The 144,179-nt window shown below is 42.3% G+C and overlaps 5 protein-coding genes and 1 long non-coding RNA gene across 49 annotated transcripts in view; 2 read left to right on the forward strand and 4 right to left on the reverse strand.

Annotated features, from left to right (window-relative positions):
• Positions 1-1,685: 1,685 nt before the first annotated feature.
• LOC109637202 (mucin-15) lies at positions 1,686-13,583 on the reverse strand. The gene is made up of 4 exons (XM_020099418.2): positions 13,488-13,583; positions 8,797-9,627; positions 6,593-6,763; positions 1,686-4,999 (listed from the first exon to the last, which is right to left on the reverse strand). Exons 2-4 carry the CDS (start codon positions 9,608-9,610, stop codon positions 4,878-4,880), a joined length of 1,107 nt encoding a protein of 368 aa, XP_019954977.2. The 5' UTR covers positions 9,611-9,627; positions 13,488-13,583; the 3' UTR covers positions 1,686-4,877.
• Positions 13,584-24,136: 10,553 nt separating this feature from the next.
• LOC138411070 (NACHT, LRR and PYD domains-containing protein 12-like) lies at positions 24,137-79,546 on the forward strand. Of its 2 annotated transcripts, XM_069529459.1 has the most exons (21): positions 24,137-24,352; positions 24,446-24,565; positions 24,992-25,203; positions 25,425-27,222; positions 28,358-28,531; positions 29,085-29,258; positions 29,632-29,805; positions 30,354-30,527; positions 36,378-36,551; positions 58,934-59,107; positions 71,791-71,964; positions 72,518-72,691; positions 73,065-73,238; positions 73,966-74,139; positions 74,512-74,685; positions 75,059-75,232; positions 75,606-75,779; positions 76,153-76,326; positions 76,700-76,873; positions 77,246-77,419; positions 78,797-79,546. In XM_069529459.1, the coding sequence occupies exons 1-21, from the start codon at positions 24,222-24,224 to the stop codon at positions 78,807-78,809; spliced, it is 5,058 nt and encodes a 1,685-aa protein (XP_069385560.1). In that variant the 5' UTR covers positions 24,137-24,221; the 3' UTR covers positions 78,810-79,546. The 2 variants fall into 2 exon arrangements, with proteins under 2 accessions (XP_069385560.1, XP_069385564.1); XM_069529463.1 differs by lacking the exons at positions 24,137-24,352; positions 24,446-24,565; positions 24,992-25,203; ... (6 more) ...; positions 58,934-59,107; positions 72,518-72,691 and adding exons at positions 66,116-66,385; positions 66,804-67,018; positions 67,240-69,091; positions 70,517-70,690; positions 71,244-71,417 and having other exon boundaries at positions 77,246-77,423; positions 78,854-79,546.
• A 19,278-nt stretch (positions 79,547-98,824) lies between these two features.
• fibinb (fin bud initiation factor b) lies at positions 98,825-103,433 on the reverse strand. The gene has a single exon (XM_020099538.2). It carries the CDS (start codon positions 102,959-102,961, stop codon positions 102,341-102,343), a length of 621 nt encoding a protein of 206 aa, XP_019955097.1. The 5' UTR covers positions 102,962-103,433; the 3' UTR covers positions 98,825-102,340.
• A 3,832-nt stretch (positions 103,434-107,265) lies between these two features.
• On the forward strand, positions 107,266-126,240 carry bbox1 (butyrobetaine (gamma), 2-oxoglutarate dioxygenase (gamma-butyrobetaine hydroxylase) 1). Its single transcript, XM_020099385.2, has 8 exons — positions 107,266-107,506; positions 109,517-109,976; positions 110,595-110,709; positions 121,939-122,137; positions 122,992-123,097; positions 123,272-123,468; positions 124,212-124,378; positions 125,036-126,240. The coding sequence occupies exons 2-8, from the start codon at positions 109,572-109,574 to the stop codon at positions 125,194-125,196; spliced, it is 1,350 nt and encodes a 449-aa protein (XP_019954944.2). The 5' UTR covers positions 107,266-107,506; positions 109,517-109,571; the 3' UTR covers positions 125,197-126,240.
• LOC138411100 (uncharacterized) lies at positions 122,293-122,985 on the reverse strand. The gene is made up of 2 exons (XR_011243758.1): positions 122,770-122,985; positions 122,293-122,693 (listed from the first exon to the last, which is right to left on the reverse strand). It is a non-coding gene; the product is annotated as an uncharacterized lncRNA (long non-coding RNA).
• A 663-nt stretch (positions 126,241-126,903) lies between the features above and the next one.
• madd (MAP-kinase activating death domain) overlaps positions 126,904-144,179 on the reverse strand; it is a 42,831-nt gene continuing 25,555 nt past the window's right edge. For 14 of the 43 annotated variants that reach the window (XM_069529472.1, XM_069529558.1, XM_069529509.1 and 11 more), the window contains 20 exons: positions 143,996-144,104; positions 143,657-143,843; positions 143,311-143,461; positions 142,824-143,027; positions 141,401-141,451; positions 139,925-140,031; positions 139,715-139,798; positions 138,940-139,098; positions 138,499-138,619; positions 137,726-137,788; positions 136,673-136,793; positions 136,462-136,567; positions 136,242-136,352; positions 135,894-136,001; positions 135,641-135,805; positions 135,484-135,556; positions 134,816-134,922; positions 131,988-132,057; positions 129,505-129,551; positions 126,904-129,140 (listed from right to left, as the gene is read on the reverse strand). In XM_069529472.1, the coding sequence (XP_069385573.1) occupies positions 129,027-129,140; positions 129,505-129,551; positions 131,988-132,057; positions 134,816-134,922; positions 135,484-135,556; positions 135,641-135,805; positions 135,894-136,001; positions 136,242-136,352; positions 136,462-136,567; positions 136,673-136,793; positions 137,726-137,788; positions 138,499-138,619; positions 138,940-139,098; positions 139,715-139,798; positions 139,925-140,031; positions 141,401-141,451; positions 142,824-143,027; positions 143,311-143,461; positions 143,657-143,843; positions 143,996-144,104 (2,258 nt within the window). In that variant the 3' untranslated portion in view covers positions 126,904-129,026. The remainder of the gene's footprint in view (positions 129,141-129,504; positions 129,552-131,987; positions 132,058-134,815; positions 134,923-135,483; positions 135,557-135,640; positions 135,806-135,893; positions 136,002-136,241; positions 136,353-136,461; positions 136,568-136,672; positions 136,794-137,725; positions 137,789-138,498; positions 138,620-138,939; positions 139,099-139,714; positions 139,799-139,924; positions 140,032-141,400; positions 141,452-142,823; positions 143,028-143,310; positions 143,462-143,656; positions 143,844-143,995; positions 144,105-144,179) is intronic. The other 29 variants (XM_069529648.1, XM_069529697.1, XM_069529665.1 and 26 more) reach the window with 13 other exon arrangements.

Raw genomic sequence — 144,179 nt, forward strand, 5'->3', positions numbered from 1 at the left:
TTTCTTAATTCACATTTTAAATCCCCCGTCTTTAGCATTTGTTAGCAGTAAAAGAATGCATTTGATAAAGGCCTCATAATTCCCTACTTTATAATTTGTTGTAGACCATTCATCAAATGTTTACCATTAAGCCTTCAAATTAGTACACGCACTAATTTGATACTGTGCTGTTCTACGATGTCGGTAATTTATTCGCAGGATTGTTGGTTATTTATTCAACGGCGGTAAATAACATTCACATTCTGCAGATTCTTAACATCCAGCACTCTCTCTTGATTTGTGGGCTTTTAGTGTGAAAAACGTACGGGGAGTGTTGTTCAGTGGAAATACTGATAATTTAATGATTAATTAAACAAACTTAAAAAATGAGCAGCTCAGTAGCTAATATGAATATTTACTTTTTTGCTCTATTGATTTAATTAGTGCATGTGCAAACTAAACTAAACCGACCATGTGAAGTGTTGTTAGAGGCTCAGCTGAGAAGATGAACTGTTTTTAGTAGTGAAGTTAAGACTCAGTGAAAAGTCACTTCTCAAACTTCTCTTCTCTCCTGTGAAATGTGCCTGAAGGGAAAACTGTCTGTTGTCCAAAAAAGTGTTTTGAATACCACGTTCTACGTCTTCTACGGGTTTCTCACAGGTATCGGAATTTCCCCATAAGAACAGATCTAAGCACAGATTTTTTTCATACACTGTGTTTAAGTATTCTTTTCCTGTCTTTGCAAATATTACTCCACTGTCTCATCAGTATTTTTGGAAACCTTTCGTATTTGTCTTTCCAGAATGGGCTCTGTCAGAGGAGGAGCGCTGACCTTTCAGATCCACCCCAGTGACCCACCAGTGTGGAAGGATCTCTGACAGACAATACCCTGTCAGAGCCATGGTTAATGTATAAGCTGCAGAGAGCGACCCACATGTGCAGCAAGGCAGCGACAGAGGAGGAATGTTAACCCGCTGTTTGGCCTCGAATCTCACTCTGTGTCATTTCCCTCTGAGTCAGCTCTAAATGCATCGCGGGACTCTCTCTCAGCAATCTGAGTTGTAGGTAAGCGTTAAAAATGCAAAACACTCTTCTTCACACACGCCCAGAAACGTGCCACGTGCTGTTTGAAAAAATATGTTTATTTCTCCAATTATCAGACAGCGTCCAGATTAAACTCTTCTAAATACACCTGCACATGTTAAGAAGAAAGAAAAGTTCGGCTCCACTGTGATTTAATTGTCATTTTGCACAAAAACCTTGCACATCCAAACGTAATCAGCATCAGGTTGCTGGACAGAAGCTACAAAAACCAGGAGACAAGAAATGTCTGCACACCAGTTAAACCCCAAACTGGAGCTCCAGCTTTTTCTTCCTACACCAGAATTTGTATCTGGGGATTAGCGAGGCCTGGCTTTTGGCAACAGAGGCACAAACTGCAGCTGCACATCAGCCTCCATATGCCGCTGCTTTCATCCATCCCTCACTCCTCTGTTATTAAGTAAAACTTGGGAATTCGTGGCCTGTCGGGATGTGCCGATGACTCATTGCAAATAACTGCGGCTCTCATTATATGGTGCCGTTCATTAGGATCAACGTGGCTCATCAGCCAGAAGAAAAGAAGAAACTGACGTAAATTCTCCTGATCTTCAGTTACGCCAGGGAGAAAAAAATCATTTAACATCACTACATTAAAGTAACGGAAGTCAGACTCCGCGCACTTTTTATTTAAGGAATTATAAACTTTAGATTTTTCTACTTTTCCCAGTAGAGTAACAGATTTACAGTATTAGAGGATATAGTGTCTGAGCAGGAAAATACAGCAGCTGCTTTCTGGCAGTATCATTTCCCTTTAGCCTGCAAATGTTAATAAAAGAGATTATTAAACAATCATGCTGCTGTAGGCAGTTTACATTGTTATTAGTAGTAGTAGTATACATTTGAATGTATTGTCCTTCTTGTCTGATATTATGTTGTACTGGGGAACCAAAGGCACGATGGACAATGAAGTTCTATTCATTCATTTATTATTATTACTATTACTATTATTATCAAAATGTCAAATAAATCAACCAATCAACATCCACCATCTTGCGTCTGCAACCAATCAAACTGTCATCACAGGCAACGAGCAGTGTAAATATTAAACCTACATACGAAACAATGCAATGTCTGCGCTGCAGCTATTTCTCGCCGCGAGTTCAAAATGAAACAGAGCTCGTTGTTTAACTTTTTAAAAGAAACCTCGTGTTGATTGTGGATGTTTGTGTCTGCAGCAGAGGAGGCTGCATGCCAGCCCGTGGTGGTGGTGGTTAGAGTGGCACAGTTAGAGTCCAGCATTAAACTGGACTCTGTATTTTAGCCACTTTAACATTGATAGTACGGAAAGATTCAGCAGAGCAGGACTGAGACCGGTCAGATATGTATCAAGCATGAACTTAGAAATAAGTAAGCAGGAGTGTTTCAGTGACACCAGCTCATTTTCACTCTCACTGTGCAAGAGACTAAACTTGCTTCTTTGTCTATCTGGATTCTGTCCCTCCGCTCACGTCCTGCCCGATATGAAGCTGTTCATTAATCATCTCCTGTATTCCAGCATAATGCACATGTTGACCATTTACTTGTCGTTGATGAGACGGAGACTTAGGCTATTACAGCAGACTATGCTTTATGGGTTAAACTCATTTCCAACGAGTTAGCTTGAAGAAAATGAATTTGAATTTAGTCAATAATAAATTTGGCATAGCCTCATTTTAGATAGCAATCATTTAATTTCATTCGAATTAATTTGGCTCTGCTGGAAGTGTAAATTAACCTGCCCCATATATACCACCGCCCCAGTGAAATATTTACATTCTTTAGCCAGGCGTCAGTTAATTGATTTCAGCAGCCTGCCAAACTATCACAGCCTAAATTGTTGTGTTTAATTAAAAACGGCCACAATCTCTGCAAAGAGAAAGTTTTTGTGATAAATTAAAGAAACAAATGCTTGCGAAGGAAGTGTTCTTAATACTGAATAGGTATTGTGTGCATGTCTGTGTGTGATAGAATAAACACCTTAAATATATTTGGAGAAAACACTTTTAAACGGCTTTAGAGCAGTGGCCGTTCTTAAATCTGCCTGTTTGGATTGAGCTGTTTACTTGTCCTGAAGCTGCAGCGCCTCTGTTGCACAAAGAGCCGTTCATCTGTTTATTCAAAGTTCAGTGAGGCTCGACTCAATACGCAATAACCCTGAATTGATCGACAATGTCACTTACGTTGATGAGTCCCAGGTGCTGCTGCTGCTGCAGAGCTCTGGTCGCCCGTTCATTCAAAGTTTATTAATATTAAAGATATCGGAAAGTTTGACGCTGCACTTCCTCGGGCTTCTTAACAATGGACATGTCAAGTGTGAAGCCAGTAAAATGAATGTCTCTCTGGATGTGTGGAGCCACGGACAGGGACGGACAGGGACGGACAGAAAGACGTTTGTGGAAATTAAAAGATAAGATGTGAAGATGAAAATGGAATTTGGTTGTTTACGAACACGTCGTCACGTTTCACTACATTTGTTGTAATCAATGCGATTCTCTAACACGGAGCCACAAAACTTTCTTCCATCGTTCAGACAAAATGCTTCTCACGCTCACTGATGTCTTAAACTAGTTCGAGTACGGAGGCGGAGCCACTGAGAAAATAACGACACATGTCCACATCACTGTTTCAGAACGAGCTCAGGTTCATGTCAATCCTAATCTGGGATCTATTTCATATATGCATTTTCCCTCATATGTACAGTTATAAAAGAGCATTTTTTTTTATATGCAATAAAGAAAATGACACATGTAGAATGAAGCAATTCTAAAATATATTGATAGATTTTAATTTACAAAGGCATTAGTGAAAGTATGAGAGTGTGTATTTAAATAAAGTTTTCACTCAAAGTCAAAGCAAACATGTGACAAGAATAACAATAAGAAAAAATATATCACGTTTTTTCAAGAAACTCATAATCAGGCGTGTTCTAGCTTTGATCAATGTTTGCTGCAGGAAAACGCTACAGGACGTAACTCTCCGAGGTTTCAAACTGTCGCTACCAGAGACTGGAAATCTCTGTTTGGACACCTGGAGGTCAGAAGATTTAAGTTTATTATGATGATACAGATGTTGCTACTGAGCAGTGCTAAAACCAAGTACACAATCTCCCTTCATGAATACTAAAAAAAACCTCAGTCTATGAATAAGAAACAGCAGCCGGCTCTCCCTCCACCGCCGTCACTTTGTAGAAAAACAAACTCAGGTCTTTGGTTTAGCGGTTCAATTCTCAGTCTCCGGCTGTGACTGTCGACGGTGGAAAATCTGAAAGCCCAGTTTAAATATAACTTCTTATTTCCTTCCCTTGTGCCGTAACAGCGGGTGACGGTTGATATGGATAATGTTATTGTTCGCGATGGCTTCTGAATTTTGCTGCAATGTGCCACCTGTGTAATCTTCTATTTATTCTGCAGACGGCATATTCCTTTTTTTTTTTTCTTCCACAAATGGTTTTGCATCAGCAGGAGTTATATTCTAGTTCCTTGTCTTTATCAGATTTTCTTCTACAAAAAACGGTTTGAGAATTAAAAACCAAAACGTACAGTAAATATTCATTTTTAACACCCTGCATTGACTGCGAATTATATTCTTCATTTTATTCCCTTTGGCAACACACATAATTGGCTGTTCATATTGGCTTTGGCAGCGTACTTCAGATAAATTGCCTTCAGTGGTTCCTCTATTTCAGTTCGATAAATCCACTCAGCGTGACGCACAATCTGACATAAGATTTACAGAAAATAAAAAAACTCAGACTGTCTCATTTACAAAACTCCACACTATCAGTTTTCTATCAGGCGTCAGGAAGAAAACACTGTTTTTTAGTTTCTGCGATGTCCTGGAAAGTTGGACATCTGGATGTTGTCCCCCTGGAGTCCTGAGTTGTAATAGGCTCCGCCTCCATAGTTCAAGTCCAAAGGTTCGCTGTTGTCCAACCTGAGGACTGAAGATCAGACGACTTTACAATCACCTCTCGAATTTCCTGATTGTTTTTAAAGAAACGTTTAAAAACATTATAATTGAAATCCAACAGTTACTTTTGGTTTGTCGCTTTTGTTTTGTTTTATTTTAACCTCGTCTGTTTGTTTGTTTGTTGTTGTTGTGTTTGATAATAAGCACGATTACACAAACAACACTGGACGGATTACCACCTGATTAAACTTGGTGGACAGATGTGACGTGGGTCGGGAGAGACCTCGTTAAATGGTGGGCATCTAGTTTGATCACTTTGTGTAACATTGCATGATGGGATTTTTTTTGACTGATTTTCACTCGTCCAACCGATAAACATGCTCGAAAGATTACGAGTGTCAGTCTCAGCTGTCATTCAAGTGCGATAAGAACTACATTAATATGACAGAGCTTTGAGAGAACATTTTGAAGGTGTCGTTTGATTTTTTTTTAGTTTTGGTCCATGTGCAATCTGTTAACATGGTGGAGTTGGAGTTTATAGCCTATACTCCACCAGCCAGCCACTAGGGGGTGATCAAGACGATGTGACTTGACATCAAGTGACGTTGAATGGCACGATGTCGTTCCTCCTCAGTGTTTGATGGAATCTGACTTATCTTTAATATATACGTTTTTAAAAGCTGACTCTCAAACACCTAAGCTTCAGTCTGACATGCTTTCCTGTTTCCTGCAGCGGAAGAAGAAGAAGAAGAAGAAGAAGAAAAAAAAGCATGCGGTTTAATTTCAGCTGGGCCGTGAGAGAAGGTTAAGTGTGAGGGAGTGTGGGGCAACCGAGGGCTAAAAGGAAAAGGTTAACATTTTGGGAAACACACTTAGAGTTAGATGAGAAGATCAATACCACTTTCATATGAGGCTGCAGCCCGTGGCTTTCACTCAGCATCGAGACTGTGAACGAGTTTCACTGATTTCCAGGAGCTAATGTCTCAGACTGTCTCTAAAACATGTTGAACTACTGGGATTCTGTGTCTGAGTCGATGAGTGACTCGTAATGAGCGTCATACATAGACTGTAAAAAAAAAAAAAAGATGGATGAATAAAGACAACAGTTTTTGAGTACCCCCTGTTGGCTGGCTGCAGTACTGCGGATAAACCCAAATGATATGACACATGTAATACATTTTACCCTAAAGTTGTTTTCTGTTATTTTAGGTATATTTATTTTCACACTGATGTTGGTTCAGGTGTTTATTTCTCCGATGAGTTTGGTTTCAGTCAGTTATTCGTCATGATTGACAGCTGAGACTGGCTCGTGATTGGTTGAGTGGCTGTATCGGCCACCAGGTCTTGAATATTTTGTTCTCATTCATGAACATTTGATTACTTTATACACAACCATTGCTTTTATACTCAGCAGTTTTATTTGTGCATGACATTATGACTTAATCTGCAGCCACCTACTAGAATGATCATTTTGAAAGTTGGTCAGATCAAGTTTACAACCTTAATTAAATCTCAAACAAGCAGTCACAGATAAGAGACATTATACCGGGACTCAGCTGGAGAATCCGCAGGCAAACAAAGTTTCACGTTGATTTTCACAGAGTGTGTGGTGGAGTTTACTAACCCGGGTCTGAGGGAAACACCTCCACCAGTTTCCTGTGAGAAAACCCCATCTGGTGTTTCTTTTTCAGGATGACGTAGGCCACCAGTCCCACCAAGGCCAGCGCCATTCCGGTTCCCAGCACTGCCACCCATGCTCCGTTCCTCCTGCTCCTGGGTGAATCTGATGACAAACCTGTGTTGGAGGAACGAGGGGGCGGGAGGCGGTAATAAATGGTTTGTCAACACTGAAAATGATTCATATCAGCTGCTGTCGTCGAGTGCTAATTGTCAGATAATTATGTCTGAAATGTATTTTTTGAGCACTTTGTGTTCACGCACACTCCAGCTAGTCAGCCGTGTGGATTTGTTTAATTAACGCCGCCATAATTAATGCAATTTACATGCCTAAATCATGATGATGTGATGAATACATTTGAATATTTTAAGGCAGCAGGCTGTGCTTATTACTGTAGTTCCCATTATTACTAGAATTCAATTGAAGGCAGGTTTATTTATTTAGCTGTAATTCATAATGTATATTATCTCAAGACTCAACAGAGTAAAGTAAAGGTCTGGTGATACTATCAGAGACATTTCCACCTTAAGCAAGAGTGAAGAGAAAGAACCTCCTTAATTGCAAGAAGACACTGAGAAAGTGAAACTGCTTTTATCACATAAATGTAGAATGTGTAACTTTGGCCACTAGGGGTCTCTCATTCAAAACAATAGAAAGAGAGTTGGATGATGTGAAGCAGCTGGGGATCATGGGAGTTGTTGTCCTCACCACCATTTCTGATGAAAATCTACCTGAAGCAAGTTATGTTCACAGAGGAGGTCTGCTTGTGAAGTTTTATTCACTTTAGAAGCAAATAGCAAAGAATAATCATCGTGATGGAGCTTCACTACCACTGGGAGGATAGAGTGAAATTCTCCCGAGGGTCCAGCCTCTTTACATTAATGACCCCCTGACTTTTTTCTTTTTAGCGCCACCCTGAGGTTGACATTTGTGGCTTTGGCTGAAATCTCTCAACAGCTGTTGGACAGATTTCCATAAATGTCAGCGCAGACATTTACATCAGTGTAAACGGCGACTGCTGTATTAAGTATATTATTCAATTTCATTAGATCCGATGACATTTACATCTCTGCCACTGTGAGCGTGTTAATGCACCGCGCGGCCTCACAGAGCTGCAGATACTATAGACTCTTAGTTTTACTGCTTTATGACGATAATTCATAAAGAACCTGACGCCAGTGCAACAATAGGTGCGTTACCCTGCTCCAGTGAGGTCAGGCAGATGCAGTGCATTTTATTTGATTTACTAATGTCAGGGAAAGCATTGTTGCATGGACGCCCATATTTACGGGCTCCGTGTTTATCTGTGCTCAGCCGTCTGTGCTCTTGTGCGGTTTTCGTGTGCATGCTGTGCCTGTCACGGAAACTGTGGGCAGGTTTCTTCCTTCAGTGTTGCCCGCCGTTTCACAACTGTCTACCCACTGTTTACTGCCATCATCTGTTAGTGTGATGTCCTGCTGTCACATCTGTCTCTGTGATGTGAGTTTTATTTTAATCCCAACTCTGCAGTTACTCACTAAAGACCTTTTTTTATTTCTCCTCTTGTTGAACGCTCACTCATATAAGTTTCTAGTTAGATAGATACAGGTTTTTTTTATTTATATATGTCCCATGACCTCCGTCCCTGACTGCTGCGTTCAGGGTTCTTTTTTCTTTTCTTTTTTTTTTTACCCCTAAAACAGGGTTTCATTGTCTCGCTAAGAAGTCGGTTGTAATCGATCCCTCCAGTCATCGCAGGCACCTCGATAGCACCTGAAACCCAAATCCGACCTTTTCCTTTGAGAGAATGGGCGGCTGTCCTCTGACACTGGGAAAGTACATGCAGGCAAATGTGGGTCAGGGAAAGGGTGGAAATAAAAAACAATATGCAAGCAACAGAGATAAATGTGCTCCTGAGCTACGAGCGTATGAGTTGTCTCAAAGTCTCTGAGGGATTTTGTGCCGGTTTTGTTGCCTAATAACTCTGATATCTGTCAAACCTCGTTAGGCAACTCAGTCAGAAAGCTCCTGGAATTGCACATGAACGTTATTTTTCTCCTGATATCTGTCTGTAAAGAAATGTCGCACTGAAAGGGAGGCACACAAAGAAGTTTTTTTCTCGACACGGAAATATACACCAGGTGCTGCGACACCTGAAACTGCAGCGATACCTCTTTCCGCGCTGCTCCCCGAGGCTCCATCTTTGTCCGTCTTGTTGGCCTTCTCAGGTGTGATCGGAGCGAGAGAGGTCGTGGGCACAGGGCTGGTTTCTGTGGTCTCAGAGGGGGACGCTGTTGTAGATGAAGACGTGATGGACGTCTCGTTTAAACTCAGTGTCGTTGTGGTTGCTGCGGTTGATGTGCTGTTGGATCCCGTTCTGTTGTGTAACCTCTCATCCTCCTCTGGTGGTTGTTGCGTAGCGTTGATCTCTGGCGCCAAGGTTGTCGACTTTAAATGAGTGCGATTGGAGAACGTGGTGGAGTTATGAGAAATGGAATCAGCGGTGGAGGTGTGATTGGTCATCGTTGAGTTGTGAGATTCCTCATCAGCTCCTGTCATGTTTCTCTGGCTTGAGTTTGTGGGATTTGTGGTTGTAGTAGTTGGAGAAACTGTGGCGTTCGACACTTTGTGCTTCTTGGTCGCATGTTTTGGAAATTTGTGAGGCAGCGTGAGATTATCAGATGTTTTATTTTCACTCACTTCGCTACTGGACACGTTGTCGCCTTCGTTAGAAAAAATCATGTAGCCTGATGGAATACCAGAACTGTGATCATTGTTTGGATCATTATCAGGATCCAGATCTAATCCATAATCCTCTGAAGTAACTGGAGCCTTTTGAATTCCGACTTTAAGTTTAGTGAGTTTACGGAGCCACGCTGCATCAATCGTACGACCCGGAGAGTCGGTAGAATCTTGCAGTAGCACAAAGTGAAAGGTCTGGACGATCAGGAGGAAGCCCACTGTGATTTTTAAATACAGTTCCATTTTCCTTCGGTTTCACTCTGAAACACAAGAGAGACATAAAAACTTCATTTTATTTCTGAGCAAAGAAAATAATCGCCTCGTTGTCTTCAAAGTGACTCATCACATTATGACTTAATGATTTTAATTACTTTAGTTGTTCATCAACTTTGACTTGAATTGTACGTTGAGAACATTAAATGATTAAAGTGAATAAGAAGCAGATAAAGTTCTGTTTTCATGAAACTGGAGACACTTGAACACTTTCACAACTTCTCTCCTGAGTTTTCTTGGTGCTAAAAATAACACGTATCTAAAGTAACTCAACCTGCTCATCATGTTATTATTGTCATTTTATCTCCGGCACATTCCTCATAGCTCTGTCTTATGTGGATATTATTCTTTTTTTAAATATTGAATTGCATATCAAATCTATCTTATTCAGTAATTTTGTAAAGATAAACTGAGCCTGATGTGTCATTTCTTCAAACTTGTGACCGTGGTAACTAAATCACAAAGTAACTAGAGTGCAATCACTCACACATGTTAGTCCCCTTAATAACCCTGATTATTATTTTAATCAAGATTCTAGAACCATTCCCTAAAGAAAATCTCACATTAAATGTAAACGCCAAATTCAATCAGTTATTTTGAGCCCATTTCTCATCTTTCCACCAATTTCATAGAAATGTATTTGAATCATCCTGCTGACAAACAAATGAACCAACCCGTGGACAGGGAGGAAAATATAACTATAATGTTTGCTTGTGTTTTGAGACGAAGCGTAAAGAAATTGAAAAAAGAAGTAAGAAAGTGTGGTTTCCGGTTGTTTCCTTTTCCCTCGGTGACTGACACCTCTGTTTACCTCCTGCCCTGGATCAGCTCCTTCAGGACGGAGCCACGGGGGCTGAATCTGTGTTCAGCCTCCAGACTCCTCCTGACCACATGCAAAGAGTCAGTACGAATCAAGACATCTGTGCTTGTTCCGTTTTTTCCAGCAGCAACAAAACCACCTTCCTAAAGAGCACAGGCCGTCTGCGAGAAAATCACTGAGCGACCGATCCCGTCACACACCTGCGGGTCTCGCCCGGTTGACGTCGGCGGCGAACGTGGGGGGAAACATCGTGAACATGACATATCTGGCTGCTACATCAGGTTGTTGTTGAGTTTCTATGCAGTCGACCTTGCATTGTTACACGGCGGGTCCCGGCACAATCTCCTGTGAGATCTGTGACATTTTGACAGCGCGAACACACACCGATGCCCTCTGAGCTGTGTGTTCTCACCTCGGCGTCACACCGACACACAAATGACTCCGGCTTTTCCCTGCAGGCCACTTTCAGCGCAAGTCACTCAGTGCTTTGTTGTGACCCGCCTCTCGCTCAGATCTGTGCAGCGAGACAGAGGTTTAAACATGCAAATCTGATCTTCACATTTCCGCTTTAACCTGTCATGATGCAAATCATTTCATTGCTGTGGCAACTCATCCGACTCATTTGAGTACATACGGAAACGTGTCATCGCCAAAATGAAACGTGAATGTTGTTCAGTGGTCAGCTCACACGTTTCTGTGTTTTCCTGCTCTGTGGGGACTGAACGGAGAGCCTGTGGGTTGTTAATGGTGCGACCTGCTGTGCGAAAACGGTATAAATCAAACGGTTAACGTTCGTTGATGATATGACACTCAGAACACATCATTAAAGAAAATGGCTCAATCCGCCGAGACAGGAGGAAGGAGGGAGGACGATTTAGAGCTTTCGTCGCTGCAGCAGCGGAAATAAGAAAGTGACCTGTTTGTTTGGGTCGGGAGATTTTTTGCAGCTTTATCGCTGGATGAATGTGTTTCATTTCTAGTTTCTTCACATCTCTGATTTGTCAAGTTGTAAGAAACATCCAATCAGAGAGCTTGAAATTCAGTTGGGACACAGCTCAGGGGCCACATTCAACAGGTGAAATCAGTTCAGCTCTGGAATCTGGCAACACGGGATCATGTTGTGTTCGCAGGAATCTCTTTGAATTTAGCAAATTCCTCTTTCGCAGCAGATTGACTGGAGTTGTCTCCATGGAAACAGCAGCTAAGGTTATTGTGGTTATTGTCGTACAAAGCCATCGACCATCTTTAACAGACAATAATTCTCCAGTTTGAATAATCTTTAGTTTCTGTGGCTGATTTACTGCAGGTCAGTTTTGTTGTTGAGGAAAAGTCTAGAAACACCAAAGGGCCCTTTTCAAACAGGAATGTTTAAAACTGAGAATTTGTCATTTGCAGAACGCTGATGATTTCATCGAAAGAAAACACAACTTCATGAACTTTTACATTTGTAAGTCTAAATGACACTTGTGCTGCTACAGTGACTTTGCTCCTGGGTCTTTTCTGAGTTATGAGATGAAGAACTCTTGGATAATTCGTCAGCTACTTGTCAGTCACACAAAGGATTAGGTTTTGGAAAGGAGTTTTTTCTTGGGACCTGTCATTGGAAGTCTGGGGGCTAAGACGTCTTTGTTGCATTCCACTATAGTTTCGACTCCCCCCCCCCCATAATAATAGATAATATTGCTCATTTCATTTCAACTGGTGCAGCATTCTGAACTGTGGATTCCAGGAAACCGAACTCTGTGAAAGAAAAAAGTCTAACTACGCTGCAGGCGTCTGAGGATCTGGTGTAAATGAAACAAACTGGTGTGGAACCAGTTTAACAGGCAGCTCAGTGGAATCATGGGTATGTTTTTGAATTGTGTAAGTGTGTCGATGCACAATGGGATTTAAAAATAGAACAAAAGCCCGTCGATGATCTAATGACGCAGATGAACGATTGATATCTGTAACCAGCTCTTTGTGTGACATACAGCGTCCGAGCCACAAAATATTAAAACCCTAACTCAACGTGTCACATCCTGTCTCGAGCGGCTATTTGGTTGCTAGCGTCGCCACGAACGAGTCTCGGGCCGCGGCCGGGTCGAAGGGAAACAGGCCCATGTGTTCTTGAGGAGAGTTCCCATTCTGCCAGTCTGTCAGAGTCTGTACCAGTTATCACCTCAGCGGGTTTACAGAGAAACAGTCACACCCAGGGAGACTCAAAGACACACAAACTCACATCCTGTTAGTTGTGTAAAGCTCACATGTTTTACACCTGTGTGCGACATATTACAAGTATGTTCAACATTATTTGTGTAGTTCCAGGGAGGATGTGGACTGAAGTAGGGATTTACGGCATCTTACCACCTGGATATCTGCATTAAATATGATGATATATATATATATATATATATATATCTAACCTGTTTCTGAGACAGTTCACTTGTGTTGTTGTTTCACATAACTTAGGAGAAATGTAGAAAACAGATGTGTACACACATATGAGGGGGTCCACGGGAATATTTTCTTTTTTGAGTCGTTGAATGAAAAAAATCAAAGCTCTGATATAGAGAAACAAATGATTCTAATATGTCGGATACTTTAAGTTGTGTTCTTAGTGGCAAACACTGGTGTGACCACACTGTGTGCCCAGTGTTCAGGTTACATAAGGTAACTACAGTATATATGCCACTTGTTGTTGTGATGATCTGAAGCCATGAACTCTTTTTGTTTTCACATAGCAAGTGGATATGATTCTGTTTCTCCAGCAAGTGAAAGCAAAAACTATTAGGTAAGCATGATTATGGGATAATTAATCATTTTAAACTTTGAGAAATGTAACTTATTGCTGTGATGGGTGCAGACAATTTAAAATATATTATTTATGAAAAGGTTGTTCGAGATTATTTTTGTTTTGATTAAAAATACAATTAAAAAAATATGACTCTAAATCGTATTTAACATATTTAGACAAAATCCATCCGGTTGAAAGCTGCACATTCTGCTGAAAGAAAAGACAGAAATCCTTCCTGAGTAAATCCTTACCTTATTCTCAGGCTGTATCAGATGAGAACAGGTGCACAGGCAACAAAATCTCTTCACTGAGCTGCCAACATGTGAGAGTGAATCAGCAGTCAGCCTGCAGAGAGGGAGGGAGGGAGGGAGGGAGGGAGGGAGGGAGGGAGGGAGGGAGGAGGCAGAGTGGCATTCAGGGAGCAACCTGCTCAACCTGCTTCTACACCTGCCAGCAACAGACACACACCCTGATCCACGTCCAGTCGCCGGCTGTGAAAAGGCCACAGAGGACCAGCGATGGAGGTGAATTACTGGACGGGAGGAAGGGAAGAGCGCCGAGGGGCTTCGGCCAATTTATTACCTCCTCATTAATTCCGTGTTGCATCTAAATACATTGATTGTATTCACATTTGGTTGCCAGGTTGCTGGGTTGCCAGGTTAGATTTGTGAATCCCCCCCCCGATGGGCGGAGCCTCAGGCCATCAGTCCTCTGAGTCTCTCCCTGTTTTTTTCTTTTCTCTCTCTCTCTCTCTCTCTTTCTCACCCGGCCGCTGTCGTCATGGCAACAGAAAGGAGGCTGGCGTGCTCGGGTTTCATCCCCGCCTTTGTCTCCGCTCTGTATCGGGCTACCAGGTGACGTGTGGCTTTGTGAACTCGCAGGTAGGCCTACTGAGCCGGGGTTGCTTTTTTTTGTCTCATTCCTGAGGTTAACTGAGTCGTTCCGCCGCTGGATCCATCTGAGCGGATGAAGAGCCACTCAGAATCAGTGGGCCACGGCGAGTTGAGAGCAGGGAGCAGCTTGTGTTTCCGAGGAGTACGAGCTGCCATTAAATTGTTGGAAAATAGGAACTATTCTCAAAGACAGAACCCTGAACACACCCATGAACAATGTGTTCCTGTTGAACACACATGCACACAATGGACAAGACCTAATTATAAGCATGAAGCATCCACACCCAGTGCTGATCTGCTTTGGTGAAAATATGTTGCAACTGATTCAGAATCTTGCACAACACCCATCACAATCCAGACACACAAACACCTTGAGAAGTATCTCCAGGAAGTGGAATTTAAGATTTTGAACAGATTTAAAACAAAAGTTTCACAGCATTTTATAGATTTCATGTTCTTCTTGTTTATCTTTATTCTTATCGTCGCTAAATAAGCAGGAGGAAACATATCAAAGCTTTGAGACGTTTCATGAAGTTACATGACGATAAATAAAGAATTAGAGAAAACGGATAAAATGAAAACACAATTCAGACGTAGGCAACAGTTTCAAAAGCTGTGTATTTGTTTATTTAGTAGGATCAGCACATGACATTGCAGAGAGTCTTGTATTCCATGTGTAAACACTTAGTCATTGCCGTCTTCTGTTACACTCCCTCCAGAGGTGTCACTCAACCAGATAGCATACAGATGTGGGCCACTTCAGCCAATGATGCAGCACATCTGGTTTTCTTGTGGCCCGAACGAAATGGACGTGAGCCTAAAGTGCTCCACTTGTGGTGAAAGGTGAATATGAACCAAACAGCAAAAAGAAATTTGTGCCATCTTTGGTAAACATGTGATATTTCTAAAGCCTCCTTGTGGCCCAGATGTGAAGTGCCGTCATTCCGTGCAGGATGTGGGTTGGATGGGATGCGGGCAGGCTTCTCCACATCTGGCCTCACTGCATCTGCTTTGTGTTCACTCTCATTCAACTCCTCCTCTTAGATCAGCTGAGTCTGACTCCTGACTAAAGGCCGTCATGCTTCTGCAGTAAAGGTCCCCAAACTCTGGCATGACTCATCGGCTGAGATCAGATAAAGATGGATCCTCTCGCTTATAAGCGTGAGTCAGACTCAGCTGGCGAACAAGACGTTTCACCCTGTTTTTATAGCATTGATAAATCATCTGATGTGTATTTTGGCTTTTTTTACTTTGGTTCATATTCCAGCTGCTGACATGGAGGAGGTTGACGTATGGTGGGGGCTGCCACTAAAGGACAATACGTTTTAGTTTGACTTCCCACATGTCTCAGTGACGGGGATCAGCGATAGAGACGACTCAGGTCTGAAGGTTTACATTAATATCTTTAAAATCTTCAGAGCTATTTTTACATTTTATAAACCAGTGCACATCCCTGTACAGATGCACACGTGCACTAAGCTGTTTTTTATCGTAAACCACATGACATTGATTTGAAATAGCACTGCAGTGAAGCAGCGGCTTATTGTCCAGAGCACACAGAGTTCCTCGCAGGCAGCTTGTCGTTGGCACCTCACATGGCCCGCCGGCGTTCGAGGCTAATGGGATCATGCAGCCTCATCAGGGACGTGAATAATAGAAACGTCTAAATCTCAAACAGAGGAGATAAACAGGCTGTAAACTTCAGTGCAGAACCAGAGCGTACAAAAGACACGAAGGAGTAAAACAATGGGGCTCGTGGTAGATACATTATTAGGAGATGTGGCACAGTTTACAAGAAGAGTGAAAATCTGAATCTTCTCTATTTGTGCCAGGTTCATTGCATTTACCCAGAGGAACTGAATTAGTAAAGTAGAATTACGAGGTCATTATCAGGATGCATATATTGATTGAATGATAGAAATTAATATTTAATTAATTGCATTCTCCTCTCTGTTATCTTCTGGAGTGGGGAAACAAAATGTAATATCCTGATTTACCTTTTTCAGTAACATTTGAGTGTTGAGCTTCAATACGAGTAAACTTCAGATGTTGTACATTAGTACTTTATATTTACTTTGTGTAATTGTGTATTTACCAGAAACATTTAAAGTTCAAAGTAGAAGATAAATATTCAGGATGATTCTCAGTCAGCGCTGAGCTGCCAAATATTTGCAATATAGTTAAAGGAGAAATACCAATATTTTACTGTTTTATAGCTTGAAAGAATGAACTTAGAAGTTTTAACCAAAATGAAAAATCTACCACTGATGACAACCACCTCAAATCACAGAAACCATCTCTGAGAAACAAGTATTAAACATTTATTTTGACTTTGTCCATGCCCCATATGCTAACATGGAGGAGGCAGTGTAATAATATACACTAGGCCACAAGGGGGCGATCAAGTTGATTTGATTTCACTCTGTGATCCTCGCCCATTAAATAATTCTAAATAAGGTCTACATGCAGATTCAGGGTTTCTGCTGTGTTTTGAATTTCACGCAACATATTCTAAAATGAAATCATCTCTTGCGGTCAGATCTTTTCTGGATGCTTCTGTTTCCTCAGATAAAGTAGAAGAAGCACCGAGGTTCATCTCCTCCATCTGGAGAAATCCACCAGCTCTTATCTTGAGTGCCACATTCATATAGGAGGATAAATTCAGTTTGGAGCCTCGTTCATTAAAAAAAACTGGTCGAGCTCAGCAGTCGTAGTTTGAATAATGAGAGCAGAGAAATGAGAAAGAAGAAAAGAGAGAGGATTCCCCCCCTCAGATTGAAGTAACTTTGGTTCATTCATTGATTCATTCGAACACATGCTCGTTCATGCTTCACACATATGAAGGGAACTCGTTCATGCATCTGTGCAGACATGTTTTTTAAATTCTGTTTCATGTTGCAGAGGAAAAGGTGTTGCACAAGCACATATATGGTAAAAAGCTGAATCAGACTGAATGTTATAAAATCATTATAAACAGTATATTAACAATCCAGTTCCCATAAAAGTATAAATTTAAAACACTTGTCAGTATTTTTATCACTTTTCATCAAACATTAAAAAAGTAAAGTTACATATAGATACACAAAAATGTATAGTTTCTTTTAAATATGCTAGTTTTTTGAGTACTTGCCAAGTGAAGTATATTCTCTGATGCAACTTCATAATGTCTGAGTCCCTTCAGAGCCTAATGTCACATTACTTCTTATACATAATACAAAACAGGATGAAGTGTTAAAATGTTGGAGAGAATAAAGTACAAATGTTTATGTTACCAAAAAAAAGGAAATCACAAAAAACAATAATTAATCAGCAAATAAATAAACACGAGAGAACAGAACAGTAAATCACGTGTTTGGTGATTTGTTGTCTTTTCTGATTTTCTGTAAATTAACCCAGATGAAAAAAGATACTTACTATACAGTAAAAAAGTACTTTGTTACGTCACACCTCTGTTTCTACACAATGTGACTCAACTCACTGGTAAAACAAAAATTAATTTGCAGACGAGAACTTTAAAATCACTAAAATATGATTTTTATTTTCTTTTTCTGAAAAACAGAATTATCGTCAGCACCTTAAGAAGAATAAACGTTTTAATCCAAGGACTCGTCTTCTCCAGAGATCTGAGGTCGACGTGGCTTCACCGCTAACAGATGATGTGAGAGGGAACACGTAACTACCAGATAATGACTCAGCACTTATCTGAATGTGTTCCGAGCATCATGTCATCTATTGTTGTATCTAAGGTTGTAGTTCACTCGGCTGCAAACACAGAAACACAAATTGCTCTGAATATTGCTGTGTGGTCTGTATTTTCTAATAACAAAGTGTTTTCATGTTGATGCAGTTTACAGCAGATTTTAATTCACGTCTCAATCCCATAATGATGATTTTGAATTACAGTTTCATGCGTGGATTTGAAAAGAACTTTTCCTTTTGAAACTAAATCGCTCAGATGCTCGAGATAATCATTAGATTTGATGAGTGTTTTCTCTGTATGCTAAAGATTCTGTGGCTCAGTCTGAACAGAAACACTTCTGCAAATCTTTGGAGGAGCATAATGAAAAACCCAGACTCGGCTCGCTTGCACTTATTTCCTCAGTCGATCGTAAAAGAGTGTATAATTTTTCTACAGAGTCAAATCCTGTGTGGTTTGTGTTGGTGGAAAGTGAAACGTAGCAGTTAATTATCTCTAAAAGATGCGTTCGTCTGCAGAAACCACACGTGATCACACACGTCCCGGCCCACAGACTCAGGAGTCGGTGTTAAAATCAAATCGAAGCTTCTAACAATGTCTTCTGAAGGAAAACATCGGTGTTTAAAGCTGTTGTCACACTGTGGCTCTGAGTGTTCTCTGTGGGCTTGATTACAGTCTGTGCCTGACCGTCATGAGTAGAGCTTACAATGTGTTAATGATACCTTCTTACAACACGCAAAGAGCATGTGATCTGTGTGTGTGTGTGTATCTGAAGATGTATTTCTCCAGGTGTCTCCAGGAGGATACTTTACTGTCAGAGCTGAATTATCTTCTCCAGGTTTGTGTCCGGCACAAACTAGTGAGACCCAGAAGGCAGGAGAGGAAACTGAGTGGCTCTGCTGTGATATCTTTTAGGTCGAACCCTCAGATACACACAGTCCAACATTCACTATGTTTATAACACAGGTTTGAATTTGATCCTAAATACCCTCCAAAGTCATTCATTCCCCCGAGGAGGTTATGTTTTCCACAAAACTTGGTGGAAGGATGTGACATGAGCCAAGAAAGGTGATGTTTTAAGGTCATGTGACATGACGACGTTCAGCAGGGCTGGAAAACATCAGACTACTTTTCTAACCAACATGGTTAGTTTATGTCCAGCATGCATTATATTAAGTCCAGCATGTATTAAGTCCAGCATGCATTGTATGAAGTACAGCATGCATTGTATGAAGTCCAGCATGCATTATACTAAGTTCAGCATGTATTGTATTAAGTCCATCATGCATTGTATGAAGTCCAGCATGCATTGTATGAAGTCCAGCATGCATTGTATGAAGTCCAGCATGCATTATATGAAGTCCAGCATGCATTGTATTAAGTCCAGCACGCATTATATTGAGTCCAGTATGCATTGTATGAAGTCCAGCATGCATTATATTAAGTCCAGCATGCATTGTATGAAGTCCAGCATGCATTATATTAAGTCCAGCATGTATTAAGTCCAGCATGCATTGTTTGAAGTTCAGCATGCATTATATTAAGTCGAGCATGCATTGTATGAAATCCAGCATGCATTTTGTGAAGACCAGCATGCATTTTGTTAAGTCCAGCATGCATTGAATTAAGTCCAGCCTGCATTGTATGAAGTCCAGCATGCATTGTATTAAGTCCAGCACGCATTATATTGAGTCCAGTATGCATTGTATGAAGTTCAGCATGCATTATATTAAGTCCAGCATGCATTGTATGAAATCCAGCATGCATTTTGTGAAGACCAGCATGCATTTTGTTAAGTCCAGCATGCATTGAATTAAGTCCAGCCTGCATTGTATGAAGTCCAGCATGCATTGAATTAAGTCCAGCATGCATTGTATGAAGTCCAGCCTGCATTTTGTGAAGTCCAGCATGCATTATATGAAGTCCAGCATGTATTGTATGAAGTCCAGCATGCATTGTATGAAGTTCAGCATGTATTGTATGAAGTCCAGCATGCATTGTATGAAGTCCAGCATGCATTGCGTGAAGTCCAGCATGCATTTTGTGAAGCCCAGCATGCATTGAATTAAGTCCAGCATGCATTGAATTAAGTCCAGCATGCATTGTATTAAGTCCAGCATGCATTGTATGAAGTCCAGCATGCATTATATTAAGTCCAGCATGCATTGTATGTAGTCCAGCATGCATTTTGTGAAGTCCAGCATGCATTATATTAAGTCCTGCATGTACTGTATGAAGTCCAGCATGCATTATATTAAGTCCTACATGCATTGAATTAAGTCCAGCCTGCATTGTATGAAGTCCAGCATGCATTGAATTAAGTCCAGCATGCATTGTATGAAGTCCAGCCTGCATTTTGTGAAGTCCAGCATGCATTATATGAAGTCCAGCATGTATTGTATGAAGTCCAGCATGCATTGTATGAAGTCCAGCATGTATTGTATGAAGTCCAGCATGCATTGTATGAAGTCCAGCATGCATTGCGTGAAGTCCAGCATGCATTTTGTGAAGCCCAGCATGCATTGAATTAAGTCCAGCATGCATTGAATTAAGTCCAGCATGCATTGTATTAAGTCCAGCATGCATTGTATGAAGTCCAGCATGCATTGAATGAAGTCCAGCATGCATTGAATTAAGTCCAGCATGCATTGATTGAAGTCCAGCATGCATTGTATGAAGTCCAGCATGCATTGTATGAAGTCCAGCATGCATTGAATTAAGTCCAGCATGCATTATATTAAGTCCTGCATGTACTGTATGAAGTCCAGCATGCATTATATTAAGTCCAGCATGCATTGTATGAGGTCCAGCAATCTGCCAATGTTTCTGTGAGCAGGCACCAAACTGAGAAATCACTGAGGTGTCAAGTTAACTATCAAACAGAGTCAATGACACCGGTTTGTGTGTGTGTGTGTGTGTGTGTGTGTGTGTGTGCATGCGTGCATGCGTGTGTTTACCCGTGGAACAATAAAGTTAACTAACCATAAACCAAAGACTCATGGGAGAAGTGGTCCAAGAGAGAGACAGAGAGAAAGAGTGAGGTCTTATGATTTGTCTTAGCAGTCAGGAGCAGTGCGTCAAAGTATAAAACATGTCACTTCCTGTCGCCAACAGACGGCGCTGTGATGATGAGTCAATATTGACTGATCAGGACTGTGATCGTCTGAAACAGGTTTGGGGCTGATTGGACAGAGGAGTTATAATGAATCCCCCTTTTTTAGCGAATCATCCAAATTTGACACCACACCACGCTCACTCCTTGTAACATACACTAAAACCTTATATATCATTTGATCTCCATGGAGTTAAGAGGACACTCATTCTATTTAAAGTTGATCCGATGAAAAATTTGTGTCACGGCAAGTATTTGAAATTTGATGCCAGGTCATTAACACGGTGTTCGATGAAAACTCACAGTTTCCACATGCTTACATCATCAATGTGTTGAGGTCCTTCTGACAGAGTTTGACATGGTAACGGTCAATGGCATTTCCTGTTGCCACCAGGAGGCGCTGTGATTTTAAGTCAGGGTTTCTGTGAAGGTGACATCTGGCTGGGAGCATGTATGTCTGAGATACAACGACCTCGTGTTTTTATGGCGAGTAATCAATGTTTGACGCCGAAAACTCAAAAATGTAGGTCGTTTTAATTTCCATGGAGTTGAGATGACACTCATTGACTTTGAAGTTGATCTGATGAAAGCTCTAGGACGAGTTCGTGACAATGCACAACATGTAAAATGGCCAAAATGGCCGACCTCCTGTTGCATCAATCAAAATTGTGAAGATCGGTTAAACCAGATGGAATTGCTGCATTTTAGGGGGCGCTGTTGAGCCATTTGCCACACCCATTTCCAATTACTCCAGAATCATACATTTTCACCAGGCCTGACACGCCTGTGAAGATTGCTGCGTTTTGAAGCATGTTCAAGCCGTCAAAATACGATTTGCCTGAATAATCAAAAGAAAAGCAACAGAGGCTTCACACTGTCGGTGCTCGGGTTCTAATAATCATGAGGAGAAGAGGGTGAAAAGAGCAAGTAGGACTTTACACACACACAGGCCCCACCCCCACCCACTCACAGTGACTCACACATTGAGATAAGAAAAGAGGAGCAGAGTCCGTTCACTTTAGCTTCTGTTTCCTCCTCCACTCTGAGCTGCTCTCACTGTAACTGATAAACTCTCATCACTAGTGATCAGGACCTGATCAGTTCATGAAGTGACTCAGTGTCTGTTTGAGTCCAGAGTTTATGAGGCTCATTTACAGTTTTTCTGAATTGCTAAAACATTAATTCCTGTTGTGTGAATCAATTGCTCAGTTGTCTAAACTCATTCACTGAATTGACAAAACCATAAACTATCTTCACCTAGTAAAGCACTATTTGCAGATCTCAGTCCTTCCTTCCGCAAAACTCTAAACACATTCTCATGCAATTAAACACAGTTCTCACTGTGATGCACTTGTGATGCATAATGGTAAAAACCAGTGGAAAATATGAACACAGATGAAACACACGTGTCATCCATTGAACACAACGATTCCAAATTGATCACACTTGTTTCTCTTCATGTCATGAAAACATAACAACCAATAGAAGCCAGTTCAGAGTGGAAGGTGTACGAGCGACAGCCCTACACCAGACTCACAGTAATCTTCGTGAGTCCATGGAACTAGCCTGTGATGACATTGGTGAGGAGATGTGTCAGGGCTGGGTACGGCACACTAGGGTTTTTTTCCCCCGTTGTCTTGCAAAGGCAAATATAACGTGTGATGTGGATGAAGTGCTGTGGCCTGACCCAGCCCAAAGACAGGATGACGCTCAATGAAGCTCAATGATCAACTGTGTAAAGTACTTTATTGTGACCAATAAACATTTCTCCATGAGGAACATGCCTTGACCAGTGTGTCTTCAGTTTTATGGTGTAGTGTTTAATGACAGCTCAGCAGTTTTTCTATTTAGACCGATTCGTGCAAGATCTGACAAGATTCTTCGGTTTTCAGCACGTGTGAAACTATTTTGAGGCGATGGTGTGGTTTTGCAAAAAGAATCAGAGGTTTTGTGAATGTAGTTTGAGAAAAGAGTTTTGTGTTTAGAATTCTGAGAAAAGGACAGGAGGATTCAAAAAATGTGTTTTTTTGTAAACATCATGAAAAATGACCAGTCAACATTTTACAGCTCAGTAACATGAGACGCTCACAGTCAGGACTCAGTGTGAAAGTGAAGATCTGGATTCATGATCCTACATCAATTATTAAATAAATATATGATCTAATAAAACATGAACTGTGAACATGAACCAGTTCATCTTCATGGAACTGGACTTTGAACTGCTTCAACACGGAGGAGGAGCATGAGAGCAGGAGAGTGTCAGACTCCATTTTCACTTGGAGGAGCAGGAGAAGAAAAGTGAGCAGGTGAGTGTTCACACAACTTTATGAAAGTTTTACTGTCACACTCTCTCACCTGCTGTTAACATCCATCTGCTGATCACACGGCTCCAAGTTTGTCAGTTCACACCTGGTGACAGACGTAGTTTCCATGTGATGGGATCACCAGAGACAGATGTGAGCAGCAGGTGTGGAACAAAGTGTCTTCAAATGACTCATTAGCAGAGTTAACTCACAATTTCACTTTTTATCTTCATCACATCTGTTAAAGGTCCAGTGTGTAAGATTTAGGTGAAAGGGAACTATTGGAAAATTTAATGTAGAATAATCCTCATGATGTTTTCACGAGTTTGTTTCATCATCTCTTGTATGAACTGTAGTTTTCTTTACCCCTGAAAATTCTCCTTTATATTCAAATACTTTATATCATTGAGGGGACCCTCTCTACGGAGGCCACCATGTTTTTAACATTAGTCCAGACTGAACCAACTAAACACCTTTTAAGTTTTTATGACAACTGAAGTTCACCACAGGTTCTTTTTCATGTTTGGAAGGAGAGGGTGAGGTGAGGGGTGTTCAGCTGCAACATGAGACTTCAACACTAGATGTCACTAAATTCTACACACTGGACCTTTAATCAAGTGTTTAATAACAGAACATATATATATATACATAGATATATAAATATGTGTTCGAGCAATATTAATATTAATCATTAATGGTATTTTACTGTCACTGACTGACTGAGTCAGTTTTTCTACACGTGGACTGTCGAGAGAAGAAGAGTCAGGAATAACTTCTGTCAGTCAATCAACAGTTTGACTCGACACTGTGATCGACTGAGTCCAACACAATAAACCTTCAACTGTCTCAGGTTACCATGACAACAGGGAGACAATGTAGGAGGTTGACTTTGTTATATTTGAAGAAAAAGTGAATTTACGTACCTGTCTTCATTGTGTGTGTTTGAGATCACAGTCAGTGTCTTTCCTCTCAGACTGAAGATGAGTGGTTATGAGGAGGAAGAGGACAGAGCAGAGTCTCCAGGGTTCAGCTGTGTGTCTCTGAAGAGTGACTGGTCCAAAGATTATCCTCCTATAGACTTCAGTAATGAACCTGGACCCTCACACACAAAGTAAGAGACCTGCTACAAACATGTGAAACTGAATCCTCAGAGAATGAATCAGTGAATGATGAGTTCTGAATAAAAACATGTTTGTGTTTGCAGAGGTCAGGACCACAGACTGAGAGCAGAGTCTCCAGAGTTCAGCTGTGTGTCTCTGAAGAGTAACCGGTCCAAACATTATCCTCCAAACTTCAGTAATGAACCTGGACCCTCACACACAAAGTAAGAGACTGTTTCTACTGTGAACTGATCTGAAGAGGATGTAGTTTCCTCTAGTGTGGCCCCTGCATTAGGACACAGCTTCATTGAAATTGGTGACTAATCTCTCAGAATCCCTCAAAGAGCTCAGACCTCCACCAAGGCCCAACACGCTCCTGATGAAACCACTTTGAAATTCACTACATACTCATTTTTATTTGGATCTGCACCAAATTTCACTCACTCATAAACATCAGTCCTCTGAACATCTGGTTCACAGAACACATCCTTCACCAAGTTTACTGGTGATCTGTTCAGTGGTTTTAATAATCCCACTAACGAACAAACCAACCAACACACAAACATACAGGGTGGAAACAAAACCTCCTTGACAGAAGTGATGACGACCTGTGACTGTGACATTTGACTTATCAGGACATGTCTTCACAGAGAGAGGAGGAGTCATGTTTCTGAGGAGGAGCAGTCGTCCCGCTGTGCTTCGTGTCAGGACGTCCTGAAGGATCCAGTCTCCACCAGCTGTGGACACTGGTTCTGCAGACAGTGCATCACCTCATACTGGGACCAGTCTGGTTCTTCAGGAGACTCCTCCTGTCCCCAGTGTGGACAAAGATCCAGAAGAGGAGCTGGAGCTCAGACAGCCGGTCAGAGCAGCACTGTACATGTGTCTGCTGATGTCTTCACTTCTGACAACAGCACATGTTTGATTTTGTTCCTTCATACAGCATCAACATTTCACTTGGTTATAAAAGCACAAAGTTCAAAAGCTTTGATTTTCTCTAGTTTTTCTGTATCTGATGAAAACAATCAGCAGATTCTCAGATTCTCTGTCTTTAGTCTCACATTGTTTCTTGTCTTTCAGCAGATCGGGGTCTGCAGGAGGTTTTAGACCAACATAAGATCAGTCTGAGGAGGAGATGTGAACATGTGACTGAAGGAACTGAGGAAACAGGAAGTAGAACCCTCCTCAACAGGATCTACACTGAGCTCTACATCACAGAGGGACAGAGTGAAGAGGTTAATACTCAACATGAGGTGAGGCAGCTTGAGACGGCTTCCAAGAGGAAGAGCCTCCACGACACTCCCATCAAGTGCCACGACATCTTTAAAGCCTTCACTGACCAGCAGAGCAGCATCAGAGTCGTCCTGACCAACGGCGTCGCTGGCGTTGGAAAAACCTTCTCGGTGCAGAAGTTCACTCTGGACTGGGCAGAGGGTTTAGAAAACCAAGATGTGGGTCTGCTGGTTGTGCTTTCGTTCAGGGAGCTGAACCTGGTGAAAGACGAGCAGCACAGTCTTCTCACGCTGCTCCGTGTTTTCCATCCAACATTACAGAAGCTCACGGCAGAGACGCTCGCTGTCTGTAAACCTTTGATCATCCTTGATGGCCTGGATGAAAGCAAACGTTCTCTGGACTTCAACCACAGGGAGGTCGTGTCTGAGGTCACACAGAGGTCATCAGTCAACGTGCTGCTGACAAACCTCATCCAGGGGAATCTGCTTCCCTCGGCTCTTGTCTGGATAACCTCCCGACCTGCGGCGGCCAATCAGATCCCTCCTACATGTGTTGACAGGGTGACAGAAGTACGAGGCTTCACTGACGCCCAGAAGGAGGAGTACTTCAGGAGGAGATTCAGTGATGAGGAGCTGAGCAGCAGAATCATCTCACACATCAAGACGTCCAGGAGCCTCCACATCATGTGTCAAATCCCAGTCTTCTGCTGGATCAGTGCTACAGTTCTGGAGCACATGTTGACCACAGACCAGAGAGGAGAGCTGCCCAAGACCCTGACGGACCTGTACTCACACTTCCTGCTGGTTCAGACAAAGAGGAAGAACAACAAGTACGGTGGAGGACATGAGACGAGTCCACAGCAGCTGACGGAGGCTGACAGGGACGTTCTTCTGAAGCTGGGGAGGCTGGCACTTAAACATCTGAAGAAAGGAAACATCATGTTCTACCAAGAAGACCTGGAGCAGTGTGGTCTTAATGTCACAGAGGCCTCGGTGTACTCAGGAGTTTGTACTGAGATCTTCAGAAGAGAGTGTGTGATCTTCCAGAAATCAGTCTACTGCTTTGTTCATCTGAGCGTTCAGGAGTTTCTGGCTGCAGTCTACATGTTCCACTGTTACACCAAGAGGAACTCAGAAGAACTCAAGAACTTCTTGGGAACATATGGGAACACAGACGACACCTTCTCCCTGGATGACCTCCTGAAGAGAACCATGAAGAAATCCCTCACCAGTAAAAATGGTCATCTGGATCTGTTTGTTCGCTTCCTTCACGGCCTCAGTCTGAAGTCCAACCAGAGAGTCTTAGGAGGCCGGCTGGGTCGGACACAGAACAATCCAAAGATCATCCAGAGAATCATCAACAACCTGAAGGAGATGCAGAGTGATGACATTTCTCCTGACAGAAGCATCAACATCTTCCACTGTCTGACTGAGATGAACGACCACTCAGTACATCAGCAGATGCAACAGTTCCTGACGTCAGAGAACAAATCGAAGGAGAAACTCTCTGAGATCCACTGCTCAGCTCTGGCCTACATGCTGCAGATGTCAGAGGAGGTTCTGGATGAGTTGGACCTGGAGAAGTTCAACACATCAGACCAGGGTCGAGTGAGACTGATCCCAGCTGTGAGGAACTGCAGGAAGGCTCTGTGAGTCCAGACATGATCAATAACATGTTGAATCAGTGCAGATGAGTCGTTCTTCAAATACACATAGGACCTGATCCACTTAAGGTTTGCTTGTGTAAAAACCTGCAAGCTGATCTACTAACGGTGCGCACTGAGGATTCATGCAGAATAACACGCACTGTTCATTTAGTACTTTTGCATGAATGAATATACAATATTGGGGTGTTGCTCCCCGAGTGTGCAAATATTTGGGAGGAGTAGATGCAAATACTTTAACTTAGCACATGTAATGTGATTTACAAAGCCTGAAAAAAATTGTAAGTCTTGCGTCTGAGCACTCGTGCCACAGAGGACACAGCTCTCACCTCCTGCACAATATTGGTCAGAGGCATCTCTTCCACCAGCCCCCCACCTGTTTTATTTGCAGAGTTTCATTTCAAGTATTTTTTTATTTTCTTCTTATGTCCTGCCATCTTTTAATTTCATCGGCTGTTCTTTTTGTTTTGTTACTTTCTCTCAGATACTCTCCCATATCGGGTTTCTTTGACTTATGTTAATATTAATTTGCTGTAGATCAACAACATGTTTGTTTGCCTCTTCCAATGATCTGCCCCCTGCTGGAGACAATCACTGAATAAGTGTTTTGGATGAATCACTGACTGTTCCTTTCAACTGAAGAAGCAGAACTGGAAATATCGTTTATTCTTCCTTCTTGTCAAACTAGAATTACCACCCAGAGTTTGTACGCCACCACCAACCAGTGCAGTGTCAGTCCCTCCAGGTTCCTGACATACTGCATTCACAATAATATCAGGTCACTGTAACCTTTGACCTTTGACCACTGAAATGTAATCAGTTTATCTTAAGTCCAACTGGTCAAAATGTGAAGAAATTCCCTAAAGACAGACTTGAGATGTCGTGTTTAAGAGGCCAAAAACATGTTTTGTGACATTGACCTTTGACCTTTGACCACCTGAATCTAATGAGTTCCTCTGTTAGTCTGAATGAAGCTTGTACCAGATCTGAAAGGATTCTCTTGAGGTGTTTTTAAGCAAAAAGAGGATTTACCAGGGTGAGGGTCACATGATCACGTTTTGTATGAATGTTGTGTTTTCTGATTTTATTCTCACAGATTTGATATTTTCTTTAATTACAGACTCGGTGTTTGTGGACTCTCAGAGACTCACTATGAAGTCGTGGCTTCAGCTCTGAAGTCAGACCCCTCACATCTGAGAGAACTGGTTCTGAGTAGAAACAAGCTGCAGGACTCAGGAGTGAAGCTGCTGTGTGCTGGACTGGAGAGTCCAAACTGTCGACTGGAGACTCTGAGGTCAGGTCCTTAAATCCTTGAATGTTCACTTTTCCAACGTTCCTTCTTATTTGGTCATTATCTATTTAAATTGAATTGTCTCAGTTCTGCTCTGCTCACTGTCCCTCAGTCATCTGTCCCTCACCCAGCCTGTCACTCACGTCCACCTCATCAGCCCAACTCCATTCACCTGCACACACCTGCTCCTGATCACTAGTGTCAGTGAATAACATGTGGACTGAGGCCGAGCACTCGTCCTCCTCAGGTTCTCAACAATAAGACACGTTCTTATTGAAGCACGTTGGACAGTTGATGAGTATAGAACCAAACAGGAAGTGACTGTCAGGAGCCATCTCTACTTTAAACAGTGTTTAATGACACAAACCTACTCAGTGACCAAACACACAGAGAAGAAGGTGATGAATGAAACAATGGTCCAACATGTCTGATGTGATATTTATCTTCAGGTCACAGACTGGACTGAGGTCAGCAGCATGTTGAGAGTCTGTGTTGACATCATGACGATCCACAATAACAGGAGGACACATTCAAACATTCACATTTCTTTATCCAGGTTGGATCACTGCAGTCTGTCAGAGATCAGCTGTTCTTCTCTGGCTTCAGCTCTGAGGTCAAACCCCTCTCATCTGAGAAAACTGGATCTGAGCTACAACGACCTGCAGGACTCAGGAGTGAAGAAGCTGTGTGGTCTTCTACAGAGTCCAACCTGTCCACTGGAGACTCTGAGGTCAGTTCACTGACTGACTTTTGTAGATCTCATATCTATAACACAACATTTATACACGATTTATCTCATTTAATTCTAATTTAACATAATTCCTCTTCATACATAACTTGAATTCATGAATTAATTTGACATTTTAAATATTCAGCTACTTGTTAAAACTCATCTGTGTTTAGTTCTGGATTTCCTAAACTGATCTGCAGGACAGAGACCGGGTCCAAATAATATATTGTTACTGAATCAGGACTCGTCTTTAGTCCAACATGTCTGATTTCATATTTATCTTCCATGTTATGAGTCTGTGCTGACATGAATATTTGTTATTTTCACACATGAACTCAGTTTAATTTACAGTTAAGTTTTATTCTTTATTCAGGTTGAATCGCTGCAGTCTGTCAGAGATCAGCTGTTCTTCTCTGGCTTCAGCTCTGAGGTCAAACCCCTCTCATCTGAGAGAACTGGATCTGAGTAGAAACAAGCTGCAGGACTCAGGAGTGAAGGAGCTGTGTGCTGGACTGGAGAGTCCAAACTGTCGACTGGAGACTCTGAGGTCAGGTCCTTAAATCCTTGAATGTTCACTTTTCCAACGTTCCTTCTTATTTGGTCATTATCCATTTAAATTGTCTCAGTTCTGCTCTGCTCACTGTCCCTCAGTCATCTGTCCCTCACCCAGCCTGTCAGTCACGTCCACCTCATCAGCCCAACTCCATTCACCTGCACACACCTGCTCCTGATCACTAGTGTCAGTGAATAACATGTGGACTGAGGCCGAGCACTCGTCCTCCTCAGGTTCTCAACAATAAGACACGTTCTTATTGAAGCACGTTGGACAGTTGATGAGTATAGAACCAAACAGGAAGTGACTGTCAGGAGCCATCTCTACTTTAAACAGTGTTTAATGACACAAACCTACTCGGTGACCAAACACACAGAGAAGAAGGTGATGAATGAAACAATGGTCCAACATGTCTGATGTGATATTTATCTTCAGGTCACAGACTGGACTGAGGTCAGCAGCATGTTGAGAGTCTGTGTTGACATGATGACGATCCACAATAACAGGAGGACACATTCAAACATTCACATTTCTTTATCCAGGTTGGATCTCTGCAGTCTGTCAGAGATCAGCTGTTCTTCTCTGGCTTCAGCTCTGAGGTCAAACCCCTCTCATCTGAGAAAACTGGATCTGAGCTACAACGAGCTGCAGGACTCAGGAGTGAAGGAGCTGTGTGGTCTTCTACAGAGTCCAACCTGTCCACTGGAGACTCTGAGGTCAGTTCACTCACTGACTTTTGTAGATCTCATATCTATAATACAACATTTATACATGATTTATCTCATTTAATTCTAATTTAACATAATTCCTCTTCATACATAACTTGAATTCATGAATTAATTTGACATTTTAAATATTCAGCTACTTGTTAAAACTCATCTGTGTTTAGTTCTGGATTTCCTAAACTGATCTGCAGGACAGAGACCGGGTCCAAATAATATATTGTTACTGAATCAGGACTCGTCTTTAGTCCAACATGTCTGATTTCATATTTATCTTCCATGTTATGAGTCTGTGCTGACATGAATATTTGTATGTTATTTTCTTTTTTTTTTTTTTTTTAAACTCTTTATTTATAAGTCATTTTCATCTTTTAGTACAGAACAAAAGACAAATACAAAACATTGAACAATTACCCATATTCAAGGTCCGGGGGTGATCAATAAGTCCACAAGGCAAAATATCATGTCCAGTACGTGTATACAGTCTCATTCATTTGCTAAGTAGTCTTTCCATTTCTGCCACCGTTTTTCACTTAGATCTTTTTGGAGTCTGATTGAATATGTCATTTGCTCTAGTACATGTAGTTGTTTTACAATACCAACAAAAGATTCTGTAGTGGGAGCATTTTTCTGGAGCCAACATTTTGTGATGGCCTTCTTACTTGAAGCCAGCAAGACCCTAAGTAGGCACTGATCAGCTTCACTCAACCCATCTGGCATATTCCCAAGATAGAGAGTTGTGAACAATACATTCATATTAAAACATAGAACCTTTGAAATAATTTTTGTCACTTCACTCCAAAAAAACTGAATGGAGGGGCAAGACCAAAAAATATGGGCATGATCATCAGCAAGAACCCCTCCACATTCTCTCCAGCAGGTAATTTGTGTACCAGTCTGTTTGGACTTCTGTTTGGGAGTTATAAAAAAACGAATTAAACTTTTCCAGCAAAAATCTCTCCAGGTCCAGGAGTTGGTGGAGGATGATTGTGTTTTCCAGGCCTTTGACCACATGTCCTCTGTTATTACAGTATTTAACTCCTTCTCCCACCGTTGTCTTATATAGTCCGTTGAATCCTTCTTCAGAGAGGTGATGCTGTGGTATAACTTGCTTATAAGTCCTTTAATATTCCCAGAGTTGTATGCATCCATAAATATATGAATAAACACTGGTGGCTCTGCTGGGTTACAACCTTTTAGCTTTTTACAAAAATAATCACGGACCTGTAAGTACCTGTAGAAGTCTTGCCCACCTAGTCCATACATTTGACACAAATTGTTAAAGCTGATAAGTTCCCATTTTTTAACAATTTTGCATACAGCAGTAACACCATAATAGGTCCATTGTTTATATCCATGATCTAATAATGCTGGTGTGAATTCGGGGTCATACGCTGGCCATCTAAGTAGTTTTATCTGTTTCTGGAGTTCAAATTTTTTAACCACCTCACCCCATACCTTCAATGAACAGTTCACCCATTGGCTCTCTGTATGTAGTATTTTTTCCTTCATCCCCGCACAACCAAGCAGTGAATGAATTGGTGTATCTGTTAAAGATAACTCCATGGTTTTCCATTTCGCTTCATAAGAGGGATTACACCAATATACAAGAGGCCTCAGTTGGGCTGCTAAATAATAGTCCCTTAAAGATGGGAGGGCCCTGCCACCCCTCTCCTCCGGAAGCTGAAGGGTGGAAAATTTTACCCTTGGTCTCTGTTTATTCCAAATGAATCGTGAAATATGTTTGTTCCACTCTCTAAATTGTTTCAGAGGAATTTCCACTGGCAATGATAAAAAAAGATATAATAACCTAGGGAGAATATTCATTTTTATTGATCTAATTCTGCTTCCAAAGTCAAGAGGTAACAGGCTCCACCCATCGAGGTCATCATATATTTTTTTGTTAATACTGTTATAGTTAATATTGAATAACTGTGACATGTCTTTAGGCAAATTTACTCCCAGATATTTAATAAAGGGTGTGTTCCAATTAAAACTATACATTACGTTGATTTCTTCAGTAGGTGTGTAATTAAATGTCATAACCTGTGTTTTATGTATATTTAGGGCATATCCTGAATATCCCCCATATGTTTCTAGCATTTTCATTAACAGGGGCAGGCCTGAATTAGGATTTTTTATTGTGATCAACACATCGTCCACGTACAGACTTATTTTATATTCCTCTCCTCCCATGGAGATACCCTCTAATTCTGTCTCCTGACGTATTGCTTGGGCTAAGGGTTCGATGAATAAATTACATAGGCTGGGACTGAGGGGGCAGCCCTGCCTGCAACCACGCTGTAAAGTTATAGAATCAGACAGACTGCCATTAACTTTGATTCTTGCCGCGGGGGAGGTGTAAAGTGCCTGGATACAGTGTATAAAATCCTTACAAAAATTGAATCTTTTCATAACTAAATACAGATATTCCCACCCGACTGAATCAAAAGCTTTTTCAGCATCTAAGCTGAGAATGATGGCACTAATTTGGTCTTTGTTAATCTGTTCGATGGTATGTAAGGCTCTTCTTATGTTGTCCTGTGTCTGTCTATTCTTTATGAATCCTGTTTGGTCCTCGTCTATTAGTAAGGGCATTACAGGTTCCATTCTTTTTGCAAGGATGGTGGCATACAATTTATAGTCTGAATTTAAAGCACTAATGGGTCTGTACCCTTTACAGTCCGCTCTATCCTTACCTTCTTTGGGGATCACAGATATGAAGGCCTCTCTCCAGGAGGGGGGGAGGGAGCCTCCTTTTAGAATATAATTAAAGCTAGACTCCAAATAGGGGAGCAGGTGATCTTTCATTGACTTATACCATTCTGGAGGAAAGCCATCCGTGCCAGGTGATTTGTTAGTGTTCAAACTTGAGATAGCTTTACTTATTTCCTCCTTTGTTATTGGTGAGATGAGTTTATCATTAGCTTCTTTACCTAGTGTGGGAAGGTCTAAGGAGTTCAAAAATTCAGCAGCTGAGTGGTTATTAACCTGTTCTGACTGAGAGTATAAAAATTTATAATATCTTTCAAATGCTTTTTGTATGCCATCCAAATTGTTAGTAATTTTATTTGTAGTAGGATCCCTGATCCTGTGGATAGTGTTTTCTGCCTGTTGTTTTTTGAGCCTCCAAGCCAATAATTTTGCAGCCCTAGGGCCAGCCTCATAATATCCTTGTTTCATGAATCTTATATTTTTCTCCACCTCCTCACTTAATATTTTATCTATTTCCTGTTTAGTATGTCTAATTTGTTGTATAATCGAGGGTTCTTTATTTGTTATGTGTATATGTTCCAAATCTCTCAGTTTTTCCTGTAGACCAGCTAATTTTTGGGTCTTCATTTTTTTTAGTGCAGCTGTCCTGGCTATAATCTTCCCCCTGAGAACAGCTTTAGCGGCGTCCCATAATATGCTGGGGTTTACCTCTCCATTATTATTGTCCTGCATATATAGTGCTAAGTCCTTCTCCATTGAATCTCTAAAGGTATGGTCATTTAGCAAACCAGTGTTAAGTCGCCACAAAGTTTTTCGCTGTCTTCCATCTAAATGTAAAGTTAGAGAAATCCCTGAGTGGTCTGAAAGATCCCTCTGACCTATTCTGCAATATTTCAACCTATGTAGATCTTTGTTATACATGAAAAAATAGTCAATCCTTGAATGGACTGTGTGTCTTGCAGAATAAAAAGTATAACCTGGGGTAGATCCATTCAGAGCCCGCCACACATCAATAAGTCCCAAATCTTTAAGTACTTTGTTTATGCGTTTTTCAGTTAAATTCCTTTTTCTTGTTCTATTGGTTGTATCTAAAGAAGGGTTCAGAAGCATATTGAAATCTCCTGCACAAATAAGAGTCCCATACGTTTGTGATGTAATTAGTTCAAATATCTTTCTGAAAAAGGTTATATTGCTTCCCGGGGGAGCATAGACATTAAATAATGTTACTTCTTTTTGGTCTATTTTTCCTTTCACCAAAACAAATCTACCTTCTCTATCATTAATTTGGGATATTAATTCGAATTTGACCGCATTTGAGATCAATATAGCTACTCCCCTTCTTTTTCCTTTCTTATATGATGAAAAGAAAGTATTTCTATACCCCATCTTTTTAAGTTTTTCATGTTCAGCACCTGAAAGGTGCGTTTCCTGCAAAAATGCCACATTTACTTTTTCCCTTTTTATTTTAACAATCATTTTGCTTCTTTTGACGGGGTTATTCAGTCCATTTACATTCAGGGACAGTATATTATAGTGTTGATAATGCGTCAGTCTTGCAATTGAAACATTCTTGTATCACCCCGGACCAATGGTAATAAACAACAGTATAAAACAGATGAACATCGAGAACGTAGTAGAACACTGAACTGAACCTCCATCAGAAAAGCTGTCATGTCGCTTTTGACAGTGAGGGAGCTGGCCACAAGGTGGGGCCCTCAGTAGAAAGAAAGAAAAAAGAAAAGAGAGTTTGGTGGCTCTGTCTATTGCCCATAGGCACCAGCCTGTATTTTAACTAAGCATTGTAATAATAAAATAGTGGGGAGATTATCATTAGATGTCTCACTCATCCCTTGCTGTGGCTCCCGGTTCCGTTCTGCGATACTCCTTCAGTTTCTCTCGAATCTGCTGCTGGAATCGTTGCTTTTCTCCACCGGGTCGGGCCTCCATTGTCTCCCAGGGGAGAAGCCGAGCCAACGTCTCCTCCGAGATGTCTTTGCTCCTGGTCCTGCCGGGGATCTCGCCCACCGTGTATCCTCTCCTCCGCAGGTCTTCTGCTGCTTGTGCGGCGCTGTTATAAGTTACAGGGCCCGTGTCAAAAAAGGCTTGCAGTCTTGTTAGCGGGGTCTGGAAGCGTACGCCGTTCTCTCGTAGTATTTTCTTTATGGGTATATATTCCTTCCTTTTGTTCTGTACCTCAGTTGCATAATCATGATCAAAATACACCCGTTTGTTTTGGACACCAAGCTCTTTTTTCCAGGCGGCGTGAAGGATCTTTTCTTTGACTGAGAACTGGAGGAAACGAACCACCATGGAGCATGGAGGGGCACTCGGCAGCGGTTTTGGTGCCAGGGCGCGGTGCGCGCGCTCAATCCCCGGTCGAGTTCGCTCCCCAGCTCCGTCTTGATGAAGTTTTCAATAAAAGTCACAGCAGACGTGCCCTCGGCGTCCTCCGGGATGCCATAAATCCTGATATTATTACGCCGAGAGCGCCCTTCCAGATCAGTCACTTTTTCCTGTAGCGCCCGCTGTTTAGTGAGCAGCTGGGTGAGAGTATCTTTGACTCCGATGTCCCATCTTTCCATGTCGAGCGTGTTTTCCTCCATCTGGCCCACGCGTTCCACTGCTCCCTCAATTTGACCTGTCACATCCTGTATTTTCCGGTTTACTTCTGATACAAATTCGTCCATTTGTTTTTTAATATCTTCCCTGAAGCACGTGCGGAAGTCAGAGAGGTCTTTTTTCAATTCGGCTTGTAGCGCTGCCATTCCCGTAGTGAAGGCTTCACTCACCGCCGTGCGTATTGAATCCAAAGTTTCGGTCTCTCTGCCGCCTCCATCTTGATTTGGAGTTTCGCTAGCTTCAGCCTCCGTCTCAGATTCTCTTTCTGAGTTACTGCGCAGGCCGTACCTTTCTTTCTTGGCTTTGTCCACGTTCATCGTCGAAGCGGAGTGTAATTTATTTGTTTATGTGTGGTTCTACTGAGTAAAGATTATTGAATTTGAGACTGATGCCCAGAGCTCAGTCACTATGCTGCCATGCCGTGTAGCGCGCCACCGGAAGTCCTATTTGTATGTTATTTTCACACATGAACTCAGTTTAATTTACAGTTAAGTTTTATTCTTTATCCAGGCTGGAGGACTGCAGACTGTCAGAGATCAGCTGTTCTTCTCTGGCTTCAGCTCTGAGGTCAAACCCCTCTCATCTGAGAAAACTGGATCTGAGCTACAACGAGCTGCAGGACTCAGGAGTGAAGAAGCTGTGTGGTTTTCTACAGAGTCCAACCTGTCGACTGGAGACTCTGAGGTCAGTTCACTGACTGACTTTTGTAGATCTCATATCTATAACACAACATTTATACACGATTTATCTTATTTAATTCTAATTTAACATAATTCCTCTTCATACATAACTTGAATTCATGAATTAATTTGACATTTTAAATATTCAGCTACTTGTTAAAACTCATCTGTGTTTAGTTCTGGATTTCCTAAACTGATCTGCAGGACAGAGACCGGGTCCAAATAATATATTGTTACTGAATCAGGACTCGTCTTTAGTCCAACATGTCTGATTTCATATTTATCTTCCATGTTATGAGTCTGTGCTGATATGAATATTTGTATGTTATTATCACACATGGACTCAATTTAATTTACAGTTAAGTTTTATTCTTTATTCAGGACTAAGAGCTGCAGTCTGTCAGAGATCAGCTGTTCTTCTCTGGCTTCAGCTCTGAGGTCAAACCCCTCTCATCTGAGAGAACTGGATCTGAGCTACAACGACCTGCAGGACTCAGGAGTGAAGGAGCTGTGTGGTCTTCTACAGAGTCCAACCTGTCCACTGGAGACTCTGAGGTCAGTTCACTGACTGACTTTTGTAGATCTCATATCTATAACACAACATTTATACACGATTTATCTCATTTAATTCTAATTTAACATAATTCCTCTTCATACATAACTTGAATTCATGAATTAATTTGACATTTTAAATATTCAGATACTTGTTAAAACTCATCTGTGTTTAGTTCTGGATTTCCTTAACTGATCTGCAGGACAGAGACCGGGTCCAAATAATATATTGTTACTGAATCAGGACTCATCTTTAGTCCAACATGTCTGATTTCATATTTATCTTCCATGTTATGAGTCTGTGCTGACATGAATATTTGTTATTTTCACACATGAACTCAGTTTAATTTACAGTTAAGTTTTATTCTTTCTCCAGGTTGGAGGGCTGCAGTTTGTCAGAGATCAGCTGTTCTTCTCTGGCTTCAGCTCTGAGGTCAAACCCCTCTCATCTGAGAGAACTGGATCTGAACGACAACAAGCTGCAGGACTCAGGAGTGAAGGAGCTGTGTGGTTTTCTACAGAGTCCAACCTGTCGACTGAAGACTCTGAGGTCAGTTCACTGACTGACTTTTGTAGATCTCATATCTATAATACAACATTTATACACGATTTACCTCATTTAATTCTAATTTAACATAATTCCTCTTCATATATAACTTGAATTCATGAATTAATTTGACATTTTAAATATTCAGCTACTTGTTAAAACTCATCTGTGTTTAGTTCTGGATTTCCTAAACTGATCTGCAGGACAGAGACCGGGTCCAAATAATATATTGTTACTGAATCAGGACTCGTCTTTAGTCCAACATGTCTGATTTCATATTTATCTTCCATGTTATGAGTCTGTGCTGACATGAATATTTTTTATTTTCACACAAGAACTCAGTTTAATTTACAGTTAAGTTTTATTCTTTATTCAGGTTGGAGGGCTGCAGACTGTCAGAGATCAGCTGTTCTTCTCTGGCTTCAGCTCTGAGGTCAAACCCCTCTCATCTGAGAGAACTGGATCTGAACTACAACAAGCTGCAGGACTCAGGAGTGAAGAAGCTGTATGGTCTAAAGCAGAGTTCAGACTGTCGACTGGAGACTCTGAGGTCAGTAGATGGTTGGAGTCAGTCCACGCTGCTTTCATCAGTATTTTACTAAACACAGTCAGTATCACAGTACAGATCCAGGGTCTGTACTACGAAGCAGGATTTGTGGTTATCAGGTTAACTTCAGGTTTAGTTTCTTCAGTCCTACGAAGCTCGTTCACTTCTTATCTGGTTAAATCACCATGGTAACTGATGATGAACGGCTAACATGCTCCGAAGCAGGTTAAGTTGGAGATCAACCCGTATAAAAGCTCCGCCCACTGACCAGCGTGACTCTCCACTGTTGTGTGGTGCACACTCTCCTTAAAGGGACGGAGAAGAGAAGTTTAAACCAACGTCTGGTTGGTTCAGTTGATCTCAGCCACTAACACACCCAGTACATCTCAATCTCTCCAGACTCATCCTGTCACCAAAATACCAGATGCTCTCAGTCAGGTCCCTGAAAATAGCTCCATGTGTTTTTATTGAGTAGTGACGTCAGAGGTTTGCACCACAGTGTCCTCAGAGACAGAGTGTCCTCAGAGACAGAGTGTCCTCAGAGACAGTGTCCTCAGAGACAGAGTGTGTCCTCAGAGACAGTGTGTGTCCTCAGAGACAGAGTGTGTCCTCAGAGACAGAGTGTGTTCTCAGAGACAGAGTGTGTCCTCAGAGACAGTGTGTGTCCTCAGAGACAGAGTGTGTCCTCAGAGACAGTGTGTGTCCTCAGAGACAGTGTGTCCTCAGAGACAGAGTGTGTCCTCAGAGACAGTCTGTGTTGACAGTGTGTGTCCTCAGAGAAAGTGTGTCCTCAGAGACAGTGTTTGTCCTCTGAGTCAGAGTGTCCTCAGAGTAAGAGTGTGTCCTCAGAGTCTGTGTGTGTCCTCAGAGACAGTGTGTCCTCAGAGTCAGAGTGTGTCTTCAGAGGCAGAGTGTGTCCTCAGAGTCAGTGTGTGTCCTCAGAGTCAGTGTGTGTCCTCAGAGGCAGAGTGTGTCCTCAGAGTCAGTGTGTGTCCTCAGAGACAGTGTGTGTCCAACTAAAGCTCATCATAGAGACCACATCATGGGATTCAAACTCTGCTGTCAGTCAAACTGTCCATGTCTGTGATTGGTCATACGCAGTAAACCCCGCCCCTTTTATGTGAAACATGTCTTCACCTGTGACAGCAGGAAATCCACCTCTCAAGTGTCCACTCTGCACTTTCACATGCAGAGGAAACACACGTGATGGTCAAAGTGTGTGCAGCTCTTAGCGTGTTCATTCCAACACGTGAACATGAAGCAGAGAGGAAGCTGCTCCACCTCTGAACAGGACTGAAGTCCCTGCTGCTCTTTATACTGGATGTGCTGCATCACTGACTCACAGCTGATGAAGTGAGTCTCTGTCAACACTGATGTCTTCTTCTCTCAACAGATGGAGGAAGAGATCTTTGTTAAGATGAGTGTGAAGAGGACAGTGTGAAGAGGACAGTGTGTGTGGACGGAGGCTGAGCTGTGTCCTGATGATCCAGAGGCTGAAGCAGCAGCAGCTTGTGTGTAGAGCGGCTCTGACTGGGCCTTGTTGCTGGGAGGCAGAGTGGAGACAGAGCTCCAGAGGAATCAGAGGAGGTGAGCTGCTCTGAGATCAGCTGTCACACAGTGTCCAGTCCACCGTCCTCCCTGTGTGTTCCTGTGTGACACAGCATCATCAGTGGATCTGCTGCTGCTCTGTCCTTTGACACAGAAAAGTCAAAGTTGTAAATATTTCCAAGTTATGTGCAGAAAAATATGCCTCAAGTGTTTTTATTCACTTCTGAAATCTTGTGGCTGCTTTGTTAAAAATAATCATTTCTTTATTTTAACATGAAAATAAACATTTTCCACTTCACACGTGTGTGTGTGTGTATTTCATGTTGCAGAGGAAAAGGTGTCACACAAGCACATATATGGTTAAAAGCTGAATCAGTCTGAATGTTATAAAATCATTATAAACAGTATATTAACAATCCAGTTCCCATAAAAGCATAAATATAAAACTTGTCAGTATGTTTATCACTTTTCGTCAAACATTTCAATTTAGTAAAAGTAAAGTTACATATAGATACACAAAAATGTATAGTTTCTTTTAAATATGCTAGTTTTTTGAGTACTTGCCAAGTGAAGTATATTCTCTGATGCAACTTCATAATGTCTGAGTCCCTTCAGAGCCTAATGTCACATTACTTCTTATACATAATACAAAACAGGATGAAGTGTTAAAATGTTGGAGAGAATAAAGTACAAATGTTTGTTACCAAAAACAATAATTCATCAAGAAATAAATAAACACAACGAGAGAACAGAACAGTAAATCACAAAGTGTTTGGTGATTTGTTGTCTTTTCTGATTTTCTGTAAAATACAGATGAAAAAATATACTTACTATACAGTAAAAAAGTACTTTGTTACGTCATACCTCTGCTTCTACAGACTGTGACTCAACTCACTGGTAAAACAAAAATTACTTTGCGACGAGAACTTTAAAATCACCAAAATATTTTCTTTTCCTGAAAAACAGAATTATCATCAGCAAGAAAACACAGAAACACAAATTGCTCTGAATATTGCTGTGTGGTCTGTATTTTTTAATTACAAAGTGTTTTCATGTTGATGCAGTTTACAGCAGATTTTAATTCACGTCTCAATCCCATAATGATGATTTTGAATTACAGTTTCATGCGCTGATTTGAAAAGAACTTTTCCTTTTGAAACTGAATCGCTCAGATGCTCGAGATAATCATTAGATTTGATGAGTGTTTTCTCTGTATGCTAAAGATTCTGTGGCTCAGTCTGAACAGAAACACTTCTGCAAATCTTTGGAGGGGCATAATGAAAAACCCAGACTCCGCTCGCTTGCACTTATTTCCTCAGTCGATCGTAAAAGAGGGAAACTGAGTGGCTCTGCTGTGATATCTTTTAGGTCGAACCCTCAGATACACACAGTCCAACATTCACTATGTTTAGAACACAGGTTTGAATTTGATCCTAAATACCCTCCAAAGTCATTCATTCCCCCGAGGAGGTTATGTTTTCCACAAAACTTGGTGGAAGGATGTGACATGAGCCAAGAAAGGTGATGTTTTAAGGTCATGTGACATGATGACGTTCAGCAGGGCTGGAAAACGTCAGACTACTTTTCTAACCAATATGCATCAGTTTATGTCCAGCATGCATTGCATTGAGTCCAGCATGCATTATATTAAGTCCAGTATGCATTGTATGAAGTCCAGCATGCATTATATTAAGTCATGCATGTATTGTATTAAGTCCAGCATGCATTGCATGAAGTCCAGCATGCATTGTATGAAGTCCAGCATGCATTATATTAAGTCCAGCATGCATTGTATGAAGTTTAGCATGCATTTTGTGAAGTCCAGCATGCATTTTGTGAAGTCCAGCACGCATTGGTGAAGTCCAGCATGCATTGGTGAAGTCCAGCATGCATTGTATTAAGTCCAGCATGTATTTTATTAAGTCCAGCATGCATTGTATGAAGTCCAGCATGCATTATATTAAGTCCAGCATGTATTTTATTAAGTCCAGCATGCATTGTATGAAGTCCAGCATGCATTATATTAAGTCCAGCATGCATTTTGTGAAGTCCAGCATGCATTGAATTAAGTCCAGCATGCATTGTATGAAGTCCAGCATGCATTATATGAAGTCCAGCATGCATTGTATGAAGTCCAGCATGCATTGTATGTAGTCCAGCATGCATTTTGTGAAGTCCAGCATGCATTATATTAAGTCCAGCATGTATTGTATGAAGTCCAGCATGCATTGTATGAAGTCCAGCATGCATTTTGTGAAGTCCAGCATGCATTTTGTGAAGTCCAGCATGCATTGAATTAAGTCCAGCATGTATTGTATTAAGTCCAGCATGCATTGCATGAAGTCCAGCATGCATTGTATGAAGTCCAGCATGCATTATATTAAGTCCAGCATGCATTGTATGAAGTTTAGCATGCATTTTGTGAAGTCCAGCATGCATTGTATGAAGTCCAGCATGCATTTTGTGAAGTCCAGCACGCATTGGTGAAGTCCAGCATGCATTGTATTAAGTCCAGCATGCATTGTATGAAGTCCAGCATGCATTATATTAAGTCCAGCATGCATTTTGTAAAGTCCGGCATGCATTTTGTGAAGTCCAGCATGCATTATATTAAGTCCAGCATGTATTGTATTAAGTCCAGCATGCATTGCATGAAGTCAAGCATGCATTTTGTGAAGTCCAGCATGCATTGAATTAAGTCCAGCATGTATTGTATTAAGTCCAGCATGCATTGCGTGAAGTCAAGCATGCATTTTGTGAAGTCCAGCATGCATTGTATGAAGTCCAGCATGCATTGTATGAAGTCCAGCATGCATTGTATGAAGTCCAGCATGTATTGTATGAAGTCCAGCATGCATTGTATGAAGTCCAGCATGCATTGTATGAAGTCCAGCATGCATTGTGTGAAGTCCAGCATGCATTGTATGAAGTCCAGCATGCATTATATTAAGTCCAGCATGCATTGTATGAAGTCCAGCATGCATTGTATGTAGTCCAGCATGCATTTTGTGAAGTCCAGCATGCATTTTGTGAAGTCCAGCATGCATTGAATTAAGTCCAGCATGCATTGTATGAGGTCCAGCAATCTGCCAATGTTTCTGTGAGCAGGCACCAAACTGAGAAATCACTGAGGTGTCAAGTTAACTATCAAACAGAGTCAATGACACCGGTTTGTGTATGTGTGTGTGTGTGTGTGTGTGTGTGTGTGTGTGTGTGTGCATGCGTGCATGCGTGTGTTTCCCTGTGGAACAATAAAGTTAACTAACCATAAACCAAAGACTCATGGGAGAAGTGGTCCAAGAGAGAGACAGAGAGAAAGAGTGAGGTCTTATGATTTGTCTTAGCAGTCAGGAGCAGTGCGTCAAAGTATAAAACATGTCACTTCCTGTCGCCAACAGACGGCGCTGTGATGATGAGTCAATATTGACTGATCAGGACTGTGATCGTCTGAAACAGGTTTGGGGCTGATTGGACAGAGGAGTTATAATGAATCCCCCTTTTTTAGCGAATCATCCAAATTTGACACCACACCACGCTCACTCCTTGTAACATACACTAAAACCTTATATATCATTTGATCTCCATGGAGTTAAGAGGACACTCATTCTATTTAAAGTTGATCCGATGAAAAATTTGTGTCACGGCAAGTATTTGAAATTTGATGCCAAGTCATGAACACGGTGTTCGATGAAAACTCACAGTTTCCACATGCTTACATCATCAATGTGTTGAGGCCCTTCTGACAGAGTTTGACATGGTAACGGTCAATGGCATTTCCTGTGGCCACCAGGAGGCGCTGTGATTTTAAGTCAGGGTTTCTGTGAAGGTGACATCTGGCTGGGAGCATGTATGTCTGAGATACAATGACCTCGTGTTTTGATGGCGAGTAATCAATGTTTGACGCCGAAAACTCAAAAATGTAGGTCGTTTTAATTTCCATGGAGTTGAGATGACACTCATTGACTTTGAAGTTGATCTGATGAAAGCTCTAGGACGAGTTCGTGACAATGCACAACATGTAAAATGGCCAAAATGGCCGACCTCCTGTTGCATCAATCAAAATTGTGAAGATCGGTTAAACCAGATGGAATTGCTGCATTTTAGGGGGCGCTGTTGAGCCATTTGCCACACCCATTTCCAATTACTCCAGAATCATACATTTTCACCAGGCCTGACACGCCTGTGAAGATTGCTGCGTTTTGAAGCATGTTCAAGCCGTCAAAATACGATTTGCCTGAATAATCAAAAGAAAAGCAACAGAGGCTTCACACTGTCGGTGCTCGGGTTCTAATAATCATGAGGAGAAGAGGGTGAAAAGAGCAAGTAGGACTTTACACACACACAGGCCCCACCCCCACCCACTCACAGTGACTCACACATTGAGATAAGAAAAGAGGAGCAGAGTCCGTTCACTTTAGCTTCTGTTTCCTCCTCCACTCTGAGCTGCTCTCACTGTAACTGATAAACTCTCATCACTAGTGATCAGGACCTGATCAGTTCATGAAGTGACTCAGTGTCTGTTTGAGTCCAGAGTTTATGAGGCTCATTTACAGTTTTTCTGAATTGCTAAAACATTAATTCCTGTTGTGTGAATCAATTGCTCAGTTGTCTAAACTCATTCACTGAATTGACAAAACCATAAACTATCTTCACCTAGTAAAGCACTATTTGCAGATCTCAGTCCTTCCTTTTGCAAAACTCTAAACACATTCTCATGCAATTAAACACAGTTCTCACTGTGATGCACTTGTGATGCATAATGGTAAAAACCAGTGGAAAATATGAACACAGATGAAACACACGTGTCATCCATTGAACACAACGATTCCAAATTGATCACACTTGTTTCTCTTCATGTCATGAAAACATAACAACCAATAGAAGCCAGTTCAGAGTGGAAGGTGTACGAGCGACAGCCCTACACCAGACTCACAGTAATCTTCGTGAGTCCATGGAACTAGCCTGTGATGACATTGGTGAGGAGATGTGTCAGGGCTGGGTACGGCACACTAGGGTTTTTTTCCCCCGTTGTCTTGCAAAGGCAAATATATCGTGTGGTGTCGATGAAGTGCTGTGGCCTGACCCAGCCCAAAGACAGGGTGACGCTCAATGAAGCTCAATGATCAACTGTGTAAAGGACTTTATTGTGACCAATAAACATTTCTCCATGAGCAACATGCCTTGACCAGTGTGTTTTCAGTTTTATGGTGTAGTGTTTAATGACAGCTTATCAGTTTTTCTATTTTGACGGATTCGTGCAAGATCTGACAAGATTCTTCGGTTTTCAGCACGTGTGAAACTATTTTGAGGCGATGGTGTGGTTTTGCAAAAAGAATCAGAGGTTTAGTGAATGTAGTTTGAGAAAAGAGTTTTGTGTTTAGAATTCTGAGAAAAGGACAGGAGGATTCAAAAAAGTGTTCTAACAATTGTGAAAAAGTGTAAACATCATGAAAAATGACCAGTCAACATTTTACAGCTCAGTAACATGAGACGCTCACAGTCAGGACTCAGTGTGAAAGTGAAGATCTGGATTCATGATCCTACATCAATTATTAAATAAATATATGATCCAATAAAACATGAACTGTGAACATGAACCAGTTCATCTTCATGGAACTGGACTTTGAACTGCTTCAACACATAGAAGGAGCAGGAGAGTGTCAGACTCCATTTTCACTTGGAGGAGCAGGAGAAGAAAAGTGAGCAGGTGAGTGTTCACACAACTTTCTGAAAGTTTTACCGTCACACTCTCTCACCTGCTGTTAACATCCATCTGCTGATCACACAGCTCCAAGTTTGTCAGTTCACACCTGGTGACAGACGTAGTTTCCATGTGATGGGATCACCAGAGACAGATGTGAACAGCAGGTGTGGAACAAAGTGTCTTCAAATGACTCATTAGCAGAGTTAACTCATAATTTTACTTTTTATCTTCATCACATCTGTTAAAGGTCCAGTGTGTAAGATTTAGGTGAAAGGGAACTATTGGAAAATTTAATGTAGAATAATCCTCATGATGTTTTCACGAGTTTGTTTCATCATCTCTTGTATGAACTGTAGTTTTCTTTACCCCTGAAAATTCCCCTTTATATTCAAATACTTTATATTTACATGGAGGGGACCCTCTCTACGGAGGCCGCCATGTTTTTAACATTAGTCCAGACTGAACAAACTAAACACCTTTCGAGTTTTTATGACAACTGAAGCTCACCACAGGTTCTTTTTCATGTTTGGAAGGAGAGGGTGAGGTGAGGGGTGTTCAGCTGCAACACGACACTTCAACACTAGATGTCACTAAATTCTACACACTGGACCTTTAATCAAGTGTTTAATAACAGAACATATATATATACATAGATATATAAATATGTGTTCGAGCAATATTAATATTAACCATTAATAGTATTTTACTGTCACTGACTCTGAGTCAGTTTTTCTACACGTGGACTGTCGAGAGAAGAAGAGTCAGGATGAACTTCTGTCAGTCAATCAACAGTTTGACTCGACACTGTGATCGACTGAGTCCAACACAATAAACCTTCAACTGTCTCAGGTTACCATGACAACAGGGAGACAGTGTAGGAGGTTGACTTTGTTATATTTGAGGAAAAACTGAATTTACGTACCTGTCTTCATTGTGTGTGTTTGAGATCACAGTCAGTGTCTTTCCTCTCAGACTGAAGATGAGTGGTTATGAGGAGGAAGAGGACAGAGCAGAGTCTCCAGAGTTCAGCTGTGTGTCTCTGAAGAGTAACCGGTCCAAAGGAATCCCACCAAACTTCAGTAATGAACCTGGACCCTCACACACAGAGTAAGAGACCTGCTACAAACATGTGAACCTCCAAACTGAATCCTCAGAGAATGAATCAGTGAATGAATCAGTGAATGATGAGTTCTGAATAAAAACATGTTTGTGTTTGCAGAGGTCAGGACCAAAGACTGAGAGCAGAGTCTCCAGAGTTCAGCTGTGTGTCTCTGAAGAGTAACCGGTCCAAAGATATTCCTCCTATAGACTTCAGTAATGAACCTGGACCCTCACACACAAAGTAAGAGACTGTTTCTACTGTGAACTGATCTGAAGAGGATGTAGTTTCCTCTAGTGTGGCCCCTGCATTAGGACACAGCTTCATTGAAATTGGTGACTAATCTCTCAGAATCCCTCAAAGAGCTCAGACCTCCACCAAGGCCCAACACGCTCCTGATGAAACCACTTTGAAATTCACTACATACTCATTTTTATTTGGATCTGCACCAAATTTCACTCACTCATAAACATCAGTCCTCTGAACATCTGGTTCACAGAACACATCCTTCACCAAGTTTACTGGTGATCTGTTCAGTGGTTTTTATAATCCCACTAACGAACAAACCAACCAACACACAAACATACAGGGTGGAAACAAAACCTCCTTGACTGAAGTGATGACGACCTGTGACTGTGACATTTGACTTATCAGGACATGTCTTCACAGAGAGAGGAGGAGGAGGAGTCATGTTTCTGAGGAGGAGCAGTCGTCCCGCTGTGCTTCGTGTCAGGACGTCCTGAAGGATCCAGTCTCCACCAGCTGTGGACACTGGTTCTGCAGACAGTGCATCACCTCATACTGGGACCAGTCTGGTTCTTCAGGAGACTCCTCCTGTCCCCAGTGTGGACAAAGATCCAGAAGAGGAGCTGGAGCTCAGACAGCCGGTCAGAGCTGCACTGTACATGTGTCTGCTGATGTCTTCACTTCTGACAACAGCACATGTTTGATTTTGTTCCTTCATACAGCATCAACATTTCACTTGGTTATAAAAGCACAAAGTTCAAAAGCTTTGATTTTCTATAGTTTTTCTGTATCTGATGAAAACAATCAGCAGATTCTCAGATTCTCTGTCTTTAGTCTCAAGTTGTTTCTTGTCTTTCAGCAGATCGGGGTCTGCAGGAGGTTTTAGACCAACATAAGATCAGTCTGAGGAGGAGATGTGAACATGTGACTGAAGGAACTGAGGAAACAGGAAGTAGAACCCTCCTCAACAGGATCTACACTGAGCTCTACATCACAGAGGGACAGAGTGAAGAGGTTAATACTCAACATGAGGTGAGGCAGCTTGAGACGGCTTCCAAGAGGAAGAGCCTCCACGACACTCCCATCAAGTGCCACGACATCTTTAAAGCCTTCACTGACCAGCAGAGCAGCATCAGAGTCGTCCTGACCAACGGCGTCGCTGGCGTTGGAAAAACCTTCTCGGTGCAGAAGTTCACTCTGGACTGGGCAGAGGGTTTAGAAAACCAAGATGTGGGTCTGCTGGCTGTGCTTTCGTTCAGGGAGCTGAACCTGGTGAGAGACGAGCAGCACAGTCTTCTCACGCTGCTCCGTGTTTTCCATCCAACATTACAGAAGCTCACGGCAGAGACGCTCGCTGTCTGTAAACCTGTGATCATCTTTGACGGCCTGGATGAAAGCAGACTTTCTCTGGACTTCAACCACAGGGAGGTCGTGTCTGAGGTCACACAGAGGTCATCAGTCAACGTGCTGCTGACAAACCTCATCCAGGGGAATCTGCTTCCCTCGGCTCTCGTCTGGATAACCTCCCGACCTGCGGCGGCCAATCAGATCCCTCCTACATGTGTTGACAGGGTGACAGAAGTACGAGGCTTCACCGACGCCCAGAAGGAGGAGTACTTCAGGAGGAGAATCAGTGATGAGGAGCTGAGCAGCAGAATCATCTCACACATCAAGACGTCCAGGAGCCTCCACATCATGTGTCAAATCCCAGTCTTCTGCTGGATCAGTGCTACAGTTCTGGAGCACATGTTGACCACAGACCAGAGAGGAGAGCTGCCCAAGACCCTGACTGACCTGTACTCACACTTCCTGCTGGTTCAGACAAAGAGGAAGAACAACAAGTACGGTGGAGGACATGAGACGAGTCCACAGCAGCTGACGGAGGCTGACAGGGACGTTCTTCTGAAGCTGGGGAGGCTGGCACTTAAACATCTGGAGGAAGGAAACATCATGTTCTACCAAGAAGACCTGGAGCAGTGTGGTCTTAATGTCACAGAGGCCTCGGTGTACTCAGGAGTTTGTACTGAGATCTTCAGAAGAGAGTGTGTGATCTTCCAGAAATCAGTCTACTGCTTTGTTCATCTGAGCGTTCAGGAGTTTCTGGCTGCAGTCTACATGTTCCACTGTTACACCAAGAGGAACACAGAAGAACTCAAGAATGTCTTGGGAACATATGGGAACACAGACAACACCTTCTCCCTGGATGACCTCCTGAAGAGAACTATGGAGAAATCCCTCACCAGTAAAAATGGTCATCTGGATCTGTTTGTTCGCTTCCTTCACGGCCTCAGTCTGGAGTCCAACCAGAGAGTCTTAGGAGGCCTGCTGGGTCGAACAGAGAACAATCCAGAGATCATCCAGAGAATCATCAACAACCTGAAGGAGATGCAGAGTGATGACATTTCTCCTGACAGAAGCATCAACATCTTCCACTGTCTGACTGAGATGAACGACCACTCAGTACATCAGCAGATGCAACAGTTCCTGACGTCAGAGAACAAATCAAAGGAGAAACTCTCTGAGATCCACTGCTCAGCTCTGGCCTACATGCTGCAGATGTCAGAGGAGGTTCTGGATGCGTTGGACCTGGAGAAGTTCAACACATCAGACCAGGGTCGACGGAGACTGATCCCAGCTGTGAGGAACTGCAGGAAGGCTCTGTGAGTCCAGACATGATCAATAACATGTTCAATCAGTGCAGATGAGTCGTTCTTTAAATACACATAGGACCTGATCCACTTAAGGTTTGCTTGTGTAAAAACCTGCAAGCTGATCTACTAACAGTGCGCACTGAGGATTCATGCAGAATAACACACACTGTTCATTTAGTACGTTTGCATGAATGAATATACAATATTGGGGTGTTTCTCCCCGAGTGTGCAAATATTTGGGAGGAGTAGATGTAAATACTTTAACTTAGCACATGTAATGTGATTTACAATGCCTGAAAAAAATTGCAGTGGTTGTGACCGTGTCTATATTTAGCACATTTTAAAGGCGGGTGCTGATCTGCATAGCGTTATGCACAGACGGCTGCAGTTATTGTGGTGAGGGGGAGACAGCATGGAAGAAGACGGAGAGAACAGGTTTTTTCTGCTTGTGTTAGCATGTTGTATTGAAAGAAGCATAAATAATCCCTCTCTTGTCAGTGCACTGATGGCCATCGTCACCAGATACAGCTGACCAGCTGCCTGGTGTGCGCTCCATGTGCGCTACAATGGCCCGAGTGTTGCGTCTGAGCACTCGTGCCACAGAGGACACGGCTCTCACCTCCTGTGCAATATTGGTCAGAGGCATCTCTTCCACCAGCCCCCCACCTGTTTTATTTGCAGAAGTTTTATTATGACCCTGTTTTTTCTTTTCTTCTACTTCTCATGTCCTGCCATCTTTTAATTTCATCGGTTGTTCTTTTTGTTTTGTTACTTTCTCTCAGATACTCTCCCATATCGTGTTTCTTTGACTTATGTTAATATTAATTTGCTGTAGATCAACAACATGTGTGTTTGCCTCTTCCAATGATCTGCCCCCTGCTGGAGACAATCACTGAATAAGTGTTTTGGATGAATCACTGACTGTTCCTTTCAACTGAAGAAGCAGAACTGGAAATATCGTTTATTCTTCCTTCTTGTCAAACTAGAATTACCACCCAGAGTTTGTACGCCACCACCAACCAGTGCAGTGTCAGTCCCTCCAGGTTCCTGACATACTGCATTCACAATAATATCAGGTCACTGTAACCTTTGACCTTTGACCACTGAAATGTAATCAGTTTATCTTTAAGTCCAACTGGTCAAAATGTGAAGAAATTCCCTAAAGACAGACTTGAGATGTCGTGTTTAAGAGGCCAAAAACATGTTTTGTGACCTTGACCTTTGACCTTTGACCACCTGAATCTAATGAGTTCCTCTGTTAGTCTGAATGAACGCTTGTACCAGATCTGAAAGGATTCTCTTGAGGTGTTTTTAAGATAAAATGTTCATGAGGCAAAAAGAGGATTTACCAGGGTGAGGGTCACATGATCACGTTTTGTATGAATGTTGTGTTTTCTGATTTTATTCTCACAGATTTGATATTTTCTTTAATTACAGATTTGTTGGTTGTGGACTCTCAGAGACTCACTGTGAAGTCGTGGCTTCAGCTCTGAAGTCAGACCCCTCACATCTGAGAGATCTGGATCTGAGCTTCAACGACCTGAAGGACTCAGGAGTGAAGCTGCTGTGTGCTGGACTGGAGAGTCCAAACTGTCGACTGGAGACTCTGAGGTCAGGTCCTTAAATCCTTGAATGTTCACTTTTCCAACATTCTTTCTTCTTTGGTCATTATCTATTTAAATTGAATTGTCTCAGTTCTGCTCTGCTCACTGTCCCTCAGTCATCTGTCCCTCACCCAGCCTGTCAGTCACGTCCACCTCATCAGCCCAACTCCATTCACCTGCACACACCTGCTCCTGATCACTAGTGTCAGTGAATAACATGTGGACTGAGGCCGAGCACTCGTCCTCCTCAGAGAGATATACTTAACACTACTCGTCAAACTCGAGTTGACAGTTTTACGACCTGTCAGGGGGGTAGGAACTGGGGGGTCATAAAAAAAAATGGAGGGGGGTCATAAAGGGGGGCATAAAAAACAGATACGGGGTGAGATCAAAGAGATGGCACTTTGTTGCAGGAGAACTCAGTATGTAAAACATCCAAAGAATTTTTTATACAACAGGTCTGTATGTATTGCTCCTCTCTACAGACAGAGAGATAGAGGCCCAAATACGTCAAATGATGCAGAAAAATAAAAAAATAAATGGGTAAAACAGCCAATGAGAGACGGGGGGCGTGTGAATTCAGTTTGTACGATTCCTTTAAATCGAGTGCGCGTCCGAGAACGACTCAAAGACCATCTTGGCCATCTGAACCTGGCGTGACCAGCCACGAAGATTCTGACTCGAGCCGCGAAGACGTGCAGAATGTGCAGCATGAGAGACCCATCACCTCTCTGATATGTGAGACGCCCGTGACCATCTTTCAAGAATCAAGAACCATCTCAGACGCTCCAAAGAGGAGCGTTGTCTATCTGTGCCGGATGCAATCACCCCCAGGCGATTCTCTGCGTGAGGAATGGTCTCTGGAGCCATACGGCGCGCAAGGCTACTGGGGCTATGTGTTCAAGTACGAGACGGGTGAGCTGTGGTTGTATCAGAGGGATAAGGATGAATCACAGCCGCCTCTGAGTGCTGTGGGGATGCTGAATTCCAACGACTGGGGAGTGCTGAGACTGGTGATACAGAATCGCAACACTATATTCACCCTGACAGAGTCTTCCGCGGATAAAGAAGTTCCTGTAGTCGCAAAACAGCGCAGAATGGAGGTCGAAACCACTTTCAAAGCGGTCTGGCAATCTAGAACCTGTCCCTCCGGTCGCTGGTTTTTGCCTGCCACTCTCCGGACCTTCAGAGAGAGAGAACCTGCGGAATACTTTATCCTGGAGAGTTTTAATTCAGAGTGCGGTGTGTTCCAGACACTGTTAAACCTGCCAATAGCTGCGTGGAGCGAGAAAATGGAGGAAATTGAAGAAAAAATTACTTCCCTGTTTACCAGCAGCCGGATATGGGAGGATTATTATTAAAAAATGAATTATCATGAACTGGAAAATCTTTTACACCGTCTGCTAGGAGATGTATTCTGTGGCGTGTGGGCCTGTGATCAGCTACCCTTACTGACACGTGCCTTTGACACCCCCGCCTACTTTATCGTCAACACACACCCCTCGCACATGCCCGGTGAGCACTGGCTCTCTTTGACTTTGGAAGAGGGAGGGGTAGCCACCTTTTTTGATTCTTACGGTTTCCCCCCGGACTTTGCTCACTACCCCTCGAGCATTTTACAATTTTTGGAGCAGCGTTCTCACCGGATATTGTACCACAACCGTCAATTTCAAAACACCCTGTCCACTGTATGCGGTCAACACTGCGTTTATTATCTCTGCCACAGGGCCTGCGGATTATCCTTTGAGCGAGCGCTGTCTCTGTATGACGACAATGTGTTAAAAAATGATCAGACTGTATCACAATTTGTGAAGAAATATCGGAGGTGTATCAGAAATTGAAACGTCAGATGTTTTAACCACGGTAGTTGTTCTTTACAAATGTTTAATCAATGTTACAGAATGTGAATGATCTTAAATCATAATGAGACATCATGTATCTTGTGAAAATAACTCTCTGTAGACTGTGTGTGATCAATAAAGCCTTTAATGAGAAAAAACAAACAATTTTGGTACATTTAGTTCTTTTGGGATTTCTGTGATTTCTGTGGGTGTAGTCCGCTCCGTGTCAGGAAGATGGTCGCCATGCGGCGGTGGGGCTTGGTCCGTCGGATCGTCTCTCACGTCGCGTTGCAGAGTTAAAGTCACTCCTCCTTTTGACCTTGTTTCATCAGGGTGAGATATTTCTGCAGCAATGTGTCGTATTTTTAAATTTTTTCATATGAACTCAGCCCCTGCTCATTTAATATCCCTTTCATTTTCGCGTCTAAATCATCTTTAGCCGTTTGTCTGATGGAGGATTCTGGTTGAGTCAGCCGGTTTAACTGGTGGGGTGTGACCAGAAACATTTTTTGCGACGTTTTCAGAGACATGTCTTTTTCTTCACTTTCTACTCACAAGTCCTCCTATTAAATTTCCGAGGATGGGCACGACAGCTGAAAGCAGAGGTAAAATAAATCCTCCCGACTGTTTCATCAAGGTTCGACGTTTATGTTTGAGGCTAGTCTTTTTATCAGACAGTAGTTTGATAATTTTTCGTCGTCTTTTCAGTTTTTGAATTGAGGAGAAGACAGAGGAATGTTCCCTTTTAAAAGATTCAATGCAATCTCACTCAGAGCTTGGAGAAAGTCGGGGGAAGAGTGAGCCAGAATGTCTTTACGTTTACAAGGCGTGGCGTGGTACAGAGCCTTAATTAAGGGTGCATTTCTGCTTATACGCGCCAACATGCTTGTGTTGATGACGACTTACTTGGTTCTGGGGACATATACGACTGGCCACTGTGGAGGTAGTATTCCCGTCCTCAACCTGTACGGCTCTGGGCAGGATGGCGTGAGATCGACGATTAAATACAGGGGTCTTTGGTGGCATCTTCAAAACTCTCTAAAAAGAAAGCTTTTTGTGATGGGAAGATTTTTTTTTCAATATATTCATCTGTAATTTATCCCAAGGGTTTTTAAACAACACCAGATAATTACTGTTCAAACTCATTGTACGGCTGTGTTTACCCCTGTGAAATACATTTTGCGTCAACATAAAAACACTTATATTTCTATGATGTCTATACTGAGTAAAATGGTTCTGATCAGGAGGAAACAGCTCTGTGTCATCAAAAGAATCGGGCAGTCCTTCCACAAACTTAATTTTTTTATTCACATTTTGCAATTCAGCATACATGGGTTGAAAAGAAGTATAAATCCAGACAATATTTTCAGGAACAACATTCATCACATGTTCACATTACTCAATGACACTTTTTACAAAATAAGTTTTACCACACCCACTGGGTCCTACAATCATACATTAAAAGGGTGTGGCAAATCGCGGATCAAAATGAACTTCCTCCATGTGAGCAGGGTGTGACATTTTTATTTTTTAAATTTTTTTTTTGATCTGTCTGATGGTTTGTTTTTTGGTTTTTTTCTCCTCCTCCTATTCTGCACTAATATCCAAATGGCAGAGTTGTACCGTCGCTAAACTACTCTAAACTTTTTTTGAAATGTGGAGTTTTTCAAGAGAAAGCCCTTCTTATCACATCAGATGTTATGCTGGGGGGTCTCAATCACGCCCCTCGAGGTAACCCTCCACCAACTCCCTGACGCTGTCAAAGTTGACATGCTCACAGCACTCTCTGGTCTGGGTGATACCTTTAACACGCAATACCACCTTTTTCTTATCCCTAGTCTGGTACGCGTAACTTTTGGGACCAGCGGCTGCAAACTCCTGAATGGTGTCCCCGTCCAACTCATCAGTCAAATCACCCAGATAGTTACCCAATTTCAGAGGGGAATCCCCTTCTTTTACTACATAGATAAGACTATCAGTATCCATGTAGAGGACATTCCCCTGCACCTGCTCCAGGTAGCTGTAAAGTTTGAGATGGGCATAAGCGGTGGTGAATGCAGCGATAAAGACATTGTTGGCTCTACCCGGAGACACGACACACCGCTCGTGGTAATTCCACTGAATCATCACGGTTTTGTCGTTCAGAAAACTGAAATATTTAACTCTGTACTGACCGGAAAAGATGAAGCGGAGAAAATCTTCAGGTTCGCTGACCAGGGTGGTCTGAGTCAGATTGCCTCTCTGCACAAACTTTCCCCAGAAGCTGTTGGGACACAATTTGGACACCTGTCTCTTCGCGGGGTTCACCTCAATCTTGGCTGCGTCTAGCTGTACACCCTGATGCAGCTTGTACTCCCTGATGTACTTTTCTCTGCTCTCCTGATCAGAGGCCTCGGGTGGGTAGCCTGAGGCCTCCTGCTTACCTTTTAAGAAGGTGTGCATGTAGCCGATAAAAATGGAATCGCCACGCCGGTCAAAGTGCCATACTTCAATCATCTTACCCACTCGATACCCTAACTCAAGAGCCTTGTTGACTTCAACGCTAACCCACACACCCGTCAACGCTCTAGCCTGCTCATCGTGTCTACAAGGACCTGTCTGATGGTTAACTTCAGCGCAGGTACGGCAGAGGGTGAACACCAATTTACTGTGTGATGTTTTGTATGGTAGCACTGGAAACAAGAGTGCTCTAGGGGGGTGGATGGTGACTTTGATGAACCCAAAGTAGTTTTGAGGGGCCTCATAGTCTTGGTGGATGATGGTAGGGTGACCTAGAGGGTAAGCGTAGCTGCAGTTCAGAGAGAGAAGTGACGTCTACATAATGCACAGTTTCGTGAGGCCCTGCCGTGTACCTCAGCCTCACAGCGCTCGTTGTACCTCCAAAAGAGCGTCACGGGGGCACAGAAGTTTGGGTGGGAGGAAAATCTGGAGAAAGGCTTTAACGCCTGCGTGCGTACTTTTCATAGCCACCCATTCGTGTTCCTACAGGACAACCGTCTGGAGGCCATGATCAGATTTTAAGGCCCGCATTTTCTCCTCACTCTCCGCGAACAACTCCTCAAAGGGGACGCACCTCAGAGGGCAGGTGTCGCGGGGGTTGAAACAACAGGGACAGCCGTGGTAAAAGCAACGCAGAAACTCCCATGCATATTTAACACCCTCTATTTCTGCATAACCGTCAACATGGTAAGGCCCTACTTGCTTCTCACCCCTGTTTAACGCATGCTGGATGAAAACATTAGTGCTGCGCGCTACCCACTCCAACCACTGTATGGAGGCGTGGGAGTAGCTTTTGGTCTGTTGTTTGTAATTATCTGGCGAAGGTATAGCCAGAGTTTTAGGAGGGAGGAAGTTGGTAAGAAATACCTTCATGCAGGCTGAAGCGATGGTGATGCTGCTGAAAGGATCGACGGCTGTGTCATCGAGGAACTGTTTTCTGAACATGATACAACCCTTGTCAAGAATATCGACGTCATTTTTACAGTACCTCAGAGCTTCTTTCTCAAAGTGAAACGTACCCTGACTCGCCTATCTGTACCAATCGTAAAACTCTTCCTGCTGAGGAGGAGTCATGCGTTCCACACAGTAATCCTGCGGCGTAGGGTAGGCCCCCACGTAGTGCAAGTTCTTTTCTGAACTGAAACCGTGAGGGAAATGACCCTTGTCTGATCAGAAAAACCTAACGCCTTGGGCATGGCGCTGAGACGCATGGTGAGGAACGACAAAGAGTCGATGAATTTTAAATTTAAATTTAAATTCAGGGTCCTGAAAGCAGAGAATTTTACTGCCCTGCATGATGAGAGAAGGTCGCAATCCCATCTCTATCATGATGTTTAGGATTAAATAGCTGTCAAAACCTTTAGCATTGTTGGCCACAAATACAGTGTTCTGGTACATGGACCTCCTGAATTGCAGGAGAAAGTCCCTGACACAGTCTAATCCGTAAGACGACCAGCGTACGCCACTTATCGTTTTGGTACAGACAAGGAAAGGTTTGTGCACATTTTGCTGAACCACAAACGTTTCAAAATCGTAAAAAATCAATTTCTCTGCGTGATCCGTAGTCGGAGGTAGAGGCTGCATGAAGCAGTGATGATCATGAGTGCCTGAGACTAGTTTCTCTCCACAGATGTGACATTTAGGCCGCATGCATTTGTGACCTTGGCCCACTTTACTTTGAGGTGTGTAGTAATTTCTTTTGCAGGTCTGACATTTTTTAATGGTATCACAAATGCTGCTGCTTTTCTCACCAAAGCTCTGACTCTAGACGCTTTGAGCCGGTCAAGACACAAAGTCGTACGGCACGTCCTGTTACAGTCGGTGCATGTTACAGGTTGGAGTGGCTGCTTAGTACATTCGGGGTCGTTACAGACAGAGCAGTGACCTTTGCACTGGTGTGCGTAGGGTTGCAGATAGCTTTTGTAACAGTAATGGCAGACATAGTTAACCCCCAGAAAATCTTTGAGGTTTTTTATACCATAATAATGGTTCTGGAATGAAAAGAGAAACAGAGGATGGGATCTATCAGCAAAGGCGGTTTCAAATTGAGAGAGTGGTTGTTGGTCTGGGGTTCTGTAAAAAATAACAATTTTACGGTTCAGAATGGCTTCAAATTTGCACACGTCACTAAAGCCGACAGGGGTCTGATCGCTCAGACCGGTAAGTCTCTGCAGCTCCCTCCCTCGTTCTAAGGCCTGGTGATCTGTGAGCCAGGTTGATGGCAAAGCACAACTGATTATTGAGATTATCTATAATGTATAGATGACGTCTTTTAATATGCAATATTTCGCAGTCTAAAGTATTTACCAGCTTGCGTTTAACACCCCCTCTAGGATCATGCACCACCTGAACAACTAATTCCAACCTAGCATCTGAAGCAATATCAGCATTAGATTGTACTAACTGTTCTAATAAACCCTCAAAAGCAGGCAGGACAGCATCACCACTTTCATCCTCAACAGTCACAACCACGTGATTCTGAACATTCTCACCAATCAACTCTAGCTGAATCACATCATGACGTCTGACCTGTGCTCTGACGGTATCAGCCATATCTCTCAGGATCAACATCACATCATCGTAAAATTGAGCAAGATTCGGAATGTTTCTAGAAGGGGGAACAGTGAACACTTGTCTCAGCTCCAGATCGTTGAACCGCTCGCGGGAAACGGTCGCCACGTTGGATGAGGTGGAGGCGGAGGAGGTACTAACATAATAACTACTAACCATGACCGCTAAAGGTAAAGATTTGATTCCAGAACTGGAACACCTCGACCGGGGGTGATTGCATCCGGCACAGATGCTTGAAAGATGGTCACGGGCGTCTCACATATCAGAGAGGTGACGGGTCTCTCCTGCTGCACATTCTGCACGTCTTCGCGGCTCAAGTCAGAATCTTCGTGGCTGGTCACGCCAGGTTCAGATCTTTGCACCGACAAGTTTCTGGTTTTTCACCAAGATGGTCTTTGAGTCGTTCTCGGACGCGCACTCGATTTAAAGGAATCCTACAAACTGAATTCACACGCCCCCCGTCTCTCATTGGCTGTTTTACCCATTTATTTTTCTGCATCATTTGACGTATTTGGGCCTCTGTCTGTAGAGAGGAGCAATACATACAGACCTGTTGTATAAAAAAATTCTTTGGATGTTTTACATACTGAGTTCTCCTGCAACAAAGTGCCATCTCTTTGTCAACTCGAGTTTGACGAGTAGTGTTAAGTATATCTCTCTCTCCTCAGGTTCTCAATAATAAGACACGTTCTTATTGAAGCACGTTGGACAGTTGATGAGTATAGAACCAAACAGGAAGTGACTGTCAGGAGCCATCTCTACTTTAAACAGTGTTTAATGACACAAACCTACTCAGTGACCAAACACACAGAGAAGAAGGTGATGAATGAAACAATGGTCCAACATGTCTGATGTGATATTTATCTTCAGGTCACAGACTGGACTGAGGTCAGCAGCATGTTGAGAGTCTGTGTTGACATGATGACGATCCACAATAACAGGAGGACACATTCAAATATTCACATTTCTTTATTCAGGTTGAATCACTGCAGTCTGTCAGAGATCAGCTGTTCTTCTCTGGCTTCAGCTCTGAGGTCAAACCCCTCTCATCTGAGAGAACTGGATCTGAGTCACAACGAGCTGCAGGACTCAGGAGTGAAGGAGCTGTGTGGTTTTCTACAGAGTCCAACCTGTCCACTGGAGACTCTGAGGTCAGTTCACTGACTGACTTTTGTAGATCTCATATCTATAATACAACATTTATACACGATTTATCTCATTTAATTCTAATTTAACATAATTCCTCTTCATACATAACTTGAATTCATGAATTAATTTGACATTTTAAATATTCAGCTACTTGTTAAAACTCATCTGTGTTTAGTTCTGGATTTCCTAAACTGATCTGCAGGACAGAGACCGGGTCCAAATAATATATTGTTACTGAATCAGGACTCGTCTTTTGTCCAACATGTCTGATTTCATATTTATCTTCCATGTTATGAGTCTGTGCTGACATGAATATTTGTATGTTATTTTCACACATGAACTCAGTTTAATTTACAGTTAAGTTTTATTCTTTATTCAGGTTGGAGGGCTGCAGACTGTCAAAGATCAGCTGTTCTTCTCTGGCTTCAGCTCTGAGGTCAAACCCCTCTCATCTGAGAGAACTGGATCTGAGCTACAACGAGCTGCAGGACTCAGAAGTGAAGGAGCTGTGTGGTCTTCTACAGAGTCCAACCTGTCCACTGGAGACTCTGAGGTCAGTTCACTGACTGACTTTTGTAGATCTCATATCTATAACACAACATTTATACACGATTTATCTCATTTAATTCTAATTTAACATAATTCCTCTTCATACATAACTTGAATTCATGAATTAATTTGACATTTTAAATATTCAGCTACTTGTTAAAACTCATGTGTGTTTAGTTCTGGATTTCCTAAACTGATCTGCAGGACAGAGACCGGGTCCATATAATATATTGTTACTGAATCAGGACTCGTCTTTAGTCCAACATGTCTGATTTCATATTTATCTTCCATGTTATGAGTCTGTGCTGACATGAATATTTGTTATTTTCACACAAGAACTCAGTTTAATTTACAGTTAAGTTTTATTCTTTATTCAGGTTGGAGTACTGCAGTCTGTCAGAGATCAGCTGTTCTTCTCTGGCTTCAGCTCTGAGGTCAAACCCCTCTCATCAATCTGCAGGACTCAGAAGTGAAGGAGCTGATTGATCTACAGCAGAGTTCAGACTGTCCACTGGAGACTCTGAGGTCAGTAGATGTTTGGAGTCAGTCCACGCTGCTTTCATCAGTATTTTACTAAACACAGTCAGTATCACAGTACAGATCCAGGGTCTGTACTACGAAGCAGGATTTGTGGTTATCAGGTTAACTTCAGGTTTAGTTTTTTCAGTCCTACGAAGCTCGTTCACTTCTTATCTGGTTAAATCACCATGGTAACTGATGATGAACGGCTAACCTGCTCCGAAGCAGGTTAAGTTGGAGATCAACCCATATAAAAGCTCCGCCCACTGACCAGCGTGACTCTCCACTGTTGTGTGGTGCACACTCTCCTTAAAGGGACGGAGAAGAGAAGTTTAAACCAACGTCTGGTTGGTTCAGTTGATCTCAGCCACTAACACACCCAGTACATCTCAATCTCTCCAGACTCATCCTGTCACCAAAATACCAGATGCTCTCAGTCAGGTCCCTGAAAATAGCTCCATGTGTTTTTATTGAGTAGTGATGTCAGAGGTTTGCACCACAGTGTCCTCAGAGACAGAGTGTCCTCAGAGACAGTGTGTCCTCAGAGACAGTGTGTCCTCAGAGACAGTGTGTCCTCAGAGACAGTGTGTCCTCAGAGACAGTGAGTATCCTCAGAGACAGTGATGGTCCTCAGAGACAGAGTGTGTCCTCAGAGACAGTGAGTATCCTCAGAGTCTGTATGTGTCCTCAGAGACAGAGTGTGTCCAACTAAAGCTCATCATAGAGACCACATCATGGGATTCAAACTCTGCTGTCAGTCAAACTGTCCATGTCTGTGATTGGTCATACGCAGTAAACCCCGCCCCTTTTATGTGACACATGTCTTCACCTGTAACAGCAGGAAATCCACCTCTCAAGTGTCCACTCTGCACTTTCACATGCAGAGGAAACACACGTGATGGTCAAAGTGTGTGCAGCTCTTAGCGTGTTCATTCCAACACGTGAACATGAAGCAGAGAGGAAGCTGCTCCACCTCTGAACAGGACTGAAGTCCCTGCTGCTCTTTATACTGGATGTGCTGCATCACTGACTCACAGCTGATGAAGTGAGTCTCTGTCAACACTGATGTCTTCTTCTCTCAACAGATGGAGGACAGGATCTTTCTCTAGGTGAGTGTGAAGAGGACAGTGTGAAGAGGACAGTGTGTGTGGACGGAGGCTGAGCTGTGTCCTGATGATCCAGAGGCTGAAGCAGCAGCAGCTTGTGTGTAGAGCGGCTCTGACTGGGCCTTGTTGCTGGGAGGCAGAGTGGAGACAGAGCTCCAGAGGAATCAGAGGAGGTGAGCTGCTCTGAGATCAGCTGTCACACAGTGTCCAGTCCACCGTCCTCCCTGTGTGTTCCTGTGTGACACAGCATCATCAGTGGATCTGCTGCTGCTCTGTCCTTTGACACAGAAAAGTCAAAGTTGTAAATATTTCCAAGTTATGTGCAGAAAAATATTATAGTTTCAAATGTAGAAAGTGAAATTCTATCTACTGGTGGGGACATGAAGCTGTGAGCAGTCGCTGTTATAAATAAATAACTGCTGAGTTCAGACGAGCCTCTTATAGTTTAAAACTATTTAATTAATTTTGAACAGTTTTATTTGACGTGTTTTCTTGAATGACGTCAGATGAGATCTTCTCTGTAAAGTCGCAGCTGATGGATCTGACCTGAGTTTGAGTTTCTAACTTTTGATGTTTCACTGTTTAATGGTAGAAGGTCGAAAATCTCAATCTTCAATTCTTCATTTAATTCAACTGCTGCAGGAAAACCACGAAATCCAGTTTGATCATCACGAAAACGTTTCTTTCAAACCTCAGATTTTTTTATTCACTTGTAAATTCTTGTGGCTGTTTTGTTTCAATTAATCATTTTATTATTTTTACATGAAAATAAAACTTTTCCACTTCATTCAAGTTAAAATTCTCTGCCGGTCAGTTTGTCTCTGGTTCACAGCTGCTCAATGATCAGAAGGTTGGTTTGTACCGAGCTGGAGTTTCTGTGTCCTCCTCCACTCTGCTCTCACTTTAACTAATGAACACTCACCACCAGGGGGCATCATTCAAGGTGAAGACCGTGGTGACGGTGTGAGTGAGGTGAAAACAGATCTGAAAGGTGGGAAACTGAAGGATGCACAGAGATTACAGGCCTCTAGAGAAGGTGAGAGGTGTTTAAAGCATATTGATGGAATCTGAGGAAGAAATTCTCCCAAAGAAAGTAGTGTTGGGATACATGACACACACAGAGAGGGAATATATACCAAGACCAGTAAGATGCTTCAGCTGTCAAAGATCTGGTCATGCTGCTCTGACATGTGAAGGAAGAGAAGGTGTGCTAGATGTGGTGAGGATCATGAGGATGAACAGTGTGGGGAAGGGATGGAACCAAACTGTTGTCACTGTGGAGGAAACCATAGTGTGGCATATGGAGGATGTGAACTCATGAAGAGGGAGGTAGAGATTCAACAGGTCAGGGTACAAAACTAAATCACAGATGCTGTCAAGATGGTGAATCAGAGGAGAGAGAGTGAAGACACACAAATGAAGAACAACACATTAAACAGCAAGAACAACCAAGAGGGCAAAGTGTGAGTTAAAGAAACGAGTCACTTTTATAGCAGGAGTCATAAATGCTACGATGGAAACCAAATGAAAAACGGAAAGAAAACAATAGTACAAGCAGCTGCAAATCATCTGAACATGAATGAAGAGACTTGGGAGGAGGTGAGAGATGATGCAAGGAGTTTGGTGGCAAATGGACAAGAGCTCAAAAACTGTATGAATCAATCATCATAAATCAGATTATAAATCAGTATCAGACGATGTTTGTGTGCAAGAGACATGAAACCAAATCTGGATTTTAGAATCCTCAATTATACTGCGGTTGATAGGAAAGAGGGGGGGTGCACTAGATTTATCAAGGAACATATGTCCTCAGAGATGTCAGTAAGAGAAAAGAAGAAGAAGAAGACATTGTGGTAGAAATGTGGACAAATGAAGGACAGTTTAACATAAATGACTATAACCCATGCAGGAAACTAGAAATCAGTTAACTCAAGCAGATACAAGGACAGACTAGCACTAGATCTGACACTGGATTCAAGTGAGGTGGCAGGGAAACGTGAGAGGGAAGTATGGGAAGACTCAACAATTAGAAGTGACCACTACCCAATATTCAGTAACATACACATAGACCGTGAAGTGAAAGTAGAAGGAAGAGAAGTGACGTGGATATTCAGTAAAGCTAGGTGGGATCAGTTTCACTACTTATGTAAGGAGGGAAATGGGGAAATAGATCAAAACCAAGAGATAGAAAAAGTGGAAGAAAAGTTCAGAGGAATTGTTTGAAAAGCAGCAGAGTTATCAATCCCTAGAAGCAAAGGGACAATGAGTAGGAGAGCAGCACCCTGGTGGACAGAGGAGTGTAGTAGAACCATTAAAGAAAGAAATAGAGTTTTTAAAGAATTAAAGAGAACCCACTATTTAACAAAGCTCATTGAATATAACAGGCTCAAGTAAGGAAAGTGGTGAAGGAAGCAAAGAGAGAAAGTCGGAGAGAATTCTGGAATAAAAAAGGCAGATCAACTCCTATAAACAATGTATGGAGAACGATAAGAAAAGACGAGGGGAATCCGGAGAGAGTGGCAGTACCCAATATTAAAAGTTGGAGAGAAAACAGAAAGAACAAATGAAGACAAGGCAGAAATAATGGTTGAGATGTTTGCAGAAATTCACAGTTCTGACAATCTAACCTAGGAAAGGAAGCGACGGAGGGAAGAAAGTAGACGAGCAAATCCAGGGATTATACAGAGAAGAGAAAGCACGAGTGGTGTGATGGATGCACCTTTTACTTTACAAGAGATGAGGAGAGCCACAGGAAAAACTGGGTTAACATCTCCAGGGAAAAAAGACCAAATGTGTTATATAATGTTAAAACACTTGGGAAAACAGACAGAACACCAGCTTTTAAGGATATATAATAAATTATGGGAAGAGGGAAGATTACCCACGAGCTGGAAAGAAGCAATCATCATTCCTATAATAAAACCAGGAAAGGACCCGACAACTCCAACGAGCTGCAGACCGATAGCACTTACTTAGATGTTGGAAAAATAATGGAAAGGATGATCGGTGAGAGAAGGACATTCCATCTAGAGAGGAGAGGTTTGTTATCTCCTCATCAGAGTGGTTTTAGGAAAGGGAGGGGAACAATGGATCCAATCTGTTCAGAGACAGAAACTAGGGAAGCTCAAATGAAGAAAGAATTTAGAATGGCAGAGTTCTTTATGTGGAGACGGCTTATGATATATGGAAAGAGGGTTTAATGGTTAACTAGACAAAATGGGAACAACAGGAAGAACTTTGAATTGGATTCAAACCTTTATTTTTGATAGATATATCCAGGTAAAGATGGGAACAACCACATGGACCAGGTATAAGGTAGATAACGGAACGCCTCAGGGCAGTGTGATCAGCCCAATACTTTTTTCCATCATGATTAAGGATGTGTACTCAGACATAAGTTCTGATACAGGAAAAGCATCATCTGCTGATGATGGGGCTTCATGGACAAGAGGTAAAAACTTAACACTAATCCAAGAGAAGAAATGAAATGTAATCAGGATGGTAGAGAAATGCTCATATTCATGGGGATTCAGGTTTTCAGTGGAAAAAACTAAAGTAGTGATGTTTTGTAGAAAGAAGATGAGCGAGGCTGGTTTAAAGATGAATGTGGAACAGTTAGATCAGGTCAACACATTTCAACATCTGGGGTTTATTTGACACAAACCTGGAATGAACATAGAAATAAGAGAGAGGAAAAAAGATGGTTCTTAATGGAATGAGATGTCTCAAAGGGTCTATATATATATATACACAGCTAATGCTAATGCTAATATATATATATATATTCAATGAAATGAACGAGTGACAAAACAATGTTTAACACAGCAGAGAGCAAACAGTCATATCACACACACACACACAGACACACACACACACACACACACACACACACACACACACACACACACACACACACACACACACACACACACACAGAGAGAGACACACACACACACACACACACACAGTCACGTGATTTCCAGTAACTGCAGAGAGGAGGAGGAACCAGTGAAAGTGAAAGTGTTCAGACTCAGTTGAACTTTGAGGAGCAGAAGGAGGAAACGTGAAGTTTGAGGCTGGTGAGTGTTCGAGCAACATTCATATGAATCCTTCATATTATTCATTCATGCATTGCGTGGCACACACACTATTATTCCTCGCGTTCATTGTTCTCCCGCTTCAGGACAAAAGTTTGGGGACGATGGGGACAGCTGAAAATCACTTGGACAGAGACGCAGTGGTCACAAGTTCAAGAGCGAGTTTTTACTGCTGCGACATAGAAACATACTGAGTCCCTCTGTCTCTAATAGTATGGAGGAGCACAATGACTGAAGTATAAATCAATAATACAATCAGAAATACTTACATAGATAAATAAGAACCAAATACATGTCTTGTGTATTTCTGTGTCCATATGTAAATGAGTAGAGGCGGTCCTCACCTCAGTCTCCAGCAGGATCGTATTGATTTATACTTAAAGCTCCAGTGTGTAAGATTCAGGTGAAAGGGAACTATTGGCAGAAATCTAATGTAGAAGAATCCTCATGATGTTTTCACCAGTTCGTTTCATCTCAATTGTATGAAATGTGATTTTCTTTACCCAGAAAAGACCCTTTATTGAAATACTTTATATATAAATACTTTATATATAAATACTTTATATTAAAATACTTTATATTTAAATACTTTATATATAAATACTTTATATTAAAATACTTTATATCTAAATACTTTATATATAAATACTTTATATTTAAATACTTTATATTTAAATACTTTATATTAAAATACTCGACACTGTGATCGACTGAGTCCAACACAATAAACCTTCAACTGTCTCAGGTTACCATGACAACAGGGAGACAGTGTAGGAGGTTGACTTTGTTATATTTGAGGAAAAAGTGAATTTACGTACCTGTCTTCATTGTGTGTGTTTGAGATCACAGTCAGTGTCAGTGTCTTTCCTCTCAGACTGAAGATGAGTGGTTATGAGGAGGAAGAGGACAGAGCAGAGTCTCCAGAGTTCAGCTGTGTGTCTCTGAAGAGTGACCGGTCCAAAGGTCTTCCTCCAAACTTCAGTAATGAACCTGGACCCTCACACACAAAGTAAGAGACTGTTTCTACTGTGAACTGATCTGAAGAGGATGTAGTTTCCTCTAGTGTGGCCCCTGCATTAGGACACAGCTTCATTGAAATTGGTGACTAATCTCTCAGAATCCCTCAAAGAGCTCAGACCTCCACCAAGGCCCAACACGCTCCTGATGAAACCACTTTGAAATTCACTACATACTCATTTTTATTTGGATCTGCAGCAAATTTCCCTCACTCATAAACATCAGTCCTCTGAACATCTGGTTCACAGAACACATCCTTCACCAAGTTTACTGGTGATCTGTTCAGTGGTTTTTATAATCCCACTAACGAACCAACACACAAACATACAGGGTGGAAACAAAACCTCCTTGACAGAAGTGATGACGACCTGTGACTGTGACATTTGACTTATCAGGACATGTCTTCACAGAGAGAGGAGGAGGAGTCATGTTTCTGAGGAGGAGCAGTCGTCCCGCTGTGCTTCGTGTCAGGACGTCCTGAAGGATCCAGTCTCCACCAGCTGTGGACACTGGTTCTGCAGACAGTGCATCACCTCATACTGGGACCAGTCTGGTTCTTCAGGAGACTCCTCCTGTCCCCAGTGTGGACAAAGATCCAGAAGAGGAGCTGGAGCTCAGACAGCCGGTCAGAGCAGCACTGTACATGTGTCTGCTGATGTCTTCACTTCTGACAACAGCACATGTTTGATTTTGTTCCTTCATACAGCATCAACATTTCACTTGGTTATAAAAGCACAAAGTTCAAAAGCTTTGATTTTCTCTAGTTTTTCTGTATCTGATGAAAACAATCAGCAGATTCTCAGATTCTCTGTCTTTAGTCTCACATTGTTTCTTGTCATTCAGCAGATCGGGGTCTGCGGGAGGTTTTAGACCAACATAAGATCAGTCTGAGGAGGAGATGTGAACATGTGACTGAAGGAACTGAGGAAACAGGAAGTAGAACCCTCCTCAACAGGATCTACACTGAGCTCTACATCACAGAGGGACAGAGTGAAGAGGTTAATACTCAACATGAGGTGAGGCAGCTTGAGACGGCTTCCAAGATGAAGAGCCTCCACGACACTCCCATCAAGTGCCACGACATCTTTAAAGCCTTCACTGACCAGCAGAGCAGCATCAGAGTCGTCCTGACCAACGGCGTCGCTGGCGTTGGAAAAACCTTCTCGGTGCAGAAGTTCACTCTGGACTGGGCAGAGGGTTTAGAAAACCAAGATGTGGGTCTGCTGGTTGTGCTTTCGTTCAGGGAGCTGAACCTGGTGAAAGACGAGCAGCACAGTCTTCTCACGCTGCTCCGTGTTTTCCATCCAACATTACAGAAGCTCACGGCAGAGACGCTCGCTGTCTGTGAACCTGTGATCATCTTTGACGGCCTGGATGAAAGCAGACTTTCTCTGGACTTCAACCACAGGGAGGTCGTGTCTGAGGTCACACAGAGGTCATCAGTCAACGTGCTGCTGACAAACCTCATCCAGGGGAAACTGCTTCCCTCGGCTCTCGTCTGGATAACCTCCCGACCTGCGGCGGCCAATCAGATCCCTCCTACATGTGTTGACAGGGTGACAGAGGTACGAGGCTTCACTGACGCCCAGAAGGAGGAGTACTTCAGGAGGAGATTCAGTGATGAGCAGCTGAGCAGCAGAATCATCTCACACATCAAGACGTCCAGGAGCCTCCACATCATGTGTCAAATCCCAGTCTTCTGCTGGATCAGTGCTACAGTTCTGGAGCACATGTTGACCACAGACCAGAGAGGAGAGCTGCCCAAGACCCTGACTGACCTGTACTCACACTTCCTGCTGGTTCAGACAAAGAGGAAGAACAACAAGTACGGTGGAGGACATGAGACGAGTCCACAGCAGCTGACGAAGGCTGACAGGGACGTTCTTCTGAAGCTGGGGAGGCTGGCGCTTAAACATCTGGAGGAAGGAAACATCATGTTCTACCAAGAAGACCTGGAGCAGTGTGGTCTTAATGTCACAGAGGCCTCGGTGTACTCAGGAGTTTGTACTGAGATCTTCAGAAGAGAGTGTGTGATCTTCCAGGAATCAGTCTACTGCTTTGTTCATCTGAGCGTTCAGGAGTTTCTGGCTGCAGTCTACATGTTCCACTGTTACACCAAGAGGAACACAGAAGAACTTGAGAACTTCTTGGAAACATATGGGAACACAGACGACACCTTCTCCCTGGATGACCTCCTGAAGAGAACCATGGAGAAATCCCTCACCAGTAAAAATGGTCATCTGGATCTGTTTGTTCGCTTCCTTCACGGCCTCAGTCTGAAGTCCAACCAGAGAGTCTTAGGAGGCCTGCTGGGTCGAACAGAGAACAATCCAAAGATCATCCAGAGAGTCATAGGAGGCGTGCTGGGTCGAACACAGAACAATCCAAAGATCATCCAGAGAATCATCAACAACCTGAAGAAGATGCAGAGTGATGACATTTCTCCTGACAGAAGCATCAACATCTTCCACTGTCTGACTGAGATGAACGACCACTCAGTACATCAGCAGATGCAACAGTTCCTGACGTCAGAGAACAAATCAAAGGAGAAACTCTCTGGGATCCACTGCTCAGCTCTGGCCTACATGCTGCAGATGTCAGAGGAGGTTCTGGATGAGTTGGACCTGGAGAAGTTCAACACATCAAACCAGGGTCGACGGAGACTGATCCCAGCTGTGAGGAACTGCAGGAAGGCTCTGTGAGTCCAGACATGATCAATAACATGTTGAATCAGTGCAGATGAGTCGTTCTTCAAATACACATAGGACCTGATCCACTTAAGGTTTGCTTGTGTAAAAACATGCAAGCTGATCTACTAACGGTGCGCACTGAGGATTCATGCAGAATAACACGCACTGTTCATTTAGTACGTTTGCATGAATGAATATACAATATTGGGGTGTTTCTCCCCGAGTGTGCAAATATTTGGGAGGAGTAGATGCAAATACTTTAATTTAGCACATGTAATGTGATTTACAAAGCCTGAAAAAAATTGCAGTGGTTGTGACCGTGTCTATATTTAGCACATTTTAAAGGCGGGGGCTGATCTGCATAGCGTTATGCACAGACGGCTGCAGTTATTGTGGTGAGGGGGAGACAGCATGGAAGAAGACGGAGAGAACAGGTTTTTTCTGCTTGTGTTAGCATGTTGTATTGAAAGAAGCATAAATAATCCCTCTCTTGTCAGTGCACTGATGGCCATCGTCACCAGATACAGCTGACCAGCTGCCTGGTGTGCGCTCCATGTGCGCTACAATGGCCCGAGTGTTGTGTCTGAGCACTCGTGCCTCAGAGGACACGGCTCTCACCTCCTGCACAATATTGGTCAGAGGCATCTCTTCCACCAGCCCCCCACCTGTTTTATTTGCAGAAGTTTTATTATGAGCCAGTTTTTCTTTTCTTCTACTTCTTATGTCCTGCCATCTTTTAATTTCATCGGTTGTTCTTTTTGTTTTGTTACTTTCTCTCAGATACTCTCCCATATCGTGTTTCTTTGACTTATGTTAATATTAATTTGCTGTAGATCAACAACACGTTTGTTTGCCTCTTCCAATGATCTGCCCCCTGCTGGAGACAATCACTGAATAAGTGTTTTGGATGAATCACTGACTGTTCCTTTCAACTGAAGAAGCAGAACTGGAAATATCGTTTATTCTTCCTTCTTGTCAAACTAGAATTACCACCCAGAGTTTGTACGCCACCACCAACCAGTGCAGTGTCAGTCCCTCCAGGTTCCTGACATACTGCATTCACAATAATATCAGGTCACTGTAACCTTTGACCTTTGACCACTGAAATGTAATCAGTTTATCTTAAGTCCAACTGGTCAAAATGTGAAGAAATTCCCTAAAGACAGACTTGAGATGTCGTGTTTAAGAGGCCAAAAACATGTTTTGTGACCTTGACCTTTGACCTTTGACCACCTGAATCTAATGAGTTCCTCTGTTAGTCTGAATGAAGCTTGTACCAGATCTGAAAGGATTCTCTTGAGGTGTTTTTAAGATAAAATGTTCATGAGGCAAAAAGAGGATTTACCAGGGTGAGGGTCACATGATCACGTTTTGTATGAATGTTGTGTTTTCTGATTTTATTCTCACAGATTTGATATTTTCTTTAATTACAGACTCGGTGGTTGTGAACTCTCAGAGACTCACTATGAAGTCGTGGCTTCAGCTCTGAAGTCAGACCCCTCACATCTGAGAGAACTGGATCTGAGTAGAAACAAGCTGCAGGAGTCAGTAGTGAAGCTGCTGTGTGCTGGACTGGAGAGTCCAAACTGTCGACTGGAGACTCTGAGGTCAGGTCCTTAAATCCTTGAATGTTCACTTTTCCAACGTTCCTTCTTATTTGGTCATTATCTATTTAAATTGAATTGTCTCAGTTCTGCTCTGCTCACTGTCCCTCAGTCATCTGTCCCTCACCCAGCCTGTCAGTCACGTCCACCTCATCAGCCCAACTCCATTCACCTGCACACACCTGCTCCTGATCACTAGTGTCAGTGAATAACATGTGGACTGAGGCCGAGCACTCGTCCTCCTCAGGTTCTCAACAATAAGACACGTTCTTATTGAAGCACGTTGGACAGTTGATGAGTATAGAACCAAACAGGAAGTGACTGTCAGGAGCCATCTCTATTTTAAACAGTGTTTAATGACACAAACCTACTCAGTGACCAAACACACAGAGAAGAAGGTGATGAATGAAACAATGGTACAACATGTCTGATGTGATATTTATCTTCAGGTCACAGACTGGACTGAGGTCAGCAGCATGTTGAGAGTCTGTGTTGACATGATGACGATCCACAATAACAGGAGGACACATTCAAACATTCACATTTCTTTATCCAGGTTGTGGGACTGCAGTCTGTCAGAGATCAGCTGTTCTTCTCTGGCTTCAGCTCTGAGGTCAAACCCCTCTCATCTGAGAGAACTGGATCTGAGCTACAACAAGCTGCAGGACTCAGGAGTGAAGGAGCTGTGTGGTTTTCTTCAGAGTCCAACCTGTCCACTGGAGACTCTGAGGTCAGTTCACTGACTGACTTTTGTAGATCTCATATCTATAACACCACATTTATACACGATTTATCTCATTTAATTCTAATTTAACATAATTCCTCTTCATACATAACTTGAATTCATGAATTAATTTGACATTTTAAATATTCAGCTACTTGTTAAAACTCATCTGTGTTTAGTTCTGGATTTCCTAAACTGATCTGCAGGACAGAGACCGGGTCCAAATAATATATTGTTACTGAATCAGGACTCGTCTTTAGTCCAACATGTCTGATTTCATATTTATCTTCCATGTTATGAGTCTGTGCTGACATGAATATTTGTTATTTTCACACATGGACTCCATTTAATTTACAGTTAAGTTTTATTCTTTATTCAGGTTGAATCGCTGCAGACTGTCAGAGATCAGCTGTTCTTCTCTGGCTTCAGCTCTGAGGTCAAACCCCTCTCATCTGAGAGAACTGGATCTGAGCTACAACGAGCTGCAGGACTCAGGAGTGAAGGAGCTGTGTGGTTTTCTACAGAGTCCAAACTGTCGACTGGAGACTCTGAGGTCAGGTCCTTAAATCCCTGAATGTTCACTTTTCCAACGTTCCTTCTTATTTGGTCATTATCTATTTAAACTGAATTGTCTCAGTTCTGCTCTGCTCACTGTCCCTCAGTCATCTGTCCCTCACCCAGCCTGTCAGTCACGTCCACCTCATCAGCCCAACTCCATTCACCTGCACACACCTGCTCCTGATCACTAGTGTCAGTGAATAACATGTGGACTGAGGCCGAGCACTCGTCCTCCTCAGGTTCTCAACAAGAAGACACGTTCTTATTGAAGCACGTTGGACAGTTGATGAGTATAGAACCAAACAGGAAGTGACTGTCAGGAGCCATCTCTACTTTAAACAGTGTTTAATGACACAAACCTACTCAGTGACCAAACACACAGAGAAGAAGGTGATGAATGAAACAATGGTCCAACATGTCTGATGTGATATTTATCTTCAGGTCACAGACTGGACTGAGGTCAGCAGCATGTTGAGAGTCTGTGTTGACATGATGACGATCCACAATAACAGGAGGACACATTCAAATATTCACATTTCTTTATCCAGGTTGAATCACTGCAGTCTGTCAGAGATCAGCTGTTCTTCTCTGGCGTCAGCTCTGAGGTCAAACCCCTCTCATCTGAGAGAACTGGATCTGAGCTTCAACTACCTGTGGAACTCAGGAGTGAAGGAGCTGTGTGGTTTTCTACAGAGTCCAACCTGTCCACTGGAGACTCTGAGGTCAGTTCACTGACTGACTTTTGTAGATCTCATATCTATAACACAACATTTATACACGATTTATCTCATTTAATTCTAATTTAACATAATTCCTCTTCATTCATAACTTGAATTCATGAATTAATTTGACATTTTAAATATTCAGCTACTTGTTAAAACTCATCTGTGTTTAGTTCTGGATTTCCTAAACTGATCTGCAGGACAGAGACCGGGTCCAAATAATATATTGTTACTGAATCAGGACTCGTCTTTAGTCCAACATGTCTGATTTCATATTTATCTTCCATGTTATGAGTCTGTGCTGACATGAATATTTGTTATTTTCACACATGAACTCAGTTTAATTTACAGTTAAGTTTTATTCTTTATTCAGGTTGGATCACTGCAGTCTGTCAGAGATCAGCTGTTCTTCTCTGGCTTCAGCTCTGAGGTCAAACCCCTCTCATCTGAGAGAACTGGATCTGAGCTACAACAAGCTGCAGGACTCAGGAGTGAAGGAGCTGTGTGGTTTTCTACAGAGTCCAAACTGTCGACTGGAGACTCTGAGGTCAGTTCACTGACTGACTTTTGTAGATCTCATATCTATAACACAACATTTATACACGATTTATCTCATTTAATTCTAATTTAACACAATTCCTCTTCATTCATAACTTGAATTGTGAATTAATTTTAAATTTTAAATATTCAGCTACTTGTTAAAACTCATCTGTGTTTAGTTCTGGATTTCCTAAACTGATCTGCAGGACAGAGACCGGGTCCAAATAATATATTGTTACTGAATCAGGACTCGTCTTTAGTCCAACATGTCTGATTTCATATTTATCTTCCATGTTATGAGTCTGTGCTGACATGAATATTTGTTATTTTCACACATGAACTCAGTTTAATTTACAGTCAAGTTTTATTCTTGTGGGATACTCAGCCCACTCCGGGGAAGGACGGGAGGAGCGAATGGCGTTTGTTCAGTCTTTTATTTCCGTTGCCTTCCTTCGGCAACAACACACACACACACATATATATATATATACAATTCTCTATCTTAGCGGTGTCTTTCAATCCACGCACACATACGTCCCCGCGTCTGCCGCTCCTCTCTGTTCTCAGGACGCCAGCCTACTACCAGCGCCAGAACCAGGTTACAAGCATGCTTTTATTGATTGCCCTGATCACCTGATTCTGCACAGATGTCGGATCACCGGCTGAGCCACTCCTCCCTGTTGTCCAGCAGTTGGCACCCTAACCATACCCCACTGCCACAATTCTTTATTCAGGTTAAAGGACGTCAGACTGTCAGAGATCAGCTGTTCTTCTCTGGCTTCAGCTCTGAGGTCAAACCCCTCTCATCTGAGAGAACTGGATCTGAGCTACAATGAGCTGCAGTACTCAGGAGTGAAGGAGCTGTGTGGTCTTCTACAGAGTCCAACCTGTCGACTGGAGACTCTGAGGTCAGTTCACTGACTGACTTTTGTAGATCTCATATCTATAATACAACATTTATACACGATTTATCTCATTTAATTCGAATTTAACATAATTCCTCTTCATTCATAACCTGAAACGTGAATTAATTTGACATTTTAAATATTCAGCTACTTGTTAAAACTCATCTGTGTTTAGTTCTGGATTTCCTAAACTGATCTGCAGGACAGAGACCGGGTCCAAATAATATATTGTTACTGAATCAGGACTCGTCTTTAGTCCAACATGTCTGATTTCATATTTATCTTCCATGTTATGAGTCTGTGCTGACATGAATATTTGTTATTTTCACACATGAACTCAGTTTAATTTACAGTTAAGTTTTATTCTTTATTCAGGTTGAAGAGCTGCAGACTGTCAGAGATCAGCTGTTCTTCTCTGGCTTCAGCTCTGAGGTCAAACCCCTCTCATCTGAGAGAACTGGATCTGAGCTACAACTACCTGCAGGACTCAGGAGTGAAGGAGCTGTGTGGTCTTCTACAGAGTCCAACCTGTCCACTGGAGACTCTGAGGTCAGTTCACTGACTGACTTTTGTAGATCTCACATCTATAATACAACATTTATACACGATTCATCTCATTTAATTCTAATTTAACATAATTCCTCTTCATACATAACTTGAATTCATGAATTAATTTGAAATTTTAAATATTCAGCTACTTGTTAAAACTCATCTGTGTTTAGTTCTGGATTTCCTAAACTGATCTGCAGGACAGAGACCGGGTCCAAATAATCTATTGTTACTGAATCAGGACTCGTCTTTAGTCCAACATGTCGGATTTCATATTTATCTTCCATGTTATGAGTCTGTGCTGACATGAATATTTGTTATTTTCACACATGAACTCAGTTTAATGTACAGTTAAGTTTTATTCTTTATCCAGGTTGGAGGACTGCAGTCTGTCAGAGATCAGCTGTTCTTCTCTGGCTTCAGCTCTGAGGTCAAACCCCTCTCATCTGAGAGAACTGGATCTGAGCTTCAACAAGCTGCAGGACTCAGGAGTGAAGGAGCTGTGTGGTTTTCTACAGAGTCCAACCTGTCCACTGGAGACTCTGAGGTCAGTTCACTGACTGACTTTTGTAGATCTCATATCTATAATACAACATTTATACACGATTTATCTCATTTAATTCTAATTTAACATAATTCCTCTTCATTTATAACTTGAATTCATGAATTAATTTTAAATTTTAAATATTCAGCTACTTGTTAAAACTCATCTGTGTTTAGTTCTGGATTTCCTAAACTGATCTGCAGGACAGAGACCGGGTCCAAATAATATATTGTTACTGAATCAGGACTCGTCTTTAGTCCAACATGTCTGATTTCATATTTATCTTCCATGTTATGAGTCTGTGCTGACATGAATATTTGTTATTTTCACACATGAACTCAGTTTAATTTACAGTTAAGTTTTATTCTTTATTCAGGTTGAAGAGCTGCAGACTGTCAGAGATCAGCTGTTCTTCTCTGGCTTCAGCTCTGAGGTCAAACCCCTCTCATCTGAGAGAACTGGATCTGAGCTACAATGAGCTGCAGGACTCAGGAGTGAAGGAGCTGTGTGGTCTTCTACAGAGTCCATCCTGTCCACTGGAGACTCTGAGGTCAGTTCACTGACTGACTTTTGTAGATCTCATATCTATAATACAACATTTATACACGATTTATCTCATTTAATTCGAATTTAACATAATTCCTCTTCATACTTAACTTGAATTCATGAATTAATTTGACATTTTAAATATTCAGCTACTTGTTAAAACTCATCTGTGTTTAGTTCTGGATTTCCTAAACTGATCTGCAGGACAGAGACCGGGTCCAAATAATATATTGTTACTGAATCAGGACTCGTCTTTAGTCCAACATGTCTGATTTCATATTTATCTTCCATGTTATGAGTCTGTGCTGACATGAATATTTGTTATTTTCACACATGAACTCAGTTTAATTTACAGTTAAGTTTTATTCTTTATCCAGGTTTAGTCGCTGCAGTCTGTCAGAGATCAGCTGTTCTTCTCTGGCTTCAGCTCTGAGGTCAAACCCCTCTCATCTGAGAGAACTGGATCTGAGCTACAACTACCTGCAGGACTCAGGAGTGAAGGAGCTGTGTGGTCTTCTACAGAGTCCAACCTGTCCACTGGAGACTCTGAGGTCAGTTCACTGACTGACTTTTGTAGATCTCACATCTATAATACAACATTTATACACGATTCATCTCATTTAATTCTAATTTAACATAATTCCTCTTCATACATAACTTGAATTCATGAATTAATTTGAAATTTTAAATATTCAGCTACTTGTTAAAACTCATCTGTGTTTAGTTCTGGATTTCCTAAACTGATCTGCAGGACAGAGACCGGGTCCAAATAATCTATTGTTACTGAATCAGGACTCGTCTTTAGTCCAACATGTCGGATTTCATATTTATCTTCCATGTTATGAGTCTGTGCTGACATGAATATTTGTTATTTTCACACATGAACTCAGTTTAATGTACAGTTAAGTTTTATTCTTTATTCAGGTTGGAGGACTGCAGTCTGTCAGAGATCAGCTGTTCTTCTCTGGCTTCAGCTCTGAGGTCAAACCCCTCTCATCTGAGAGAACTGGATCTGAGCTACAACGAGCTGCAGGACTCAGGAGTGAAGGAGCTGTGTGGTTTTCTACAGAGTCCAACCTGTCGACTGGAGACTCTGAGGTCAGTTCACTGACTGACTTTTGTAGATCTCATATCTATAATACAACATTTATACACGATTTATCTCATTTAATTCTAATTTAACATAATTCCTCTTCATACATAATTTGAATTCATGAATTAATTTGACATTTTAAATATTCAGCTACTTGTTAAAACTCATCTGTGTTTAGTTCTGGATTTCCTAAACTGATCTGCAGGACAGAGACCGGATCCAAATAATATATTGTTACTGAATCAGGACTCGTCTTTAGTCCAACATGTCTGATTCATATTTATCTTCCATGTTATGAGTCTGTGCTGACATGAATATTTGTTATTTTCACACATGAACTCAGTTTAATTTACAGTTAAGTTTTATTCTTTATTCAGGTTGGAGCGCTGCAGTCTGTCAGAGATCAGCTGTTCTTCTCTGGCTTCAGCTCTGAGGTCAAACCCCTCTCATCTGAGAGAACTGGATCTGAGCTACAACAACCTGCAGTACTCAGAAGTGAAGGAGCTGCTTGATCTAAAGCAGAGTTCAGACTGTCACCTGGAGACTCTGAGGTCAGTAGATGTTTGGAGTCAGTCCACGCTGCTTTCATCAGTATTTTGCTAAACACAGTCAGTATCACAGTACAGATCCAGGGTCTGTACTACGAAGCAGGATTTGTGGTTATCAGGTTAACTTCAGGTTTAGTTTTTTCAGTCCTACGAAGCTCGTTCACTTCTTCTCTGGTTAAATCACCATGGTAACTGATGATGAACGGCTAACCTGCTCCGAAGCTGGTTAAGTTGGAGATCAACCCGTATAAAAGCTCCGCCCACTGACCAGCGTGACTCTCCACTGTTGTGTGGTGCACACTCTCCTTAAAGGGACGGAGAAGAGAAGTTTAAACCAACGTCTGGTTGGTTCAGTTGATCTCAGCCACTAACACACCCAGTACATCTCAATCTCTCCAGACTCATCCTGTCACCAAAATACCAGATGCTCTCAGTCAGGTCCCTGAAAATAGCTCCATGTGTTTTTATTGAGTAGTGACGTCAGAGGTTTGCACCACAGTGTGTCCTCAGAGACAGTGTCCTCAGAGACAGAGTGTGTCCTCAGATTCAGTGTGTGTCCTCAGAAACAGTGTGTGTCCTCAGAGACAGAGTGTGTCCTCAGAGTCAGTGAGTGTCCTCAGAGACAGTGTTTGTCCTCAGAGACAGAGTGTGTCCTCAGAGACAGTGTGTCCTCAGAGACAGAGTGTGTCCTCAGAGACAGAGTGTGTCCTCAGAGACAGTGTGTCCTCAGAGTCAGTGTGTGTCCTCAGAGACAGAGTGTGTCCTCAGAGTCAGTGTGTGTCCTCAGAGACTGTGTGTCCTCAGAGTCAGTGTGTGTCCTCAGAGACAGTGTGTCCTCAGAGTCAGTGTGTGTCCTCAGAGACAGAGTGTGTCCTCAGAGACAGTGTGTCCTCAGAGTCAGTGTGTGTCCTCAGAGACAGAGTGTGTCCTCAGAGTCAGTGTGTGTCCTCAGAGACTGTGTGTCCTCAGAGTCAGTGTGTCCTCAGAGACAGTGTGTGTCCAACTAAAGCTCATCATAGAGACCACATCATGGGATTCAAACTCTGCTGTCAGTCAAACTGTCCATGTCTGTGATTGGTCATACGCAGTAAACCCCGCCCCTTTTATGTGACACATGTCTTCACCTGTAACAGCAGGAAATCCACCTCTCAAGTGTCCACTCTGCACTTTCACATGCAGAGGAAACACACGTGATGGTCAAAGTGTGTGCAGCTCTTAGCGTGTTCATTCCAACACGTGAACATGAAGCAGAGAGGAAGCTGCTCCACCTCTGAACAGGACTGAAGTCCCTGCTGCTCTTTATACTGGATGTGCTGCATCACTGACTCACAGCTGATGAAGTGAGTCTCTGTCAACACTGATGTCTTCTTCTCTCAACAGATGGAGACTGTGATCTTTCTCTAGGTGAGTGTGAAGAGGACAGTGTGAAGAGGACAGTGTGAAGAGGACAGTGTGAAGAGGACAGTGTGAAGAGGACAGTGTGGAGAGGACAGTGTGTGTGGACGGAGGCTGAGCTGTGTCCTGATGATCCAGAGGCTGAAGCAGCAGCAGCTTGTGTGTAGAGCGGCTCTGACTGGGCCTTGTTGCTGGGAGGCAGAGTGGAGACAGAGCTCCAGAGGAATCAGAGGAGGTGAGCTGCTCTGAGATCAGCTGTCACACAGTGTCCAGTCCACCGTCCTCCCTGTGTGTTCCTGTGTGACACAGCATCATCAGTGGATCTGCTGCTGCTCTGTCCTTTGACACAGAAAAGTCAAAGTTGTAAATATTTCCAAGTTATGTGCAGAAAAATATGCCTCAAGTTTTTTTTGTTCACTTCTGAAATCTTGTGGCTGCTTTGTTAAAAAGAATCATTTCTTTATTTTAACATGAAAATAAACATTTTCCACTTCACACGTGTGTGTGTGTGTGTGTGTGTGTGTGTGTGTGTGTGTGTGTGTGTGTGTGTGTGTGTGTCTCTCTATGGACGACTGGACTGAATGTCTGATACCACTGTTGTCATGACTTTGCATATGAGTGATGTAAAGACAAGCACGATGACGAACAAAGCGGAGACACACCTCGATGTGAACTGATATTTACTTCATGAGTCGTCTGAGTGACAGCGGCTAAAATAAACTTCTGTGATATTCAGTGGTGTTTGTTTGTCCTTTATTCTCCTCTGGGACGATAATAACAGCTTTGAATCATCGTGTCAGCTGCCGCTTCTGAAGGCTACGGCCCGTTTAAATGAAGTTAGGACATTTTGTTTTTCCGAGTGATGTCAGGAAATGCTTATTTGAACCATAATTCAAAAGGACAAATCAGGACGTTTCCATTATGTTACAAACTGTTTTATCTGATCAAAGTTGTAAACAGTTTTATTTTGTTGATGTTCCTCATTAACATTTTTCGACGCCCTTGTTGAGGCTTAAGAACCGAGGATGTCGCTATGAGACAAATTGCAATTTGTGGATATGAGCTAGAGTAATAAAATGTGATTGATTGACATGAATAATTTTTAAGAAATTGGCTGAAATCTTCTCTCACACCTGATCAGAGCCATCGGAGTATTCGAGCCACGTTTATTGATGATTAATGAATTTATTTAATCTATTAAACACAGTGTGTCGAGAGGCCAATGGAGGTTAATTACATAAATTCAACAATGTTGTGTCTTTTTTAGGTTTTATTCTGTTGATAATTTCTCATTAAAATTGAAAAGCAAACACACGTCAAGTAAATGATGATGTATTTCCTTCAGGAACTGTCACGGTGAATGACTCGTCTCTGTCCCAGGAGACCGAAAGTCCACTTTGAGCACAGCAGCTCAGTCACAGTGTTTCCAGATGTTTCCTGAGTTTTCGTTTCTTCATTTACTTCTGGTTTTTCCTGCTTCAGCAGTGATGAGATGTTGCTGTTGCACGGCGGACCACTAGATGTCAGCATCCTCCAACGCCCTCACCTGTGATCACAGAGCGTTGATCTATGATGAGGAGACACTGACCTTTAAAGCCTCTGGGTGAGTTCCTGGGGTTTTTCTCTACCTGACTGAAAAATGTATTTATGAAGAACTTGAGACGAGAGGATGAGTCGTCCAGGACGGACAGATACACGGAGGTTAAGAAGCAGCAGCAGTAGGATCATAAGAGGCAGCGTCATAGTGAATTGTACTTGAAACACAGTTTTATCAAATTATGGACTAAAACTGCAACATAACAGTGTTACAATAAAATAATCTAAAGTATAATATAAGTAAAAAAGAGGAGACGATTCCAAAAGGACGATGGTGCTGAAGATTAACGGAGAAATACAAATACTTTTCTGACAAATATGTTGTTTATGGACATAAAAACAGAGACAAATAAAGTTCAATCTGATAGTAACTGTCAAAAATCTGAAATCTTTATAAGGTTCAAAGAAATTCTGTGTAAAAAAAACAAAATACCAAAATATCGTGATGGTCAATGATTGGTTGATCATCTGCAGGTCCGGTCTCTGATATCGTGCGTGATGACATCACTCCTACCATGTGATCATAAATCAACTTTTGTTCTTTGTAAGCTTCAGGTCGTGTCTACAGTCGTGACCAAAGTGCTGACCAGTAATAAAATAATATAGATACAAAAACCAGAGGATGAATAGAAAATACCTTTAAATACTACCCTATTCTCTTTAGTTCTATTGTTTGTGAAGATATCTTAGAAAATGTGTTGACTTTGACCAATCAGCTCCAAAAGTTTAGTGAAAATCCAGCTGTGCATTGTTGAGTTATTTTGTACACACACATGGATTTAGCAATGGCCGTGTTTAAAAAAAACAACAATCTCTATTACTACCAAGTCTAAATCCATTATCCAGAATAAAGTGCCTTCAAAAGTTCCACAGTGGGAATAAAAATCACTCTAGTTTTCCCCAATTATCTCATGTTTGTTGCCCCTGAGTAACAAAGCCCTTTTCATCGACGGTGTTTGGTTTGGGATGAATCCAAGAACAAGACGATGCTACGGTGTTATGAATAGTGCATGAGCGCGGCTGAGTGAGTGTGTCCTGTGTGGAAGGATGAAGAGCAGATTCTGCCAACACCTCCTGTGACTGCATGTAACAGCGTCTCTTTGTGCCGCAGCTCCAGCGCCTCATGCTTCTTGTCACGAGCGCGTGCAACAACTCTCTGAGTGACTCCAGGAAAATTACGCTGCGTCTTAGCCCGCTCCCGGATCTCGGCCCGACAAAACACATTTAACCGAAACACGCGAAGACGTGAAAAGAGGATGGGGGATTTTTGTAAATTGGTGTTTAAACCCTGATCTTCTTCTCAGCGATACGTCTCTGCACAGTCGTAAACTGAGACCTTCAACAGATGTGACTTCGCCGTCTGGTCGTGAGCTGAAACGCCTGAGATCCAGACTCACACAGACAGCGAGACAGATAAAGGAAGCAGAAACAACGCGTCACACACAGGCAGCGTCAGACCTGTGAGAAGACATCTTGAAAGATGCACAAAGGGAATTGGTTGGATTCGTTTCCATTGTTCCTCTGACACTTCTTGGACGCTCTGTGTGTCCAATCTGCGCTGGAGACGCTCCACTTGGATGAAGTCCTTGATTTAATGCCTGAGATTCTTCACAGTCTTCGCAGACGTCACTCTGTCGGCAACAAAACATTTGAACCAGTTTCTCTTTCTTGTAGAAAATCTCCTAAATAAATATGGAAAATCACATTAGATGTTTTTACTGCACGAAGCCTCTCTCCTGTTTTAGTCTCTAAAGTTGCATGATCTCTGAACTTGGTTTAAGATGTTAATCATTGTTAATTATAGGCACACGGGCTGTAGAGATGTTTGTGCATTTGAAAAAATCCTCTTCACACTTTTTCCAATGAGATGTGAGTATTTATTACCTGCTGTTCTGAAGCCTCCTGTTTGACATTTTTGTCTTAGCATGAACATCATGCTGTGTTGAAGTTTAAGACTTAAAACTCCTGAGGAAAATATTTACTGACGTTATAAGTCAAGTGAGAAGAGTCGTTTTCTCACAGACGCTTGAGAGAATACAGGTTTCAGGCACTTCCGCGTTTGCTTCACTTTACGGATCCGGAGTCTACGTCCATTTTTATTTACAGTCTATGTCTAATTAATACTATGATCATATTTTTTACGTGTGATTGATGCTCTTGCTGCTCTTGATGCTCTTTGAAGCGAGAATTCGACTGAAGTAAAAAAAAACTCTTCTCACCAGAAAACTCGACCCCTGACCAACTTTTATTTAATTTTCTACAAGAGGCTGCACTTTTCTCATTTTCCTCCCCTGACTCCGCTGATTCAGGAGAATCAATCCCAGGTGTGATTGCAGTGAACTCAGATTATATGATCACAGGCTCCAGAACAACAAACTAAATTACACTCGGTCTAATAATCTAACACAAACTGGCCAAATGCACATGTGAGAGAAAAACACTCCATAACATTTCAGACTTCTTCTGCTCTGATGGGTAAAACAAGTGGTGTGAATGGAGTCAATACTTTAATAAGCTTATTTAAACCACTTTAATACTATAATAACATTGTAAAGGCATTCTGCGGTTTGGTGTGTTTGCTACCAGAGACGTTTACTGCTCTGGGTGTCAGAGAAATCAGCATTTCGCCTGTTAAACAGGATTTTTGAAAGTTTGAGCACTTAAGAGTATTTAGCAAGGATCATTAAGTCTTTTCCAATTTGTTCATTGAAGGTGGCGCTTCATAACCTCCATAGCATTTCATTTTCCTCAATATTTTCCAGTTGATTGAATAATTTCCCGTAAATGTCCGTTTGACATGTGGTGAGGAAGTGTTTCATTCGAGGATCTGGAGTCGCTCAGTGTTGGTGACAAATGGAAAAAGTTGTGTATTTCAGCTCCTGGTCTAGTTTGTGACGGGAAAACAGACTTGGAAAAGTTTTGTTTCACAATATTAAAACCAAAATACTTACCTCATGTGTTCATTTTCCACATCGCTGAGCTGTGCAGTGATTCACTAAAAACACAGTCGACTATCACACGGCGTTTACAACCAAGGTTAAAAACATATTTCTCCTTCAGCTCTCCTTCAACCAAACTGAGGAAATTACCTCAGGAAATGAAATTGAAATTATAGAATCAGAAAAACCACCATATCATTAAAGCAAAAACCATAATATATAAACTTAAACAAAGTATGTAAAGAGTGAGGTATGAAGTCTCTGAATGATCGTTCAATAAAAATGAGTTTTACAAGGTGTGTGCTCAGTGGGCATGTTCTGAAGTGTCCTCGGAGGAAAGTCTCGAGAGCTGCAACACACGCGTTAAGTTTAGTGTTTAACGTTTAATGGCCAAACGTCCAGATGGAGCTAAAGTCCTGAGGAATGTAGAAAATAACAGCGGGGTTCTGTCACAGCTTTTTTCCACACAGATCTTATGTAACTATAGGATGGAGACGTAGCCGGTGCTTCTTTGACCTTCGACCGTTCACTTACCCCCCCCCCGAACCCAAACAGTAATTATATAATGTACTTCAGCAGCAATAACGAGCGACCGCAGGTTGCAGGGTTCTGTATGAAGGTGACGTTTGAAGTGTTTGGATTTTGGTGTCATTAATTAAATCTTTGTAAAACCAAATTGACACGCCCACTTGACTGGAAATGTGTTTCCAAGATGCTGCTTTCCTCCTGAAGTCTCGAAATACATGTAAACTCACGTCAGATCATTTCGGGAGCTCAGACACACACGATATCAACTTTTCCTCCATCGTGGACTCTGTGCTTCTCTGGAGGAGTCAATCAAAAACACTTTGAAAAGAGTGGGTTTGTCACTGAGAGGCCTTGGAACTGTGGGTTAGTCCAATCTGAAGGAATCTGTGACTGTTAGCACGTCCGTCACACGAGAGTCTATGTTTGTGAAGAAACAAAGCCCTGTTCAGACACAGGCTGCGCTGCAGTGTGTCAGCACATGTGCTATCCAGACCTGGATTCTCTCAGACTTTGGACCAAAGTTAACAGCTCTGATCTGTTCTGTCGTTAATCTGGGAAACTTTTATTTATGTGCGTGATATCTGTTGTGTTGGTGTACATCCTCACGACGTGTGTGATGTAATGTGCACGTGAACCAGTGGGGGCAGTGTGAGGATGTGAGTGAGATAGTTTCGGAAGCGTAGGCCGGATATAAACGGCTCCCAGAAGTGAAGCCAAAGCATCTAGAGTGCACCCTGGTGGGTTATAAATCCTGCCTCCTCCATGTTAGTAGAAATACATTTGGTTTCTGGTATTTTAGGTTCTTATCACACTGATCTTTGAGATCACTGCTGCACAGACACTTTATGGATAGTGGTTGGAGGAGGAGACATGAGTGACTCTTTGCTTTGACTGTGTCTGTTATTATTTCCTCTTTAATCTAGTGTTATTTCCTGTCTTTGTCTCGTTTCCTGCTCTGGTGACTGTTTTCTTGACCTCACATGTTCCACCTGTTTCTATTTATCTCTGACTCTCTTGTGTATTTAGTGTCTTTGTCCTTTTGTCTCTTCGCCCCCCCCCCCCCCCCCCCCCTCATGCTCCTGAGTGTTCCTGAGTTTGTGTTTTCTGTTTCTTCACTGACAGCTCCGACCTGCCTGTGACCAGTGATTGAATCTGGGTCCTGTTGTCTAATTTTAGCAGCCAGACTGGGTTGTGGTAGAACAAAATGACAATTCAATTCCCTTTCCTTCGTTGCTTAGTTTGTTATTTCAGTCGACGAAGTCTATAAGTCCAACGCACGTCCAACGGTGCCACCTAGAGTCCATTCAGGACGTGCTCCTTTCTGCGTGGTTAGAAGAATTGTTTTCTTTTTGTTGAATTGTTGGTTTTGCAGAAATGTTTTTGCTAAAAGCCTGTTAGGAAAAGTGTTTCACTCAGCAGACACTTCAGAGTCTGTTTCGTACAATGAGGGCATTAACAGTGTCGCTCACTGACAGACAGTGGCGGGGATGGGCTCCTTCCTGTGGTCTGGCACCCACACAGACAGTCAGGATACTCCACAGATCCACAGCCACCATTCATGTAGCCGCGCGGTCCAAAGATTACCGCACTGGTTCGGCCGTCGTGCCAACTACCACACAAAATGCTTACAGCATGTGGAAAGCATGCGCGCACGCTGAGCTAAAATAAGTGACCGTGTGGCAGCGATTCAAACCCTCCATTGTGCTGTGTTTGAATGGAAGGTTTAAAAGCCTCAGTATATACAGTGAGGCTGCACAGCATATAAAGATCCAATTAAAACATTTCAGTCGCATCTGTGTTTCATTAGCAGCTTTACAATTATTCAGCTCACACGTGATGTCGTTTCCCTTAAAGATCATCGTCCGGGGGGGGGGAGTTGTGAAGTTGTGAAGAAGCAACGTTAGGCATTTTTGCACATTGTTGACCTATTAGACAAACTGGATGAAAAAATAAAGAAACAAATGTGAGGATTTGACCAAATATGCTGTTTCTGCTGCAGTTCAGAGACGTGTTAATGTTCCAATTAGCGTTGCGAGGCACAAATGCAGCGTCTCGGGTTGAGGTGAATAGTTGGAGGTTCAAGTTTAAGCTCTTAGCACAGACTCCCACCATCTGTGACCTTTTCCTGTGGCTAATAAGTGTTCTTGTATAATTACATGCTGCAGACCCCTGCGCCGCGGCAATAAAAGCACGAGCATCATTAAAGGGCAGCCATGGTTTCTCTCAGGACTCTCAGCACTAACTTGACTCTTGCCTTCCTTCCACTAATGCGGCCGAGAAAATGATTCCTTTGACAGGATCCAGAGGGTTTTTCTTTTTTCTCTTAGTTGTGTATTTCAGCAAATATCTGAACGCCTGATATGAAGGTATGTGGTGTGTTGTGATTTATTTCAGCTGGGAAACCAAACTCTGCATTATCTGACTTGAATTATCTGGCAGCAGGATATTGTACCAGGGGAAAGAAAAGTTTGAGAGTATCTGCACGACCAAGGTTATTTAACAGAATCAACGTCCGCATCATCTGTGCTACGCACACGTCTGCCGTCCTCACTACTTCCGAGTTCTAGAGCCGTTAAAAGTTTGGAAACGCTGCTGCTCCTGTTTTAGATGCTACGTTTTAGTCTAGACGTTCCCTCACTGTGAGTATTAGCTGAGTTAGCTCTGCAGCAGATCTGCTTTTAACCAAGTCTGACTCTTTACCACTTACGCCCACTTTCGTTTGGCTTCAGTTTTGTACAGAACATGATTACATCCGGATTACGCTGCTCTAATATCGTTATGAGTGAATGGTGCTAATACATCCACATTACATACATGCAAACACGCTGATTATGAACATATCAGTCAAATCTCGCCGCACAATGTCCTACGACAACTACAGTATTTTAAAAACTCTTTCTTTGCGGTTATGTTCGGGCACTTGGTTTATGGTTCACAGGTTTTTCAACATGACGCATTTACATTCAACCAGAACCACAATCCCTCCCTGACCCTTGACCAAAGTGCTTCTCATGCCTGAACCAAACCACCGACAGCCAGCGACCACACTCTGCAGACACACTTCAGTAGAATGTGACAATAACACACCCGGAGCCACTTCCTGGTGACTCCTCAGATGTTAGTGTCGAGCCCTCATCGATGAAATGTTGCCTCTCAACATAATCCAGACAGTTGTGATGTTGCCAGCTCACAATCACTTGGGTGAAATATCGTTCGAGGAGAAAACACATTACTGACAAGTCAGTGAAACATTACAGGACCTGTGTGTAGAATTTAAGATAAGATCCTTTATTAGTACAACTTTGGGAAAAGTTACAGCAGCAAAGGGGAAGGGGAAAATACACACTGAATAAAAGTACTGAAGAAGTACAGATGAAATATGAACACAGGAGGATATAAATAGAAAATAATATGTACATTGGATAGTCAACATGATATAGCTTAAGATAATATAATATATATATTAATATATAACATGCTGTAAATTATAATGATCGTAAATAAAAAATGTCAATCAAACTAGAAGAAAATACTGATGTCAAAAATACAATATGGTAAAACCATACATTTATAAACAGCATTGCACATATATGACATTGAACTTGCACAGATAGAAAATCACCAGTGAGATATATAAGTTGCATGAGGGAGAAAATGAATAATATTTTTGTTTTCGTGAATGAAGTGAAGAATTGTTCATCTTTTTTACAGAAGCAGAAGAAGAAGAAGAAGCTCTTCCACTGAGACTGTGATGTTTCCCCGCCGTGTTTCCACAGAGACAATTCTAAATTTAAATCCTGTTCACTGGGCCCTTAATATTTTACATAATTGGTTGTAAACACAGATGTTTTAAACCAACGACGTTTAAAAGTTGATTCCATCTTTAACCCATAAATAACATCGTAGTGCAGGAGCTCCTTCACATTAACTCTCTTCTAAAAGCTTCTGGTAAACAAGCTGTGCACTGTACAGTCGTGTTAGAACACTTTTCTCATTTCAGAGGGAAAATATTCTTGAATTTCCAGCAGCGAAAGGCGTTTATGTGCGGCCACCCAACTTTGTGGCGTGGACGGCTCTTCCCGGGGGCCCGTCCGACTCTGGCTGGTTTGTTTGGAGCGGTGTGCGATGATTTGACTGGCAGACGAGAGGCGGCGCAGACCGAGACACAAGGGAACCGGTGCTCAGAAACGCGAAGTGCATGTACAGCTAAATAAATGGAGCCTGTCTGGATGCAGAGACCGGTCCCTGAGAGCCGGTCCACCCTTTAAATTCTATTATTAGGAAACTGCAATGACACCATGGTCGGAAACCCCATTTTTCTGAATAAATTAATTGTGTCTTCAGAGCTGCACATACTGAACCTCCACCTGTCCACGCTCGGCCATTGTTCTGAAAAAGACAGAACTGTACCGTGCGGTTCTCTGCATATTTAACCACTACAGGCAATTTCCCATGTTCCCCATCAGCTGCTCCTGCTGACCCCCACTGTAAAGCTCCTTTATCTTTACTGTAATACATGGTTGTCGGAGTTTCACTTGTTTTAAAGTTTTTAGTTTCTTTTTCTCAGTCAGTGAATAATCTGAGGGCGAATCAATAGGAGTTTTACTTTCACTTCCATGCTCGAGAGGCATTTTTGGCCTTTGTCATTATTTTCAGCTGGGAGACAGACCTGCCACCCGAGGCTTTATGCACCCATGTGGCGTGCACCCTAATTGTGAACTGTTGATGTAAATGAAGAGTGAGAATATCCTGCAGAATAACCTTTTGTAACATTTTTCAATCAATGATTTAGACGCTCTCTCATCCCTTGAGGACCTCGTGCTCCGTCCTCCGACATGTGCAGCGTTGCTCACATACACCCACGTGCAGTGCACATAGGAGAACATACAGCAGTTATAATTTAAATAAATGAAATATTCATTCACTATTATTGGGTTTTGACACATTTGCAATAATGTAGGAATGATTTTATCAGTTAAATAGAAAATAAACCTTCATTAATCGTTATCATGATATTGATTTGAAGTCATGTCGCCCAGCCAAAGGATACAAGTGAAAATAAAAGGATCCATAGTGCAGGGATATAAGGTTTGTTTGGATTTGATTCTATTTAGATTAAACTGACTTGACCGCAAAGAAGAACCAGAATCAGGTCAAACACATAAATCTTCTGTGGTAAATCTCCAGCACACTATAAACCTGCTGTCCTGTCAGCGGCCGCACAGGGAATTATCATGTTGAATGCACCTCCAGTCGCACACTGAGGTGCAGTCTTCCGTGATCTGTGTTCTCAGTCCACTCACTGCCTGACACTGGAAGCTCATTCCAGCTGCAGCTGGAGGCTGCGCTCTCGGACGGGCTGCTGTCCTTCATACTCTCCTGCTCACTGGAAGAGAGAGAACATGCCGGAGTTTCTCTGTGTCCACGACACGAAGACAGATGATAATAGAAAGACACGTGAAGAACTTAGAGAAGATTTTTATACACAGTAAAATGATCTGCCTAAAACATCCTGAAGTATGTTGGATTTAAAATCATCTTCATGCTGTTGATTGGGTCGGAGCATGTTCGATGTTTATGATAATCGGCTCCAACAGACGGAGAGCGAGCTGAGCGGGAAGCGTTGTGTACTTGAACTTAGCTGCGATTAAATAACTGTCTAATCTCGCTCGGACTACATCCATATTTCTAACGGCGGTCCTCCTCCATGTTTGTTTTTCTTCTGCAGTCACACTGCAGGTCAGACGTTTGTTTGCCAACCGCCGTAAAAAAAAAGAGGAGATATTGTGAGTCTCTGGAATCACCACTGTAAAATAGTTTTCTACAAACAGCACAAGTGTGTTGTCTTACGTTGTGGCCAAATCGGAATTAACAGAAATTGACCTTATGGCCCAAGTGCAGCCACAGAACTTGCATTAATTAAAGTGATTCTGAGGAATTAAAGGTCAACTATGACTTTTAAAAGAACGTTTTTTTAAATTGACACTCAAAAGAGCATGCATCGTCAAATAAAAATATCTGAGCTGCACAAATGTGTTCTAAACTGAACTTTATTATCTTGAACATCAACCCAGGTCTGCAGCAGGTTAAAGTTTAAACCACAAGTGTAATTAGGTTGAAGTGATCATGTGATCACACAGGCTTGAACCTGTTTGAACCTTAACCTGTAGCTGAGGTAATGACAGAGCCACAGACCCAGTGAACAGCAACCTGGGAAAAAGGCCCATTGTCTTCCATCGTGTTCCCCGGCGCAGGATGGTGAAGGTGTCATCAACTACGTTTTATGGTAAAACATACAGAACTACACGAGAGGCTCAGAGCTGCAGGACGTTGTTGTATTTTTTTCAGTGAGTCTCTGGTGTCCCGACCGAGTCTGATCCCCAAACGTCTCATGATCGAGGTGTTGAAAGGCTCCAAATGGTGATTCATCTAAAACGAACATTTAACCCCCTGAAACAGGCGTAAGAATCAAGCTCCACCATGTGATGGTTTAGACACAGAAACCTCAGCACTAACCGCCTGCAGTGGCTTCATGGTTTTTTTCGCCAATCCTGCAGGAGGACGTAAAACCACAATCAGAGAACTTGGCTCTGGAGACTCACTGGCAAATGTTTTCATCAGAGCTGCATCATAAAATTGAGTTGTGCAGATTTCGCTGGCTGCCGTGCGTGTTTATTTTTCCCAAATTTCCTGTGCTTTGAGTGAAGCAGTGCATTATTTATGCCTCCCGAGTTGGAATGCCACAAAGTCCCCGAAGTCATTATCATTTTGAATGAGACGCACCGAATGACGCCACCCCTGACTGCATATGCAAGACATTATAGTTTTATGATTACAGTTCTCCTGACATCAGTGTGTCGTCTGTGCTGTGAGAAGAAGAAGTTGTTGTCCGTACCACTAATGGTATATTTTACTCCCTTCAGAGTAAATATTTGTTCTACACACAAACATTCTTTCAAATCAACTTGTCTATTTGCTTTAATTTATATCCATGTTATATTTGCGAAAGAATCCCAGTGTAGGAATTCTTCAGTGACTGTTTCCATTAGATGAACGGAGGATAATGTGCTTTAAATGCACCAGAAATTAAACAATTAATCCGTTTAGCGACCAGGGATTGCGGCCAATTTCACATCCAAAGTTCCGTCCCCACAAAGTCCCAGTGAAGGTCCCTTCAGTCACTGCTGTGTCTCTTATTGCAGTAATTGTGTAGTTAAACGCAGCAGTCACCACTGGACAGAGTACAAGGTACATTATGTGAGTGATTACTCAGAGGACGAGTGACGCAGGACTAAACTTCCACTGCAGCTGAGCTTCATAATCCCCTAATAAAAAAAGGTTTGTGGGGATTTCGCTGCTAAATGCCTGAATACTTCTTCCACTGCTCCGTTAATTGAGCAGATTTGTCTTTGAAAATTGCTGTTGTCTCGTTGCATTTGTGTTTCAATATGCAGAGAAGCAGCGGAGCTAACAGCGAGCATCGGGTTTCCATTCGGTTTGCTCCCCAGTTAATTTTGGTTTGATGCATTTTCACTGATACAAACACAAGATGAAAAATGACCCAGTACCGTGAAACTGCTGCTCTGCTGGAGTGAGGATTGAGATCTCATGAAAATGCAAATGCAATTAATTATTTTTCTAATAGTTGGGAGTAATTTAAGTGGAGATAAGGTGCAAATCCTCGTAATTTGTTTTAAATTGGTTTTGAATCTGGACTCGTAATATGAGTAAGGGGCTGTTATAACATAATATAGAGTACAACAAATGAATCATATCGAGGCTTAATAACTTAGACAAAGACGTCATGGCTGTTAAAGCGCAGCTGCAGAGACCTCGTCAAACTCTTTTTAGATAATTCCAATAAAACAATATGAAGCTAAAACTGCCTCCGAGTGAAATGCAGATTCTATTCGATCTCTGTATTTCAGTGTGAGACAGGAAGAATGACACAATATGCAGAGCAACAAGCTTTTATTAAACCAATTTATTTTACATTACTTACAACTGATTTCAAAACAAATTTTATTCTACATATTGTTGTGGCTGCTGAGCTCGGGGACGGTTCCATGACGAGGCAATTAAAACATTCGCTTCATGTGGAGTTGAACTCTTGTGAACTTTGACCGTCACATTTCTATGTCAGCGGTCCGGCATGTTTCTGAGGAAAAAGACTTCCGTCCCCTGTCCCCTCCTTCATATTTGCTGTCTGGCGGCGAGATGAAAAGATCGATATCACTGTCACACAGACAGATCGCCTCACCGAGTCAGTGAGCTCAGCTTCGCCCGAAGCCTGAACACAGCTAATCTGGCTCTGTCCAACTATAACAACCCGTCAACCAGCACCTCTGCTCATTAATTAACATGTTGTAAAAACAATAATACTGGCAACTGCACTGAGACAAGAAAAGGTCGGTGTTTTTACTCTGCTTCAATTTAACTAATTAGACCAATTACCTTAACGTGATAATTAAGCTTTACAGGTGCTGGCAGGAAGATTATTTGTTGCCTTTGGTCTGAGCCAAAAACCTGGAGGCTGCTTCCTGTTTCCAGTCTTTGTGCTAAGCTCGTCTGAGATAATGAGCTACTGGCTCTTGCTTGATTACTGTACAGTCATGAGAGCGACATCAGGATCAAGGAAAGGCAATTGTATATTAATAAAGCACCGTTCATACACCGAGGTAGAGTCAAGGTGCTGCACAGGAACATTAAAAAAAACAACACCGAGAAAATTAGCAAGCGGTTTAAAACAAATTTCAAGCGAGGTTTAAAAGAAAAGTATGAAAGAAATGGAAGAAGTAAAACATGTACGAATGAAATAGATAGAACTGAACTAGAGTCCATGGATGGAGATGAGTGTGTGGAATCTGGTGCAGGACGATGCGGGGGAGAGATTTCGAGCTTTGGACAAACAGGCAGCAGGACAGGTCGGGATTTTCTCCAACTGCTGCAGTGAGAGGTCGTGCATGTTTTAGTCTGGTCCACTTTTCTCTGTGTTGTAGTAAACTGTGGAATGGAACGTTGAGGCGGAGGCTGGGGGCTGAGGGGCTCTGAGTCAGGGGTGTAGTTGGTTCTTTGCTCGTCTATCTGTAAAAAAAAGTCACTGCTACACGCCACTGATATAAATGAAGTCCAGTCTCTGTGTTTCATTGCAGTTTTATGTGGAATGAATCATTTCTGGCGTCTGAGGATTTTCCAGTGCCTGTTGGAATGAAATATCCACATCAACAGCCACATTGATTTCCTCCGAAAGACGCTGAAATCAAAGTGTCTTTGGTTTCTTATTGATCTCGACAGAGAAATAATGAGCGAACACCCATCGTCCTGAATCCAGCTCTTCTCTGGCACCGAGACAAGTTCACATGAGGTTCACCCCCCGTGAGATTGTTCCCCGTTCTTTCTGGAAGGTCCGACGAGCTGCACATGTGCACGGACACGGAGCCAATAGAGGTCTGTGCTTTGCTGTCTGTTAGTCAGAGCCGTCTGTTATTTTACACAGTGATGTGAGCTAGCATGAAGAGCTGGAGTCTGCCAGCGGCCGTGAGGAAGGAGAGATTTAAAACAGACGAGAAGTTGGTTCGGGCGAAAGCATCCAGCAGCACTCACTGACTGTCATGTTGGTTTTAAGAGTTCAAGTAAAAATTTCGAAATATCTGACGTCAAGAAAAACTGTCAGAGCAGAATAAAATACTTTTTTCATCATGTGATTCATGGAACGTCTCAGAGGTTTAGACCTTGAGGAAAGTTGTGGATGAATGTTTGGTTGAAACCTCCGGTGGTTAAACCAACAGCGGTAAATTCGCGCCATTCATCATTATTCTCTTTCTCCAGTGTTTTTACTGTGAAGCTGTTTTCAGACATAAACTCCAGAAAACACCCGTGTGTTTCATATATTGAGAACCCGGCAGATTTCTTCAGAACGTAGTAAACGATGCTCGTGTCATATCACTTCCGTCAAAGCTGTCATCCAATTAGCAGCTACAAATCATGCTAATTAATGATGTGTTCAAAACAACAACAACACAAACTGACATTCCAGTAAATGTCTTATTTTAATCCTGCACGTCCCTCGGGGGATGGTAATTAACGATTTGAAAACGAAACGTGCAGAAAGAAATAAACATCCCCGATGTAGAGTTAAAAAAATTGAGTTTAAAACTGGATCCACATCAGCACATTTGAGACATGAGGCTCACACGCAGTGAGAAAAAAAAAACCTACAATAGATATATTACACTTCTTTTTTTTTTTCAAGTAAAACTGAATTACCAACCGTTCTGAAATGTCTTTTGTAATGACACGGGCATTGAGCGTGCATTAAAATAGATTTGTTCTTGGGCCATTATCTCAGGCTGAAGAGAAATAACTTCATTAGGGGAGGGGGGGGGGGGGGCACTGTGAGACTGAGCAGCTGCCGCAGGAGAAGACGGGAGAGGACAGAAGGAGAGAGAGAGAGAGAGAGAGAAGAACTAAAAGTGGAGTAAATGAGCTGTAAGTAAAGTTAAAGCGGGCAGCAGCTAGCATAGTAAAATATATTATAATTACATAATCTAGACTAGAAGAACATAAAATTAAAAAAACATAAAATTTAAATCATATAAACTGTATTACATCATAACAAAACATCTCTGGAAACAAACACCAATTAAAAAAGCAAAGAAATGAAAATTGACTAATGATGATAAATCTGCAATGTACATTAGTGTGTTCTTTTATTAATTTAGAGATATTCTGATCAGACGTTGTTCGTAGAGGTTGTGTATTTTATTGTATATTGACTCAGCGCTGTGTCAATGTTGAACTAGAGGTTCTGTGAGGCTGCACTTACACCCCTGACTCAGCGGTAGCATCGGATGGTGACATGTAGATGTTCAGCAGGTTCAGGGAGTAAGAACGCAAATATTTGCCGATTAGCATTGAACACAAAGTCGACTACAGCTGAGGCTAATGTCATTATCTCTGCAGGCATTTGTTCATTAACGAAAGGGCTAAAAGCTAGAGGGGTTAGCTAATTGATTGTGTTTCATCCTGAGAGGGAAATGTATTTACAGTAATCGACTTTACAAGGGGAAAGTCAGGGGATCACAAAGGTTCAGTGGGACGCATCTTCAGAGAACAATGAATGTCTGAGTCACAATTTGAACCGACCCATTTTTATATATTGAGATATTTTTGACCTGCGGATGGCGCTAAAGGAAGAAGTGGCGACCCCCCCCCCTCCCACGCTTACGCATCTGTTGAGATGGGAATTAAGATTATGATATTACATTTATATGAGCCTGCTGTGCAGAGGTTCTGTTGTCGGTGGTCAGAATGAGTTGCAGCTGTAAGAAGAGACACTTGTGAGAGCTGCCGCAGAAACACAGCCTGAAACAGAGACACAGATTCAGACACACAAAAAGAAATGATAGCATCGCAAACCCCCCCCTCCCCCAATCTGTCAGGAAATACAATCGATTCCCTGACGAGGAGCAACAACTGATAATGAAAAACGATAAGAAGGAATATTGGAATTTCTCTTTGTGTTAGATGTTAACGGGTCTGAGCTGCTGCACAAGCAAACTCTTGAAGGTCTGCATGATGTATGATGTCACTGCCACCGTGCTGCAGCCGCTGGGCACGCTGGGTCATCGTCTCACTGCCAGAGGCTTGTGGGAGCGTTGCAGCGAGTGGCGCCTGGATATAATTTGAAGTAAACTGTGACATAAGGGCCCAAAGTGAGCTGAAGAGCAGCCAGAAACATTTTCATGGGAGATTTTCTGTTATGTGTAATTGTGTGAGTGAGTGTGGCGGGAATTTTGCTGCAGCCTTGCACACAGACTTTTCCAAGTATACACACAAATATACTCTGTGCCTGAGTATAAGTCAGATGATATGACCCATTTAAACTCAATGACACGCGAGAATACGTGTCACTGAGTTTGTCAAACTTTATTGTTTATGTTGTATATTTCAACGCAGCTTTTTGAGACCCACTGGCATCGATTGTGTAGATTAAATGTCACTCACATGCAACATTTTATTTAATCAAGCTGCACCAAATTGCACAGACTCAAACATATCAGTCCTCTGAATATGCCAAATTTAAAAAATAAAATCAAGATGCATGAATTATTCCCTGGGAATAAAAGAAATTCCCTGTCTCGCACTGTTAAAGAAAGTGAAGAACAAATCTTGCTTCCACATCATTTGTTTGGATCCACAACAAAAATGTAATGAGCTCTTTTTTTTGGCTCCTTCCTCCATGTTTCAATCAAATCAGTTCATTTTACCAACATGCAAAGAGACGAACATATGAACATATGAATATAAACCTATTTCTACTCAAACTGAGCGACTCTAATTATTAACTCTTATTAACTCGAAATCGTGAGATAAAGCTGCAGCTGCTCACTTTGGTTCGAAAGAAGTTAATTTAGTTGTTAGTTTATTTTTCAGTGCAGGAGCTGGATGAAGTGCAGAAAAGTGAATTCATCTCATAAAGTCAGAGTGTCGTTGACACTGACTAGTTTGACTGAGGGGTGTAAATATTAGGAACAACCTTGTGTCACCATGAGCTTAACAATTCCAAAAGAAATGTTTATTTGAACATATCTATTCAATTTACTACATAACTCTATACATTCACCCACAGAGACTCGTGTCTGGGAGATTTGATCGCTGGCGTTATCGACCTGCCGGCTCACTTCTGGACATTCTTCCTCCCCGAGAGCCAACATCTGTTCTGAACACAGAGCCGCCTCTTAGACTGATTTCACCTTCTCTGCCTTCGTATTTCGCTCTCTCACACTCAACACCTTCCAGAAATGAGGCAATAAGTAGACCCAATAACTGTGCTCTTAAATATATGAGCTAACTAACAAGGTTTCCAATAACAATACGGTCTCTGTATTTGTTCCAGCAATTTAAAAGCAAATAGCAGCTTCTCAGCAATCAGAGGGAGAACTGTGTGAGTGTAATCGCTGAATCGTTTTCAATCAACCTTGGATCGTTTGCCGAGCTGGAACTCTCTCCTTTAAATACGGATGTTTCATGTTGTTGTAGAATTCAACTTTCATCCAATATCTAGAGAGAGAGGATGAAATATGCTTCAGGAGCTGACACAGCAGAGAGCTCGTCAGAGGGAGAAAATCTCTGGATTGTGTTTTTTATGTTCCAGCTTCGCTGCAAAATTAGGGAGGTCACCAAACCTTTTTTTTTTTTTTGTAAATACGCCTACTCCTGTGTAAGTAGGGCACTTCTTCAAAATGATTTAATGTCAATGTGCCAGAAGTACTTCAAACCGCGACAGAGCGACACACCCTGAACTCATAACATGACTTCATTTTCCATTTTCTTTTTTTTTCATCTGACACCGTATTGAAATTCCCTCTGCAGAATAGTGACACAGGGCAGACGCCATTAAGCCTCTCTGGGCTGCCACTCTATTCTACTGGGGTTAGCGCTGAGGGCTTCTAATAAAAAGTGGAGGTGCACACATGTCAACGCAATAGATGAATGTTAGCACAAGGAGTTATACAAGAGCACGTCTTTTGTTTCTCTGCTGTTAAAGTTAGTCATTACGAAAATGAAATATAAAATACAATGCAGGATCATTTATTTCCTCTGTGGACAATAGTTAAAGCAGACGTTTCATAAAAGATGATCTTATGTGCTTTAGGTTACATTAATGATTTTTCCTCTTAATGGTGCCAATAATCTTTTTGCACAAATGAGAAAACCAGGGATTTTCCGCTCTCGTGGAAAAATACACTGTGGGGTAAAGCTTCCACGTGTGTGTTAGCGGTGTGTGTGTCCTTTACGTTCCGAGTGTAAACTGTGGGCTCGAAGTTTAATCAGACCATGTGTGCTTGAACTACATTATTGCACAGTCGGCACTTTTTCATGGAGTACAGTCGAGGATACTCAGGGGATTTAAATTCCTTCCTTTCCAAATTTTCTGTTTACGCCACCTTTTTTTTTTTTTTTTTTTAACAAAATAATGTTGTTTTCCGCTGACAGGAAAAAACAAGCTGTTTGCATGGAACCACTCGAAATACCGTCAGCACAACATCCTCACATCTCGGCTCCTCGTAAATACCAACCAGCAGCTTCTTCCTTCGGAGAGCTCATAATCAAGGGGCCACAGCCTCCGTGCAATTCACAGAAGAAAGATGCTTGTAAAAAAAAAGCAAACATGGGGAAGGGGGACTTGTAATTTTGAAGCACGTGGCAGTACAAGATGCAGTCGCTGTGGTTGTGGGTCTACTAAATACCACGGGTCTGTGGACCGCCTGGATGCAGCTCCGTGGGGATCCTCGGCTTCACATGAGGAACGATTTAAAACTCCTATTTGTAAGTTTGTACTAGATAACATTCACTTTAGCAGCTGTTTACCGATCGAATTGACTTTGTCTTTTTTTAATCACTTCTTTGGTGAAGTTAGCATCCTGCAGCTAGCCTGGCCGGGATATAGACCGTGTATAAAGATGAACGACGCCTCTCCGCTTCCTCCCGATGTCTAGAAATCAATCCCCAATGTCCCAGATGCGAACGTCCTGCGAGTCTGTGCAGCATCGATCAGGGGATTGAGCCGTGGTTTCATCAATATGCAACTGTCAATCATGACGTTTCACCCTGTTGTCATAGCAACCAAGCTTGAACATGAATCAGTGTGATTAAATACGACCAAAAATTACAAAAACTTCTATCTGACGTGTATTTTGACTTCTTGCTCTGGCCCATGCCCTGTCCCTTAACATGGAGGAAGACGGATTTACAATATGCACTTTACATTTTCCTCTGTTTAATGACCTGATGATGTTTCTCTTGTTTTAATTCTCTTTATTCCTGTGTGTTCAGCATATCAAGCATGCACCATGTAAATTAAATGTACCATGTCATTAAATCGACAAAGGTGAAGAAGACGAGCGTTTTGACTCAGTGAAAAATAATTTGGCTTCAACACTGTACGTGAAACACAAACCTCTTTATTTGAGAAGACACGACCTGCAGTCTTACCCGTCACACACATCTTGAAGGTGAACAAGAATAGATATATATACGCTGCTCTATTTCAAAACTTTATATAAACAATGAATACATATCAACGTGTTCTGTAATAAAGATATTGGCACTCACAGTATTTACTTACTTCTAATAACACACTGTACATTTTACAAGATTACACTGTCTGTGCAGTACGGCACAGTAGAGGCCTCGCATTTTACACCACGTCACAACCTTTAGCACCGGAACAGTAAAGTGTAGTGCAACGTCTGCAAGCCTGTAGAGCAAAAACAATAAAAAAAAAAGAAACTGTTGGTGTCCACTTGGAAACATTCTTCTGTCACTTCTGAAACGTTCATGTGGAGGACCGGTGATAATAGTCGCTCATGTGAGGAGCTGTGACCGGGTCAGCTGCTTCACTACAGTTTATTTAACGTCCAGGGTCAGAATTAAAACAGAAACACATAATAGAAAAGACACTGACACAGAAACTGTCCAAAATATAACAAGACGTTATATAAAAAATCAGACATTTGTGGAGATTTATTTGATTCACCGTTCACTCAGACTGGGACAATGTGAGTCTGTTGTTTCCGGCCATGTTTAGTGATGTAACGACCTCTGTGTGTGTTTACGGTTCGCTGGGTGTGTTATTATCACTGACGCTGATCACAAATCACAATGTTCTCCGTGCACGTGTCGGATGATGTCATTTGTTTTTGCTGTAACGTTGAAAGAAAGTGAGACTTTTGAATGTGAATGCCGGTCAGACTTTTTTTTTTTTTTAAAGGGTCAGTTCACTCAATAAGCTTGTTTCCTTACTTATTCATAAATGAAGATAATTTGACTTTACTCGATTTTGAGATATCCCTCTGAGATTTCTCACTCACGTCATAAAAGATGATATAAGAACATATGAACTTGTCAGATCTCGTCACGACGACACCACAAGGCCTCAGACGTGTATCGTTGAGCTGGGCTTGTTTTTCTCTAAATGCTGTTCAGTTTTCTTTCTTCAGTATTTTGCAGTTTGACTGTTTCTGGACAGAAATTATTCAGTTTCCCATTTTTATTATTTAATGCTGTGGGCACCACAAACTAAATGTAATTCACCTTCATTGTTCTGGTTTAGCAAAGACACGCTCATATTAGACTCTCAGAGGGCCCCAGGCCCAAATTAGCTCATGCACTCAGCATGTATACACTGGGGCCCCTGTGTTCCAATCAGACTATAAAGAAGACTATACATGGAGCTTCATTATACGACCAGAAACCAACACTCCTCGTATGGTGGAAAAATCTGTTTGTGGAAAGTTGATTGAACCCGGCTGCCCGGTTGGTAATTCAGCTTCCATCTCAAAAATCTGCGTAAATACATAGTTTGTTGATTTTTGAAGTAAAAAAAAGAAAACGAAAACAGCCCCTGCACCAAACAGACATTAAATATCAGCCTTTCTTCAAAAGTTGTACTTCATGAACTCTCGTTGAGGGATACGTGTGTAAGTCAGAAGTTAGTAAAACTCTTCTTTTGGCCGATATCACAGTTTGCAAATGCAAAAATACGAGTCTTTCTATAGTCTTGATTTAAGAATTTCCCTTCATTGCAGATGAACTTCAAATTCTGAGATAAGTTCCTGTTTGCATGTTTAATATCAGCTTAATGTCAGTGAAGTTCAGATCAGGACACTTAGGATTTGCTGACATTTACTGGAATCTATACTTCCCACAATGTTTCCTGCGTCACTTGCTGCTGCACAACCTCCAAGTATAGTATTCCCACCCCTCTATGTTAAACAGCTGGCAAAGTGTGAGTTGCTAATGGTGCGTTCCATTTGAACTGGGAAGTCAAAGTCTCAGAGTTCCCAGAGGGAGATTTCAACTAGAATGACCCCTGGACCATAAGGTCCAACATGGCTGCTCTACGCTTACCTCTGTAGACACTTAGATAAACGCAAATACTGCTCTATGCTATGCTATTGCTAATAACGGCAGGCCTGGCGAGAGGAAACTCTAATCCCTCACACCCCGCAGAGTAAAACAAACCGTTTTATTGTGCCTGAACGTGGTCGACTCGGGCGTGACGTAGTTTCATGGCTTCAACTTCCGAGGTCAGTGGAGCAGAGCATCAGCACTGCGTGTTCCCAAAGTTTTGCAACGTCACAATTACGGCTGATTTTTGTTAATGAGGTTCATGTAGTGGAAAGATTAAGAACGGCTCATGTTTAATGTCTGTTTGAAGTAGTTGAGTTTATTAATTTCATTTGTAATTTAGGCGAACTGACATTTTGAGCTTTGATATTAAATCCCTGATATGAATCTTCACCCATGACCTCACTCGATGGTCTCACTCAAGCATAAAACCTGGAATAAAAAAAAAAAAATGAAATAGAGTGAGGTTTCAGCTTTCAGGCGTAAATCCCAGTTTATTTCCAAATGATCTCCTACGAACTTTCCTGGAAAGAGCCATGCCATTTAATAAATCATTATATTACTTTTGCATGGAAATTCATCTGGAAGTCAACAATAAGCTCAACACAACTAAAATAAAGCTCCTGTAACTCTCTTGTTTTCCTGGAACTAGTACAAAACTGCACAATTCTTTCCAGGAAACTTTCAATACATTTATGAAGGAATAAAGGAAATAGATTTAGGCCACTTTAGGTAACAATGCAGCGCTTCTGGTCGTCCTGTCGCCCGAACTAAATTAATGTGAGCCTAAAGTGGCTCTTGTAAAATAGCAAATGTGGCCAAAATATACCAAAAAACAAATATGAGCCTTTTCTCGCCAACATGCGGTGCTCTAGTCAAAGTGTGATCTGAATGTGAAAGGTGGAAATGGCCCAAATAGAGCAAACCTAATTTGGGCCATCCTTGGTCGACATGCGGTAGTGCCATGGCTCACTTGTGGCCCAGGTCTGGCAAACAGCAGCGGACCACCCAAGTGCGATCACTCCACGCAGTATGTGGGCCGGGCGACAGCGTGGGCCAAATCCGGGCCCAAACTTCTTTGCTATTTGAGAAAGGACCTAAAATAAACTCCGATAAACTATATTTTACAGAACTTCAACTTCTCGTTCTTCGGTCTGATCGGTCTTGTGCCGTGGCTGCAGATGATCGGGGGACAGCGTCGGACACATCTAGGACAAAACAATTTAGCTCTAAGGGAACGAACCTTTAAAATAAACTACGATAAAGTACGTTGGGAAACTTTTTGGGGAAATTCTGGAGACTTGTTGTAGGGACGACTTATTTCCGAACTCCGTGTACTCATAGGGGACAGCGTGGGCCACATCCGGGCCAACACAATTTTTGCTATTTGAGAAAGAACCTAAAATAAACTACGATAAAGTATGTCAGGAAACTTTTTAAGTAAAACCTCCATGAACTCGATCTCGGGCCATGGTTGGGTGATCGGGGACAGTGGGCCTCATCCGGGGCCAACACAATTTTGCTATCTGAGAATTTTAAGATAAAACTTTTTTCAGAACTTCATGTACTCGTTCTTGAGTCTGCTCAGTCTCGTCCCGTGGCTGCGGATGATCAGGGACAGCAGCTCGTGTTTGTCCCTCAGCCCCAGGGAGACGTCCAGCGTGTCCTTCAGCACGTCCCGCGTGTGCACCATCATGCTGAGGAAGTCGTCGTTGAGCCGGTGCTCCTCCCGCAGCTCGCTCTCCTGGCTCTGCTTGAACTTCACCTCCAGCTCCAGCAGAGACTTCTCGGAGTTCGTGAAGGCCTCGCTGATCTGCGCCGTCTCCCTGCGCAGGTACTTCCCGTAGCTGTCCTCCCCGTCCAGGTCGTAGGAGATGCTCTTCCCGATGCCCTCCAGCACCCGCGCCGCGTCCTCGATCTGCCGCTTCACGATGGTGAAGTCGTCGCGTATCGCCGCGTCCTGGTCCTCGTCGACGCCGCACTTTCGCTCGTCGGTCATCTTGAACAACATCTGGCACTTCTCCGGGTCGTCGTTCTCCTCGTAGTCCCCGTCCGGCACGAAGTAGTGATGGAAGGTGCCGTTGGACATCTCCGGGTGCAGCGGTCCGCGGTACGAGGCTGCGCACAGTGTCCACAACATCCCGGCGCACAGGAGCCAGTGGAGAGAAGCCATGGTCCGTCCGCTTGTCCACAAACACACGACTATTAAATGTTAGTAAAAAAAAAAAAAGTTTAAACCTCAGCTCGAGCCTCACGCAGACTATTTAACTCCAGTCCGGCGCAGAAACCCAAACATCTCCCCCGGGTTTAAACCTCCAAAAGTGCACAGTTAAGTTTCCTCCTCCACGTCTCCTCTTCCTCCTCCCGGATAAAAAAACAACCTCTCTCCTCTTCTTCCTCCTCCTCTTCTTCTCCTTCTTCTTCTTCTTCAGTCCAGGCTGCCAGCTCCCATCGCTCCTCTGTGTGTGTGAAAGTGTGTCTGAGCGCTGGTTCTCCTCCTGACTTGTGTCGGTGCCTCGAACGCAACATCTGGATGCCTCCGCTGCCTCTCCGGGTTTTTGTCTAATAATAATCCCCCGGAGCTGCTCTCAGGTTACAGCCCCTCCGTCACTGACAGGGCTGCATTCAGTCTGCACCGGGGGCCGGCAGCTGCTGAAGTCTGCACCCGAACCTGCCAGAGAGAGTTTGTGTCAATGCACAAGTTCAAAAAGTTAAATCAGACTGTTTGGAAAAATAAAAATAAATCCCTGCTCGTCTTAAGCCTGCAACAGAGAAACAACACAAAAGTCCAATCATTTAGAGTCAAACTCGATGACTAACGTGGATTTTAACTGGACGTAGTATTTCTTAGTAGTAGTATTGTTCATCATCAGGTTATTTGAGTACAACATACAGTGGTATTATTCTTGTAAGATTCATTCTGCTGCCGATTTAACAGTTGTGTGAATTCTTAACCATGACCAGTTCAAATACGTTTGAAGAAATGAGTAAAACCTCGCATCTAATTACCTGCAATACAACAATAATGTAATCATACACTTTAATAAAACTTGATGACTTGTGCCAGAAAACATGGATTCAATGAGATGTTTGTGCTGTTGTAGATTATTGCATCAGGTTATTAGTACATTACAATTTAGAGTACAACTTAAAGAGGGTATTATTGTTGTGAGGTTCATTCTGCTGCTGATTTAACAGTTTTTTAACCCAAACTAGTTCAAAACGTTGTATTAGATGATTAAGGAATAAGTTTAACCACTTATCTGAAAGCTATATCTGTTATATACTGTTATTTTAGATTAACTCAGTCCTCTGAATGTTCCTGAGTTTCTCATCGAGATCCATTAATTATTGAAAATGTAAAAGAATAATGCCTTATCTTGTGATATTAAATAAAATAAAATGAATTAAATCTTAAATCAGACAGGGGTGAGAGGTTATGAAACCAGTTTGGAATTCTAAACTATCAATTTTTTTTCTTGCAGTTGATCAGCATTTTATTTAAAAAGGTTAACAAAGTTAAAAAAAATAAAATCAATATCTAATACAGAGGCTCAGCCATAATGCCTGTCTGGCCTTTGTTGCTGGTAGCACATATAATTCAGGGGGTGTAAACACATGTTCACGGAGCTTCAGACTGACCACCTGTTTTTAGTCTCCTCCTGGGATCAAATGACAGGGCGAGTTTATTTCAAGGAGGATGAAAATACACGTGGCCGTCACCTGTTGAGTTAATGGAGCTGAACATCTCGGTTAAGTGGAGAGTTTGGAATTGTTATGTTATATTTCACAAACCAACACACTGAGAGCGAGCTGATATTCTAGACCCACGGTTCCTCTCGGTGGGAGCATATCTTTCCAGTGGAAGCAGCAGACGTTACACCATCACCTGCCTCCGAGGAGACCTGCTCTCATTTTTCCAACTGCACGAGTGATCATCAGGGTTCTGACCCACATAAATACATCCTGAGCTGAGCAGCTTCTTAAGTGGTAAACACGCTGAGTTTAAAAAAGAGATTTATGGTCGAAGTATATTATATTACAAAAATGTGGACGTGAATGTGTGTGTTACATAAGCCTTACATAAACCAGGGTCTGCAATGTGCATCAGCCTGATTCACGATGCACAGGGACGTCTCACTGCTCATCATGTCCGTCTCCAGGGTTGGACGCTGTCTACTGAGCTGGCATGTGATGATGTCCACAGTAAAAGTTTGTGATGTCGGAGGGGCGCAGGGGGGGGAACTGAGCTGTCAGATGCTGATAATCATTGAGAGACACCATTAGCATTAGCTGGTGCCGGTGCAACAACTTTTGTAGTTATTGTTTAACGTGTGTAAACTTTACCGTCATCACTGACCCTGTGAGACTCTGTTCAACTATAAACTGGATGACATCGTGTGATGGTCAATCTTCGCTGTACTTCAATACACAACAGGATTTATGATGCAAATAAAAGTATGATTTTATCACGTTGAACATTAACTCACTCAGACCTGAGGCTGACGGTTGTTCCCCAGATTGATTCGTACGTTTGTCTGTAGAGCGGACAAATATATGGACCATGAAACTTGACATGTAAGTCTGTAAGTTTATTGTCTTCACACAGCCACTGTGGCTGTCATGAAAAGTAATGAAACAGAATTAAGTATTGAGAATATTGTACCTTTATGTAGTTATGGTGACAATTTATACAGTAATTAGAAAACAGTTGAATGACTTAATAATGAACAACAAATGAAAGAGTGCAGAGCAGCTAACTTACATGCAAAGTATTTAAAGATTACCTCACAAATCAGATTTGAGGTCTTGTCTTGTGTAATCTGCTGTGATAACATTTTTTAAAGTGACAGTCTGGATGTTGTTGTTCTGAACTGACACGTGTGCACTGAGGTCATGATGCAAAGGTGACTGCATTCTCATCGTCAGTTCCCTTATGAAACTCCAGTCTGTCATAAATTGTCTGGCTCTGTGCGTTCGTGGTTAATAATTGTCAAAGTGAAGCTTTTTAAATCAGATCTCCGATGTTAGTCGGCATCATTTGGACTGAAGACTGTTCTGCACACCGGAAACACTCCTGAACCCGAAGTGTCGAAGAGAAGAGGTACGAGTGAAACTTTAGCCATTAACATTGTCACTGTGGTTAAACTTCTGTTCATTCACCAGGCATGTGTGATTTCCAGAGGATCAAAATGTCACTTATGTGGTCAACATACTTCAACATTTACCATTTGACAGATTGGTATGAAACTTATAAAGTACACGAGGTGTGGTTAACCGTTCAACCAAACCTGGGACAGTGGGAGTATTCTATATTCTTATTGTATCATTATTTTGTAAATACATATTTTATTCTAATCAGTATATTAACTCGTTTATTTAACTTCTTTATTTTAGCTCATAAGGAGCTTCCCTACAAAAGCAGTGAAGACGGTTCGCACACTGATTACATCTTGAATCTGGGAAGCAACTCAAAGCTGCTAATCATCTTTTGTAGGTGGGCTGGACTCAAGCAAGTGCATGTTTAACAGCACACGGAGAAAGAAAACAATTTTTCTCTCGGATGCAACCCAAATTATGAAATGAAATTATGTGGAGGGGTGGGGCATGACCCAAGGAAGCGCGGCCTTGCCTCAGCAAGTTAGAGCAGGTCACCTTACAATCAGAAGGTCAGAGGCTCGGGGCCCCTGCTCCTCTAGTGACGGAGTGTATTTGTTCAACAAACTGTAACTTAAAGCTCCAGTGTGCAAGATTCAGGTGAAAGGGATCTATCGGCAGACATTTAATGTAGAATAATCCTCATGATGTTTTCACTAGTTCGTTTCATCTAAATTGTATGAATTGTAGTTTTCTTCACTCCAGAAAAGACCTTTTATATTTAAATACTTTATATTTACATGGAGGGGACCCTCTCTACGGAGGCCGCCATGTTTTTTACATTAGTCCAGACTGAACAAACTAAACACCTTTTGAGTTTTTATGACAACTGAAGCTGCCACAGGTTCTTTTTCATGTTTGGAAGGAGAGGGTGAGGTGAGGGGTGTTCAGCTGCAACATGAGACTTCAACACTACATATCACTAACTTCTACACACTGGACCTTTAAAACACGTGTTCCTATAATGAGCAGGTCTGTTGAATCTGGAGTTCATGTCTAAACCCGTGCAGAGTGGAATAATAATAATAATAATAATGATGATATAACTTTATTTGAACGGTACCTATCTATATAAGACAGATGACATGAAAGAAAATACTAAAAAACAAACATCTGTTAAAACCAGACATTAAAAGATGTTCCTATTTCTTTAATTGCAAGTCAGACTGTTTTTAATGTGCATAATAAAACTGTCTGTTGCTCAGATCTTTGTTTTTTTTTTTTTTTTTTTAAATCTGTGCAGCTGTAAAATCACTGGTTCTGGATCTCCTGGTTAAATAAGAGAGAGGAATTAACTCTGTGGTGTTGCTCATAGATAAAACTCAACAATCTCCTGAAGCTGACTCAGGATCAGCCTCCGGCCCTTGAGACCACGCTGACCTGAGTGGATCCGAGCCGAGCCGAGCCGAGACGATCCGAGCCGAGCCGAGCCGAGCTGCGTGAGAAGCGGGACACCGCTCACTTCCTGCTCGACCTCTCACCTAGTTCCTCTGCCCCACAGAGAGCTCTGACAGGCGGCGGCTGTGTGGACGCTCGCTCGCCCGTGTGGAGGAACCGACAGGTACCGACACGAACTTCTTCTTCTAGCCGAACTTTGACTCTGTGTTTCCGACCATTAAAAACCCCGCTGATCGAGCCAGTTAGCAAACAAACGAGTTAGCCGCTGCTAACAAGCTAAAGCGCTAACAAGCGCAATGTTTTTAGCATCCGAGCTACTTTTTTTTTTTTTTTTTTTTTAAAGTCGCTTGTTGTGATCGTCAGTGATGGAAGAGACGTGTTCTGATCCGGTACTTCTGTAAAAGTACTGAACAAGTACTCAACACAAGTACAAGTCCTGCATTTGAACCCGAAGTGTTCTCACCAATTGGATGAAAGAATGAAAACACAGTAAAATGACGTCATATGTGTACTATTACTACAGCTGCGTTCGTGCATGTGTTGTATTTTACTTAATCACACCATTATAATTAAACCATCATGCGCTGGTTTGGTGTTGTGATCTGCAGAAATGCATCTCATCAGGTGGTTCTGTCAGACACATGCAGCGAAAAGGACAATATTAGATTACAAGCGGAAAGTTGCAATAAATACAGAGAGTTATATAAAGTACAAGTACATCAAATGTGTACTTCAATACAGTCAAATTTGTTCTACGCCGCTGCCTGTAGTTTGTCTACAAACATCAGGTTGTATTCAGTTGATTTTATCTTTTCCTAATCAAACTTCACCTGATATCTGTGGAGGTGATATCTGTTAGTTAAAGGAGTGTCAACATTTTTTTTCAGGCGTGTTATCAGAATAAGCAAATACACCGCACCGGTGTTTGAGGTTCAAACTTTCACCGGCTACTGTTTAAGTGCCTGTTTGAACTCACGCAACATAAAATACACATTTTATTGTGGGAGAGGTGACGGGGGAACCCAAAGGTCCGTCTGGCTCATCGTCACTGCAGCGGCGCTCAGAGGAAAGACACATGAACTCTCCTGAAGGACTCAGATTGTGAGATTGGACAACAAGGCTTATTATATTTAATCATATCAAGATAAAACTTCTCATTTCAGGCGATATTGATAATTATCAGAATAAATGTCACATTATTAATTTCAGATATTTGCTCCTGAGTGAAGGTTGTGGTTTAAACTTCTTCTTTATAACATTTGACCAATGCATAAGCAGTATATATATATATATGTATACAGAATAATAAGCCGCAATATTTGATATTGTTGTATTGCCCAGCCCTAGTGAGAAATAAGATTGGTGCAAAACAACCGAAAACCTGTAAAATTGAATTTATACTTGTAGAAATGAATTTGGATTTGTTTGGCACACAATTCACACACCTCTCACAAAGACTGTGAGGTCATGGACAAAATGTGCACATCTGCAAATCAGTGAGTCAATGAGTGAGTCCTGTGGGAAAAAAGATCCAGAATGTGACGGCCTCTCAGTGACGCACTTTTCTCTGTGACTGTGATGTGGCAGTGAAACACGTGTCACAGTTAGTATCCGTGGTGTCTTTGTGTTTGTGTTCTGATGAAAACTTTCCGATGGCGCTTTAATGTGGATTTACTGAAGTGTCTGGCACAGAGTTCTGAACCGCACATTTAATCCACTTTTAAAATGATGCTTACGTTTTACTCTTTGCTCGGATCGTAACAAACACACTGTCAGCTGACCAAGCTTAGAAAATACCTCTGGTTGGCACGGTTACCAGTCAATCCTGATCGCTGAACATTCTCAAAGCCCCTCGGAAAGAAAGCTCCCATTTTGAACTGTGTCCAATGAGCTTGGCATTGATCTAAAACAAGCTCAACACAATGTTTTGCTTCTTAAAAGAGTCATTAAGTTCATGAAGACTTGTTATTTGAACTTCATCCCCTCGGCTCATTATATTCTCAGTTTAATTATTTGGCATTGAGACGTTGTATTTGTTGACATTCCTGTTTTTAGCCTGATAGGAAACACATACTATTGGTTTATTATCCACTCCTGGTTTGGAAACACATCATCGGAAAGGGGAACGTTTATGATTCTCTATTTAACTTTCTTTTTCTCTCATTATCTACAGCATCTGTGGCACGTTCTGCTCTTGCACATCGGTGCCCGGTGGTAACCCGTCAGAAATGTGGATGAGCACATTTGCGCGTTTCGCCCTGCCGGCCCTGCGGAGTCGCACCTCTGCCGTGGCCTGCCAGGCTCTGAGGGCTGGTCGTAGACCGGGGCAGGTTGCAGATCCGCTGCCCTCTTGTCTGACTTCATTGCAGCTTCGTGGGCAGAAGACCCTGGTGTCCACCTCTGTCCCTGTGGCGAGCCAGTCTGTGAGGCACGCCCGGGCTCTGGAAGAGGCGCGGATGGTGGAGGTGGAGTGGGATGATGGAGGCACCAGTCTGTACCCATTCACCTGGCTGAGAGACAACTGCCAGTGTCCACTGTGTACGCTGCAGTCAGCTCAGGCCAGGCAGCTGCTGATGTGTGATCTGGATATCCACACAGGGATTGACTCTGTAGAGGTCATCAATGACAACAAGGTATGTTGCTGCCATATATCTGATTTTTGTCTCCTATACATCCAATTGTTCTGTATTAAGAGAAAAGAATAAATGTTTAAATCACTATCCATACATGCTGTGCATGTTGTCCAAATACTTATGGCACAGAAGTAACCTCCCGCTGTGGAGCTGTGGTTGTGTAATTCAAATTAATTGTAAGAATAAGTTTCACCTTTCATTTACAAGTAACCTGTTTGGGCTTTTGCTATTTTAAATAAAAATTGAAATATGTCAAACAAACATGTTGCATCATGAGATCGAAGCTCTGAACCAGGTGAAACAATTATATTCATTTTAAATAATCTGAAATATGTGAACAAGGTTTTAGTCTAAAAGAACATTATTTTGGAGCCTCCTGCATCAAATCATATACATTTGTTTATAGAAACTGAAGCAAAGCCGCTCTCTCACAATTACATTTAATTAGAATATATATATATATATCTGCTCCTACGAGTACAGACCTTTCACTGGTAGTGTTGAGTAGCAGTAGTACAGTATGTAGAAAAATGTGTGTGGAAAAAACAACAAAGACAATGACTTTAAGATACTGTATATAAAAAAAAGTTGGTGTAATGTATGTTTTTGGTCTCTCAGGTGTCGGTTGTGTGGCCGGACCAGCACACCAGTGTGTTCGACTCAGAGTGGCTGAGGAGACGCTGTTTCTCTACTGGTGCCAGAGAGTCACTGCAGGAAGAGCTTTTCCTCAATGGTGAGTCCGGCTTTTCTATTCTTCCGTTTCAATGTGGATGTATAACTCAGAATTTTAGAACTCCGAGAAGTGAATTGGTATTGAGATCTTTCCCCTCTGGGTCCAGCTCCGTCTGCTTTAGCCACGCTGTAAAGATAAGAGGAGATGGCACTTTATTGTCTGTTAACAAGGAAGAAGAATATTATCTCCACCGCCACGTCTACAACCTCGAAGAACATCGACAACATAAAAACATACGATATAGAAAGATATGAGGGCGATCGCACAGTGTGAGTATGTTGTTGTGAAATAATGTAAAGTACAGTTTGTTGGGTTGAGTCAGTAAATAAGTGATTTGGTTAGTTTTGGTTTCACATTGTAATTTAAAAAGCGCGCTTAAGAATTTTTGTATTATCAATGAAAATCCTCGTGTGAGCTTTGTCTGATTGTACTGATGATTGGTGTAGGTGGGCGTGCGTCTGGCATCGGTGATATCATTCTGGTTTTACTAACAGCCAAAAATGAACATCCCAACTTTCAAAAAGTGTTTTCCCACTGCTAAAGAGCCGAACCACGGTTGAGTTAGATCTGGACCGAGAGACTCTTCTGGTCCGTTGTTCTGGCATCTTTCACCCCCGTTATTTTGGTTTGGACTAAAGTGAAAAAGTCCAGAGGTCCCCGACCAAACAACCTCAGAGTCAGGTGAAAATCGTTTTTTTGTTCTCTGCAATCTGGAGGCCAAAGCAAACTTTTGCAAATCAGATGAACAAACTCAGAGCAGGGGTTTAGCCGCACTGACCTGCGGTGCTGTGGGTTTTTTTTTCGGTAGCAGAATTGACCACATCCAGCCTCCTTCATTCACTGTCTCCTCCCCTCAGCTGTGTCTTAGGTGACTGAACTTCTTTAACTGAGCTAGAGGGCAGAGAGACGTCTTTAGCTTTCCTACCTTCTGCCCGGCTCTCTTTCAGTCCGGTGTTCCTCTTTGCACTCTCACCTAGGAAAGCCACAGAAGAATAGTTCAAGCACAGGAAGTCGTAGTGAGTTGAAGAGAGTAGCAGGTGACATAGGGTCTGAAGCATCCGAAGCATCGTCAAAGTGAATAACTTAATCTTGCTGGGTGGTGCATCGGAATAACACCGACTATGACGTTGCCATGTTTTCGCTGATGTGAGTGTGTTGTGATGCTTTGCAATATGATGCACTGCCGGCAAAAGCCTCTTTCAACAACTGAGTTTGGAGTTTGTTTCCTTTCGTGGCTCTCGTCCACGTACTGTTCGACATTCTTTTAGGTTGTAGAGTAGATTGTAAAAGAGGTTAATGGTGTGTGAGTCCCACTCAAACGACGTCTGTACGACAGAAGTTGCTCCTCGTTTGAACGCGGACTCTTCGTCTTGTCCTTCTGTTCAGAATTAGTTCATTCTGTGTCATGTTCAGTCTCCTTGTGTTGCCTTGAAGTTTCTGGGCTGCATCTGTATTGTGTTGAAGAACACAGAGAACTGTCCCAAAGACAAAGAAATATTGCCGTAAAAAGTAATTTGCAATAGATGTTTTTCTGTTGTCACACAAGACGTCGTAATATCTCAAAACCCTAATTGATTGATTACTTTGTAACTGATTCATCCGACGCTGACGCACTGGTCCTCTGCTGTTTGTTAATGAAAGAGTTTGTCAATGTTGTTTATTTCACCCTTACAAAATTAACAACACGTCTCGAGTGTGATTTTTCATTCTGGATTTTTCGGTTTAATTTCCATCTTCACTTCTCTTTATTTTTGCCAGTTGTATTTATTCTAATAGGTTGTGCTGCTAACAGTAGGCCTTACTTGTGATGCACAACATCAAAATAAAATAAATTGGGTACGTTTACTGTTCAGGGAATACATTTTGAATTCCAATGTAAGAGGTAAACATGTGTTAACAGCAGGAACAAAAAGCTTGTTCACATCCATTATTGTGATTAAGCAGCAGCTCTCTTGTTTGTGTGTTTGGCTTTGAAGCTGAAATTATTGTATTTTCTCTGCTAATGTTTTTTCTGGGGAAAAGAGATGCCCCTGATTTAAACTCTTCTTTCCACACATTCTTCCTCAGTAACATAACAGGGTTGTTAAGGACTGGAGAGAGAGAGAGAAGTCATTTTACAGTACATTTACAACGGCCCAATACACTTTACAGTCCTGCCAGATACAGCGGACGAGTTCAAATGTAGAACAAGGTAGCGGCACTTCAGTGGAGCAAGGGGGGGGGGGGGATGGACTGAAGTCAGTTTGTGTACACACACTTGGTCCTGAAGGACCCACAGGGCTGAGTGGCTGCTGCTCGGTTTCAGACTTATTGGGTGTGTGTGTGTGTGTGTGTGTGTGTGTGCGTGTGTGTTAAAAAAATTCCTCCATTCATGTTGAAGTGTAAACAGATCTCCCTCATAAGAACTTCAGAGACAGATAAGTCATTCTGTGGAGTCGATATATTTTTTCCAGCCACTCTCAGCTCCGAGCCAGACGTCGCTGCTAAACTCATTCACCAACAACACAATACGAGATGACGTTCGGGGTTTAATCGGGTGTAAATTCTCCAAAAGATGTGAGATGAACAGCTTTCACCTCTGAGGATTTTCCTGCTACTCCCACTGCTTACCTTAGGATGACGTTCACTCGCTGGGGCGCAGTCCACAGTTTGAATTTCTGTTTCCTTTTTCGTGCAGTGCACCTAGATTTAACAGGCCCGAGCCCGCCTGTTAAAGAGTTCTCAGCAGTGAAAGTGTAGCGCGCTCAGGATACCGCGAGGTCAATATGATAATTGGAGCTTTGGGGATATTATTCAGCCCGTAGCGTTCCTCCTGTTTTTATGTCTGGGCTAATGTTTTTTTCTTCTGCTCTTACCCTTTCTATGGAGTTGTGCAACTTGAACTGCAGTATTTAGTTCAGCAGCAACTTTTGACTTTGTACAGTTCCAGATATAGTTGATTGAATTTTAAATTGTACACACATTTTAGAATAGTTTTCAATGGAGCAGGAACATGATGAGGTCGACTTTGGGATCGAGTCGATAAGTTTCCATCATTACCAGACATTTAATTTGATTTGGAAGCTCATGAGATTTGTCAGCATTTCTAGTTTATTGGCTTTGAGTATTTATTTTACACAAAAATAAATAGCGGTACAGTACGTCTGCACGTAGGATGGTGTAAATGGACCCGCTGAAGAGCTGACATCTGTTTAAATGTGAGCGTCTCATTCAGTCCCTCTTCTGCCGCTGCCAGATGGAAAACTTATTTAGACTGAAGGTCAAGAAAAGATCTGCATGTTCTTACCAAACACAAACTCACCAGTATTTCCTTCCCTGGGAACAAGCAGTTCCCTGAGCCTGAAGGTAAAGTATGTGTAACCAGGAATTTTAACTCAAACTCCCCGGTGTCCACGACTGAGGAAACCTTACAGACATTTTCCTATTAAATCTCTAATATCCACATACACAGTTTTCATTGACTGGACACTAATTTTAGGTTTTGACTGTCTTTTATGGTCAGGTTTTGAATTTTACCACTTTGGTTGCACGGTTGTTGGCTTTGTAATTTTTTTAAAAACATATTTTCTGCAGGAGAACAAAGATTGTTTGCAGCTGTGCTTCATCTATGGGCCTGTGTTCAGTGGGAAATCTTGATTTATTTGAATATATTTTCAAAAGACAAAAACTACAAAAAGGCCACCACAGTCCAGTGCACTGGGTATTTTCTGAGCCAAAGCTGAGGCCTGGCTCCAGGGTTCGAAATGCCTGTTTGTTGGTGGATCACTCAGTCCGCTGCTTTAGTCTAGACTGGGATATGTCAAAAACTATTAGATGGATTACCCTGAAATTTTATTCAAACATGTTTGGTGCCCAGAGGATAAATCCAAGTGATGACATTCTTGGTTCCGATACCATGGATCCTAATTTCTTTGGTGTTCCCCCAACTTTCCTCTGTGGTTTTGAGGGAAATGTCTCACAGCTATTGGCTGGATTGTTATGAAACCTTCATGTTCCCCTTGGGAATCAGATGTTGGAGCACCACAGGTAAATCAATATTGTCATGGATATTAAGTGAAATACTTCAAGATCAAATGGCACAAACTTAGTCTTTGGATATTTTCTAACAACTTTGTTGATCCCTGATTTTTCCTCTAGAGAACCACAGGTTAGCATTTATAGTTTGGTAGCAACCATTACATTTCTATGGGTCGTAAATAATCTGTTTGATGATGATTAGGATGCTATTCCATTTAGACATTCATTGTTTTTGTGAAAATATTTACACCTAATTCATACAAGTTTTCAGCTTCTGCAGAATTCACACGTGCCAGTTTGGTGCCGGTATGTCCACTTTAAACCTGTCACATCACTCGACAGCGACTAATGATGTTGAATTGATCCAAAAGCTTGTATCACTGACATGCTTATCTGCAATGACTCTTCCTTTCACCGACAATCTGTCAGCGATTTGCTGAAACGCCTGCCAAATGCTTTTAATATCTGGAGCATGTCATCATCTCACGTCTCCCATTTTGTGCTTGTCATGTTTATTTAGTCGGTTTTATGAATCATGACTCATTTCGTGTCGCTGATATAAAAATGGCAGATGTGAAAAAGGTTCAATGGATTTTCTCAAAAAGTAAAAACATCCCCAAATAGAGGAATCACAGCTTCTTCCTCTCACATATCTACAACCTCACAGTAGTTTTTGTAAACAGAGTCGGTCCTCTTTCCAAGATTTGAATTGTTCACCCTCAACATAAAGTCATTGTTCGTACTTAACTTGAATGATTTGTTGAGCCACACCTGCAGGTTTTTGCTGCAGGTCGAATTAAGGTGGCAAATAAATATGTAGCCTACAATTAGACAAGGAGTAAAACAGAAATGGAGAGTAAATGAGACCCCGAGGTCTTTGGGTCTTTCCTACAAGTCTTCAACGCGTACCGACTAACCAGAACAATATATGATTTATTCAGCCAGCTGGTTTCACATGGCCGTCATCATAATATTTCACGGAGTGAGTAATACCCCCTACCACAGAAGGGCTGACTCTTAACCAATTATTTTGTGAAGACTGGACACATGTGCTGTGTCCTGATTCAGGAGCTGGATCCTGTGAAAACTTTATTTCTGGACTCAATATGTCAGAGTTGGCTCGTCCCATTTTCAATTGTCACCCAGTGAACGAAGCCTCCTTGTTTCTATATTTGGAAGAATGCAATAATCAGAAAGCCATAATCCATTGTTGTCAATAGAGATTTGAGGTGAAGCATCATATCTCTGAAATTTAGGGAAATCGAGGACAATTTAGTCGTTTGGGTCTCGAGCTGATTATCTGGAGCAGAGCTATAATTGAACGCTATTATTACTATTATTATTATTATTTCAAATTTGTTCCATACATATAGATATTTCTAAAGAGAACCCAGTAAACATAAAGATATTCAATTAATACGCATAAGAAGTTGTTTTTGTAAGGAAAATTCCCAAAGTTAGTTTTGCCAGAGATGCAATGAGATTTCTGTCACAGTAACAGCAGTCCTCTTTTTTATATCTTCCTCTGGCCTTCCAAAAAATAATCCCAGTTACTGGACGCAGCCAAACTATCTGGTTTTAATCAATCTCAGCTAAATGAAGATCCCTGTGAAGCTGTCGAGTCTTGACAAAAGCCACACATGCCCTAAATACAAGGTGGAAAATATTCCCTGGCAGCGTGTTCTTAGTTCTTGCCTGTGATACTACTCATGGAGCTTGAGAAAACATGTTGATGCTAAAACAGACAACTTATCTGCCTGCTTGACAAATCTAATGCATCTGTCTCGCTGACCCAAAATCATCACAGACGAGTTAGTGTTGATCTCTGCTGCCCGAGTGCTGACCAATGGACCGAATGAGAGAAAACATCACACCTTTAAAAGCATTACTCTTTTAATCTGCGCTCTACTGGTGATGTCCGTTATGAGATGAACATTTGAGACCACGAGAAATTTGCACATCTGCCGTTTGCAGACGAACAGCGTCATGTAAACACGAGCGCTAACACGAGCGCTAACACGAGCGCTAACACGAGCGCTAACACGAGCGCTAACACGTCAGCTTTCGTTGGCTGCGGACCTAAAGGGAAGCTGCAAATGGTAGCATCTGAAATGTGCATGTGAAACCTTCTACTTAAGTCTGTCTGTATTTTATAATATTAATCTTATTCACTTCTAGTTATTAAATATTAACTTTTGCATTTAACTTCGAAGTAATCTGTTTTCAGACATTAATGAGTTTTTCTTTTACATATGTAGAACACAGCAGGAGATTGTCCGGCTCTTGAGATATTTATATTCTTCCAGTTTCATGTCTGTTCTGTGTCGGAAACATTATCAACACAGCAGCTGTGTTATCACGTTGGCTCACGCAGGACGTTCTCTGGACATTTTACCAGGTTCTGTCTGGAGACGTTCCAGAAAATGTCTGTAAAAAGTTTCAGGAAAGTGTCTGAAAGCAGCTGTAGTGTGGATAATCTCTCAGTACCTTTCTACCTAATACATTTCTACTTCTACTGTCACATAAATTGTCAGTCGAATTCATGACAGTAATCTGTTCTTACCGGTATAAACCTGCAGCAAATGTAAAGTTGAAAGAATTTGTTTCTTGGCAGTCACTTCCTGTTTCGAGTACCTACATTACGCGTCAGTCAGTATCCATTTGAAAGTTATCGTAAACTTCCTGACGCAGTCGTCACTTAAACCGACTCTTGAGTTTAGACGTTTCTCCATTAAGTCTGCTGACTGATTCTAAGCTCCGCCAAGTAGCAGCTGATTTGTCAATTCTCTTATTTTGGCTGCTGCCCCCCCCCCCCTGCCATCTGGTCTGAATTTAGTCTCGTATGTCATCGCTCGTCAGTTGACAGGATGACTCCTGGAAACATAGCTGCGGAGGTCCTCCGATGGAAAAACCCTCATGTTCTTCCAAACCTGACCATCACTTCACACGCCACGCACAACCAACTTCCCAAACACGTTCTCACACATGTGCGGATGCCGTGTTACCAACCTGAAAGGAATTTGAGGAATCTGAATTGTACACTTCGACTTGATTGTTTTCATTTGTCAAAATTAGCGATAATGGACCGCTGAGGGCTGCAGCAACTGGGGACGTAACGCTGGTCAGCCAAACCCTTCCACCCATCGGGTTCAAGACTTTTTCGAAATCGACCCATTTTCAGAAAGTATTATCATTTTTCATCCTCGGTGTTTTCACAGTATTCCTGTAATCCCTCTTCTTTGTCATCCCTTTACATCAGCCTGCACGGAAAGATCGGTCGATTATAATGATTGGACTTTTCATTGCTTTGGCAAAACAGACCTCCTGTTTGGCTCGTCAAACAACACTGAGAGCACTTTGAGTGTAAGTTGGCAAAAAGGACCTAATTTGACAAACTACTGCAAGGCTCAGTAGAATTCTGGAAACCTAAACTTGCTGATGGAGAGAGTTGAGTTTGGATTAGTCTGTGGAGGGGCTGCAGTTCTCTGGTGAGAAAACACTGCTCACTCTGTCTGCACAGAGACTGTGGATGCAGAGGTCGGCCGCCCTGTCACCCAAGACTGTGTCGTAAATAAAGGTGGGTTTTGTCGAATCAGTGGAGGGTGGAGTGGGTTTCCTGCAGCTCCATTGACACTCACACACAATCACTAATAGATGATGATGGAGCACAGTTTCTTTTTTATTTTATTTTTCAAATGTCTGGACTCACTGCTCTGGTGAGAGTAAGGTTCTTTTTAAAAACACAACACGATTTCAAGCCTTAATGAAGCCATGCGGTTACTGCTTCAACCGTCTCTCGGTAAGTAGTAAAGCATTTACAATTTGTTTTTATTTACGTTGTCAAGCGTTGCAGAAACAAAGCGACTGAGCTCACTCACTGAAGCGAGGGATATTTGAGGATTAACTTCCTGCAGAAACATTATCTCGTTTTTATTTCAGTAAAATCTCCAAACCGAGCTCTTTGTATAAACAACAGCTTCAGTCGGATTTATGAAGCCCACTCCCGTGTGTGTGCCGCACAGACGGCCCATTGAAGCGAGGTGATCGGAGCTCTGTGATCAAACTCAACCAAGTCAAAACAAAAGCTCCGTGGATAACTGCAGCGACTCAAGCAGAGCTCTGAAGGGTCTCACAGCTGCAGAGGGGAGTGAGCGACGCAGCCCACCGAGCTCAAACACAGCACAGTGAGTGAGGGCAGAGCCAAACTGCCATGAGCTGCCTGACAGCCACAGGAGCCGAGGCTTCAGGTTTCCTCATCTGGAAAAGCCACTGTAACAGACCACGAACGAGGGGCGAAACTTTGGGGAGGGGGATTATGCACATACACTATCTTGTCAGACTGTCAAAGGGGTCCCGTCATGCACATGGCTGCACAGTCCTTCCTGTGAAAACCACAGTGGTTTTACACAAATGAGAACACACCAGAAACTCCGCGCTGTCGAAGTGTGATGCTCCCTCTCTGTGCGTTTTTTTTTTTTTTTTTTCTTGCCCTCAAATATTTAAAAACACATGATACTTTATGGTGAATATGAGAATTGAGTATTGGACGATGGACCTACAAGGCCTGCCATCGGAAATTATTCACTTTACTTCCAATTTCTCTTTCAGTCATTCTCGCTGCAATTTTTTCCAGTTCATTTCCTTTTGTGTCTGACTTTAATACTTTGACACAGGCACAGACAGTCTTCGAGTGTTAATCACCAGCCATGTCTCTCGCTTTGTCTGTGATTAGTCAGAAGTACAGTCGGCTCCTCGGGAATCCACTCAGAGCAATGAAGTCAGACCACTTTGTGGTAGTTTGTCGGCTCCGTCAAACTAAAATGATTTCCGTCCACTCAAGCGTTTTAACTCTGCATCAGCCCCCGTTCTAACAAATCTGAGGACGACCATCACGTGACCGTTCACATACACCGAGCGTGTTAAAGTGTTTGGATGGTAGAAAGGTGAAACTGTATCTGTGACGTATTTGTGGAGTAAAGAGTAAATATTTCCCTCTGAAATCAATCAGAGTAGATGTACAGTACAGTACTCTAACATGCCGTGGTACTGTACTTGAATAAATGTACTTTTCCAACGCTGGAGCCTGTTTTTACATCTGTTCTAGATCTGAGCAGATTTGTATCTGACAAGGATTATATTTGTTTTTTAATCTGCAGCCTGTGTGAGCTGACGAGAGGCTGAAAAAGAGCTTCTTCATTATCTGTCACATCTCAGAGTCGTTATCAGCGTCTCCAGTTAAAACATGTGAGGAGATGGTTACACGATAAGGAGGCAGACGTTTACGCAAAGTTCTCCTCTATTTTTTGTTCAACCTCTGTGTGAACTCGCTCTACGGCAGCCGAACGTGAGAAGTTTTCAAAATGAGACTGGAGCCGAGCCGCAGCCAGGAACCGACCAGCTGATGTATAGTCACGCTGCGAAGAACACCTCAGCCTCTTTGTCCCGGGCGACACCGTAAACTGTGGAGGTTAACACCGCGCACGCAGCCGCACGACACGGCCAGGTCCAGTTTCACGAGAGTAATTGTAACATTCTGGTTTGACCTTCGCCCCAGTTTCTCATTCTCAGCCTTAGTTTCCGTCTGACCGCTTGACAGGTTTTAACAAGCGGGGGGGGGGGGGTGGGGGGGCTCCTGACCCTTTGAACTGTGCGGCCAGAAACTCATTGTTTGTGACAATTGCCTGGAGGGAGGTCAGCGACTCCTGAGGATCACTGTGTTTCTGTGCGCGTTGCATCTGGAGCGCTCTGCGCCTCCCCGACAAAATGTTTGATTTAAAAAAAAAAAAAAAGATTGAGCAGCTGAAACTCCTCATTACTACTTAAACTGTGCTTGTTGCATCTGTGACTCTTCACGGCCTTCAGCGTGAACACCCACATTTCTTTAAAAGTTGCTTTAGAGGACGATAAATTATGCATGACGTTTTCAGCGAGCTCATCCTGTGTGTGTGTGCATGTGTGTGTGTGCATGTGCGTGCATGTGTGTGTGCATGTGCGTGTGCGTCCTAGCCTCAGCCTTGTAATCTGTTTGTGGTGCAGCCGTTCAGAGGGTTGTTGTGAGTCGGAGGGGACAGAAAAGAGACACAAAGCGGAGCCGTAAACATCAGACAGGTACACAATCTCCTCAGTTAAAACCCCCCCCACCACCACCACCTCCTCCCCCATAACCCTCCCCCAAATGTACTTAGCAGCTGTTTTCTGTGGAAGTCACTGGAGAGAGACTCAGTGGAAAAAAGAAGGCGAGCCAGCTGGGTGGAGAGCAGTGGGAGGATTTTTTCCACTTCTGTCTGTCTGATGGAGACGTGCTGATTTTTCTCAGCCAGCTATTCGTCTTCAAGTGTTCAGACTCTCGCGTGCAGCGTCCACTTGCAGTGTTTCTAGACCAAATCAGCTCTAATGAGCAGGAGGCCAATAATAGACTCGTATATATAGATTGCTTCCATTTTTTTTTTTTGGGCACAAAACAAACCGAAGTCTGTCAAACTGTTAAAAGAATACATTTGTGTGAGAAATCTACAAACTGACTCCTGCTTACTGCCACAAAGTGATGATTTATCTTATTCAATAGAAAGTGTTGATTTTACCGTAGACTGTAAATAAAGAAGCTAAAACCTCCCAGAAACAAACGCTGCCATCTTGAGCTTTTGAAAACATCCATCGTCTTTAAACTGATTTGTCTTTGTCTTGAAATATTCAGGCTTTATTTCAATGATCTGAGCACAGTGAGTACAGATCCATTAGTTTAGCCATGTCCCGTCTACTTACATGGAGGAAACAGGGTTTAAGATCTTTTCTGTGACAAACCACCAGGTGGCGATCGAGACTTTTCTTTGTCACGTGTCCTTTAGGGTGAACAATGGTCGTTAATGTAAATATAAGCGAATGTTTTTTCTCTATAGCTCATTTTATTATCTTTATTTATTCCAACTCGAATTCGTAGTTATTGTTTATTATTAAGAAAGAAAGGCTGTCGTGTTTACGAGGCTTGGATCGATGCTCAGTGAAATAATCACAAGAAGCTGCGAGTGGTTTTTATAACGAGGAAGAAACAATGAGCGTAGCCTCTGATGAAGTGACGATGCAGTTCAGCTCCGTGTCAGAACACAGACGCACTGGTGGTCGGAAGAGCTTCATGTTGCAGACGCACAAAAACCAAAACTAAAAAAAAAAAACTATGAAAAGAATATTTCCTCCACGTCCTTCTTCTCATTTCAGATCGTTATTATTTCGATTCCAAGCTGAGCATTCCCACCGGCAGCTTTGAGGAAGTCCTCCATGACGATGAGGCCGCGCTGGCTTGGCTCCTGGCCCTGCGTCGCGTTGGCATCGTCTGCCTGAAGGGGGCTCCAAGAGAGAGAGGCCAAGTGGCCAGACTCGCCGAGAGGATCGGTTATCTCAGGCTAACATTCTACGGGTAAGTCTGCATGACGTTCATCCACTTTTTTTTTTTTTTTTTCTACAGTCGGCCTCAGCCAAGCCACCGTTTAATAATCTCACTCGCCACTAAATCTTTGCTGTTGAATGTTCCACTGATCATATTTAAGCTGGAGCGGAGCCCAGGGAGCGTTGTTAGAGAAAATCAAATACAAAAGAGTTTTATTCACATCCTCTGTTTTTTACAGGGAATCCAACCAGGCAGGACGATTTTTATGATAAGATTCTCACTTTGTCACATTAAATGTTGAGGGAAATATGTCCAGCAGTGAAGTTATCTGCAGCGTTGATTCATTCTGAGTGTCTGTTGGTTCCTTCATCATCCAGAGTTCATCTCTTTGACTTATTGCAGAGCTGATTGCTTGAGGACGGAGAAAACAACCTAAAAGCATTCCAGCGTTCTCTTTTTTTTTAAGCCAGAGGAATTACCTGGTGCACTCAGTCAGAACTGGGGTTTGGAGCGTGAAGCTTTTCCTCTGCCAGCAGATGAGCTCATACGGCTGGAAGTAAAGCGGCTGCAGACTAAAGCTGAAGTCCTGCCATCAGAGAAACTGTTTTACGAGTCGGGCATCCGAACGAGGCATGCAAACAGAACAGGGAAGATAACTTTACCTCATTAGTGCTTGACTCCTGCTGCATCTCAATGAAGTATCTACTTCAGAGGCTCCGGTCTAAGCATTCCTGTGAAGCCGCTCCGCTTCCCCCTCAGGGATCCCTGCAGAGTTCAGCTCATCTTTTTTTCTCCACACAGCCTAATTGTCGCCGCTGATCTTCTAAAGCCAAAATTAAATAATGAACGTGGAGTTTATTAACGAATATCATCTTTGTCCTCAGGCACACGTGGCAGGTCCAGGACAAAAACCAGGCAAACAATTTAGCCTACACTTCAAAAAGGCTCAGCCTCCACACGGACTACCCTGCGTTACACTTCTCGCCAGGAGTGAGTAAAACCTTACTCACATGATCTACGGAGAAGATTTAACTGCATCACACTGATGTGGTATCACTTATGAATTCATGTTCTTCTTTTGACTGCAGGCATTTGGCTTTTACGGCCTCGGAGTTGTAAAATGAGCATTTGTGCAGCATGTGTGTGTGTGTTGGACTGTTGTAGGTGCAGTTCGTGCACTGCATCAGCCAGGCTGCGGAGGGAGGGGAGAGTGAGGTGGTGGACGGCTTCCACATGGTCGAGCTGCTGCAGAGAGAAGACCCAGAGGCCTACAGGACCCTCACCTCCACCCAGGTGGACTTCACCGACATGGGGAGGGACTACTGCGACTTCCTGCTGCAGTCCAAGAAATATCTCATCGAGTGAGTGGAGACGAGCTGTCACGCTACATGTTGTTTTTTTTAAATTCTCATACATCAGCACACATCTACCATCTCTGTCTGAGGCAGGGAGAAAGATGTGTTTGTCGCCGGCGAGCGAGTTTGTGTGATTTGAAATGCGACACTGCCATCTGCTGTTGGGAGATGTTCTCAACATGGCCTCCACAGCCTCAGCTGCATTATGATTATTCATTGTGTTGGAGTGAGATGTTGAACGATCACAAAACAGTGACGAGTGTGAAATTGTTGGTGACGGTTTTATCCGACCAACGATTTTCAAAGACATGTATGATCGATACTGCAGCCAGCCACCAGGGGGGGGGGGGGGGTGATCCGAGCGTCGTAGCTTCACTTAGCATCTTTACATGTAGTCGGTTGTTCTGTAGCTCTCTAATATTAAAGTGTGTAACTTCTGTAATATTAATATTTTCAGTATATATATTATATCAAACAAAAAGTCTTTAATAAAAAAAATTTACGGCACTTTACTGAACAAAGTTTAAATTAAATTAAAATTTTCAAAACATTGAAAAGAAAAGGACGTGGATCTTCGAGTTTTTCCTTCTGAAACTTCTAATCTACGTCTTCTAGATTATATCAGATTGAATCAACTCGTTACTCGTGACTTTGACATGTTCGCTTTGTTCAGCAGCCAAAACTTTTTCACTTTTAATGAATTAACTGTAAAAAAGTTTGATTGATTTTCTCTGTTCTTCTCTGAGCAGCGTTGACTGTAAAGGCCGAGTGCAGAGGATAAACTTCAACAACGCCACCAGAGACTCGGTGCTGGACCTCCCCGTCCACCAGGTTCAACCCTTCTACAGAGCGATGAAGCTCTTCTGCGACATCATGAGCCGACCGGAGAACGTGGTGGACTACAAAATGGAGCCAGGTGAGAAACTGATTTGTCAAGTTCATCTGTGAAGGCTCCTCTCGGTGACGCTCTAAATATTTCACTGAATAAAATAAATTTGAGAGAGTTAGCAGCTTGTTATTGTTGGAATTATTTAATGTTCCAGTTAGTTCTCGTGGATCGCTCTCGTGTTCCTGTCGCTGTGTTTCCATCTGTCTTTAATCTCTGATAATCAGAAAACAAATCAAACCATCACAGACAGATTAAAGCTTAAAGAGATTAAAGCTCGGCCGACGTGCAGAAGTTTGTCCATCGAAACCAAATCAGAGATGAAACAGCTGCAGATATAAAACCTGAGTAACGATCCTCAGAGTGAAACAAACATTTGAACCACGGTGTGCTTCCATCGTTTGACGGCGGCTCTTTAATTTTATGTTTTCGTTCCTGTTGCACCTGTTTCTTCTGCAGTTTATTGACACCAGAGGAGAAAATGAACAAATAACTAACATTCACTCATCAGCTGCGGATGCAAATGTTAATTAATCTACTTTTCTTTTCTCCAAATTTGCTGAAGATTTATAATCAATTTGGATCAAAACCCAACTCGTGTTTTTTTCTTATTTCCTCGTGAGGCGGTCGTCCGCCCCGGACCGAAGCCGTCAAGTGCTTGAACTTTGCTTGTTTGTTGTATTTCAGGCGACATAGCGACGTTTGATAACTGGCGTCTGCTCCACGGACGGAGGAGCTACGTCACCAGGCCAGACTGCTCCAGACACCTCGAGGGCGCCTACCTGGACTGGGACGAAGTCATGTCTCGCCTCCGGTTACTCCGCAACTCTGTCCACAAGCACACATGAGCTCGGGCGAACAAAACGGTAACATTACCGTTTTTTTTTTTTTTTTAATGAGAATCTGAAAACTGTGAGGTGACGGGGCAACGTGCAAAGGTTCTGAGATAAAACAGTCGAGAGACGAATCGTATGTCGTAAACCAGAGATTTCTAATGGAAGCCAGTGAAACGTAGTGATGAGGATTTTATACTTTAACTGAGAGCAATCGTTGCTTTAGAGCCTTTAAAAGAATTTTTTTTACTGGCTCCTGTTAAATATTTGGTTTATCACATAGGATGTTATTTACAGTCGGCCATTTTGTCTGATGTGTAGTATCGATAACTGCGACTGAGTCATTGCAGAAACGGTCTCTGGGTAAACGGAACTTTTTATTCTTTTCTTGCCGCGTGTTTGAGAATCTCGTGAAACTCTTTGAGTCACGTCTCCTCCACTGACCACAAATATCTGTCGATGAGCCGGTAACAGCTACAACCAATCGGAGCGCAGGAGACCTGACGTACCGGTCGAGGAACGTGAGACAGGAAGTGGAGCGTAGCGTGAAGCTGCCGTTTCCGCACATCGACATCTGTAAATTTGTTTGAAGCTTAGAACTTCTTTGAATTACTCACGTGGCAACTGAGCAGCTTTGGAGGTTTCAAGAAACTGAGTCAAACATTATTTCACACTTTTTTTTCCTCTGGATGATTTTAAAGTATAAAGTTTTCTGCTTTAATGGGAGATTTCAGATTCTCAGGGTGATTCATGTTTCAAACTCGGTGGTGGACACATCCCAAAAAAAGTTTCTGTTAAATATAAGAACTATATAAAGGTGCTGGGACTTTTTCAAGATTTATTTTACTTTTTATAGAAATGTAATAAATCTTAGTCGAGCGAACGTTTCAGCGCAGAACTGTGATGAAATGATACGAGATATATTCTCGTAAAATATATAAAATGTTTTATCCTGTTTTTTTTTTTAAAAAAAGACAGTTTCTTATCAATTTATTTTCCATCTGTCAGTTTTTTTTACTGTTAAAAATATTAAAAATATTGGATTTTTAAAATCTTAAATTTGTCCTTGAGTCATTGACATTGAGAATGTAGTCTCCATGGCAACAACAGGAAGTCAGCCGCGCTTCAGTTTGATTGACAGTTCATCGTCTGTGGCTCCTTTTGTTTCCTACGATTGTTTGTAAACTGCAGCGTCGCTCGTTTGAATAAACATCATGAAGCTGAAAGGAATTTAATGTTGTCCCTCATCTGTTTGTCACCAGGACGATGATGATGATGATGATGATGATGGAACGTATTTCCACCTCCAGGTCCGTCTGTTCCAAATTAAAAAGAAATTCCCTGGATCGTTTTCACAAACAAACTTTCTCTTGAAGTCGAGGATGAGCTGACTTCTGTGGTCAAAGGTCGACACAGCACTTTTCTTGTTTTGTGAACACGATCTCTTCAAAATATCTTGGAATTTGGCAAAAACAACCTGTCGGTCTCGGGGATCAAATTATCTTATGAATCTGGATTAAAATGCACGTAGATGGAAATGACACTGGTTTCCCAGCTGCAGTTTTTTTTTTTATAGTTTTCTAGATCTTAATGAAAAAAAAAATTTCTGGTTTATTTAAATGAGATTTGATTGAATTGAAGAAAACTCTTTGTTCCTGGTTTGAGGTTTTGAGTCCTCCGTCTTTCTCTTTCCTTGTAAAAAGCACGATGAATCCACTGAGCTTCATTTGGGACAACTTTTATTTATATTGCCAAAGCTGTATATATTCTATAAATACTTTTCAGATACTGGAATACTTCCACCTTGCATCTCGTTAGTTTTGTCTTCTCGTTACAGCAGCTGGCCAAGTACAATGACAAGAGACGAGCTGTAAGAATCCAGTTTAAAACAAACGAAAACAACAAACGTCTTTTTAACTTGAGCAGAAAGAGCTGTGTCCTGTTCCTGAGCCAGTTTCAGAACAGCTTCAGATCCTGTTTGGTCACGTTCACACTGACATGTGGTGTCATTTCATGATGAAACATTTCATCCACATCCCAGTGATCATTTTTCCTTTTTAACGCAGTTAAGTTACTAAAAACACGAGCATGTCGGAATCAAAATAAAACCTCTTCCAGTGACAAATCTGTACCGATACATATATATTGCTGATCAGGAGAAAACTGTTCACCACAGGAACGTGCACACACACACACACACAAATACACACAAATACACACACACTCTGGCTGCGATGGGACCAGAGTTGACGTTTCTGCACGGTCACATGACGTTTAGAGACCGTGTGTTTCCTGCAGTTCAACACGTCTGAACAGAAAATCAATAATAATAAATCACAGGACGAGTTTAATTTGTTTACTTTTCGATGCAGTGATGCAAAAGCAGGTGTGTTTGGTTTTTTTTTTTCATGGATCTCGTTTTCGTTGCTAATAGATTGATCATCTTTACCTTTGACGAGCCGGTCGGGTTTAAGTTTCTGTAGTTTAGTTTCTCGATGAAACGATTTCTATAGAATTTTGTGGAGATTCCAAACCCACTCGATTCTTAGGTGAGATCTGGATTAACACATCCAGGGAATTATTTTGACCCACTTCCTCCTCGCTGTTAGCGAGGTGTTAGCCTTGGCGCTCGTTTAAAACACCTGCTGTGACATCACTATTTGAGGGTGTGGCCTGAGGGTAAAACGCTCTGTGGTTTGTACAGTTTTTTCCTGTTTGTGATCTGAAGCAGATTCACTTTTTAAAAAGACAAACATTAAACAGTCGGGTCACATTGAGTCGTTCACATCGATCAAAACGTAAAAAAAAAAAAGAAAAGAAATCTTACATTCTCCACCCTGTGAACAGCCAGTGAACGCCACTAGCTCTGGCTAACTACTTATTAAGTATTGCACATCTAGCAAATGAACAACCGGTAACATTATTTTGTTTCAGGGAAATGTACAGTCAATATATGTATATATTAAATAAATACTATATATAGAAATATATATATAATATTTATTTGTCATCCTCAGAGGAACATGCAGTTGATAACAGCAGACCACAGACGAAGAGAAGTTTTACAGCAGAACTAGAACAGTTTACTTCAGCCTGGACGGCCGAGCTCGGGAGCCCGTCTGAGAACACGTCACATCACCGAAGGGTTCAAACACCTTGTAAGAAGCGTGTACATGCGGAGCGCCGGTGCACAGAAGCGTTTTCGGCGCGGGACGTCCTGCACGGCGAGAGGGTCGCTTTTTTAAATTTTTTTAAAAATTTTTTTTTATATCTCACCAGTTTTAAACTTGGACAGACTGGAACTTTACAGTTACCACAGAATCACAGATTAACTCACACAGTCGTACGGAGACGAGACGAGAGGAGGGGCGGGGTCTACTCTGGAGTAGATGTCAAGGCTGTGCACGGGACCTGCATGCACTGTGTGCCTCAGGGTGGGGGAGGGGTGGGTGGGGGGGTTACTTCACAAACTGTTGAGTCATGGCAGCAGGAACGACAGAAGACGTTTCACAGAGAAGAGTCGTCACTTCTCTCGAGTTAAGGAGCAGGCAAACATTTAGCTAGATCATCGGAACGACGGCGACGAGGAGGAGCGGGAGGTTATTTACATGACATCACGGACCAAACACGTCATCACAACAAGATCTAAAAGGGGTCTGAGGGTCTCGTATATACACAGGGGGAGAGGGGGCAGGGGGGGGTGAGGGGGCAGGAATCGTGTGCTTAGAGTAAAACTATGGATTGTCAGAAGTCTGTGGTTCTAGAGCCGAGATGCCGTTTCAAGTAGAGAGGCACACAGAGGATGTTACGGGGGAGACAGGGGAGGGGCAGGGGGGAGGTGTGGACTAGCTCGGAAGGGGTCTCGGCGAAAGAATCTTGGGTTTCCCTTCCGCCTCCTTCCCCTTCACGGCCGCCACGTAGGAGAAAAGGCAGAGGACGGAGTAACAGATCTGATGTGCCTGCAGAGGGAGGACAGAAAATGGACAGATGTTGATATCAAGTCTGAACGGAGGCGGAGCAGGGGGCAACAAAAACAACCTTCAGGCAAACAAGGACGTAAAGATCCAATTACAACTAACTACGGTTATTTATGAACATGAAATAAATCAAACACGTCTGTTCAACATCAGAGACGAGAGAAATCTCCACAGGGGACATTTTAACATTCGTCCTAAAACCAGAATTCCACATTTGCCTGAATTCAACTTAGAAAACTTTCCAGTGGAATTTATTTCAACGCTTTATTTACAAGTAGAGAATCAACAGTTTATTTCCAGATTATCTCCTGGGAAGTTTCCTGGAAACAAACAGCGGAGGACTCACCATGGGCGTCTTGTACTTGTGGATCACCACTTCTTTAGTTTCAGGAACTAAGCCGATGCAAGAGACAAAACAGAGAATTCAAAGGCAGCAGGAACCTCAGTGAGTTCACGTCTGACACATCTGGGGTTTTACAGAGGTGAACTATCAACAAGGTGTTAAAGTGCTGACGTGGGCCACGAAGGGTTCCACGCTCCGGTCGGGAGGACGTCGACTGTTTGACAGACGGCTGTTAAATCCTGGTCATGTTAAAATATATATATATATATATATATATAGAGCCTCCAAATTAAAAAAAAAACGATGCAATTAAAAATACATCAACGAGGTTTTGAATCTGAGGTCGACACTGGTGGTGAGACGTTCATGGCCCACGAATGGACAAGTACAAAACAGAGATGTCTTATAACAAGAGACTAAAGAGTGAGAAAATAAACCAGAGCCCGAACATTGGAGTTTGGTCAATCATAGATATTCTCTGATAGAAAAACTTCTTTTCTTTTTACAGATTATAGTACATATATATACATAAATATATATATATATATAAATATATATATATACACACACACACATATATATATATATATATTGTATATACAATATATATATACACATTTCAAAATACAGAATCTCAGGCAAATCAAAATATTATTTTACTAAATTGAGTTTTTAGGCTAATTTATACTAAACTAATATACATTGTCATTACAACTACTGTGTATGTGTTTCTGTGTGTAAGAATATCCACTGATACGATGTAATATCGTCATATAATGTTTTTCTCCCTTAAATTTGCATCAGTGCCAAAACTCCAGAATTGGTCGGGCTCTGAAATAAAAAAAACATAAATAAAAAGAGAAGTGAACGGAAAGTCAAACGACATGAAGAACAGAGAAGCAGCTACGAGGCCAAAGATCCTTTGACCCGGGACCGTGTTCACTGTCCACAGGACTTTTCATTAGTAACTGTGAATCCATAGCAGAGATGAGGAGGCTGAGATCTGGAGAGATGAAGAGGGGCCCGGACCCGGAGAGAACGAGGACCAACGTGAGAGAGGCAGGGGGGCGGAGGAGGGGGGGGGGGGGGGGGGAGTTAGCTCCGAAAGAAAAAAAAAAAAAGCGGAAGACAAAAGTGGTGACGGAAGCGAAAAGGGAAAGTGAGAGAAGTGATGGAAACGTGACGATGGAAATATTCAGCACAGAACTGGTTTGAATAAGAAAGGAGAAAGGTGACAACACTTTACCTGCTGGAGAATGAAGGTTTTCATAGTGGCAAAGATGAGGGCAACATTACAAAAGCAGCACAGAGACACGACAGTAACCCAGCCTGGCTCTCACACCTCAACCTCATCGTATAACCACACATATATATATATTCATCTACCGATCATTCATCTATCACCCTCTTCTCTTTGTTTTCATATGATCTCAGTGAATCAGACGATCTTTTAAAGTACACGTCTAAAACTACTGTTTGTATTATTGTTGTGTATCATTACTGCTTTTCACAGTTTATCTCTTCGTCACTGACGTGTCGTGGAGATGAGGTTTCTGGCACTAGCTTCTAGTTTCAGGAGAAATAACAAAAAAAAAAAAAAAAAGATTTATTATCCAATTATCCTCTCACGGCTGCTGATCTTCTATATTTTCATTTCTGTTGTAAGTCCCATATTTTCCAAGTGTCTGTGTTTTATTTGAAGAAACATCTGAATAGTTTACGTCTCCTCTCTCTCTCTCTCTCTTCTGTCTGGAGCACCTTCAACACATCCCAGGCAAATAATCTCAATAATAATAATAATAAGTTACGTCTCATCGGCCGATGAAGCTCAGTTTTATATTTTGAAAGATTTGCAGGTTGAATCAGTCAGACAGAAGAACGTGTCGGGGATTAATACAGAAAACTACAGAGCTCTGAGGCTCAGATGAGAAATAATCAACTTTTTCCATGGGATCTTTCAAGAGCATGAAAAATACAGAATATTAACAAACAAGTCATTTAATGTTGAGCTTTCTCTTTTAGTCATCATGATATTTTCTATTAGAAGACACAGAAATCTACATGAGATTAAATCCTGTTTCACAGTTTATACTATTTAAAGCCTTCCTAGTTTTTCCTCATGTTCATTCTACATGAAGTCAGTATTTACGTCCATCACTAGATCTGTTGAATTTCTATTCGTTCAGTAAATTTAATATTTTAAAACTGTAGTCAGGCTGTTGTGTCCTCACACTTGTCTCCACGCTGTAGAGACGTGTGTCTGTCCCTCTTTTAACGCCTCCGTGAACTCTCGCTGGCGCTAAACTAAAGAAAACCACATCCTGTAAAGAATTCATCCATCACTTTAACACCCGCAGACGTCGGTGTCTCAGCGTCCCTCCACGAGAACGAGCATCCAATTTATTTAACCCTTCCATACGTTCGCCATGAAGCTGAGTTACTGCCGTGCCGAGTACAGGCCTAGAATCAATAGATGGTGTAATTACCAAATTCCTCCAGGACAAAGACTCCCTTCACTGTATTGCACTTTTTAATGTGACTCAGCTCTATGAAAACCTAAAAACAAACGAAAACACAAACAAAAACAAGACAGAACATTATTAACTCAACAACACTGGATGAGAAGTAAAACACTTTATATTTAAGAAATGAACCGTGTTGAGACTTTGTTTTCTTCAGGATGAAAGGTCAAAATAAAACGACTACACACGGATGCAAGCTTTTAACGGCTAATGAAAGAAAAGAAAATCACACTATGAGAAGTTTCCATGATCGAACGCATACATGGGCGACGGTTAAATGAGGAGAAATGCACTTAGTCTGCTCAAAGCTCAGGGCTAATGAAGTGTTTCACAACTTTAAAGATTACACTAATATGTTTAAACTGCAAAGGTATATTTAAAAAAAAAACAAAACACATGATGCAATATGGCCCATATGATGCATACATGGAATTTCCATATAACAATGTAGACAAAGGACACAAACTTAGATTTGCCAAACAGCTACGACAGTCAAAGGAAATGACAGAGAAAAGAAAAAAGGAATCCAATAAGATGTAACTGCTAAATAAGCAAACACAGCAGAGGTTGTGTACCTTCCGCTCCTTGCAGGGGGAGAGAGCATGGGAGAGAAATGGTTTGGATTATTATCGGACAGAAGAGCACAAACACTCGACGACACTCCGAGAGGGCGCTATCCGCAGGAGCCTCGTACGGATTCAGGAGATTCAAGAGATCTCGCTAAGAGGTTATACCAGAGCCAATATGAGAAAAATACAAAATGAAAAAAGGTCACAAGACGAATCAGCCCCGTAAGCTAGAAAATGGAAGGAAAAAAAAAAAAAAAAAATTAAAAAAGGGGACTAGGGGGTTTGACTAGCGGAGATTCACCTTCGTTTTCCTGGACTTTAAACATCTCAGTCCCCCAGAGCCCTCCATGCCTCCTCCTCCAGCAACAAGGGCTGGCACCAACACCACTTGCTCACACAGCAGCACAGGTAAACTGAGGGCGGTCGCTGACGGAGAGTAAACGCCGCTACGCGTGTCGGGACGTCACCTCTGACGCACGACCGGGATCAGGGGTCGTTCGCTATCACGGGGAATTTAGCTGCTGAGGGTTTTGTCTTAACGAGGATGCTGCTGCTGCAGAAATACAAAACTGAGCCTCTTCAGGAAACGCTGTTTAAAAAAAACAACTCAACCCCGAGAAACGTGAAGCACAAAACTAAAGTAGAAGCAGGAAGAAGAAGAAGCAGGGATCATAACAGGGACTCAGTTAAAGGGTCAGTTCACCCAAATTATAAAACATTATTATAAATCTGTATCTGACCAAGAAGCTTCGGGTTTTATCTTCCCCTTGTTTTATTATATTCACTCTTCATTCAGCTTTTTATCTCTCAACCAACTCCTGAGTGGAATATCTGTCGCCACTACGCTCACCAGCTAGTCTCTGTGTTTACCTTCCTGCTGTTCGATGTCACGCAGGTCGAGTTCTCTGGGTTTTTAGATCCTGCACCGTGAGACAAGCTTCGACCAACAACAAACACCGTGAGAGCGGCCAGAGTGTGAACTTAAAGTCAAGTCGGGAGCTGGAGATTAAAATAACGAGCTGAAACGATGTCCTCTGCTGAGAATACGTTAACACTCAACACCGGGAAAAATCCACCTTTAAATTAAACAAACCCCTGAGATAGCGTTCGATGAGGTCACAGCTCTCTGATTGGTTGATTGCGTGTTATGGTGATTATGAGACCAGTGGGAGGAAGTAGACATGTCGAGGTCTTTGTATACAGACTGTTCTCCTGATGCAGACACAGTAGATGTGTACGCACCCCGTACGCACTTCACACTGAAAGTACTTCCATAGTTTAAAAAACAAGCCGACCATCTCAACACCAGGACAAATTTAACCAAACCTGCGTCGACAGAAACCACGAGCGAACGTCCGCTTCTTTGCTTTGAGTGAACTGACCCTGAAATGACTTTTTTTTAATAATTGAGAAATCAGTGTAAAGATGCAGGTTCCAACTATCTGACTCTTCCTGTGACGCCTCACTCTGTTGTGTTTAAGATGCCGAACACTTGTGAAGTGTGCAAACAGCACGAGAGGTCGACACTATTCCCCCGCGGCACATTGTACAATCACAGCTTCACACACCAGAGAGAGTGACGTTCTGTAACTACCTGCACAGACGTGAAGACAACACATGACGATGTTCAAGGGTCCGAACTTAAACGTGGAAGTTGCAATTAAATAGCCAATTATTAATGAAAAGTCTTTGCTGGAGATCATCCGTCGTTCCACTGACGCACAACACACACACACACATTAACACTTCATCTCCTCCCACACAGTAAATGAACATGAGGTTTGAGCACCACAGATGTCGAAAAGAAAACTCGTGTGGAGGGATGTGTTAATTATTGTTCGGGGGGGGGGGGGGACGCATGCACACAAAGACACGCACACAAACAAACAAACACAATCTGAAACTTAAAAAAGCTAATTCATAAAAGCAAAAAAGCACAAACAGAAATTCTTCCTCTAAAGGAAAAAAACATCAGATCTGAGGAAACGCCAATTAAACATGGTGCGATCAGTCATCTCTGCTGTTTTGAACCAGATTTATATTTATTTATTTTTTAATGACAATAGAGGAAGATTTGACGAGATGACAGGAAATGATACAAACACGTGAGACGAGCAGAAGGACGGGATGAACTCTGAACCATCATGAGTGATTTCTTTTATTTTCATGCCCTCGTGTGAGATGAAAAGCAGTTTTTGCTCTGCGGTGGTTCAGCCCTCTTACCTGGCTGTGCATGAATTTAAGGTTGATTCCCTCCAGTGTGACCTGCAGGAGTCCACCTTCACCCGTTTTCATGTCCTGGACAGGAAACTCTCCGCCCAGCTCCGGCCCTGGAGGAAAAAACCACAGCTGAGTTCAGAGCTACTGTGGACAACTCCGACAAAATCCCACGCCGCCGGGCGGCAGGAATCCTTCAGCTTATTCTGGTTCTGGATTTTGAACATTGAGATCGAATGTGAAGCTGATGAGAATTCAAGACTTAAAGGTTCAGTGTGTTAGCGACATCTAGAGGTGAAGTTGAGTGTTGCAGCTGGATGGATTATTTTAAATTCAACTTCTGCCAAAAAATCCTTTTCACTTAAATCTTACAGACTGAACCTTTAAAGAAGCTACTGCGGAGGTTAACCTGCTAAAACAAAACTCTGGAGAACTCAACCAATCGGACATCTTCGGCACCACAAGCCCCGCCCCTCTAAAGGTACTTTTGTAAAGTTTTATTTTGATATAAACTGAAACAGAAGGTTTGAAGGAATTCACTGAGCTGTCATGGAGCTTGGATTTCCCTCGAACTGTCTGTTAAATTTGGTTCAGGTCATGTTTTCTTTTTCCGCTGCAGCTCATCCAGAGAAAACGTCTGTGAGAAGAGTCAAAGACAGAAAGTCTCTCCGTACCTGGTTTAATGCTTTGCTGTCTGGCTGCAGCTCTTTCCATACTGTCTTTAACACAGTAGTAGAGTTCACGACACTGGGATCAAAAGAGCAAAGTTATTAGAGTTGAGTCAGCGACGTTCTCCTCCAGTGGACAGAAGTACAGGAAGCGGTTCCGGACCTTTTTGGTATAGAACTTGTTGAGCTGCGTCTCTTGGCCGTTGCGTCTCCACAGGCACAGCACCTTGGTCTTGGGGCAGTACGTCATGTTGATGAGTTTCTCGTACCACCAGCGCTCGTACACCGTGCCGATGTTGCTGCGCAGGACGATACAGTCGTCACAGACCTGAAACAATCACCGGTCGAGAGTCAGATAAGTTCATTTCCACAGAACTGTCGACTTGTGAGTTATTTCGAAGTTCATTTTTCTCTACCTCCATGAAAAAGATGTCTCCTGTGGTATCAGTGCCGGCATGAACAACAAACGTTTGCTTCTTGATGTGACGGCTTCCGCTGGGCCTGATGGACAACTCGCGGCCGTTCTGAAAATAAAACACAGTCCCGTTATAAATTCCCCAGCGTGATTAGCAGCTGACTGGTGACGATTGATGGAAGGTTTCCTGGAAATAACCACGAAATTTGGTTCAATCGGGGAAAACAAAGACAAAGTTGTTATAAAGTTATGAAAGTTGATTTTATAATTTGAGTTTAGAGTCGATTATCAGAGACGTGTCCACAAAAGAAAAAGGTCCATTTAATTTAAACCCCGGACAGATATTCACCATGTTTGCCAGTTTGTCCAGCAGCTCATTGATCTCTTGGCTGTACGTGAGGCCGATGTGGGACTTTCCCATCAGACGTCTCACTTTCTTCCTGATGTCGTTTTTGTTCAACTAAACAAATATTAAAGGAAAAAAAAAAAAACAGGAGTCAGAAAAGAGTCAAACAGGAAATTAAGCGAGTGATTTAACTGTAATATGAATAACAAACAGGGCTCCGCACTTTCAGCATGAGCATGTAAGCTATCATGTTGTGCAGCAGAGTAGCCAGAAGTCTGTCTTCGTCGTCCTCCAGGCGCTTTCGGTCATGATCTCCCAGCGACAGGTATCTGTGGTGACGCCACAACACACAGGAGCAAGAATGAGGAGCTGAAGGGAGGAGCAGGGATTAAACTCTCAAAGGAAACAGAAAGAAAACGTCAGCCGTGTTGAACCTTTCGATCATCTCCTGAGGCCCCTGGTCCATCCCCATGCCCTCACGCTCCAACATCACGGCGTCTAAGAAGGCGTCCTCCCAGAACTGCAGCTGGTCCCACAGCGTGGAGCGCTCTTTACCTGAACACACGAGCACAGAGCACGTTCAGCTCATCGCAGCTCATCGCAGCTAATCCACTCAAACAACCTAAACCACAAAGTGCAGCCACAAGAGAATCTGTTGTCACAACAGCCAATAAATATTTTTCTGTCTCAACCGATTTGACTTAATTAAATCCACTTTAAAAATCTGCAACACAAAATATTTATCCAACTGTATAAGACTATTTTTTTTATGTTGCTTTCCACAGTTTTGTTGTAAGTAACTAAAAGTTTTTTTTTGACGCTCCAACATTTGACTTCAAAACTAAATTTCAGATTAGTCTGATTTCAAACATGCAAGAAAAATCCACATTATAATCGATTAGATTAGACCTGTTACAGTTCCACATCACGATGCTTATTAAGGGGATTTGTGATGAAGCTCGTAACAGATCTTATAAAACTTTAGCTCGACTTAACCTTTACCCTTCGGCGGCATTTACAGCAGGTATCTGATGCTGCCTTTAAGTGCTGCTCAGTCAATAACAACTGAGGAGATAATATTTAGTTTTATTTTGTTAGCAGCTCTAGAATGATTAAAACCTTAAAACAAAGGTCGTGTCAACGGTAAAGCTCAAAACTGTTTTCACAGAAGGTTAAAAAATACGTTGAATGTTTTCTTGAAAAAACTTTTAGCTCAAGTCGGTCAGACGACGGTGAGCAGGAGTGAAACTGGAGTGAACGGGGAAATTCCCACATCTTGAAACTGTGACCAGATTCTGCAGCTGAGCTCATGTTTCCACTTCGATCACAGACGTGCAGCTTCACAACGACACAGGAAATACCCCACATCACAGCAAAGGTTACACACAGAGTCCGGCCGATCAGCGGACACACACACAAACACACACACACATACACACAAACACACACACAGGAAAAAAAGGGCAAAGGCAAAAGATTAGCCCTACTTAGAGAAAAGGTTTCCATGGCAGCATCCTCTAGTTGATCCCAAACGGAGCTCTTATCACGGCCTGGAAATATTTCCCAGGAGGAGCAGCAGGAGGGAAGAGAAGCAGCGAGAGCAGGAGGGGAGTTAGGCGAGGAGGTGAGTCAGTTTTAACAAGAGCAGAGCGAGCGGAGAACCACGGCAGAGGAACAAGAACGAGGACAGACCACGTTTAATTACTCTCTGATCTACAGACCTTGAGCTAAATTCAAAAAGCAATGATTTTTCAAGTGTTTATTAATTAATTTAATCAATCATTATTCCTTTTGTTCCGTAAATCTATTTTCACGCTTTACCAACATGTTATTTAATTAATTCATCATTTTTAAATTCATCAAACCTCTGACGACTCCCCTCAGACATCAGGGAACACAACTTCCTTCTCCTGATTCTCGACTTTATAAAACTGGACAGTTACATCCGGCTACAACCTCACAGCTCGTTAATGTCACAACACTTCTCAGTCATCACACGTCTTCCTCTTTTCCTCTAAAATCAAGTTCACTGTGGTCAAATTATTTGGAAAACCAACGAAAACAATCCTCTTCACCTTCGTGGAAAGAATATTTTAATATTGTTAGAAAAGAGAGAAGAATAAATCTGATCCCTGTGAGGGGATAAGTAAACGGAGTGATGAAGATTAAATCACACACAAAGGAAGCATCTTTTTTTTTTTTAAAGGTTAGCTCTTTGACTGACACAAGTGTGAGAGGACATCTCTGAAGCAGAACTTACCCAGCAGGCCTTCACAGAGGTAAATCCTCATACTCAAGTCCTCCATGGGCTGAGCAGGCGGCCCCTTCGCCAGAGCAGGTACGGGATCTTTGGCGCCCGGTTTCAGAGTGTGAGTCCTCCCCTGAAATAAACAACGCAAGCTCGTTTTAGTGAAAAAAAAAAAGGACACAAGACTCCGAAACTGGGAAAGCAAGATACCAGGTGAGCTCGACCCAACACAGTTTATATTTCTTAAAAGAAAAACCCCAGACACAAAATGTTTTCTCTCATTTTCAGTTTTTTCTAGTTGGCACAGAAACCCTCGAAGGATTCATCTCCAGGCTCCGTCTGTGACTTCATCTTAAGCTCATAATTGAATTAACAGCCAAATTCGATTTTTTATTATCTCAACTAAGGAGTGTATAACCTGCATATTCAGCTTATCACGAGTCTTCCACTTACAAACACTGAGCTGGTGGCTGGATTGGTTTCTATCTCACTGTCGGAGAGCGTCCCCCTGGACTGATTCAGGTGAGGAGCCATCCTCCCCCCGAGGCCGTCTCCTGCCGTGCTGCTCAGGTCACTGTCGGCTCCCAGAGTCTCCCCGGAGCTGTTGCTTATCTAAAATAAATAAATAAAACAAGTTGTAAGAACGAAACACAAGTGCAGAGGATTTTGTAGAAAAGGAGCTTCAGGGATTCATATTGACACCTAATCACTCTGCGTGGAATAATATGGTTTCAGACTAACAGTGTTCTGTCTTTGAGCCTGAGTTTCCAGCTCTTCCTCGAAATTCATCTTTTATAGAATATTAATTTAAGATTGTGTTTTCAAAGGTTGAAATATTCCATCGTGTTGTGCATCATTTCTGCTCAGTTCCTTTCGTAAACACCAACTCGTAAGTTTCATGCTGCTAACGATGCTAAACGTGCCAACGTGTTTTTATAATTACAGATTTTCAAGAGGAAAGACAAGAAGGTCGACCACAAACATCCTGAAAGCTACAGATATATATTAGCATTGTGACATTCATGTGTGTCTAGAAGAGACAGGGACAGAGTATCTGAGTTTTACAGATATATCTATAGATATATATATTAGTATTGTGACATTCATGTGTATCTAGAAGAGACAGGGACAGAGTATCTGAGTTTTACAGATATATATATTAGTATTGTGACATTCATGTGTATCTAGAAGAGACAGGGACAGAGTATCTGAGTTGGCCGTGCCCTACCACTGTGCTGGCCTCTGAGTCCTGGCTGGTTGTTCTCGTCAGGATCGGAGGCTCTGAGCTCGTCACCGACTCAGTGTCGCTCTTCTGTAATTAAATAAATAAACAGAACAGAAGAAAACGATTTGATAGTTTGTCATTATCACCATTAAAGAGAAACAAGCGTTGAATCATTTGCAGCTTTTCTTTTTTTTTTCTTTTCCATTTGCTAACCTGAGATCCAGATGTGACACTGAGGCCACTGTCAGCACTGATCTGTGATTTCTTCTCCTCTGCATCGGTCACCTGGGGGCGCTGCTGCTGCTTTGCTCCTTCAGACCCTGCGGGGCACACACGATTATCAGCGCGTTGACGTGAACGGAACATACATGACCTTTCTTACCTCGCGGAGCCGCCTCAACTCAAAGCCACCACAGAACAGCAACAACTACAGCAACACGACGCTACGACCATCTAAAAGTGCCAAAGCCTCCATCTCAACACTGCATCACACCGGAGACACAGCGAAGCAAACAGAGTAACACTGCCTCATGTAATGAAATGATATTTAACTTCCTCCAGGTAAAAATACAGACAGTTACACACTTTATCATTTAAACATTTTCTGTATCCAGTGGTGGAGATTAACTGAGTTTCTTTTTTTAAAAGAACAGACAGAGAAGTGACAAAGGGGCAAGCAGAGAGTGCGGTAAAATTGGGAAAAAGTTACAAATAAAATAAAAAAAGTAAAAAAAACTGCAAAGAGCGTGACATTAATTCTCAGTCGATGCTGCAGATGTGGCCCAAGTTTCACCAAAACCAACAGACACAGGCAGTTAGGCATGCAGACAAAGTGATGGACGGTAAAGGAGACATTTTCTGTTTCAAGTGTGATTTGTACTTTTCTTATTTATCACCTGTGCGGCTGACACGTCGATCCTGACTTGAATTTTAAAAAGACATTTAATAAAATGTCGGCTGTAATATACGTAATTCACCGAAAGCCACTTGAAACTGGAAAAAACATTCAGTTAAAAGATCGAGACAGGGCGGAAACGTTTTTCATTTCTGTTCATCGCGACGCAGCGTGTCAGGGGAAGGAAAGAAAACACACTGGAAAATAAAATTACACTTGGCTCAAGCTGAAAAAGTGACGAAAAATAGTAAATACTTGATTTTAAACGCTGTTAAAATTATATAAAGTTCTTGTCTGACTAAAATGCAGGCAGTAAACATCTTCTACAGTAAATTCTGATTCCATCCTTGAGCTACAGCGACAAAGTTGGCAAAGCGACATATTAAAGTCATGGCTGCTGAAGGAAACGGAGGAAACAATCCAAGACATCGTCAACTTTAGTCTCGATTAAACACAACATGAAATATTTTTTCAGATTGTGTTCCACAATTTCTCACAACACTTCATCTGTGGGAGAAATTCTTTAACGCTAGCTGTCAATACTGCAAGTTCAGTAAAAACGACTTAATATGATAAATCAAGTATCATGATCACTTTATACAAAACTAAAACAAATATATTCTTATTCTAAGATCAACATCTCCTCGTTTTTATTATCAGGAGCATTATTAGATTCATCTGTAAAGACACGGGTGAGGCAGGTGAGAGAAGGGGGGTGGGAAAAGGTCAACAGCCGAGCACCCCATCTTTATTATTTTCTTTATTTTTTTTCTGGTGTGTGAAAAGTGTCTTACTCTGTGGTTTTTCCAAAGCTTTTTGCTTATCCTGGTGCTTGCTCCACAATTCTACCCAAGATGCATTGCAAGCAAGGAGAGAAAGACAGAGAGAGAGTCAGAGAGCGGATTGAAAAGGCATGTATGGTGGATGAGCATTCAAATCAAAACAAACAACAAAATAAAGCAGTTAGAATCTGTCATCGCTAAACACAGGCATGTTGTAATGTTTGCATGTAGCCGCGACTGAATCTGGACGAGATGAAACGTTTCGCATCTTGTCGCGCGGGTCCGCCGTGCGTCAACAGCTACTACGGTAACATTACAACACCCAGAGCTCCTGTTCCAGAGTCCTGGAGAGCCACACAGTGAAGTCAGACTGAGCTTCGGCTCCGACCGCAGGACACTGGCGTCACTGACTGCATGTGTGCGGCTCTCCAGAGCAAAGGTTAGAGAGAAAGAAAGAGAGAGACAGAGAGAGAGAGAGAGAGAGAGAGAGCTGGATGATCCGGGGGAAAAAAGAGCGTGGGATGGGGTTGAGAGGCCGACTAGCCAGCAGGTGAAATGGAGCAGTTGCAGAAGCCGGGATGCAAGTCTCAAAGCATTCTGTAGAATTGAAGGTGCAACTTTTCTAAAACAGGAAGAGAAGGGGTTGCGGGTGGGAGAGGAGTCAGGGTGGTTGACTGAAGAGTGTCCCCCGTATACAGACCCAGGAGAATTCTCAAAGAATTAAAGATTTTCTCAATCAATTGGTTCTTTGGCGACCAAGAGAAGAAGCTTTCTGCTGTGAAATTTGTCTCTTTTACTGGGACTGTTTACTGGGGAGCGATGCTTCCACCCTCCATGCTGAGAGCAGAGGAGCTGCCGGTTTTTTTTTTTTTTTTTCCACAGCACGCCTCGCAGAAACCTGCAGTAACAGGCACAAGACCGGCACCGAGTTTGACTTATCGATGCACGTACCTCCGGTTTCCCTCGCCCACTACTGCAGATTTAGGTATTGGAAGACCAAAACAAAGACATGCATTCAAGGTGCTAAGAGGCTGACAACAGAAGTCCAGAGGGGAGGCAAACAGGGGCACGGGTGTTTCAGGGAGGGGGGAGACAAACACACGCAGTCCAGGCTGAAGGACAGGGAAATATTCCAGACACTTTTTAAATGTCGCATCGCGTCTACGATGGAGAATATAATTCTGGAAACTCCCAGAATTTAGATTTTGCTTTTTAGGTTTGAAAATTATCACTGGACACAGAATGAGAGGATTGTCAATGTCGTGCTGCTTCTCCAGAGTTTGAGGTCAAAGTGTGTGGAATATTTGAACACCTGTAAGAATCTATCTGAAGGGATCTTTCTTTGAGACGGTGAGCTTGAAGAGGGGGGGGGGGGGGGGGGGGGGGGGAGGGGACTCTCACAGTGCACATGCAACCGGGGCTGTGGTGTACACACCAATCGAGGCAATAAAGTTCTCCTCGTTCAGACTCCGGGTATCAAAATGGCGGGCTCCTTTGCCCGTCGCGTGGTGCGGCAGCTGCAGGTGGGGAACATTCAGGAGGCCCTGAGGTCTGGCAGTCTCCATACGACCAGTAGGACTCTCTTTACTCCCCGGGCTGCCAGCACTGTCTGTGGGGCTTCGCTTGCGTTTTTCTGGGTCTACACCAAGTTACCAGGATTGAGGGTCCAGAGACAGAGTTCATCAAGATTACAGACAAGCAGAGAAGTGAGGGTTTGAACTGGGAGAGGGTTAACAGTTGTACACAAAGAAAAACTAAATATTAACTTTACGGTTAATATGTTAAGAGTAGAAATCTTGCATGCAGCTTAAAGCTTAATATTAACACAATGCAAAGACATGGACAAGTGTTAGTAGACCAGGGCCACTTGCTACTACGGTTCCCAACACTTTCAATGAATTCATTAAATGTGCTAAACGTACCTTTGGTTTGATAATGCGTGCGTGCTATTTCCAATAAGCTGAAGACACTGGCCATTCCTCCAAGGCCTGCGTTTGTGTAAGAGTGCTCCAGACTGGACACTGTGCACTTCAAGATGTCCAGCATGCCTTTGTAAACCTTCCTGCTCACCTCCTGGAGGCAAGAGACAAGAGGACAACGGTTTCTAATGAGTTCAACAGGACGTGTGACAAATACAAGAGCCCCCTGGTGTGACGATAGACGATCTGCACAGATTAGAACGTCCTCTGAGGAAGGTTCATTGCAAGTTCACTGAAGTGGGGGAAAAAAAAAAAAAAAAAAAAAGAGTTGCAAAAACGAGCGCCTCACCACGTCTCGTATGATCTCCTGTCTGGCGTCTTCCTCCGACTGGACGGCTCTGTTCAGCTTGCTCAGCACGAAGACGCGAAGCTGCTCGTTCTCCAACAGACGCCGGACTTTTTTCATGTTGAGCCAGCCGACCCCCTGACCATCTAGAACACTCTGCACCACCTCCTTCAAGAACTGTTGGTTCTCGCTGGGGAAATAATAACAACACTTTCCGTTTAACTCAGCAGAGGAACTGGGAGTGGGCGTGTCGATGACTATTCTAACACGCAGCAGGTGAGAAACACATTTTGTGGGGTCGGTGTCTGAAAATGGCGTTGAACATTTGAAAGAAGTCAGTACCTCGTGTTGTTGATTCGACCTTGAGGAGAGGGAGATTCTCTCTTCACTGTGGGACTGTGCTTGATCACTGAAGACTTCTGGTCAACCAGTGCTCGCGGTGCACGTGCGCCTGGAGGAAGAACCACACACATCAGGAACTAGAAACCAGGAGGAGGAACGACTCTCAAGCTACGTTTTTAAAATT

Source organism: Paralichthys olivaceus, chromosome 1, assembly GCF_024713975.1.
Source record: "Paralichthys olivaceus isolate ysfri-2021 chromosome 1, ASM2471397v2, whole genome shotgun sequence".
NCBI lineage: Eukaryota > Metazoa > Chordata > Actinopteri > Pleuronectiformes > Paralichthyidae > Paralichthys > Paralichthys olivaceus.

What these genes read in the sequence shown, in the direction of transcription:
- LOC138411070 (XM_069529459.1), top strand. Translation starts at nt 24,222, where the DNA reads ATGAGTGGTTATGAGGAGGAAGAGGACAGAGCAGAGTCTCCAGGGTTC. An exon ending in CCTGGACCCTCACACACAAA is followed by an intron (nt 24,353 to 24,445) that starts GTAAGAGACCTG and finishes TTGTGTTTGCAG; the next exon opens with AGGTCAGGACCACAGACTGA. An exon ending in TGTCGACTGGAGACTCTGAG is followed by an intron (nt 28,532 to 29,084) that starts GTCAGGTCCTTA and finishes TTCTTTATCCAG; the next exon opens with GTTGGATCACTGCAGTCTGT.
- bbox1 (XM_020099385.2), top strand. Translation starts at nt 109,572, where the DNA reads ATGTGGATGAGCACATTTGCGCGTTTCGCCCTGCCGGCCCTGCGGAGT. An exon ending in GGAAGAGCTTTTCCTCAATG is followed by an intron (nt 110,710 to 121,938) that starts GTGAGTCCGGCT and finishes TTCTCATTTCAG; the next exon opens with ATCGTTATTATTTCGATTCC. An exon ending in TCCAAGAAATATCTCATCGA is followed by an intron (nt 123,469 to 124,211) that starts GTGAGTGGAGAC and finishes TTCTCTGAGCAG; the next exon opens with CGTTGACTGTAAAGGCCGAG.
- LOC109637202 (XM_020099418.2), bottom strand. Translation starts at nt 9,610, where the DNA reads ATGGAACTGTATTTAAAAATCACAGTGGGCTTCCTCCTGATCGTCCAG. An exon ending in GGGGAGCAGCGCGGAAAGAG is followed by an intron (nt 6,764 to 8,796) that starts GTATCGCTGCAG and finishes CCTCCAACACAG; the next exon opens with GTTTGTCATCAGATTCACCC. An exon ending in GGTGTTTCCCTCAGACCCGG is followed by an intron (nt 5,000 to 6,592) that starts GTTAGTAAACTC and finishes TCTGATCTTCAG; the next exon opens with TCCTCAGGTTGGACAACAGC.
- fibinb (XM_020099538.2), bottom strand. Translation starts at nt 102,961, where the DNA reads ATGGCTTCTCTCCACTGGCTCCTGTGCGCCGGGATGTTGTGGACACTG.